This window comes from Camelus dromedarius, chromosome 3 (assembly GCF_036321535.1).
Source record: "Camelus dromedarius isolate mCamDro1 chromosome 3, mCamDro1.pat, whole genome shotgun sequence".
In the NCBI taxonomy this organism is placed as follows: domain Eukaryota; kingdom Metazoa; phylum Chordata; class Mammalia; order Artiodactyla; family Camelidae; genus Camelus; species Camelus dromedarius.
The window spans coordinates 45246452-45390630 of record NC_087438.1 but is presented as its reverse complement, the minus strand read 5'-3'; the positions used below and the strand labels follow the sequence as shown (position 1 = coordinate 45390630).

Sequence of the window (144179 nt, the reverse complement as noted above, 5' to 3'; positions counted from 1 at the left end):
GAATTCTAGGCGTGGTCTGGCAACCCTCAGGGTTTTGTCTATTTTCTAAGGGTGTGCAACTTGGATTGTCTGTGACTAGCTACCCCACTAGTCTGCACGGGCACACGTTAGCTCGTAGGGCCTTGATGGTGATGCTAATGTTTCCCGCTTATGACAAAGTCAATGGATTTTATCCAGCAGAGAATGAGTTAAATTTTCATTTGAACTTGTTGTAATATCTTACTGGGTCCCTTAATAATTGATGAGTTGAACAAAATCTTTGGTACATATTTATACTCTATTGGAATGATTTTGCCTTTGGAAAAATGTCCGTCAGTACCCCCTTCCAGAGCTCCCCAGCAGCACTGCACTCCCCTTGGCTTCCCTCCTTTCCTGTCTCACTTCATTCCTGATCCTGGGGTTAGCTTCTAAAGAAAAAGTTCCTTTACTTCAGAGTCTGTTTCCGGGGGGGTGGGTGAGGGGAAGCAAGGCAACAAGTTAAGTCCTGCTCCCTGCATTCCTGAAGCAACAGACCCATACCTCCCTGCCCTTTTCTGCTAGAATACCTAGACTCTTCTATGAACTGTTTTGTGTGAAAAGGGGAAAGAAGGTGCTAATTACTTTAGAAGCTGAGGTATAGAGACAGAAAAAATAGGAGTCAGGAGAGTATAACAGCAGGAGGTCAAAACACAGAGGACCTGAGGATGCAATCCAATCCCTCCAGGACAGGAAGTCTTCCCTGAAGCTGCTAACCTTAGGAGCTGCTTAGAGGGGAGTCAGTTTCTGACTCTGGAAGGGGCAGAGCTCGATGTGTGGTGATGGTCCAGGGACAGAACTGAAACTACAGGAATATAGAGGCAGAGAAAAGGATAAGGAAATCATCTTCATTTGGGAGCCTCAAGGCAAGTACAGTGAAAATCTTTAAGAACAGGAAGGTCCTAACCATCAAAAGTGTGGCCGTCTGATTGCTTTGTGTGCCTGATTTTTTCTTCCTCAAGAGACTAAGATTCTAGAATGGGGCTAGATATGAAAATCTTATTCTGTCCTTTTTAGAGACTTAGCACAACGTGGTGCCCCTAGTCTTTGTTGAACTGTAATGAGTAGTAAGAAATCAAGAGTTAGTGGTATTAATATACCAGATTTATGCAGACAAACTAATAGGGAACCGCCATTAACTGGAGAATCTATAATCTAATTCCGACTGGGTTTGCCATGTAAACCAGATCACCTTTAAATGAATCATGTGGAGGTTCTAAAGACTCTTGGGTTTTCTAAAAACTCTATGTCAGTGTTCCAGGGATGCAGACAAGCGGGGGAAGCCAGCAGACAGGAGTGTGATAACGCTATAGCAAAGCCAAACCAGCTAAAGGATGTTTGTCTTATTTGTTGAGGCAGGCAGCAGTACCAACCCAATTTGTCTATGAAATCAACTGCTTATAAATCAAATAGAAACTGGGCACAATCGTGTTTTACCACTTTGGAATTGGAATTACATCTGCCATACACCTTTTTGCTCATTCTGGTCTTGCTTGTGATATTGATAAACCATTACCAAGTTGGAATTTCTCCCAAGACTGAACATTTTGAGGCCCAGACTCTTTCTGCCCTGGGGTAGAAGACTGTCTAGAGAGCAATAAAACCTTGTAAGAATCTTGTTCTTAGTGATATTTTTAGTAGAGTGAACCATTCTCATCAATAGAGAAACATTTTGGCTTAAAAATCTGTTTATTCCTACTGTGGGTTTAAAGAACCAGCACTACCATCTATGGAAAAATAAGGCGGACATGAGAGTTGAAAAACTGTCCCACAGATTAATGGATAGGAATATAAGTGGGTAAGTATATAATGGATAAGTATATAAGAAGGAAATAGCTGGGTTCTCTTTTTCATCTGGGTTGTACTTTACTGTGGATCTATGTTGAGGAATCTCAAGAAAGCAGGGAAAATATATTGATGAGATTGTGTTCTACAATTCATTATAATATATGTTCATTCTGGTTTCAAGAGAGCTTCTTTTTTTCTGGTAGATCCTGTGTCAAAATTAAGTGATTGGTCAGAATATCTAAACAGGTGATACATTTCACTGACATGGGCCAATTGAAACTTCTACCACCTGGAGAAATGTGACTATCTTAAAGTACCAGATTCTAGTTCAGAACCCAGCACAAAGGAATGTTCAGTTAATCTTTGCTGAATGGCTGATAAACACACCCTTCAATCTGTTCTCTGTGGATCATGGGCATCGTGACCTGGCATACTGTCATTGCAATTCAGTCCCTGGACTAGCAAATAGGGAGGAAACATTTGCAAAACAGCCAGCTTCATTGCCAAATAAAGAACCATCGTTTTTAGCAGGAGAAAGACCACTTTTATCTTGCACCAGGCTCTCTCACACTCTGGCCATCTGTCCATCCCTCAAATAGCCATGCTCTTCTCATCTCTGGATTGTGTATATGCTATTCCTGCTGCCTTCAAATGTATCCCACCTTCACTTCCAGTTTCAGCTTAAGTGTCACTCTGAGAAACCTTTCCTGACCTTCCTAATTAAGAGAAATCTGCCTACTGTGCTCTCTCATAGCACTGAGCACCTCTCCTCGGTAGCAATTAGCACAGCTGTGATCTTGATGTTTGGGCTATTGGTTGATGTCTGCCCCTTTCCTCCAAGTAGCTCCATCCAGGCTAGAATTGTGCCTGCTCTTCCTCACCAGTGTGTCCCTAGTACCTAGCATGCTGCCAAATACTTAGTAGACCCTCAGATACTTGTTGAATAAATGGCATAATCAGGCTGCCCATCAACCTGTCCACCCCGGTGTTGCCTTGATACCCTTGAGAATCTTCCCAGATGTTGTTTTTCCAACCTCTACTTCTCTTCTTTGCAACTGCTCACTTCTGTGGACCCTACACTTAAGGTTTCTTCCAAACTCTTTACACAAATGTTCTCTGGCTTCCTGACTTCCTCTTCTCTACCATGAGCATAATTTCTCCTCTCCTCAGGGAATTCGTGTCTGGGGCTAGTGGTAATTGGCCAGGTCAAATACCAATCAGATTTTGAATTTAATCCCCCTGCAATTCAGAGCACTGCAAGTATCAGTAATTTTTGTCCCCTCACCCACCCAGCCCTCTGTCTGAGATCCCAGTCATGGTCCAGGAAGAATCTTTCTACCAGGGAAGCTAGTTTTAAATTCTTCCATTTCTTTGTACGTCTGAGATCACGACTATTTATTTGGTTTACAAGAATCACTACAAGGAAGATTACTCACTGCCTTTTTCCTAGGGACTTGAAGGCCCCTGGAGGAGAAGGCACAGGCACCTCTAATCTGTAGGTGCATCTTCCCTTTGCAACTTGCCCTCAGTTCTACACTTGACAATCTATCTTCCTAAGGGTCTTCTTAATGTCAGTAAGCAACAAAGGGAAAGCACACCTACCAGGTTTTTGTCCCTGCAAGAGTAGGTCTGGCCAATCCAAACTGCTGTGGAGAACAGCTGTGGATCTTACTAAGAAACAAAACCCAAAGCATCAGTAGCCAAACCCTATGCTCTCTGATGGTCTCCTTAGACATCCAGAACAGAGTTTCTCATGCTCCCTTCTTTTTTTGCATATCTGGCAGGGTTAGGTTCTTACGCAATGGGGAAGTGGGTAAGGAGAGGAGGAGGAACAAGACGACTATATTTACACAAAAGGCCATTCTTCACTTAGCAGTCCAGTGCTCCCGCTCAGTTACATAAACAGGACTTCGACGCAGCATGGAAGGTGGAAAAACCACATTCTTATTAGCAACTGTCTTTTCACAAATGGCAGAGTTGTTGGCTATATTTAGAATAATTTTCCTCTTATTTTAATATCCTAGAGTTCATATCTAACAAGATATGTTAAAATATCTAATCACTCTTTATTAAGTATTTGACTTATTTATTCCATTTTAATAGGTGATGTTACCTGGCTCTATGAAAAGATAGGGGGAAAGTCTTCATTCTATCTCTGCCCATCTGTCTAGTTTTCACTCCTTCCCATGATTTGTTTGACTACTTTCTGAAGACATCATTTACTTTATTCCTACTCTCTCCCTATTTCCTATAAACAGGAAATTATTCCCATATTTCTTATAAGCAGGAAGGACATTACTGGATTCGAGTTAAACATTTAGAGACAGCCTATATTCCCCATGACATAATTTACTTCATATTGCACTCCAAATGGAATGCCCCACCATTCACGATGCTACATTGAGCACCTATTGCTAAGTTCTCCCCATTTGAGTTCAGTAGTGCAATTCTGGGCACTGCACCAACAGTCATTTCCTCACCAACAACTCACCTGATGATTTCAACCTCAAGCACTTTGGGACATGATGGCAGATGGAGAAAACCCATCCTCCCTAATTAGCAATTCTTGATCTGCCTAAATCAAAATTTTCATTTGTGGTTGCATAATGATGATTCTCTAAATGTGTTATTCTTTTCATATATATCAATTGCCATTCTTCCATAAAGTAGAGCTCTCTCTGAGCAACTGAAAGTGTTTGGTAGGCTTGAAATACAATTTCTTCCAGGAAGACAGGATAAATGCTCAGTTTTCTCCTTTTAAATTACCAGTTGTCCAAGTAGATTTGGTTCAACAGTCCCCTCAAATAATGACCAATGTATTTTTTCTGCCTTTCTCTTTGAGCATTCTTGCAGACTCATGGGTTTTTCAAAGATTCAATATCAGTTACAAACAATATTCTTTCTGATCCCCAAATTGTCATATCTTTGGCCAGTTGGCTCCTCAACAAGCGGGATTCTATATCCCATTAATAGGATCCCATTAATCTGTGAAAGCTTTTTTCTCAACATCTTGTGCCCTCTTTGCCCTAAACCAGAAGTCAGATAATTCTTAAAGAATCCTGGCTCCCTTTAGGGTGCAATCATATTAAAAACTAAACTATGGGCATGAAAGGTGTGGATGCTCCCAAGGTGACCTTCTTTCTAGACAACTCCAGTGTTAGATAATAAATAAATAACCTGTTTTTGAAACTACTAGTTCATATTGCTATTTCCAATTTATTTTTAATATTGTATTGTTTTTACTTAACTTCTTTGATTTTATAACTAAAATTTTCTTTCAGACTAGAAAATTTTAATTCTAATGATATTAATAAAACTACTAAATGTTTAAAATGTCTGTGGATTTTGTGTACAGAATATATCCCACTAAAAATATACCTTCTACCCCACTTTCTTCCATGCCCTATGGTAATCATTTTTACTAAATACTTGCTTATATTACCAAAGAATAAAGGATTCACCAGAAAAAAGTTGTACTCCCAAGTATTTCTTTTTGTAATTATAAGCAAATACATATATATGTTCTTATCATCCCACTTTCTTACACAAATAGTGGCAAACTCCATAACTGTTATGTTCCTTGTAGTTTTAACATACTATGTCTTGAAGATCTCTGCATCTTAGTACACAACAATCTAATCTGTTTCATTCTTTTTCTCTTTTTAAATGGCTGCATGTTACTACATTCTGAGAATGTACAATAATACTTTACTCAACCCAATACCCTCCTGCTGTCGCTCTGGCTTTTAACAGCAACCTTTTGCTATTAGAAACAGTGTCACAATGAATAATTTTCTCTATATATCATTTTGTACTTGTACAGGGTATCTGTAGGAAAGATTCTTTAGCAGTGAGATTTCTGAAGCAAAGAGTAAAGGCATCTGTAATTCTGATAAATCTCACTAAATCTCCCTCCATCAAGGTTATTCAGGTTATCTCAATTTTGCACCTCCACCTGCAATGTATTAGAGTGCCGAATTTCCAACAGTCTCACCAATACAACATGCTGTTTTGGGGTATTTGCCCCTAAATGTGTAAGTGTAAAATGCTATCACAGTGTTAATTTGCATTTCTCTTATTATGAATGAGTGAGCATCTTTTCATTTGTTTAGGGCCATTCATATCTCTTCTTTTGTGTGTGTAAACTATTCGTGTCCATTTACTTTTAGTATCACTGAAAATCTTCTCCTTGATTTCTAGATGCTTTTTGTGTAATGAGAAATATTAGACCTTCATCTGTGATATGAATTGCAAATGCTTTTCCAAGTCTTGATTTTGCTTATGGTGTTTACTTTCATGCTCAATTAAAAAAAAAAAAACAATAACTCCCGTGGGTGAATTTACAATCCCTCTCTCTCACTTTCTCTCTCTCTTTAGTGATTCTGGATTTCTAGTTACTCTTAAAGTCACAAAAGCATACTTGATTACAATTCCAATGTGCATTAATAAAATTTGAGAAAAAAGTTATTTCATGTTTAATTTTTGCCTGGATCTTTATTCTCAATATTGCTCCAAACTTCATCTCATGGTTTAAAAGAAAATCATATGTAAAACAAACCCTGTAGCTTGGGAGAGTAAAGGAGTCACAAGGGACTGTTGCATCCCACAAAAGATGATACAAGTAACTTCAGATGCTTGTAGGAGGACCTAGAGGTTGTCTATAAAAGGGATGGCAAACAGGGGAGGGTGATGATATTAGTCAAAACAGGACTCCAAATTTAATTGGATTCTTCTCCCTTAATTTCTGCAGCCTCATCCTTTCTTGGTTCCCTCATACTTCTCTTCCTAGTCTTTCTCAGACTAACATACTAGTCTTTTTCTCTGAATCATCTCACCCAATCCAAACCTCCCAAATTGTACTTTGAGTCCAGGCTTTTTTTCTTCCAGAGCTCCAGACCTGACTCTACTTGCCTGCAGAATGCCCCATCTGAATGTCCCTGGGTACCTCAATACTCCCACGTAAATAAAATGAATTTATTACTTGTCCACCACACTTCCTGTTTCTTATACACTTTCTTACCCGAGTTACTCTTATCACCATCTGTCCTAGTCACCCAACTCCTCAACCTAGGAGACAGTTAAAATACTTCATCCTACTGTTGAGACAGGAAGGAAGGGGGCAGGGCACAACCATTCAAGGAATGACATGGCAATTAACACCAAGATGGTGGAAGATTCAACTCTAAGTGGACCTTAAGGCCCAAGATGGTGGGAGAGTTGACTTCCAGTAGACCTTGAGCTTCATTATACACTCATTGTAATGTATTAGCATGGTAAATGGCACTTCCACAGGTGCCATGACAGTTCTAAGGCTGACCATAAAAGGTCAAAAAGTGGGCAGTGGCCCAATTCCTGGGACTCCCAGCCCCTTCCACAAAGTAGTTGGAATAATCCCCCTACTTGTTAGCATATGAAGTTACCAAGCCTATAAAAACTAACCCCCACACCTCATAGCCACTCTCCCTTCTGAGTGAGACAGACTGCACTTGTGTCTATGGAGCGTGTATCTACTTTTACTTTAAACTGAGCACCCAACCCCTACACCTCGTATCTTTTCTCTTGCCTTCTGAAACAGCCTGCTTTTACTCAACTGTGGTTCACTCTTGAATTCTTTCCTGCATGAAGCCAAGGACCTACACTTGGCAGGGTGTGTCCCAAGGACTTAACTGAGACCTGGAACACAGCCATCCTCTCGCCCCATGTTCTTTTTCCTATATTACTGTCACTCAGCTCTACAAATTCCTCTCAATCTCAATCTTCCTTCCTCTGTGACACACCCCCTACCTTAGTCTATTTCCTTTTCATTCTCCACACAAATCTTGACATGGCATGGCTTTTCTCTGACTGTAGAATAAAGGCCAAATTTCTTCAACTAATATATGATTAATAATAAGTTTACATTAGTTGAGAAGTGATTTTGTGCCAGCCACTGTTCTCATCTGCACATGTATATTATTTCACTGAGTTCTCACAACAATCTTATGACATATGCACTATTATCCCATCTTATTTATGAGGGAACTGAGCAACCTGCCTTAGGTGCCCTAGGCTAGTAAGTGATGGAGTAAGAATAAAAATACAGGCTGAATGCAGAGTTACTAGCCCCTCCATGACCCCTTGCTGACTTTTCTGACTTCGTCTTCTGTCATTTTCTTCATTTCATCAAAAGCTCCATCTCCATGGCTGTATCTTCTGAATCTATCATATTGTTTCATACCTCTACACCTTTGTACATATGGGTCCCTCTTCTTTTTTAATTTGAATCTCCTCTGATTCCCAGGAAACTCTTACACATCACTTTATCTGAGAAACATTCCATGACCCTTTCATCATCTTACTAGGTAGGGTTGATTTTGGCTTCCAAAGAGTTTTTCCATTATGTCTCTCTCATTCATCCCAACTAGCATGCTCCATTCTGTGTTTCTACTATGGAACTCGTCATAGGACCTAGCAGCAGTTTTGCATGTATGCATTTTCTCTCATAAACTCTAAGTTCTTTTAGGGCAAAAACTATGTCCCAACAAATGTGTTCAACACATGTTTACTGAATGACTAAGTGAGTGATAAATCCTGGTCATCATCTCACAGCACTAGATGTGAGGTTCATTCTCCCCTCTCCACTTCCAAAGCTGTAAATACAAGTTTTAATAGCACTTGGAAAACTGCAATACTCCCTCCAATTGCCAACATTATCCCAATCTCCATTTTTTTCCCCTACAACATTCACCATACCTTTGAGAAAATGTTGTATTTTTTTCTTTCCTTCATTCCAAGTGAAATAAATGAGTCCAATGACCCCTAGATTTTACTATTAATGAAACAATGCTAACCCACGAGTAAGGATAAGAGGAAAAGTCAAACTATTCAAGCCTGTGAGCAATTTCCTCTCACAACAGTCACTTTGAAATATCATTACTTTATTTACTTTTTGCAGAAACACCTTTGGATATATTGTTCTATCCCTTCCCAGGCCAAATAAATCAACCAATTTTACTCCAACTTTTCCCCTTTCTAAGCATTCCTTCAGCCTGCCATCATCAGAAATCACTAGTCTGTACAATGTCCCAATGAGGTCAGTGTGGATGGCATCATCCTTGTCATTTTAGGAGCCGGCAGACCCAGCACAGAGACTAAGCAGCTTTGCCCAAGGCCATGGGACAAGTCAGTACCAGAGCTGGAATCAGAGGGGAGGAACCTTGGCCTTCAGCCCTGGATTCAGACTCGAGGTCATGTTAACCTAAGAAGCCTTTTTCCTTAGTGTCACGCGCTAAAGAAGATAAGAGGGTGGGGAAACAATACAGCTATGAAAGAAAGGGTCTCTTTCCTTATTGCCAAACCCAACACTATTAAGAAAGTTCTCTTGAGTTAAGCTACAAAGAAAGGAGATGTGTATGCTCCACTTTTTCTTTGCTCTTCTAAATTTTTCCCCCCAAGTGGTGGAAATGGTCATCTCCGAGGTCACCCCAGAATTGAACAACTCATGGTTTTGATCCTCTAAAAGCCTGTCCCTAAACGTAAACTCTCCAGTTGGTCTTTGGGAATGTTTGAATTCGGAATCTTCAAAGGGGGGATTGTTGGGTTCTGCGCCTTTACTGTCCACAAGAAACATTATTCTCGGCCACTCCCTGAGCTCTCTTCCACCTGGCAGCTGTTTGCACCTTCTTTCTCAGATACGAGAAAGGTGCGAGCGGCTCCTCTCTGTAGTTGCTCTGGGAACAGGGGCCCCAGTAGCTTATTGAAGAGGAAATTATTCTCAAAAACCATGTCTTGGCAGCTAGCAAAATTTCCATAAAGCTCTTAAATATAATAAAATGCAATTAAAGTGCCACGTTGAATTAGCTCCCTTTGAAGTTTCACACTTGCATAATAAACCAAAGTCATAAACCAGGAGTCAAATTGGAGATTTTATTCCACTTTACAGATTAATTCTCATTAATTATCTACTTGACCCCTCCTGGCAGAGAGAAGTAGGTACCTGGGGCACCATAATTTGCTCTGATAAAAGCTAGTAAAAGACCAACTCAGCACTGAAAATGGAACCCTCACACAGGGAATGTCATTTTGGAGCCAGAGAAAATTAGAACCTATGTTTAGAAATCACATTCTCACAGTCTCATATGACCTCAGAAATATGAACGTATTCTGCATTTTGGGGGTCTATTTTATTACCAAGCCTTTCTATTTTTATGCCAAGTGGTTGGTCCTCTGATGAAAAAGGTGGCCCCTTAAAAGCTGGTTTCTTGCTAACCTAAAGTGCACAGGTCCTAAAACTGTATGTCCAGCCATGAGATGCTACAGGACAGGATTTTGTTTTTTTTTGTTTTTTGTTTTTCCACTGGCACAAAGAAGTAAGGTTTTAAGGCTTCATTTCCCTTTATCATGCAATTTTAATAACTGTGTGGAAAAGAAGGGTATTCATCAAGACCTATAAGAATTCACTAACTCATAGGTTATGTCACAAAGACTGATTACCTGTGACTCACACTCAGTGAAAGCCACTTTCAATGAACGCTGAGTCTCAGTGCAGCAAAGAACTTGCTTTGTGTACAGGGAAATTTATTTGTGTCCTGCACACCCATGTGTGTTTAGGCTATCTAGAAGAAGTTTATGTGTTCTCTCTCCCTGTGCTGTACAGACTAAGGTAATTACAAGGATAGGAGCACCTCAGTGTAGAGGAAGGGTTAGCAGAGGATCGCTCAAAGGATGAGAAATGAATGACTGATATGAAGAGGCAATCTGGGAAAGGCTTTGAGTTGACCTGAATTGATGTTTTTAAAAAGAGAAGAGAACAAAGTATGATGGATAATGAAGCCACAGGTTTTTAATATAGATTTTTCTTAACTTTGGGAAAGTGGCTGGGCTTGAACAGGAATAAGAGACACAAGAGGATCACACAAAAGGATGGATCAGCAGTGTTGAAGATTAAGTAGCAGAGTCAATCAAAGAAAAATTCAACCCGATAAACACTGTCTTGTGCTTTTGTGTCAAAATCCTATTGCGGCAGGTCTCAGAGATGAGAAGTCTTGACCATGTTCAAGGAGCCACTGGGTTCATCAGATGACATCTGCATCATGAAGGACAATGATCTCTATCTAATCAGAAAAGACCAGTGGTCACTGTAAGAAGGGCAATGTCAGGTTATGTCAAGTAGCTTAATGTAGGCTATTAGAGGATATTTGGAAGAGAGACTACTTAGATCCTTTGGCTTGTAAATAACAGAAGCTAATTCAAGCAAATTTAATCATCAAAGGAAAAATTATTGCTACAATACAGAACTAATTCATTGGACCCAAGGGTAGGCATATAGCCAAGCTTCACAAGGGAGACCTTGGGTACCCCGGAGGCACCCTCTCTCCAACTTTCATCTCATCTATATTTCTCCCAATCTAGCTGTTTGTTTTGCAACCATAGACCAGACTTCTCTCCTTCACGTTCTAGGAGAAAATTCTATTCCTTCATACAAGACTCAATAGCCAACAGTTTACATGTTGTATCTCCTTTGTCTAGGAGACCAGCATGACAGAGGTTGGCATCAAAATTCTCAGGAGAGAATTTCTAATGGCTCAGGTTGAATCAGTTAGAGTGAGGTCATGATCCAGCTGCACCCCTTGTAAGAACATGAACATAATGTAAGAGAAAAAGCAGCAGCTCTCAAAACTGAGTGAGTGAGGTTGGTCAGACAAAACCTAGGCATTAACCACAAAGAAACAGGATAGATAAGAGGACTTATGAGAGATAGACAAATTAGACTCAACAAGAAAAAAGGATGACCATCTATGGAGAAACTACACACAGAAAATTCTAGAATGGGCTTGATAAGATTTGGTGGCAGGTGCATCAAGGCAAACAGTTTCATAACATCACTATTTGAGTTGGATAGTTTATGTTCTTGCCACGTCCATGTTGATGTTATGAACCTACAACACAACCAAAGATAATCAACACTGTAGCAGGGCGTCAGGGACAGACTGGAAGTTTTCATAGGTTTCAGCAGGCGAACCCTGGTTAGTCCATCTTATTCAGGGAAGGAGGAAAGGTGGTAATGAGAAACACAAGGATGAGGACTATCCTCTAACACCTACTTTTCAGTGATTCAGAGTAAATTCTCAAAATGTCAGCAGAGCTAAGGTAAAGGAAAGCAATTGTGAAGGCAGATGAGTTTACGGAGATGAGTCTGTTTTTTCACTCACCACATATGCATGGATCCAGTATTTCACAAGGCTATGTGGCGATGTAAATGGTTTCCCCACAAAGAAGGCCAGCCTACCCTGGGGTAAAAGCCCACAAGGCCAATGTTCTCATGAAGAGTCGTAAAACTGAGTGATGAAAGAAATTTATGAGATCATCCCCCTTTCCCTCTGCCAACCAAGAGAGAACTCCCCCCCCCCCCAAATGTTCCCTGGTGAATCTTCTCTAGTCATTTTTTGAAGAGGAATGAAAATTAAATAAAACATTTTAAATAAAAACATTTTAAGGCTTTCCCAGACTGTACAGGGGATGTACAAGGTGGCCTGTTTTTGTAGTCTTAAAGCCAACGACTTGCTTGGTTGAATTGAATTTCATTTTTTTTAACCATAATTGAATTTGGTGTTGGCCATGAGCATCATGCATGACCAGAGAATGAGGGTGAGGGGGAAGGGGGCTGCTGCCCGCGTGCACAACAGCAAAGGACAGAAAACAGTGCAGAGGCGCAGATTATGCAAATATCCCTCTGAAAATTTTGAGAGATCCTGGAAGGCCTGACAGTGCATGGAGATCGTGGGAGGGGCCTCCGGACATGCAGCTGTGTGTGGCGGGCCTTCACCCTAGGAGATCTCACCCTGCCTCCCTGACTAGGAACCTGACAGGCATCATGTCATGTCAAGGGAAAACGTTCTGCTCTTCCCTCCCTGTATTACTAGAGAGGAACAAGCTTCCCTTTAACTCCCAGCATTCAAATCCCTCTTTTATTTGCTGAACAAGGACTGAAGCTGGAACAAAGAGGCTCCAGGGAACACAGTGAGAGAAACTTACTCTGTTTTTTAAATACATTCTTGATCCCTTTTCAGCTGTTTCTGACAAGAACAGAACATGACTCCCATTCCACTAGCTGGTCAGCACTCCAGGACCAAAAAGTCATTGTTGACTTTCCCCTGAGTGATAACTGGCCACTTTTTGTCCATCTGAAGCAACATTTTATTCCTTATCTGACATTCTGACACCCTTTTCCCCATGCTTTCATTCTCTTGACCCCAGAAAAATCCTGATATATATATTTTAAAACAAGCCACAGAGCATCAGGGAGCAAGAAATGGTTGAGCAGATGGAGAAAAGATAACAGTAGGAAAAATCAAACCGAAACACAACACAACATAGGAATCTAAGCTACTTGTTTTACATCAGAGGAATGTCTCATTTGCACAAGCCAAACAAATAGTCTGTGACCTCCCTGTGTGTAGGGACTGTGTCTCTGCAGTCACTTCATTCAGGTAAGGGAAGACCTCCATGCCCTGTCTGTTGCAGGTTGTTACCTGGAAGAATGCAAAGCCAGTGATCCTCTGCCCAGTTGTCTGGAGATCACATTGTGCACAGAACCTCCTGATTCCTGGGTCCAACCCGGGATAGAGTTACTTGCTAGACTTATGATGAAACAAGATGTTTAGAAGCCTCCAGGGATCTCCAAATGTCCATTTCACCTTTTCAAAAGAGGTGTCAATGATTTTTCTGAAGCTTTTTTGTGGCCAGTGATTTTTACAGCCCACAGAATATGGCCAAAAGGCTCTCTCTGATGGGCTGGGTGTCTGAGATAAAGGCAGCAGAACCATTTTTCATTCTTGTGGTAAGGTGTATTACCTACAGACCACAGGAAAATCAAGCCCACGTTCACACAAAATGTCTACAAGAAGAGCACCGTTGGAGGGAAGACGTTAAGTCTACCAACTTCTCCCACTGCAGATGCCTCTGAGTGAATGGCTAGTCATGGAAGGAAGCCCTTCTCACATTTGCTCATGTGGGGTTTGGGGGCCAGAGCGGACAAGGAGAGGCTCTCCTGGCAACAGTGCACATCCTTGGCTGCAAGGGTCTAAAACTGAAAAACACTCAGGGGCCTGTCTTCTATTGTCGCCTATAGGAATCAGCACCACCAACCCAGTTCAAGTGTTTGAGGACTGTGGGCCTGCGTGCCAACTCATCACTTCTCTGGTCCTGAACAGGGAAGAGGCAAGGCTCTGGAAGAGAATGTGAGACAAGGGAAGGGAGGTAGAGGTAGAGAGAAAAGAGAGCACTTCTCTCTGCTTGGAGAACACATGTTCCCTGAGGCTCAGGGAAAATGGAACTTTGTCCACATCTGTACATACTAACGACAGTGAGCTTGGCTCTGTCTTGGGAGAACAGCGAATGGCTTTGAGTGTGCAAAGGAAGAGTAGGCATACCAAGCCACTGACCACACATGAGGGAGTGGGTGAAGCCAGCTGCATCTGAGACTTGATAAATGTCTTGGAGATCTTTCCAACATGTTTGGTTCCGCAAACCCCAAAACACATGTCACCAAGACACTTATTTATTTGCCTTTATTTTAAACCCCTGCATATTTTTAGGACAATGAAATCCATATGTTCCTGTTTCATTTCACTTAACTCATTAAAGGGATGTTCACTGAGTGCCATTTGATGTCTACAGAGTCTTCTGTTACCATTTTATGAGCATTTTGAAGCATTTGCATTCAGAATCCAGGAGCCAGCTAAACCAGATCTGAACAGGACCCAGTTTGGCTTGAAATTTAAAACTCTGGAGGCTCTGTTGGATCTCATTCTTGGCAAAATCTCTTCTCTTGTCACAGATTCATAGCCAAGAAGGCTGCTGTAGCAAGCCCAGCCCCAGCAGAAGGGTTAAGGGAAGTGCATCAGAACACTTAATTGAAACAACAAACCCAAGCCATGTCTCAAACAAATGAAATGCCCGAAGGAAAATTTTTACCTTGAAGTTAGTTCTTCTCATAAAATGGCAACTCAAAGAGCCACCATCAGACTGAACCAAGACAGGGACAGCCTGACAACAAATCATCATTTGTCAGATGTGAAATTCAAGTTTCTGTGCTCATGTTGATTTCACTGAACACTTTACATTTTTCATTGGAGTAATCAAAGAAAAATATCAAGTGTTTCCTAGGATCCACATGAGCAACGAAAACAGAGAAAAGCGCCACTGACAAGCCAAAGCAATGATTTTTTAAAGATGCAGTACGGATTGGACTGGATAGAGGGAAATGGGGACTTATCTGTGATTCAGTGCCCACAGGGGAAGGAAGTGGGTCTTTCTCTTCCAGTGCCCTCCTGGAAGGGAAAGGCACAACGGTCAGCAAATGAAGCATGGCTCTACTCATAGGGAGCTGGTTTAGTGGAGTAGACAGACATTAAATTGGCCTTCATAAAAGTAAATATCTGATTATAAATCATGATTGGTGCTTTGAAGAAGAAGAGGATGATGAAGAGGGAAGCTAATTTAGTGGGGGGGGGTCCGGGCAAGTCTCTCTGAAGAAGGGGTATTTTCAAAGGCTACGTGAAGAATGAATGAGGTGAAAAATGGGCCCATTACCAGGCAAAGGAAATGGGAGGCACAAAGGCCCTGAGCTGGAAGTGGGTCGAGAAGGCAGCTGGGAGCTGGCAGTGATAAGCACAACCAGATGATGCTAGTCTCATCCTTCTTTCCAGCTGGTGTATCCCGTTCATCTGTGCTGAGCTCAGTTTCCCCACACTACATTATCTGCTAGGCTATAGTATTCTCATTTTGTTTTTTGTTCCCTTGAAACTCCATGCCCTGGCTTTTCAAGGCTGTGTTCATGCATTTTAATTTTACTCCAAACATAGGTCTCAGGTCTCTTTATCCTCTCAGACAGTGATTCTCAAAGTTTGGTGGTCTTGGGACCAGTAGTATCAGCATCCTCTGGAACTTACCAGAAAGGAAAAAAAGGGGACAGAGCAGTACGTGCCATCTGAAAGCTGGCCTGGCATTCACAGTGGCCTATGTTATTCCCCTACTGAGCAGAAATAATCTCGCAGAACACCAACCCCAGGCAAGATTGCTCTGAGACTATGATAAAATGAGACAAACAAGGCCACTTCATAATTTTATCTGAACTCAGACAAAAACAAGGTCATCATGCAGCCCACAAATTATTAAACATTCCCTCTCCTGGCCAAAATCAGTGGCTGCTTATTTCTCTACCAATTACAGTTTATCCTCTTGTGAGTTTCCCCTCCCTAAAGATAAAACTTATTGAGATACCCACTCAGAGAATCTCCCCCATTTTCTGCCAGCATCCAATCTAGAGCAAATATCCACCTGCTTAAACCCACCCTCAAACCACTCAACCAGAGCCCAAATCCTATAGAATTTCTGACACCCTTCCTAACACCCTCTTACAGACACATCCATGGTTCCTCAAGGCATGGGTTCCCCCTCGCTGCAGCAAATAAAAAATCCAACTCCTTTAACTACAAATGTGTTCTTGGTTATCTTTGGGCCATTGACATTTGGATCTCACCTCAGATTTAATGAGTCAGAAAATCTGGGGGTGGAGTCCAGCATCCTGTATTTTAACAATCTCTCCATGTGGTTATGACACATCCTCCATCTTGAGACTCACTGCTCTAAGGCAATGGTTCTAAGTCCTGGCCATCCATTAGAATACAGATGCCTGACTCTCCCAGAGATTCCTGTTCAGCTGATCTGCAGTGGGATCTAGAAATCAGTACATTTTAAAAGCTCCCCAGATGATTCTGTTGTGCAGCCCAAGCTGAAAACCACTGCTCTAAAACAGTGACATTGGCAGGTACACCACCGAAGGATAATGTGTATCTGTAAAGCAGTTCTACCAGTAATAGCCACTTGCTGCAGTTTACAGGCAATTGCAGGGGAAGCCAGTTGTCATTCTGCTGCTAGCTATCCATGACACACTACTGTGTCCTGACAAAGAGGGTGAGAACTTTGTTTTAGGGGACGTTGTCTTGGCTTCTTGGTCACATGTCAACAAACTTGCTAGTTCCATCTTCTTTTACAACTAGCTAACTTCCTTCTTTGATTATATAGACATTGCTCAGTCATGCACACAGGCTTACTGTATATACTAAAACTGATAACTGTATCTATCTGAGAGGCATGCTAATTTTTTTAACTAACCATAACTAATGCTTACCTTGCACTGCACTTTGAGCCAGGCACTAGGTCACAGTCCTACAACCATCCCAATGAGGTAAATACTGTCCGTGTTTCACAGATAAGGAAACTGAGGCTCAGAGAGACTAGGTAGCTATCCCCATCACAGATGCTTAACTGATGAAGCCAGGTTTCAAACGCAAGCTGTCATGCTCCAGAATCCACACTTCTCTAAATACGCTGGCTTAGCTTCCTCTGCTGAAGGCCACATCTCCCTGGTCTGCTTTCCCTCTGGCATCTTAATCTTCTTTGTCTGTTTGATTCTCCTCTCAACATGATGTTCCCAAGCTTTTGTGGGGCAGGGGTGGAGGTGGGGAGGGAAGGAAAGACTTCTAGCATGCTGAGCGGTCTGTCCCCTCAGAAACAACAAACCCTTTCTCTGCACTCCCCCTTCCTGACTCCCCGCCCCATAGAAATGGCCCTCTCTGTCCACAGCTGTAGAGCAAAAGGAAAGTGGTCCTGCTTCATATTCAAACAGGATGGCACATGTTCAAACTGCTGTCCTGGGACAGAAGGCCTTTTCAGCACTTGAAAATGTTTTAACTGTTTCCTGCCCCACCATTTGTGGGTTATATTAACATCATGGAAAGTTGTGAATTAGACATCCATTTATTTATTCTTCCCCATTAAGATTTCCAGAACGTGGTCTTTAGGCCCACCATCACTTATTCTTTCTTAGACACTTTTGATCAGCTTCTGTCCTTGTATCTTTCAGAAAGTTTTCCACCAGAATTACCAAAGGATCCTTCATCATATCTTGGGGTGGGTTTTCCAAGGATAGCATAACCTGGGATGAACTAAGACTTCAAACTCCATGATCCCTCTGGCATCTAATAAAAAGATCCCTCCTAGGGTAGTTGTAGAAATTAAGTGAGTTAACTATTCAAATGACTCAGAAGAGTGCATGGCATGAACTATATTTCCAGTTCTAATATTAACTTTTATTTAATATTTAAACATCTGTGAAATTTGCATGTCTTAGAAATGATGATTGACATTAAAATTATAATTGACATTTTTGGGTTTATCTTTCAATCTTAAACTTGATAAAGTGTTAGTAAATTTTCAATAAATGTTATTCCTCCTCCTCCTTCTCTCCCTTCTACTCCTACTTTATATCCCAAGAGTGCCAGTCCTCAGCTGACATCTAAGGATGAGAAATACACAGATAGTCCTTTCCCCAGGCTGCATGGCCAGGTTATTACTTTTCCCCAAAAGCTAGAAGAATAATATTCACTGGCCATTTTATCACCCATGAAAGAGAAGGTAATTCTCATTCACATGCCTGTACAATAGATTCTGGGAGTCTTCCATATGCCATAAACTCTGTTCTACACCAGTGGTACACTGAGCCATCAAGCAGCATCCAGAGCAAGAAGACACCACAAAAAAAACAAAGGAGAACAGGTGACTGTACACCACACGCCCCCAGGGCTGTTATCAACACCATGCCTACCTCAGAGCAGGACTTGAAACTTCCTTTGCAACCTTAAAAAGCAAATTCAACTCCACAATGATAAAGATTTTTTTAGGGAAAATAACAAGATGGTCACTTTCATACTACACGGGAAAACTCAACAAGAATCCTGACTAGACTTCCTTAACTTCCTCAAAGTACAACTTCAGTTTCCTCACAGCCCTGATTTTGTTACTCTAACTCCTCTGGCTCCAATCTACTCCCCTCTCCAGGATGGATGGATAACCCCTCCCCATTATATTTCCATGCCCACACATGTATGCACAAATACACACACACATATACACCCCAGATCTTTCCATTTTCTTGTACGAAAACCTTTAGCTTTTTTTTCAGTTTCTCCAAATTATTTGCATTAGCACACCCATCAACTCTCTCCTCACCTCTAAACCTCTTAACATTCACCTTCTTCAATGCATCAGAGGTTTCTAAATAATAACTACTTTTCACCTGTCATAAATTGTGTGTGTGTGTGTGTGTGTGTGTGTGTGTGTGTGGTAGAGACAGAGAGAGGGAATAGGTAAATACAAGAAAATGTTAAGTGCCAATCTGATAAGCAGGTCCAGGAAAACACGAGCACAAAAGCAAGTAAGAGCCACCCTCGCCCTGCCAGACCAAGGATCAAGGCATACCCATGGTTCTCTACATTTGGGGTATCTGGAGACATTTTGGTTGTCACAATCAGAGCAAAAGTGTGGTGTGAAAGTAACATCTAGTGAAGAGACCAGGGGTGCTGCTAAACATCCTGCCATGCACAGGACAGAGTCCACGACAAAGGATTTTCTGGCCCCAGAGGTCAACAGAAGGTGAGAAATCCTGTTACACATTTGAGAAGAAGTAAGAGGTGACTGAAGTTTTGAAGAATAAGCAGAAATTTCCAAGCAAATGAGTGGAGAGAAGAAGAAAAGTGCCAGCAGAAAAATCTGTGTGACAGAATTTTAGAAGATCACTTTGACACAAGTTTGAGAACTATTTCAAACATTAAGAGGAAGTTCATCTCTATTTAGGATGTGCAAAGTTACAAGAAAATGTTACTCCCACTAAAAAGCCAGACAATTTCCAAAATCACTGTCATTTTAAGCCTGCCAGAGAGCTGAGAATGCAAAGTGACCTGATAAACTATAATCTAGAAGTGGACAAATTCCTCCTAAGAGAGATGGAAATCATGGCTATTTTCATCTTTGGTACAACAGAGGAGGGGAGAAAAGAGTCACAGATGTGGGTAAGAATTAAACAGCTGAACTTCTAATGAATTTTTGGAGGCTTTATGTGCGCTGAGTATGAGAGCTCAGAACGCCTGAGAATGTTTTGTTTGTTGAGTACTTTCTTATTCCCTTACACCACGGGTTACTCCAGGCTCATCTTATAGATTCCCAGGCTCAGCCATTTCTCCAAGGATTCCTGTTTCCTTTTACTGAAAAAGAGTTTTAGAAATCAAGATCTGAATGCTGAGTACTTTTATTCATTTTCACATTGTCATTATATTTTCCTTTAATTCTTTGATTGTATTTGTAAAAGTTATTATATATAAATAGTTGTTTGATATCTTTGCTAATGCCAACATTTGGCTACTTTTTTTCTGAGTAAGGCTTACACTCTTCTGTTTGCTTGAATGTCTCTGTTTTTTTTTTTATTGTTGAAACCTAGATATTTTAGATAAAATACTGTAGCAAATCTGGTTTCTGATTTATGTGAATTTTTAAAAATTCTCTTGGATTTAATTTGTGAAATTTTTCTCTCCAATGGTGTACAGCCACTGATATCTCTGTTCAGATGTTTTATTCTTATTTTTATTGTTTTGCTTGCCTTGTTAGAGTTGGTCCTGAGTTTGCATGGTGTCTCTTTTGCCTTTTGGGCAGCCAGTGATGGGACAGATGTTGTGCTTAGATGTTCCACCCTAAGGCACCTGCCCTTTCCTGGTGGACCTGTGTGTGAGTTGAGAAGTTCATTCAAAGTTCAGGCTTTGTGAAGTCTGCCTCAGCTTCTACCTTGTCAGGACCTCTCAGGTCTTCCCTGCACATGCTGGTAATTAGAAATGTGGTAAGATGGGATGTAAGAAGAGCTTAGACATCTCTTCTATGACTTTCACTAAACTCTCTTCCTTAAACTTATGGCTGGTTTACCATTCTCACTGAAACTGCAACTTCAGGCTAGCACAACTCTTTTATGGTCTACCAAGTTTATTACTTTCATTGACAACACTGCTAGCTATGAATTTTCTTTATCTGCTCCAAATTATGTCAGCCAACTAAGGCTGCTGGTTTTCACAGCTAGCCCCACCCTGATAATACTCTAGCACCAAGTAAGCTGGAGCCAGGAAGTAGATGGGGGCAACTCCAGGCAAGATGACTGAAGAGTCCCACTGTTCTCAACTAAAGTTCCAGCAGCTTTTCATAAAAAAACTCTTTTCAGTGTGTCATTTGCTTTTGCTTTGGTCAATTCCCAGATCACGAAATGGCTGCATTTTTGACAACTTTGTCTAATTTTATGACTTTTATGGGGGAAGAATATAAGCCTACTTCTTCACTCCACTACAGTCAGAAGTCTGACTCCTCTGGTTTCCCAGTAATTTTTTTTTTTAAGAAAACAATTATAGTCTCATTTAGCAGAGGAGCTCTGTAAGATATGGACTCAGTAAATGTACCGTCCTATTAACACTAGACACAGGTGACCTGATTATCTGGTATTTTACAGTGCGACTACTTTTACATGGGAAATGTAGGAAAAGAGGTACTGGTTGTGAGAGATGTATTCTAAAATTTTCTTCATAGTCTCAATCTAGTGAGTAATTTCCCTGTTGTATCCCAGATAAACATATAACAAGAAAAACCGATTCACTTCCCCTGGTTCACTAACAGTCTCTAAGCCCCCAACTAATTACTCCTTTTCATAGTTGTAGAAAAGGGAAGCCTCAGTGGGTCTTTTATCTGGGTCAAAAGAAAAGCCACAGAATGGATAGTAAGATCTTGTCCTCTAATGGGGGAATCTAGTGGTTCCAAGAGCTTTGAATTTCATAAACACTTGTTTTGGTTTTGTTTTAGAAAGTCGGGACAATTTTTACTTTTCCAAATAAAAACATTTTAAAAGACAAACATACTGGCCATCAACCATCATTACTGTTACATAATAAAGACATTCTATCACCTCCAAAATAGGAAGATTGGATGGCTAATAGGGCTTATAATTTTAAATCATTTTTCTATAAGATAGGGTTTTTAGCTGCAAAACATTTCTAGGAGGGACATAAAAGCATGTATGTGTGTTATGCAACCAGGGACAATGTCCGAATATACTTTTAGGTGACTCCATCGGAGCCCATCCTGCCTTTGAAGTTGGCAGAGGTACTGCAGTCCACATTGCAGACACTAGACTGGGATGCTACAAGCAGGCCATTAGCCACAGAACCCTTTAACACAGAATTTTGCCAGCTACACTTCCTCCTTACTTAAGGTTCCCTACAAGACAGAACCTAAGGAAAAGCTTACATTGTAATGCTTTGGGGGTGGGTACAATCCTGGAAAGCAAGACTAGAAAAGAGAAATAGGAAAGTAGTGCATTATTGAGCTGGCTAAAACTTTACACAAAAAACTCAGTGTTTATTTAGATATGTGGGATGTCACTGTATCTTGCAGAATTCCTTGGTGGCAGGGAATATGGGTGATTTATCTGCTTCTCTGGTGAAAGCTATTCCATGAGACACTGAGGTTGTACCCCCTGGACCCTCTAGGCAACCACTGGAGAAGCCAGAGTTTTCATGAGTCTGGTAGATTTGGACCTGAGTCCTGGAGCTGCTGAAGCATACACCAAGGTGGGAGAAAAGGTGGCCATGCCAGAGCCGAGTATGCACCGCCAGGGAAGGCAGAGGTAACAAGGAGCTCTAATAGATGAGCAGGAACAACATGAGCCGTCACCGGGGCTGCTCCAACCAGGAAATAAGCAAGAAGCTGAATCCTGGAGAAGGCATATGCTTTCCAACGGCAGTTCTCCAATCCTACCTGGTCTGATGTTAATGACCTGAAGTTAGCACAAATTCCACAAGCTAAGGGCAAACTTAGCTTGTTTGTTAGTGTCAATTCTAACACCAGCTACCAAGATTTAGTATCAGATCCTGCAGGTTAAAACACTCAGTTATACAAGACTCTCCTCACCTCAATCATCAGCTCAAAGTCCTGGGGTCCACCCACATTTCTGACAGTTGACTATAAATTAGGTGTTTCCATGACCCCCTGCCAGGTCTGGTAACTCTCTAAAAAGACTCACAGAACTCAATGAATGTGCTGTACTTATAATTACAGGTTTATAATAAAGGACACAACTCAGGATCAGCCAAATGTTAGAGACACAGCCCAATGTCAGGGTAGGGCGGGGTGGGGGTAGTTTTGTCCCTGTGGCATCAGAGTGGGCCACTCTCCTGGTATGTTAATATATTCATCATCCAGGAAGCTCTGTGAGCCTCATTGCTCAGAGTTTTTATCTAGTTTTCATTATGTAGGCATGAGTGATCAAATTACTGGCCATGTGACTGAACTCAATCTCCAGCCACCTTTCCTTCTCTGGGGGTCAGGGAATAGGGCTGAAATTCCAACTTTCATACTATGTTGTTAGTTTTTCTGGCAAATGGACCCCATCCTGAAGACATCCAGGGGCCTTGTTAACAAACTCAGACGTGGCCCAAAGGGGCTCCCTGTGAATAACGAAGACCTTCCTATCACTCAGGAAGGCTCTGGAAGCTCTATGCCAAAGGAAGCTGAACCCCTGGAGCAGGTATGTGTCTACTGGGGACAAAGACTAAACAGACAATTTTCATTGCACTGCAGCATGACTGAGTGCATCTGGGGAGAGGATATTAACTGGGCCCAGCACAGCTGCCAAGTGGATTTCTGTGGCTCTTGCTTCACGTTACTGGCTTTCCAACAGAAATTTTAAAGTGCCTGACTGATAAGTCCAAGGGCTTATGACTGCCTCTAGGCATATGAACACAAGTACTCAAAAGCCAAGAAATTTCCCCAGACTTGGGGTATGTTCAGATGTGTCACTTGTCTACTGCAGTGTGGACCCCTGAATTTTTATTATAGAGTGACCCCAATACTGCTTCTTGGGAAAAGGTCATTAGACTATGGAATTTTATTTTGTGAAGCACTTTACTGGCCCTGTTATAAATGGGACACCAGTTTTTCTTTGTGACTTTCTAACTGCATTCAAGTCTTCAGGCAGAACTGCAATGTAGTTGACTTTTCTTTAGACTCATGTTCAAATTTAAATCATTTAAAGCAAAAGGCAGTAATAATATCAATCTGTTTGGTCTAAGTGTAGATGAACAGTCTCTGCAGTCAGTGAAAGGAAGTACAAGCTACAAAAAAGTTCTACCTATTAAGTCCAATTTCACTGCTGATTCAGTCTGTATCTAATAAGATGTTAATTACTCTCTTTTATGTTAATACCAAATCTCACAGCAATTCTGGGAGATAAGAACTTTTATTCCCATTTTACAGATGGAAGAACTAAAAACCTGAGATTAAAAAGTTGATCACACACTCTATGGAAGAAGGATTCAAACCCAGGACAGATGACTTCAAGGCTGGTGCTTTTAAAAATCTCTCTCAGTTGCTTTTTGAAATGTAAAGTAGCCTTTAGATACTCTAGGAATCTAGATCAAGTTTTGTTGCAGCTCTGTCTTTCTTTTAACAGCTTTATAGAATCAATTAAGTACTGTCAAGAGGGAAATAATCCTCTCAAATGCTCTTCCAGGAAGCTACAGAAGAATTTCTTTTTCTAGTTTGGAACAGAGCTGTCTCACACATCACTTTCCTTCCCACCTGAGCCTGACACACTGTTGTCCTTCTTGTTCTCATCAACATTAATAATGGAAACATTTACTAACCTCAGCCATATTCTAGGCTTTGTGCCAAATAGTTCTCATTGAATCTTTCTTTTCTTGTTCATTTTGGCCCTTGGTCGCCAATGATAATGTGGGGTAAGTTTGAACTATTTGGGATGTGTATGCTTTATCTCATCAATGAGATGGTATGGCCCCTGAGTGAGGGGACATATCCTGTTGTCACTATAGTGTTAACCAATAGCTTGCAATGAACTGATACTTTTAGTTTTAGTATTTTTGAATGGAGATTCAGATAATGAATGGCAAAAAGCCCTGGCCTCATGTAGGAATCATCTGTTCCCTTTCCTGTGCAACCTCTCAACTGGAAGACTGAGTCACTTGTATCAATGCAAAGAACTGGGGGGATGACTGGTAAAACAAAGGGTGCAAAGAGGGCCACAAGTAAACACTTTTGACCTAGAATCAGTAAGCATCTTGGGGTTGCAGTAATAGGAGGATGGTTTGGAACTAGTAACACATTTTTTTCAGCATAACTGACCCTCTTTGCAGGGGACAGAGGGAGGATCATTGTGATTAATATGTCCTTTCTATGAAAACAAATAAATGTAAAGAAATTACAGTCACAGAACCTTAGTCTGCTGGTGGCTGCATCTGTATAGAACAGGGGATAGGTCTGAGCCCTGGGAGTTGTCAGGGATTAGTTGCTTTTGGCTTCTTTATGACCTTCTCTAGACACAATGTTGGTCTTACCCACTTTGGTTCATGACCATGCACACTACCTAAAATCAATCTCTCACTTTTGCAAGGATCTCATCCCCTAAAATGTGTCATCTTGAAAGTAAGAGTTGCTCCCAGGGTAATGTTAATTGGTTGTGTCTTGCTTAGAATTGTCTAGTTCTAATGTGAAAGTAGGGAAAATAGTATGGAACAGAAGCCAGGGCTACCATTCATCAGGGCCAAGGCTTTTACACTCAACACACAAGAAGATACCTGGTAAGGGAGAAAACAGTGTCAGCTTCTCCATGGAAACAGATCTCAGGTCCACTTGGCCTGCATATCACCTTTAAGAGCAAGGAGGTCAACAAAGCAAGACCAATGATTTTCATCAGTAAATGTGAGGATTCAAAACATCTGTTCAAAGGGTTAAGACAACTCAAGGAGGAAAGAATAGTTTTTAAAACAAATGGTCCTGTGACAACTAGAAGACTACATGCAAAAGAATGAAGCTAGACTCCTCTTTAGGAGAAACATAGTAAAAATATAGGAGCAAATCTTACGACCTTAAGTTAGACAAAGCTTTCTTAGATATGACACTAAAAGCACAAGAAACAAAAGAAAAAGATAAACTGTACTACCTCAAAATTAAAAAAAAAAAAAAGTAAAAAGATTTGTGTTCCAAAGGACACCATAAAGAAAGTGAAAAAACTGCCCAGAAAATGGGAGAAAATATTTGAAAATCACATATGTGATACGAGAACTATATCTATACTATATAAATAACTTTTATAACTTAATAATAAAAATACAAACAAGTCAATTTTAAAATGAGTAAAGGATCTGAATGAATGTTTCTCCAAAGAAGATATAAAAACTGGCCAATAGGCACATGAAAAAATGCTCATTATTGGCCATTAGTGAAATAAAAGGCAAAACCACAATACCACTTAAAAGAGATACTACTTTACACCTACTGAGATGGCTAGAATCGAAAGATAGGTAATAACAGAAATCAGATAGGTGTCAGTGAGGATGTGGAGAAATTGGAACCCTCAAACACTGCTGATAGAAATGTAAAATGTATAGCTGCTAGCTGCTTTGAAAAACGTTACGGTAATTTTCCAAACATAGAATTACCTTATAACCCAAGAATTTCTCCTGGGTATATGCCTAAGAGCAATAAAAGCATGACCATACAAAAACGTGTACACAAATGGTTCATAGCAACATTGTTCATAATAGGCAAAAAGTGGAAAAAATACAAAGGTCCATCAATTAATGAATGGATAAATAAAAAATCGTACATCCATACAATAATAAAAAAGAATGAAGTTCTGCTATATGCTACAATGGGGATGAGTCTTGAAAATACTATGCTAAGTGAAAGAAACCAGTCAAAAAAAAGACAACATACTGTATGACTATTTATTTTATTTGAAATGTCCAGAACAGCCAAATTTATAGAGACAGAAAATTGATTAGTATTTGCCTAGGGCTGGGGGTAAGGAGAAGGATAGAGAGATCATGGGGGGGTGACTGCTAACGGATATGGGCTTTTGGGGAAGGTGTGATGAAATGTTCTAAAATTAGATGATGGTGATGACTAAATGTGGTAAGGCTTGCAAAAGTCTGAATATATTAAATTAAAGCAGTCAACTATGGTACGCAAATTGTATCTCAATAAAGCTGTTAAATCTCTTTGTACTCACTAGGATAATTCATAGTAAAAACTAATCAGTCTAAACAGGAAATTTTATTTGTTTGTTTTTAAAAGATCATTTGATAAAATTTTTAACCTAATTAAATAATAATAACCTACATAAATAATGTTTCAAATAATAGCTAGACTGAAAAGTCAGCAAGACATACTTTTTATATAATTTATTGTATTTTTATATTTTAACATCCACTTTAGTAAATATTTAATTTTATTATTTATTAATTTATTATTACATATTTATTTCATATTAAAATATTATTGCTTAAATGTAATAAGGGTATCATTAAAATATATACTGTATTTTAATATGTATTATAAAATATATATTTGTCTAAGTATTTATATATTTTTAAAATGTATTTCTGATACTACATTGTCTCATGGATTATATCTATATCTATACTGACAGAATTATTGCACAAATAGGAAAAATACAAAAATCTCCCATACAGAAGAATTTCAAATAACTCTTGTAGATAGTCCCACCTCAAGGAGGTAGAGGATAACTTCCTACACTTCAAGTGTGGGATGTGCGTAGTTAGTTACTTTTGAAAAGTACAGTGTGAAAAGTTGGAAAAGAGTAACTTCTGAGTAGAGAAAGCACACCTACTTCCAAAGTGAGGTGATCGAGGACAGTACCATCAGTGATACGTCATATTAACACTTCGCACCCTTGATGTGATGGGAATAAGACTTTAGCTCTATGATCCTCTTCCAAAAAGTGCATAATTTTAGTCTAACCATGAGAAAAACATCAAATTCAAATTGAAGGACAACTTATAAAATACTAAGCAGTACTCCTCAAAACTGTCAGTCATCAAAAACACAAAAAGGCTGAGAACTTGTCATAGTCTAGCAGAGTCTAAGGAAACAAGAACATGATATAATGTGATATCCTGAATGAGATCCTGAAACAATGGAAGGACATCAGGTAAAAAGCTAAGAAAATCTGAATAAAGTATGGACTTTAGTTAGTAATAATAAGGTATCAATATTGTTTCATTAGTTGTGACAAATATGTTAACAAGAGGGGAAACTGGGTACGGGGTATATGTGAACTCTCCATACTCTCCCTGCTACTTTTCTGTAAATCTGTAACTGTTAATAGATTATTTAAAAAAACAAGTGATCTTAATAGAGATATAGAAACTGCAAAAAATAAAAATTCTAGAGTTAAAAAGTATAATAAATTAAATTAAAATGTATTAGGGAAACCCAGCAAAATGGGTAGTATAATTCCAGTCTGAGTCTGAAGAGCTGAAAACAGGGGGAGCTGGTGATATAAATCCCAGTCCAAGAGCAGAAGATCAATGTCCCAGCTCAACCAAGCAGGCAGTAAGGGGTAAACCCTCCCTTTCTCCACTTTTTCGGTTTTTTTTCAGGCCCCAATGCATTGAGTGATGCCACCACACTGGGGACGGCAGTGTGTTCCCCTGTGTACCATTTCAGTACTCATGTCTTCCAGAAACACCCAGAATAATGCTCACAGGCACACCCAGAAATAATGCCTAACCAGACATCTGGGCATCCTGAGACCCAGTCAAGCTGATAAATAAAATGAAGCATCACCACTGTCCTGTGTCTTGCCTGCTTTTGTTACAGAAAACATTACTTGCAACAGTGACTTTCCACGTCTCTTAAGATCTGTTATACATTCCTTTCAGCTGGCTTTGTGACAACTGCCCCCATTATCAGTTTGGCCATTTTCTAGTCAGTGTTCTCATTTGTAAAGTGATGGATATATATATATATATATATATATATATATATATATATATATATATATATACACATACACACCCACACATCTTAGAATGTTACTTTGAAGTTTGAAAGAAATAAAATATCTAAAGGACATAGCACATTCTTGGCCCTCAATAAAAACTGACTTCCTTGCCTTTCCAACAAATGTTTAAAGAATGAATGAATATTGAAGATAGGCCATTTGTAATAAAATCCCTTCATGGAAATAATATTACACATGAAAATTATTAGGTTTTTAGGCTTGTCTATAAATTCTAGTTAACACATAATATTGCTCTGTGGTTCTCAATCTGGGGTCCATATATTGCCAAGTATATGCAATAGCATATAGGACTTAATGAAGCCCAGAGTAAATGTGGGTCCTATTTTGGAAGTGGCTATTTTTATGCATGTAAATCATCTAAGAGATTTTCAAATTTAAATAAACATAATAAGGAGTAGAATGCAAAACGCTCATAAACTTTTAAGGTAAGTCATAAATCTTCAAAAAAATTTCACAGAGAGAGGGATTTAGAGAACTGAGGGGGTTACACAGTTTCTGCCCTTTGATGGACTTTGTATGGAAAAATCTAATCTCTCATCCAGTTTCAGGGCAGTATGTACACAATGGAACTTCAGAAACAATCTTCTAAGTTCAGTACTATTGCTGTGAGACAATATTGCTTTGGACATTATTTACACAGAGATGAATCTACACTACTCCCATCCCTACCCTACTCCCCCTTCACAGCTGTAACACACCTTGACTTAAACTTGTCTCAAACAGTGGGGAAGAAAACCAAATTGAGAATCCCAAGCAGGAGGAAATGAGAGTTCATTCTTCTTGACTGAGGATCCCAGGCAGGAGGAAAGGAACTGAGGTAGAGGTTTTAAAAGATTTGGAGGAGAACTGGGAAGATGGCGGAGTAGAAGGATGCTCGCAGGTCACCCTCTCCCACAAATACACCAAGACCCACATCTACAGGCCCACTCAGCCAACCAGAGCACCTGCGGAACTCCGACAGAACATCGCCCTCTTCAAAAGATAAAGACGCCAAAAATCTGGTAGGAGAAAAGGAAAAAAGAAAGAACAAAAGGCAAAGCAGCACGGGACGGGTCCCGCGGGGAGGGAACGGCAAAGGAGGACTGGCAAAGGAGGACTGGCGCTCGCTCGCTGGGTCTCCCCTCTCCAACTGAGAGGCCAGCGGGACGGAGGGGGAGCAGAGAACAGCCCTTGACTAACAGAACTAAGTTAAACGGGCATAGAGCGCCCCCCCCCACCCCCCCACACCCAGCCTGAGACGCGGGCCGGCAGCCGCGGGCAGGGCCAGGCTGCACAAGCCGGGCGGAGGACGGGGGCGGCTGCACGGAGGCAGCCCCGGGGGAACGCAAGGGGCTGCGCGCCGTGGCTGTGGGTGCACAGGGCAGAACAACCTGGGCCCTCCATAAAACAGCAAGGTTGATGTGCGCTCGGGGGAAGGGTGCACACCCCCATCTCTGAAAACCCCCGGAAAGTTTTCGGGGGAAGAGAGGCGCGGGGCTCAGGCGCAGCCGCCATATCCTCCGCGCTTAGCACCCGGGGGGGGGGGGGGGGGGCGGGGGCGAAACCTGCATCCGCACCGAAGGGCTTAGCAGCCTCAAAGGCCAGACTGAGACTGGCCTGCAGCCCGGGGCAGATAGGATCCTTCCATCCTGGTCCCTCAGAGAACTTGCTCCACAAAGACAAACAAGGAGCTGGGTTTTGGCTCGGAGCAGGGTCAGGGCTGTCCCTTGGTCTTCCCGGAGCCCACCCGCGGAGCGCCGACCGGGGCGGAGCGCGCAGCCGCACAGAGAGCGGAGCTACCGGCGGCGCAGGTAGAGCGAGAGCGGCCCCCTGCCTTTCGGGCAGGAACACAGCCCGTGACCGAGGTGCTGGGAGGGGGCACGACCCGCCCTCCTACCTGGCCTGTCTGCAACATCTGACTGCGGCATTCGGAGAGGCAGCGACCCGCCCGCCCACAGCAGAGGAGAGCTGCACCTGACCCAGTGTTAGGAGGAGGCGCGATCTGCTTGCCGACAGGTGCTGGGAGCAGCACAGAAGAGGGAGCCAACGGAGGGCCTCAGAAAACAGCAAGCTGAGCTTCCAAAACAGGAGGAAGACAGAAAGACTTCACATTAAAAGCACACAGACTCCAGGAGAACACCGACCAAACCCCCCCCCCTTTTTTTTTAAATCTGTTTTTACCTGTTCTATTTTCTATTACTCTCTTAATTTTTACTTCTTAATTCATTTCTATTTCTCTTGGGTTTTGATGTCCTGTTGCTGATTAGACACAGGTTTCAAATACATCTATTCATCCCCCCCCCCCTTTTATTGTAAAGGTTTTAAAAGGACGTCTCAACCCGATTAATACTCTGCTTCAACTCGCTCTTCTATTATTCATTATACACTGTTTTCAAACCCTCTTTCTCCCTTCTTTTAAAATTCTTTCTCTCTCTCTTATTTTTTTTTTCTTTTTTTCCCAAGTTTTATTCCTAAATAGGTATTAGATAGATAAAATCCTTAAGGACCAAAATAAACAACTGATACTTCATAAACCACAGTGCCAGAGAGGTATGAGCAAGATGAAGAAGCAGAAAAACCTTTCCCAATTAAAAGAACAAGAGAAATCCCCTGAAAGAAAGATCAACGAAATAGACATCGATAGCCTACTAGATCAAGATTTCAAAAAAGGAGTGATCAAATTGCTGAAGGAATTAAAAGAGACAGTGTTTAGAGATATAAAATATGTCAAAAATGAAATTGAAGCTATAAAGAAGAGCCAAGTAGAATGGGTAAACTCATTGACAGAGATGAGGAATGATCTAATAGCTGTGCAAAGCCGACTAGATAATGCAGAGGAACGAATTAGTGATCTAGAAGACAGGGCAATAGAAAGCACCCATTCAGAAGAACTACAAGAGAAGCAAATAAAAAATAATGAAAATAGCATAAGGGACCTACGAGATAACATGAAGCGTCCCAATCTTCGTATAATAGGGGTCCCAGAAGGAGAAGAAAGATCAAAGGGGATTGAAAAGGTTTTTGAAGAAATCATGACTGAAAACTTCCCAAACTTAAAGAAGGAATCAGATATCCAAGTACAGGAAGCTCAGAGGGTCCCAAACAGGAAGAACCCAAATAGACCCACACCAAGACATATCATAATCAAGACGGCCAGAGTCAAGGATAAAGAAAGGATTCTAAAGGCAGCAAAAGAAAAGCAAAGAGTAAGTTACAAGGGAACCCCCATAAGGCTCTCAGCTGATTTCTCTACACAAACACTACAGGCCAGAAGGGAGTGGCAAGATATATTCAAAGCCCTAAATGAAAAAAAGATGCAGCCTAGGATCCTTTATCCAGCAAGGCTATCCTTTAGGATAGAAGGAGAAATAGTTTCACAGACAAAAAAAAGCTGCAGGAGTTTAGCAACACTAAACCCATGCTAAAAGAAATATTGAAAGGGCTATTCTAAATAGAAAAGCAGCAGGATGCTACAGAAATGAGAAACTCACAACTGGAAAGGTGATAACTCATGAATTACAAATAAAGTAAACATGAAATTATAAAAGAAGACATACAAATCACTGAGAGTGGGAGAGGGAGGCAGGGAAATATAGAATATCTTTTTCTTTCTTTTTTAAATTTTTTTAACAGTAGGATGGGTTTGAGATCATGTTACTATCAGTTTAATAAAAACAGTTATAGTAATGGGTTAATAGATTTACAAAAAAGGGTAACCACAAGCCAAAAATTTACAAAGGAGTCACAAAAATTAAATAAAATCCATGATAATACAAAGGAAAATTACCAAACCACAAAAGGAAGAAGAAAGGAACAAAGAGGATATACCAATTCAACTGCAAAGATAAGTTCAAAATGGCAATAAACACACATCTATCATTAATTACTGTAAATGTTAATGGACTAAATGCTCCAGTCAAAAGACACAGAGTGGCAGACTGGATAATAAAGCAAGAACCTTCAATATGCTGCATACAAGAGACCCACTGTAGGGAGAAGGACACATATAGATTGAGAGTGAAAGGATGGAAAAGGATATTCCATGCAAATGGAAAAGCCAAAAAAGCAGGTGTTGCAGTACTGATTTCAGACAAAATAGACTTTAAAACAAAGGCCATAAAGAAAGATAAAGAAGGACATTTTATAATGATTAAAGGAGTGATACAAGATGAGGATATTACACTCGTTAATATATATGCACCCAATATAGGAGCACCTAAGTACATACAAGAATTACTAACAGAGATAAAGGGGGATATTGATGGGAATACAATCATAGTTGGAGATTTTAACACTGCATTAACATCACTAGACAGATCTTCCAGACAGAAAATAAACAAGGCAACAGAGAAATTAAATACTACAATAGAAAAACTAGATTTGGTGGATATTTTCAGAGCATTACACCCCCCAAAAATAGGATATACATTCTTTTCAAGTGCACATGGAACATTTTCCAGGATCGATCATGTACTTGGGCACAAAAAAAACCTCAAGAATTTTAAGAAGATAGAAATTATCTCAAGCATCTTTACTGACCACAATGCCATGAAACTGGAAATTAACAACAGAGAAACAAAGGAGAAAAAAAGGAAAGCATGGAGATTAAACAATATGTTATTGAAAAAACAATGGATCAATGAGGAAATCAAAGCTGAAATTAAAAAATACCTTGAGACAAATGATAATGAAAGCACAACCACCCAAAACCTATGGGACACAGCAAAGGCAGTGCTAAGAGGGAAGTTTATAGCGATACAGGCCTTCCTCAAAAAAGAAGAACAATCTCAAATAAACAATTTAACCCACCACCTGAATGAATTAGAAAAAGAAGAACAAAAAGCCCCAAAAAGCAGCAGAAGGAAGGAAATAATAAAGATCAGAGGGGAATTAAATACAATAGAGATTAAAAAGACCATAGAAAAAATCAACCAAACCAAAAGCTGGTTTTTTGAAAAAGTAAATAAAATCGACAAACCTCTGGCCAAACTCACAAAGAAGAAAAAAGAGAGAGCACAAATTAGCAAAATAAGAAAGGAAAATGGAGAAATTACAACAAACAAAATAGAAATACAGAATAATCATACGAGAATATTATGAAAAACTATATGGAACCAAACTGGATAACCTAGAGGAGATGGACAAGTTTCTGGAAACATACTGTCCACCAAAACTGAATCAAGAAGAATCTGAACACTTGAACAATCCGATCACTAGAAAGGAAATAGAAATAGCAATTAAAAACCTCCCTACAAATAAAAGTCCAGGACCGGACGGCTTCACCGGGGAATTCTACCAAACATACAAAGAAGAACTCATACCAGTCCTTCTCAAACTCTTCCAGACAATTGAAAAGGAGGGAATACTCCCAAACTCATTCTATGAAGCCACCATCACCCTGATACCAAAACCAGGCAAAGACTCTACAAAAAAAGAGAATTATAGGCCAATATCACTGATGAACATAGACGCCAAAATCCTCACCAAAATTTTAGCAAATAGAATCCAACAACACATAAAAAAGATTATACATCATGACCAAGTGGGGTTCATCCCAGGGACACAAGGCTGGTTCAACATACGCAAATCAATCAATGTAATACATCACATCAACAAGAGAAAGGACAAAAACCACATGATCATCTCAATCGATGCAGAAAAAGCATTTGATAAAATTCAACACCCATTTATGATAAAAACTCTCGCCAAAGTGGGTATAGAGGGAACATATCTCAACGTAATAAAAGCTATATATGACAAACCTACAGCCAGCATAGTACTCAACGGGGAAAAACTCAAAAGCTTCCCACTAAAATCTGGGACAAGACAAGGATGCCCACTATCACCACTCCTATTCAACATAGTCCTGGAAGTCCTAGCCACAGCAGTCAGGCAAGAGAAAGAAATAAAAGGGATCCACATTGGAAAAGAAGAGGTAAAAGTGTCATTATATGCTGATGACATGTTACTATATATAGAAAACCCTAAAAGGTCCACACAAAAGCTACTAGAGCTGATTGAAGAATTCAGCAAGGTAGCAGGTTACAAAATTAACGTTCAAAAATCAGTTGCATTTCTTTACACTAACGATAAATCAACAGAAGAAGAAAGTAAAGAAACAATCCCCTTTAAAATAGCACCCAAAGTAATAAAATATCTGGGAATAAATCTAACCAAGGAGGTGAAAGAATTACACACAGAAAACTATAAACCACTGATGAAGGAAATTAAAGAAGACTTTAAAAAATGGAAAGATATTCCATGCTCTTGGATTGGAAGAATCAATATTGTTAAAATGGTCACACTGCCCAAGGCAATCTACAGATTTAATGCAATCCCTATCCAATTACCCAGGACATATTTCACAGAACTAGAACAAATCATAATAAAATTCATATGGAACCATCAAAGACCTAGAATTGCCAAAGCATTACTGAAGAGAAAGAAAGAGGCTGGAGGAGTAACTCTCCCAGACTTCAGACAATACTATAGAGCTACAGTCATCAAGACAGCATGGTATTGGTACCAAAACAGACATATAGACCAATGGAACAGAATAGAGAGCCCAGAAATGAACCCACAAACTTTTGGTCAACTCATCTTCGACAAAGGAGGCAAGAATATACAATGGAATAAAGACAGTCTCTTCAGCAAATGGTGTTGGGAAAACTGGACAGCAGCATGTAAAACAATGAAGCTAGAACACTCCCTTACACCATACACAAAAATCAACTCAAAATGGATTAAAGACTTAAACATAAGACAAGATACAATAAACCTCCTAGAGGAAAACATAGGCAAAACATTATCTGACATACATCTCAAAAATTTTCCCCTAGAAGAAATAAAAGCAAGAATAAACAAATGGGACCTAATGAAACTTACAAGCTTCTGCACAGCAAAGGAAACCAGAAGTAAAACCAGAAGAAAACCTATGGAATGGGAGAAAATTTTTGCAAGTGAAACTGACAAAGGCTTGATCTCCAGAATATATAAGCAGCTCATATGACTCAATAAGAAAAAAATAAACAACCCAATCCAAAAATGGGCAGAAGACCTAAACAAGCAATTCTCCAAGGAAGACATACAAATGATCAAAAAGCACATGAAAAAATGCTCAATATCACTAATTATCAGAGAAATGCAAATCAAAACTACAATGAGGTATCACCTCACACCAGTCATAATGGCTGTCATTCAAAAATCCACAAATGACAAATGCTGGAGAGGCTGTGGAGAAAGGGGAACCCTCCTACACTGCTGGTGGGAATGCAGTTTGGTGCAGCCACTGTGGAAAACAGTGTGGAGATTCCTCTAAAGACTAGGAATAGACTTACCATATGACCCAGGAATCCCACTCCTGGGCTTGTATCCAGAAGGAAATCTACTTCAGGATGACACCTGCACCCCAATGTTCATAGCAGCACTATTTACAATAGCCAAAACATGGAAACAGCCTAAATGTCCATCAACAGGTGACTGGATAAAGAAGAGGTGGTATATTTATACAATGGAATACTACTCAGCCATAAAAACCGACAACATAATGCCATTTGCAGCAACATGGATGCTCCTGAAGAATGTCATTCTAAGTGAAGTAAGCCAGAAAGAGAAAGAAAAATACCATATGAGATCGCTCATATGTGGAATCTAAAAAACAAAAACAAAAACAAACAAACAAAAACAAAGCGTAAATACAGGACAGAAATAGACTCACAGACAGAGAATACAGACTTGTGGTTACTGGGGGGGGGGGGGTGGAGGGTGGGAAGGGTTAGCCTGGGATTTCAAAATTGTAGAATAGATAAACAAGATTACACTGTATAGCACAGGGAAATATACACAAAATGTTATGATAACTCACAGAGAAAAAAATGTGACAATGAGTGTGTATATGTCCATGAATGACTGAAAAATTGTGCTGAACACTGGAATTTGACACAACATTGTAAAATGATTATAAATCAATAAAAAATGTTAAAAAAATAAATAAATAAAAGATTTGGAGGAGGTTCAAGTCTTACGCAAGTAAGCAAGGAAAGCAAAATCTTGGGAAAAGGGGAAGATCAACGGGGAAGATCAAGATACTTGGCAGGTCTTTAACAAATGGCAGTGATGGCTAACACCTTTAGCTGTAGGAAGCCATCCATGGATAAAGGATCCGCAGCTTCAAAGGACAGTATGTTGACTCCCTGCCATTACTGGCCATGGGGCAATAAAGGAAAAACAAATGGGAGGGAAAACCATCCCAAGAAGGACGGAATAGCTGAACTGCTTGACAAGAGAAGGTTCTGGAGACATTGGAAGTAAGGGAAATGAGTCCCTAGTCAGAGAGGACATTCAGTGCGGCCGTTTGTAAAGAAGGGATGCCCATATGTCAGGCAGACATTCCAAAGCTGATGACTCCCTGTGTCCGTGCAAGGAGATTACCTGTAGCAAGACAGTAGTACGTACTGTGTATGAATAAACAGTAGTGAGCAAAGGTCATGAACTGCAGACCAGGAAGGCACATCTGGCTCTCAGATGCTTCTTGTCTGGCCTGCCCAGTGCTTTAAAAACAAGAGGGGATACCACATTCATACTGAGGTTTCTGGATTTTATTGAAGAAAACATCCCAAGATCAGGTGAGGCATATCCATGTCCTGTTGCAAAGCAACAGTCAGCTAGAGAATGGACCCCCCCAGTTCTCCACTGTCCTCATCATTCCCTATTGTCTCACACTCAGCTCTCTTCCCTCATGGATGTGGATGGACACATCCTAAATGCACGTGGGTTTGTAATTCCTGCCAAAGTCTAAGTATTTCAGGAAGCTCCATAGCATTCATCTGTTTATTAGAATACAGTTAGGGAATCCTCCTACTTGGCAGTTTTTCAGCCACCTGTCCTAACTTAGCCATTGTTAAATTAAAAGAGGTGGTATATACAAAAAAACACTTAGTCTGACAGAGCAGATACTTGGTGATGATGATGATGATGATGATCATTACTACTTCTAGGAAATAAAAGTCAACATTGACAAATTTTTCATTTTTTCATTCAGATTTTTCACTAATTCAGTCTGGCCAATTCTCACCCCCTAATTAGTAATACTAATTCTTTTTTCCCTCAGAATCTGTTTTACTCAAAATGAATCAAATCTGCACTTCCCAATGAGTCCTTATGAGCCTGGCTGTACAGACTGAATTCCACAAAGTACAATGTTGGTATCATGTTACTTATTAACTGGTGCTTTAATGATTTGCTAACGGAATAGAGAACTTGACAGCCAACCTGAATGGAGAATAAGGTTTAAACACCTAGTGAACCATTTTAAATGGAGCAGGACACCTCTAGGATGGACTTCAAAAGAAGAGGTTTCTTTGTCTTGCATTAAAGGAACAAGTGAAAACAAACTACACAAATACGGAATGTAATCAGAATTGCTTCGAGCCAGCATGGCCCTTAACGATGGGGTAGTCGCCAAAGATTTCTTGTGGAGTCGAAAGAGCCCTGGCAGTTGACCCAATCCTTTTCCTTAGCTGAAGAAAGCGCCAAGCTGAAAACAGGGCATGTCACTGGAGCAAGGGTACTGACCTGTGCTGGCTGGTGGCCAAGTTAGGCTGGGGTCAGGTTTGCTCTCACAGCCCAGGGTTTCCTCCCCTCCGCAGAGAGCTGCCCATGGAGTCAGATGCTTAAATTTGTCAGACATGGTGATGGATGGATGTCCTGGGTGCTTCTCCTACCTCAGCACTAGTCAGGCTTTTATTAGAGCCCTCTCTTCAGTGTTGCTCTGTACCTGAGCTATAACTCTGGAAGAGTGCAGAGAACTATGAAAGTTATTAAAGTATAGAGAAAGGGAAGACAAGCGGGAGAATTTGGATTGTATTTCTGGGGGAGGAGCAGAAAACTCAACATAACTGTCTCTACAAATGAGGATAAAGATGTCAGTAAGTAAGTGATGAAATCAAAGAATCAGGTCTTTAAAAAGGAAAAGAAGCTTACAAAATGTTGTACATTCAGCTCTTTCATTTGACTTATAATGAAATGGAGGTTCAGAAAAGTCAGTCACTGACTTACCTAAAAGTCCTGACAAGAAATGGGGCAAGACCGCGGGACTCCTAACCTCTCACCTCCTGATTTCCCCTCGATGAGCTACTGCAAACAATTTGCCAGAAAAAAATAACACAGTCCTGAGAAGATTAAGAAAACTGTCCAAGGCAAATCAGCATAAGACACACTTCCACATACTTGTCAGTTTCATCATTAAATCATTCTTGTGCTCTGAAGTTCTGGTAAAGCCTGGACTTTTCCAGACATTTAAAGCCAGAAGCTACCAGTCATTCTCGAGCAAGATTTCTCTGGCTAGTTGGACTTTTAACAAAGATGCTCAAGGTCTCTCTTTAATAGACTTTGCTCAAAACCTACAAAACAAAATAAAACAAAAGTGCCATTTTCTACTATGCAAAGATCGGGTTTATTCTGATGGGATCCTATCTTTCCTTCTCTTTCCTTTTTTTTTTTTTTTTTTTTTTTGGCTAGTGCGAATTCAAGCTTTCCATATGCTGAGTTCTACTCCGTGGTGGCAAGGAAACGATAACATTTGACTTGACTTTTGTTCCTGCTCCCTGTAACTTGAGTGGACAGTCCCAAGTTACCTTCATTTCCATAGCACCTTCCGCTGCTGCACAAGCCACTCCTCCTACCAGACAGTTCTCAAGCTCACACCTGGGACTTTCAGATGCAGAAGCCCAGGACAAAGGCAGGGGCTTCCACATTAGGTAATTAGAACATCCTTTCAGCACCGTAGTGTGAGGGCCCCTGGCATAGAATTACAGACCAGATACGCATCAGGATATCGCAAAGCTGTCTTCTTTCTTTCTCTCTTTTCATTTGTCTCCCCATTCTTCCACAAGCTTCCTCAATAGCGAACATGATCTGAATGTTCTCAGTATGCTATTAAGCTCCCAACCAGATGCAAATAACTCTTTCATTTTCTTCCTAGAAACATGGCCAGTATTAAGCCAGGGCCCCAGGTTTGTAATTCTGAGTTAACATCTCAATAGAGTTAACCTCTCAATACAGGGCGGAGACCCTATTGTTTCAGCTAGCCTGGGCCCCCAGAGGGTAGGTGAGCACATGTACAATTTCCATCTCAGGCTTGCAGTAAGCCTGCTTACCTCATCACCAAGCCCAAGCCTTTCAGGTGAAGGGTGCCTGGATTCTTCCTCAAGTTCATTTCCACATTGCTTTAACAGTTCAGCAACTTGTTGGTTTTCTATTGCTTATTTATAATTATTATTATTATCTTCTTGTCAAGGTTGGAGGTGACTTTACAAAAACTATGGGCAATCTACATTAATTAAATACTTTCAAGATTAAAATGAACCTATCTCAAAACTGATCACTGGTGGCCAAGATGACTTCCAACAACTCTAGGCAAACCCTTAAAGTTCTTAAGGGGGTACTAAGTATAAAAGCCTGCTGGTTATATAAAATGATTTAACTAAAAATAATGGGTCAGCAAAAAGTGATTCAGTCACTATCAAGTACTCTCCCATGCCCATTCCATTTGATCAATGTCCAGTGCATTTCCACATTTCTTGGGATAAGAGTCATGGCACCAGTGAGTGCTTTACTGTTACTATTATAGCTTAGTTATGTCAACTGAAGCGTTTTTACTTTCTTCTCAATTTTAACAATACAAGGTTTGAGGTGGAAGAAATTATAATTTCTCTCCAACCGAATGCTAAAAAGCAATGAACCAAATTTTGCTTTCATAATTTTAGAGGCAGGGAATGCACCACTTCTGAGGAGCTCAAAATACAAGAGACTTCACCTTCTATATTTCATTCCTATTATTCCAGAAATGCAATAATGTTACAGTGAAGATTATAGATTGCTATGGATTATATAGTCTGCTCTGAATATTGAGTATCCTGAAAAGAATATGTTTTAGTAGGGGGGGATACAATGGTAATTTCTTATTATAATATAGATATGCTTCATATTTTCACTTTTTTTTTTTACACTGGAATGCATCTTAGTGATATGTGCATTTAATGTAGAACTTCTTTCCCTGAAAAGTTACTCAATTGGTGCTATGTTCTACATTTGATGGCATTTTGCAAATTAAGACATGTGGAGATTATAATACCTTGTATCATTGTATCATACAGCTTGTAAAGCACTTCTACTTCTGTTCATTTGTATGTAACATATACATTTTATATATATGTGTATCCAAATATGTACCCAAATTCTACAGAAAAATATATGTTTGACATCTTGCCTTCCAACACCCACTCAAACAATCTGAATTCTTTAGCTAGTAAAAGGGATCATGCCAAAGTAAACTCTAGACAGATTTTAGAAAAGGTCAAAGAAGCAGGAAGTTAAGCCTCTATTAAGAACTACATCTGGACGTAGGACAAGTTCTTCTCTCAATTCCTTGACCAAGTCATTTAACTCAAGTGGAGTTGAGCTCTCATCTGTAAAACCAATACAATAAAGCAACTCTCCAAAAACTACAAGGAACTTCTTGTAATTTCTTTAAGTTCAAGCTCAATGACAAAAAGACAATACTCAAAAATTCTGACTATTAGCATTCTTTTGTTCAAACCAAATTTTTGTGTTTGGCCCAATACTGATGGTTGAAGTTTCTTCTCAGTTGTCTGCTAACACCGTTTCTATTATCCAACTTCAGAGTGTGCTACATCCTGATCTCTAATGCCAGATATTATGAAAAAGGGATCGTCTGAACAGCAGGAAGAACAGTAGTTCTCTTAGAACTCCCTCAGTGTTGATAAGAATAATGGTGGCTAAAGGCAGTTCCAAAAGCAATTTGAAATAACTTAAAGAGATGATGTATGGCAAACCCAGTATTTCTCTCAGAAATCATGCTACAAGAGTATTTTATAGACCAGAACTAGACTTGTCAATATTTGATATTGTGATTCTGAGACATCAGGAAAAGAGAGATGGGGTCTTTCGTGTGCTATCAATTCTTTACAATTCTGTGTTCCTCTTTCTATCTAAGTCATGATTTCTACTCTAATTAATCTCAGTCAAGCAGAGATTATTGCCACGAGTATCATGGCATGGCTTAATACCTATTGACATTGCCATTCCTTATAAAAAATGGGGAGTGTTGAGTATCTATATGACTAAGATATTTCTCTAGCTACTTACATTTCCTATTCTATGGCACTACTCACATCTCTGTCTTTCCCTTGAGTAATCCCAATGCTCCACTCAAATAAAAAATGACAAAAGCCCACATGGTATATACATGCTCCCAGTTAAATATTCAGCATCCAAATGAAGATTTGGAGAGAAGTATGAAGATCCTATGGTGTATAGGTATTCATAAATCATGCTTCTGATGAATGTTTGGTCTAGGTTTTTGATATCCCACTGGTTAATAGATTTTTAAAATTTTATCCAATATGAGGACTTGTAAGCAGTAGCATATATAAAACATGCCAGGTCACCATTAACAGAATATTCCTAAGGCTGGCAATCATCTTGTCAGTAAATCTACTGTGCCCCCACGGGTAGCAGTTTCCAGAGAAGGCAGCTGAGTTTCCTCTGCCTTGTGGTCAATATTGTGCTGTGACAGGAACAGCAGAAACGGTGTTAATTCCGTTGATGAGAAGTTGGCTCAGAAGCCAGGAATTCACATCACAGATTTATCAAAATCAAAACTGCAATGCAAAATATTACCTTCCAACCATTCCATGTCCCCAGTAAATCTTTTTGTGAGTCTGTTCATACACTAGGCTGAAAAAATACATATATATTTTCCCTCCTAAGCCCAGTTATGCTAATAAGGGATCCATTGTTCTGGAAATGGATTCTTTATTTCTCAAGAATCCCACCAGCCCAAAGCAGAGCAGCAATGATACAAAAAAATATTTTGTGCTGCAGAGATGTTATGCCCAGAAGAACCAGCCTGAAATGCCCTGCCTTCAGACGATCTTGCGATTTCATAACCCGTCAAAAGAACTACCAGTGACTCTTCTCCTGCCACACCCTATGCCCCTAAGTCTCCTGGATTCGATGGCCATTTTCCCTGGTCACCTCTGATGACAGAGAGTGGAGGGACGTGAACATCTCAGCAAAGTACTTCAGGCCCTGCCTTTAAAAGCATCTGATTTTCATTTTTCCTTTGGCATTTTCCACACATATCCTTTTACAAACTTGATTCATTTCTTTTTAGCTCTGAAAAAAAAATATTCTCTGGCTGAAGTGAGCAATCAGGAATGTGGGAATTCATACATTGCGTGCATGTGTGGTTAGTGGTGTGTGTGCCATTTGCACACATCACTGAGTGGGGAAGTTAAATCATTTTTGGATACAGTTTGTGGCAAGAGTCGCCAGTGTGCCAACGCCAGGTCTTTGAAGTAATATTCTGTACAACCTGTTATGGAAGCATTTCTTGCCAGCTTCGAGGAGAGGAAGTACCCATTGAAAGAGGAATATTTTCCTCCTCTTGCCATTCAAGCCACACAGAGACATTCTTTCAACTCATCTGAAAAAAAAGGAACTTCTAAATATTTCTTTATTTTTCTTCCATCTGGTGAGGACATTATGACTTATGATATGAATATTTTCTCTCAAATTCTCCTGTGCCTTGCATTGCTTCTAAAGGAGGATTTAATAAACAGATGTGTAAATGAGAGGGTTAGTGTGGGCAGACAGAGTCAAGCAAAGAACCCACTTCAAGGGGTGAGTGATTGGCTTAGGAGTAAATGCTTGGAAGGGTTAAGTTGGCCCTCTTGCTTGGAGGACTAAGTCCCCAGTCCAAGCGGACTCTCTAGGAACCCTAGCAAACCACCTCCTCCCTTGACACTTTCTAGATAAAATGAAGAGAATGACCACTGTGGCATCAACCCCTTCCACAGGGTTGTCCTGACGCTTTAGCTCATTAAGCCAGGAAGAGTAATCTGGGAGCACACCCCTCTCTGTGACAGCCTTGGCCCACAGCCGAGCCTTTCCTCTGTTTCCCAAGGTTCAGGGATTTGTGGACAGCTTTTTAACTCTTCATTCTACTGGATTCATAATGTGCTGAGAAGTAAAAATTTACATGGTAAGGTAATTCTTGAAAGGAGTTATCAACTCCAGCTGTGCACATCAGGGACATCAGATTTTCACCACGGATAGAGTTTTTCCAACCAACAACCCACTGAAGGAAACACCAGCCTTGTCACAGGGAGAGGAGTTTCATTAGCTCCCTAATTCCTGCATTTGCACAATGGCTTTCTGCCTCCCCTCTGGTTCAGCTTGAGCGACAGAGGGACAGTTTGCTTAATGGAGGTTGAAAATTGCAATGCTGAGTGAGGGCTCAGGAGCTATTCCTCAGACCCTCCCTGGGCACACATCTCTTTCTCTCTCTAGCCTCACCCTCCCAGAGACAGAGGGAAAGCTCCTGTCATCTGAGCCAAAAGCAGGCTTGGATGGCGATATGGCAGCCTAGCTTGGCCCCTTACTTCCAGTCTGGGAAGCCAAGTCCAAAGGGTGCTGACCCTGTGCTCCCAGGAAGAGTATAAAATCAGATCGGGGTGAGCTAGGTGGTTGTTGGCTGAAACAAGGAGATTTACAGTGTCACTGGCTTCCTCATCAGGTCAAAAAGGTGCTGCTGGAGAAACTTCACCCAGGCACCACCTGGGTAGCTGGCCGTATCTTGAGCAAAGAGGAAATGTTTTCTCTAAGCATCACATGTAACAACGCTATCAAATGACTCCCAAGGGGCACCTGCCCTTCACCTCCTTCTTTTAACATTCATTACCATAATAGAATCTGTTTTGTTTTTAACCCACCAACCCTGTAACCCCACCCCACCCAGCCATCCCCTGGGATTCAGAGAGACGAGCAATCAGCTGTGAGACAGGGGCTCAGCCTGGGGTCCACTTGGACCCTTTGTTTCCTTTGCCACTCTTGTCAGTGTAAGGAGAGCTCACTGCATCTGGATGCAATTTCCGTTAGAGGCACCTGCTGACAAGGCATGGGTCCCTATTTGCAAACCCCGCTTCCACATCCCTGACAAAGACCAATGGACCCCTCCACCATGAATCAGGAATGGGAGGCCTTGACAAAACAAAGTGAGTGATCTGCAATAGCCCTAAATAAGGGTGGTGTTTCTAGGATCCAGGAGCTACCTCTTTCTGCCCCTTATTCACACTGCCAAATCACTGCTGACATGATAAGGTTGTCCTTACAGAAAAAACCCCAATCCCTTGGCAGCTTTAGGTCTCCCTGAGTTCCTACTCAGGGACCTAAGATGCTTTTTGCTTTGGGACTTCTGCTGACAGGAAGAGGGGGACAGGCAGGCAGACAGGCCCCTTGTATGCAGGTCTCACCAGTAGGAGGAATGTCAGCTCCCCAGTAAGAAACCACAGGCGAGGACAGAGGGGAGCAGAAGAAACAGACAGAGCTTGAACTAACGGTAGTGCTCCTCTAGCAAAGTTCACCAGCTGAGTCTTGTGAAGGAAGTAGAGGTTCAAGAAGCTTCAGAGCCAAGGGGGAGCCTCTCTGGGATGCCAGGAGAGTTGATTCTGCTTAAGGGGGTGGGTTTTCTGGAAGAGTGGGAAGGAAATTGTATTGACTGCTTAGGAGAGAATGTGCTGGACACTCTGCACTGGTCACTGCATTTAGTCCTCCTCACAACTCTGAGAAGTTGGCATTGCCATTCCCGTTTTACAGACAGGAAAATGGAAGTTCAGAGAGGTTAAGCAAATTGACCAAGACTAGGCTGTTAACAGTAGTAGTAGTGATGAGATATAGACCTTGGACTCAGGTTCCAAAGAAAATGAAGAGTCCACTTTAGCTATGAAATCCTTCTAAGGGCAGAAGAGGGAATTTCAACCCTGGTGGTGGTGGCAGTTAGGGGTGAGGATGGGATTTGCAGCCTCTGGTGCTAGTTTTTAAGGTCTCATGTTTTACTTTAAAACAAAATGACAATGTTCCAATTAATCCCAGACTATATTCACTTTAAAAATACAATTTCTCTTTCAAGCCTTTAAGTATATTTACCTACCCAAAAGTGAAGGCATGTTTAGACATGGCTGGCTGTCTGCTGGGTACAAACAACTGTTCAGAATGAGTGTGCGAGGTGCAGGTACCCCGTCTGAGAGGCGCCAGCCTACCCAGTGCTGCTCCCTTACTGGAGGTCACAGGCACAGATGATTCTGTATTGGGTGTGTTATCAAGGGGATTGGTGCATTCAATAAAAGGCTGGCCTAGAGGATGCTAAGTAACTGATCATTTTCTGTGGGGTTAAAACACTGTAATAATTAAGGGTAAAGCTATAGAGTCAGACAGGCCTAGAGTGTGAATCTGGACCCCAAAAACTTTCAGCTGTGTGATTTGAGGGACCCACTACTCAATTTTCCTAATCTGCAAAGAGTTGTCCATATGTTAAGCTATGGAGAGGAGAGAAACAGAAAAGGTTTCAGAGCTCATGATCAGTTTTAGGTGGACGATCCTGTGAACCTCAGTCTTCAATCTACTGTCTTAGTGATTTACAAACTGCTGTCACTGAGGTACACATCAGCTGAGAGAAAACCACAACACTTGTTGATGGCTGCTTTTTTTCCTTTTAAAACATTTTTATACATTCTTTTTCATTGAAACTTATTACAAGATATTGAATATAGTTCCCTGTGCTTCTGTGTAGGACCTTGTTAATTATCTATTTTATACAGAGAAGTTTACATCTGCCAATCCCAAACTCCTAATTTATCCCTCCCTTAGCTGTTTGTTTTTCAAGCAAATTTCTTAGTGTATTTTTATGGCCAGAGGCAGAAAAAGTGTTCTAGTGAAGTCAGATATTTAAATGAATGACTAAATGTGTTTTGTAGAGAAAAATAAACCAATAAATGATTTTTAAAAAGTTAATGAGACCTACCTCATAAGGGGCGTGGTAAGGATTAAATTGGATCATGTACACAAAGCACGTAGCTCAGAGATGGGTGCACATCAAAAGTTCATAAATGATGGTCATTGTTATCATTACTGAGGGGGCTCTGGAACCTGTGGAAATGGGCCCCCCAGCAATACCCTTATCTCTCCCTCCCCTGTGCTCCCCGCCCCTCCTGCTCTGTCTCAGGAATAGAAGGCGATTGGAGCTCTGCCTGGTAAAGGTGCTGGGCTCATGCTGAGCCACTTCCTGTGCAGCAAACATGAACTTTTGGGCTCCATATTTCCTGTCTGTGGTTTCGCACACCTTGGGAGGAATAGTCATCCCCATCTTCCACCCTCTCTCTGTTCCTTAGGTACCCAGTGATGGCTATGTGGTTCTGGCTGCAGCAAATGTGTTCACCAGGGGTTTTCTCCATAGTCCTACACAGCAGCACATGAACAGTCTGACTTTCATATGTTTGTTGCAGTAGTAAGAACAAGTGATAAAATATGGTAAGGGAATCTCAATGGTACACAGAGAACGAGAAAAGCCAATAAGGAAAGTATATACTCTTTTTTTTTTTTTTAACTGAGTCAGACACTGGAACCACATTTCTAGGCTAACTAGTCATTTTCAATGCATAGAAACTGAGAGTCAGGAAGAGCCTGTCTTCTGGCATTAGCAGAGCCAAAATCCATCTGTTGTATTGGGTGCTGCTCGCACAGCTGTGTCGTGTCACCAGCCACGACGACAAGCAGGCTTCCTGTCCTGGGCTGCACTGGGACCCTCCCCAAGTGTTTTCATGCCTCCCTGTCTTCATCATCAATTGCTGTGATTCTTACCAAAAACACTACTGTGCTCTCCGTTTGAAAGTACACTTCAATAGGGAAAATTTGCAAAAAGTCAGATCCCTGCCGGAAATGAATTTATGGTATAAAGATGACAGCCAGAGGTGGGCAACTCTGAATCCAACAAACAGCGTTACAAGGACTTCCTGGAGCTGTTCACAGGTTAAGCAGGCCTTTGGTGGGAAAAGAGGTGAGCTGGTGAGTTCCTGTCGCATCATCTATTGTTTCTGCTGACCAGTTTAATTCCCATAACTACCACTTCTGTGTGGTGCAAGGGGTCAAAGATGACCTTCTGATGGAAGTTCATAAAGAGAGTAATTGTAGGAGACACAAAAATACTAGTGAATGGAGTTCCTTATCTACAATAATGGAATATTTCCTCTTGGTGGAAATCAGCTTGTTCTGCCAAGTGAACCTGGGGAGTGACTGGGAGTTTTTACACGTTATGTAAGCGAGTTTATTTTGGGAGCTCCGGGTATGGTGTGTGGCTGCCTTTAACCACATCTGCTCTATTTCCATAATGGCCACTTCGTCCCTGGGCCGCGTGGAGCACAGCCTACATTGCTGCTGGGTGAGCAGCCTCTAGTAAGCGGTGAGGCTCCAAAATGAGCCAGATGCTCCGATGAAGCTGTTGAACTCTGTCTGGAAATAAACTATTGATTTGGAAATCCAAAGACGCTACCTGTTTAACTCATCTATTATGTTTGGATCCCCATTCACAAATGTATCTGAAGGACCCTTACTTTTTTTCTGGGTGAAAGTCTCTATATTTTCTTTTTTTTTTTTTCAGTTAAAATACATACCAACCAGCCTTTCTTCAACGAATTCATACTGCATCCCACATAACTAACAAATAAACCAACCAAGCTCTCTTACTGGATTCTCTAAGTCATTTCTTCCCGTCTTTCTCATCCCCTTTCACAGCCAAACTACTAGAAAAAGGTATCCCGTTTCATTAGTTCCATTTTCTCAACTTCAATTTACTCTCCAGTCCACTCCAATATGAATTCTGTCTATATATATATTTTTTTTTCATCTTTTTGCTCTGGTTACCAGTAACTTCTTATTTCCAGAGCCAAGGAATATTTTTCGCTCCTTGTCTTATCTGGCCTTTCAGCAGCTTCCGAACTTTGGACAACATATTCCTTTACACGTTTTCTTACTTGGGCTTCTGGAACCTAAAACTCTCATGGCTCTTCTCCTACCTCTTGGCATATTTCTTCTCTGTCTCCTTTGCAGGCTTATTCTCCACTAACCTGATATTAAATGTTGAAATTTCTCTAGTTTGGGTACTAGGCTCTCCTCTATCCTTCAACATTTCCTGCTTCTCAGATAATCATCTAAGCTAGTAACTTCAGTTACCCATTTGCAAACGAAGCACAAATTTGTATCTCCAGGCTGGAGACTTCAGCTTGTGTATCCACCTGCCCACTTGAAATCCTCTTGTGAATTCCTAGAGACATTTCAAGTTCAGTATGTATAAACCTAGTCTTATGAACTCCACCACCAACACTCCTGATTAAAGCTAGACTTCTTTCAGAGTTCCAGAATGACACCATCACCCATTCAGTTATGCAGGGAATAACTCAGGAAGCAACCCAGATATATCACTCTCACCAAGTCCCGTTGCCTTCAGACCCAGGGTTATGTCTACCTCTGTGCAGAGAAGCTTTCTAGAGTTCCATGAAATGGCCTTTGGAATTTAGAACACCTCACAAAAAAGGCTATCAGTTATTAAATGTGCCAATTGTGCCTGAGAAGTGCCAGGTAATTTAGATTCTACTGATATCCTCCAGAATATACACCCCAGTTTCAAAAGCATGCATATGTTAGAGTTTCAAGGAAGGACCAAGTTTGTCAGTCCAAAGAAAGACTAGAGATGGGCATGAGGGACACACTGTTGGCTGGCTTGAATTAGTGCTGCTTCTCTTTCAGGTACAAAGAGAAGAAATCAGGATTACGTTCTGAAAAGAGCGGAAGCAGACTGGAAGGAGAGTTCCTTTATTTTTCCTCATTTCCTACTTCATTCCTTAGTGACATTTACTCTTTTATTGTGATTACAAAAATAAGTATTCATTGTAACAACTCTTTTGAAAGCATAGAAAAATGAAGACAAGAATATAAATCAGCTTGAAATCTATCACTCAAATGAAACCACTGTTAACATTTTGATTTCTATTTTAAGTATTTCTCTACACTTACAATTATATATAGCTAATATGTATTTATATAATTTCATTGAAAGTAGGTCCAAACTATATATAATGCTGGAGAAGGAGTCCCAATTTCAAGGATAAAATATGCTAACTTTTAGAACTTGTTAATTTTCTTAGAGATTCACCCAAGGTCTAGATTTCAATGGCAATTTAAGCATACTGGACTACTTATCACTACCTGTCACCTTTTGATATTTCCTTTTCTGCTTATTACCACTTTTCTGCCTTCCTAGGTCACTGGGTTCCAATCAAGAACCACACTCAACTCCACAGCATTGGTAAGAATAACAAAGCTCTACCCAGATGAGGTTACGGTCAGATATGAATATTCACAAGAGAGCTGAAGGTATACTTGAGATACAACAGCCATATACTAACAATAAAACTGATTTTCTTAATTCATTTATTGTGTCCCCTCATCCATTTAATTGTTTTCATTTTTGGAGAAGCTAGAAGATGAGATTACAGCAGAAGGAATGGCAGAGGTGGAAGGTGGTATGGGTATGGAGGTGTTAGATGAACATGATACAAGGGAAATGATCTCTACTGGTGACTGAAAAAAAAAGCACCACCTAAAAGTTGAGAATGATGTTTTATTCGGTGGATTTTCTGAGGACTTCATCCCAGAAGACAGCCTCTCATTACCCTAAGGGAGTTCTCGGAAGAGGTTAAGAGAGGAACCAGGATATACAGGAGTTTTGCAACAGAAACCAGGTAGTAGAAACATCAAAATATTACTGTTAATTAAAGAAAACCAGACATCTCAAGTTAATGAATTTAGTGCTTTTCTATGTATGGGAAGATGCAAGAGGCTGGGATCACTGAGCACTGAAATCATTCCTTTGATGTGCACCTTAACTATCTAGGGCCGGTATCCTGCTCTTCTCCATCCTGAAAGCCCTCAGGGTGCACAGCTGTAGATGGCTATGCTGGCTTGATGGCTGCAACAACCTTTGCTTGCTGACAGGGCAGGCGACATCCTTCATCCACTCTACCTTGCTATGAACTCCTGTTGCATGAATGGGTATACACCTCAACATCGAGTGATCAAAATTATAACGCAGCGACAATTTGCTTTCTAACTAGTCCCAGGAATATTACCACCATCTGGTATTCTGTTTTTTACTTGTTCTCTCTTATATTGACTCCCTGATTACAGACAGAAGTTACAGTTCTTCCTAAATATAAATAGTTTAAATTTAAAATAGTTAAAAAATAATAACCCAGAATAAATACATCCCCCAGAATTATTTGATAGAAAACTTACTTATATATTTATCTTTCCTATGTGGGAAAACATGTTAGAAAGAAGCCCTTACACTTCAGGATTAGTGGCAGTGCTATAATTACATATACTATTATAATAAGGATTACAGTGATTGCCAATACTTCAGAGTTTATACTTTCAGCTCCTTGTTGGTCTTGATGGAACCATGTGGTCATATACAAAAGGAAAACACAGTGGTGGAGTTATAGTATCAAATTAAGCATTTGAATTCTCCTCAAGGAAATACATGTTAAACAGGACCTGATGTTTTGAAAGTGGTGTAACTATCGTTGGGCAGTAGTCAGGGGGAGAGAGTCAAGGCATTAGTCACCTGTAATCATTGCTAGGAAGTCACCCACATGCCCAGAGAATCACTTGACCTCTTACACGACAGGATAACCACACTTTTTGTCTGATCAATGTGGCAGAAATCTACAAAGCATTCACCACTCTCACATGCACTTTCTCCTGGGCACACAGCGCTACTATATATCCCAGCCTTCCTCAAAGCTCGGTGTCACCTTGTGACTGAATTCTTGCCAACATAATGCAGACAGAATTGACACAGACCACATTCAGTTCAGGACTGGCACAATCACACCTCCCCTCTCGTCCCTCTTCTCCCCTTCCCAGTTGGCTGGATGGAAGCAAAGGACTCTGAACTGTGGATTGAAGGAGTTGCAAGACAGAAGGAGACGGGTCCCTGCATCACTCCTCAAAGAACTATTTACTAAATATCTGCATTTATCAGCTAGCGAAAAAACTTCAGTTTCTCTAAAGCTACTAAGCTGTTGGGGATTTAGGAGGTAAAGTTACCATATACACGATTATCCAAGTAATATGTGCGTTTTTTTCAGCACTATCTTCCATGAAGTGACAAGACGTCATTCCTGAAGGGGCCAACTTCCTTGTCTTTCACTTTCCCTCCTCTACCACTTCCTCTTCCTCCTCACTGGGCAAGTATTTGTTGTCCTCTACACTCAGTATGTATTTAAATTCTCTGTATCTTTGTAAATTCGTTTACCTCTGCCTGGGGTGCCTTTCCTTGCCTACCCATTCCAAAAGAAAAATTCCTTTCTTCTCTCAAGAAACAATTTAAGTATCACTTTATCACTAAAGCCACTCAGATGTCCTCCTTCTTTGCCTCTCCCTTCATCCATCCCTTTATCACCTAACCATTCAAGCACTGACAGTACCTGATGTCAGGCCCCAAGCAGTAGAGACTCCAAGACAAGTGATGTTCTCTCTTTCCACAGGGAACAGGGTCCAGTTTGAGAAGAGAGACTTATTAAGTCAATACTTACAATACAATGGACAAAGGCAAAACTACAGAGAAATATTTGGACCTGCAAGAGCCAGAAGAGGGCTTTGCGCATATTGTTCCCTCCCCTGGAACATGCTTTCCCAAATCTGTGCACAACCGTGCCCTTCTCTACCTTCAGTGTCAGGGGTTCTCTCAGAACCTCAGGCTTATTTTCTTCATATCAATGATCATTGACTATCTCTCTTGTATTTGTTGGTTTATTTTTGTTCCTCGTGTGTCTCCCTCATTAGGGTGTAAGAATTCCCAGCATAGGATGCAACACTTCTTTTCACTGTCGTCTCTCTAGATCTGGCCTAGCGACTGGTGCATTGCAGTTGCTCAATAAATGCTTATTAAATGAATGAGTGAATGTGCAGAACCTGTCTGCCTGGGGATGGGCTGTTAGGAAGAGTTTCCTGAAGGAGCTGATGTCTGATCCACATTTTAAAGGATAAGTAGGAAATGGCTTAGAAAATGGAAAAAGGGAGATTCCTGGCAGAGAGTACAAGGATAAATAAGAACCTAAAACATGGCCTGATTGTGGGAAAATGTAAGGAATAGAACGTGGCTAGGGCAAAAGTGATAAGAGTAGTGGATAAGGCTGAAAAAGAAACAGCAGGCTTCATCTTCATTCATCCAACAAGCACTTCCTCTGAATTCTTAAAGTATTTCACACGTAACACTTATGACACCATGTTATTCTATTATCCCTTTTTTTCATTTGTTTTTGTTTTGGGGGAGGTAATTAGGTACTGGGGATTGAACCCGTGACCTTATGCATGCTAGGTGCGCTCTCTACCTCTCAGCTATACCTTCCCCAGTTTCTACCATGGCTGTGGCCTTGATGGGCGGGAGCTGGTTCTTACTCACCTTGTGCCCCAGCTCCCAACTTTACCATCTATGTACATGGTAGGCAGTTGAGAAGGATTAATTAGACTATTTCTGGCTATTCTTCAAACAAACAGGCAATACTGAACATAAATTATAATAGAATCAACATTTATGCTAACAAAAACGGTAGTGGGAGAGGAGGAAAAGGCTTGATGATGTCCTTTCCCTCTCCTGAGGTCAGAGTGGGACATATTATTGGTGTCCTTTCTTCCCACAAAACAAAGAACAAGACTGAAGTTGATAAAGTATCAAATGTACAACAGACTTGAGCTGAGCCCCAGCAGATCTTTACTCAGACCTTGTGTGCGTTAAGAGATAAGTTAAGAGATACTAATGTTGTTAAAGAAAACATACTGAATCTGAAAATGGCCTGGTTTTGCTTTCAAGAAAAGAAACAAACACACACAGCATAGAGCCGGGTCCTTAGGGAGAAAGACAAACGGAAGCTATATTTGCATGACAAACCTCAAAACTTAGGAAACAAACACCCTAGAAACTTTAAAAGACGTTTCTTTCCACTCCTCTGATTGTAAAACTATGTGCTCAGTGTCAAGTATTGGGATGAAAGAAAAACTTTGCAAATGCTACTAACTGGCGATAAGTGGTTAACTCTTAGTGTGTATCCTTCCAGATAGTTTTAAACACATGCATATAATGAACACTTACAAGTACACATGTATTTTATAAAACACACGCTATTTTAAAATCACTTTTGTCTTAGTATCTCAGATATTTTTCAGATCAATGACTGAATATAAACAAGTTTTTAGAAGTTTGCACAGGATACCATCCACTATATGAATACTTAATTTATAAATATTTATACATTCTTTAACACATAACTTATTGGTAGGTCAACCAGTCAACCAACAACTTTTGATGGAATCTCACTCAGTGCCGGTGACTGTTCTGTACAAGGAAGCAAACAAAGCTCGTGTCCGGCGCCTTAGACCACTTGGCCACCCTGACACTCCCAATAACTGTTTCTACTGACCATATACCAGTGGAGGCCTGGTCCTCAAATTACTCACATTTAACTGGGAGATGGGGACAGAAAATAAACACAGATAAATAAAATAAGTAAGCCATCCATTCCAGGTACTGATGAGTACATAGAGAAGACAAAAAACAATCATATGCTAAAGAGTGACTAGAGTGACTACAATTTCTGGTAATATGGTAGACTAGCCTGAAAACAGCATTTTTGAAATACCCCAACATATATACACAGTTCGGAAATAATACCGATTTTTTTTTCTTTTGGAATGTATAGCCACGAAAGCAGCAAGGAGGTAACTAGACGCCCTAGAGACCAAGTATAAAAGGTAAGCAATGATTTGGAACAACACTGAGCACTGCCTCTCCCTGAGGCCCTCCACCCACATGGCGTTTTAACGGCTTTGGGGTCAGACAGAGGAGACAGAGACAGCGGAGCCTCTGCAAGCAGGAGCATGAGAATTGAGAAGTCGCACAAACTCAAGGCCCCTCAAGTACTACTCACGCAGTGAAAGGTCGGGACAGAAAACTTTCCACCTACCTTCCGAAGGAGGTGAGGAGAGAACTACTGTCCTGGTTTCCAGTCCGGGAGGAAGCAAAAAAATGGCCTCTCCGGAGACTTCCTCCCACAGCCCTGCCTTGTGTAGGTCTGAGGCTTAAATTGATACCACCTGTGTGATCTGGGAAACACCTAAATGGAGAAATTGACACAGGCTGCTCAGTGCCTTCACCTGGCCACAGCCAAAGAAACCCCCTGCTGAGTCTGAATTGAAGCGCTTTTGAATTCAGACAGATTGCCTAAGGTGCTCAAAAAAAATACTGACAGAACATATAGAAACCAAGCCCCCTTAGAGTGAGATATGTAGAATTCAAGAGGCATTTACAACTTTAAATGCTCACAGAAGAAATGGAAAAGCACTGATAAAGATCTAAGCATCAGTTTTAGAATTGGGAGTGGGGAGAAAATGTAAGAAGGAAGACATAAAACAAACCACAGAAATAAATGGAAAACAAAGATAATACCAGAAAGTTGTTTTCTAAAGGGCTAATTAAATAGACAAAACTCAGCAAGAATGATCAACAAAAAGGAGAAAAGGTGAGAAAAATATTCGAAGTGAAAAGGGTGCAGTACTGAGGGTTGGAGATTAAAATATATTAATATCACACAATGAATTTATTTACGCCAATTCATCTGAAAACTTAGGGAAAATAGATAATTATCTTAAAAACCACAACTTAAAACTGATTGTAAAAAAAAAATAGAAAGGCTGAGTAGTTCTATAATCATTCTAGAAATTGGATGAGTACTTAAAATTCTACCTACCAAACAATGCTCACGTGCTTGGGGGCCCCCTTGTTTAGGCTCCCAGCCTCTGAAATGGTCCGTTTCAGATGAAACCTGAGTGGTGAGAAGGAGCAGCCATGTAAGGACCTGGAGAACAACCTTTCAGGTCTAAGGACTATCAAGTGCAAAGTATCTAAGACAGTGAGAGGGACGGCAAAAAGGCAGAAATAGATAAAAAGGCCTCCTTTCAAATATTTGTAGATGGCTAGTATTTATGGAGTTCTATCTGTGTCAGGTGAAGAGCTCAGAGCTTTATATACATGATTTCCAGTCCTCAAACATCCCCATTTTATAGAAGAGGTGACAGAGGCTTAGGGAGGTGAAACCCTGTGGCCCTCAGACACAGACACGATTCCCGGATGTGAAACCAGTCTGATATCTTAAGATGAGTTTTGAACCACAGGCGCTGTGCCTAAGGGGAAAGTGCTCCAAACAAATGCCGCCTGGAGCAATGATTCTCCCATTGTGGTCCAGCGATCAGCAGCAGCAGCAGCAGCAGCACCTGGGATCTTGTTAGAAATGCAAATTCTCAACCTAACCCTAGATCTACTGAGAAACTCTGGGGGTGGGGCCCAGCAACCGGCAGTGCTTCAGCAAGTCCTCTAGGTGATTCTGAACCTGCGGTCTAGAGCAACCAGAAAGGTAGAATGTGGTCATGAAAGTGGCATGGGCTTTAGAATCAGACAAACCCAGGTTCTAGTCCCAGTTCTGCCACTTTCCAGCTATGTTATCTGTACATCACTTAAAATTGCTAAGCTCTGGGTCTTTTACCTGTAAAACAAAGGGAATGATAGTACTTAGGTTTGGTTTTTTGTGAGGATCCAATAAGGTCATGTAAATATTAATAAATCAATGCCTGGCTAATAGAAAGTGCTCAGTGAACGTTCTTCCATGCCAGGAGTCTGTCTTCCCTTAACCTTTCCACAGACACTCTGCACCCTCACTATCCCCTGAAGAAGCAGAGTTGGGAGGATGGAAATACTTGGAGCCTAGAAAAGCAGCTGGAGTTAAGTATGGGTGAAAGATAACACAGAGCTGTACTAAAGCAACGGTCGTGGCAAAGGATAGCAGTGGAGGGTTCCAGAGCTGCTTCTCTAGAAGTGTGGTCAGACCTTGGTGCCGGGTCAGATGTGGGGAAGAGCAAAGCAAAGAGTCAAAGATGAATCTGTGCCTCTAGTTTGGTTGATGCGTCAAGAGTGAACCACTTGAACCAGCAGGAAAATGAATTCACAAGCAAGAATGGGTCTGGGGTTATGATAACATGTTCATATTTAGGCAAGTGAGCTGCAAGTACCTGACATGATGCACAAGTGCCATTCCACAACAGTGTGTGTATGAGAGAGAGACTAGCAAGCACTTCAATGCTAGTATGACAACCCGACATGCTTAGTCCTTTGTAACTGAAATTGCTGTTTCCTGTGGGTAGCGGTGAGGCAGAGAACGGTGTTACTTGCAGCCAGCAGACCCTGCTGGTAATGCCACGTTCTGCTGATACCCAGCAATCATGGTCAGTGCTAATGACACAAAGAAGTGTCATTCAGGAGACAGAATATATGGGAAGGAAAAGAAGCCATCACTAATGAGTAGGCTAATGGAACTTGATGAGCAGTGAAAATCAATGAAGCAAAAACTGCCTGCCTCAAAAAATAAATGAGGTAGGAATGGACGAGTGCCAAACCAGAGCTTATCTCCAGTCTGTGCTCCTGACTTTGCCACCCAGTGGGACAAAGTTCACATCCACTGCGTATCATCCCTGCCATGGTCATGGGCCATGACCATCACTGCACTCAATCCTATAATATTAATAATAGCACACCCATGCAGGGCCAGGTACAGTGCAAGATCAGAGCACGAAAGAAAAAGGTAGATCTAGTCCCTGCCCTCATGGAGCCATCCATTCCTATGTCAAAAATAAATTTTAGCTTCTTTAACTCATCACATATAAATTAAACACTGCATGTTTCTTTCTCTAATCAAAACTACCACTTATAATCTTCCTCTTCATCACATCAGCATCACCATTAATATTTGATCACTCAGTATCACCCACAAACTATTCTAGATCTCTTTAGCTGTTGTAACTGCCTATCCTGAAAGATCATAATCACTGTACCCAACTATGAAACTTTATCTGTTATTCCCATCTGTTGCCCAGATAGCACATGCTTGATCTGGGACACTTTCTACCACTTTCTCTAACCCTGGAGCACCCAAGACATCTGGAACTCAAACTGTCCTGAGCATAACTCTCAGGCTCTTTGTGGCCAGGCTTCCTGCTGGGCCTAGGAGTGCCCTAAGGGGTGCCTGGATCCATAGGAATGAGGGCATTGGTAAGCAGGATCTCCCACTCTGGCTCCCCACCAAGTGAAAAATAAACCCTTTATAGATAAATTTCCGACCAGAGGTGGATCCTTCTTTAGACACAGATCCTAAAGGATTCTGGGTTAACAGAATTGACCTAGCTGTCTCGTCTTAAGTAATGCCAGATAAAGGAGTAATCAGTGGATTTCAAGGCGTATGTTCTGTTCCTGACTCTACCTCCCTGGGTCAGTCAGTGCATTTATCTGGGTCTCAGCTTTCTCACCTGAAAAAAAAGGCCACATTCAATGCAAGCCACAATATTTTAGTGTTTAGACTTCCCCACAATTTAGCTACTCACTAAGTTCTTAAAATAAAGACAGCACGAATCAGCGCTTTACATTTTCGGGAAGGTATTTCTCCACCCAATGCGATGTCCCACATCAGTGATCCAATTTGCTTGTTTGCATCTGAAGGCTCTAGGCAAGCAGCACAAGGCTGTTGCTTTTTTATTTAACAGAAGCAGCACATCAGAGTCCTCTGCCTGCAGAGAGGTGGCTTCTGTTTAGAAGCCAAGCCCCTCTCACACTGCATTTCTCATCCTCTATGTATTGGCTACCATGGGTCCAGGACTCAGACATTGAGCAATCTTATCTGTTGGCATTTGTGCTTCGGGGTTTCAAGCCCACCACTTCTCTTGATGACTGGCATCTGCGCATGCCCACATCTCTGTATGCCAGCCTGGATTTATGGCTCCATGTTTCAATTAAGCCATCCGCTTAATGGTCCCTGGCTCCTGGAGACTCCTTACACATGTCCCAGATCCGAGAGACTGTATCCATTCTCAGGCACTTGGTTATCTCAGGCCCTGTACCTTGACCTGTACCTGTGACTCATGATGGCCCGCTGTCTAGATATAATCACACAGATACAATTATACGAAATGGTACTTGACTGGCTGGAAAAAGGTTGTTTACTCAGTTAGACACTGAAGAGAACAGACTTCAGTGATAACTACTAAAGCTGCATTCATTTCTCACTATTTATTGCATTCTAAAAACCCTGCCAGGATAAAGGAGAGGAAAGGGTTTGAAATGGCTCTGCCTTTCTGATCAGGGACTTGCTCAAGGGAACTTGCTGTAGCTGAGACCTCAGCATCAGGTCTAGCAGCTGCTGCCTTTATCGTATGCGGCAACGTGAGCGAAATAAAATGGATGGGAACAAACTCTGTAAGCAAGGGATATTATTTCTGTCATTTTTGGCTACCAACAAAATGCCAAGAAAATCACAAAGTAATAGCTACCACTGGGAAAAAGAATAAGAAATAAAATAAACTTTTTCTGCTTCAGGAAAAGCTTTCCATTCTGTCTACTTTTACAGGGCAGTACAAGAGCTTTCTGTGGGTCTTGGCACCTGACGTCCCATAAAAAATCATTTGTGTACATGAGGAACCCAAATGTGTGCTGTTCCTGGGGTCTCCATCCTTCACCTTGACAGGATCAGAGGAGTTTTAATCATTTATTTTATATACAGCAAGTGCCTCTTTTGTCAGCAAGAAATCCAGTTACATGGACAGTCTTTGAAAAAGCAGCATAAGCATTTTTAAAATTCAATCACACCTTCTGAGACTCGGCCTTTCTTCCCTTTCTCCCAGTGGCCCCCAAAAACACCACACAAACTTGGCAATGACCTATCTTCTTGTTGCTCAAAGCACAGGCAGGATCCTACAGAGAGAGAAAGGTCTTGTCCAATTAAGCTCGCAGTACTGTACATTCAAACCCTGTAGAAAATTTAAAAAAAGAAAAGGCCTCAGGTGGCAGTACCGCATTTAATATTAAGTTTCAAGGGCTTTTCCTACTTTGCTTCAGGGTTGAAATCTGTAGGGTCAGGACAGGACCCTGATGGGGGTAGGGGAGGGGAGGTCCTGGAGTTGTCTGTCTGGAGCCAGGAAGGGACTACAGACTGGGACAAAGACCAAACCAGGGGCAGAAGGGGAACAGTGATATAGAGAAATGATTGTAAACTCATTGATTCGGTTCAATTTAGGTTCTGATGAGTCCACAGATGAGAAAACATACTCTGAGAGTGGTGTGGCTCCCTTGGCCTGCCATTTATCTCTGTGGAGCCAGTCACTGGCCAGTGTTTCAGACAACTGGAGAGGGAGTTGCTTCATTAGGCCCCCAAACAATAAGAAGATGAGATTATAAGTCCTTCTAGGAGAAACAACCCTTCCTGTACTTTATTTTTGGTGTCAGTGAGGGCCCTGTAGAACAGCCTGAATCTCCTTATTTCTAGTGTTATGTCACGTCTAGTGGTCAGCGTGGTATTCTATTTTGGAAAGGAGCAGGAAGACGAGAGGTTGAGAATAAAATGTAAATATCTTTGAAAGGGCTCTTGCCATGAGACGCTCAGACAGTTCCTAGGTGGGCTATAGTGGGTGTTTTCATCAGTAGGTGACAAGTGTCTGAACTCTACGGAAATAAACAGACAAATTCCCAGCAGGAAACTGTAGATTCAAATTCTGGTTCTGCCATTTTCTAGTAGCAAGATTTTGAGCACATCCCTCAGCCTTTTGAAAGTGGATTTTGCTCATTTATTAAATAAGGATAATACATGTTTGCCTTGCCTTCTCATCTGCCATTCCAGAAGGTCAAAAGAGAAATGAAAGGGATTTGTAAAAACAATGCAAAGTGTGAAATGAATCCATTCAGTCAGCAAAGATGACTTGATCAAGATGAATTAAGCAGTCTTCAGCTCTCAAAAATCAAATAACCTAATAATCATCCAATCATGTGCTTGTTTATAGGGGAGAGCACACCCACTGAGGTCTGGGGGACCAGGGGTAACTGATAAACGATGCCAGAGAAGCAATTTTTGAAGAAAGGGCAATACAACATGTTTTCATGTCATGTCAGGTGTTTTAAACTCATCTTAAATGTGCTGCCGCAAACCAAGTGTAGGAGCTAAGTGGAGGGTTGGGATGGCTTCTATTAGAGGCAAAGCAGTGCCCATGCTGGCCATGTCCCTTATACCAACTCAGATGAGAGACTGAGACCTTGGCTCCCAGGCTTCTGGTCTATTTTCTAAATATCAGCCTTTCTTTCCTCATTTTCACTTTCTAGGAAGTCCAATAAGGAAACAAATTGAAGGTGAGATTAAAAAATTGCGTGTTTTCAAAGGGAAATGACATGGCCTGATCGTTTTGTTCTAATGATTCTCACTTCCAGTATGAAAATACAGATGTAAAATGTGACCACTCTTTAACGTTAGTATACAAATGTGTGTGGTGGTTCTAAACTCCCACCTGCTTAACTGTGAGAAGACCAGTCCTACAGACCCCTCTCTGAATATTTCCAGGAACCCAAGGGGAGACTCACATGCCCCACATTAGACTTTGCCATTTCTTGCCAATATTGGTCAGGCAAACCAGAGCTTTGGAGTCTTTGAAGTTAAAACTCATTTTTAAAACTGTGTTCGTATTGTACAGCCACTTTCACAGAGCTGTAAATCCATGGTTTCCATTCACGATGCCTGTGGTGGAGAAACTGGATGGTGATGAAACTCCTGGGGATGGAGATCTTGCCGCTGCTCTTACAAACTTACAAGGGGACACTTCAGTTTTAAACTTAGCTTTGTGCTGGGCATGGGTCCTCAGTAAGGATACTTGAGTCCCAGTAGCCACAGTTCTATTTAATGCTGCATTTCTTTCACTGGACACACACACCTTTCTTCCAAGTGAGCAAATACTAGGGTTCCCAGATCAAGATGACTTATGGTGTCTTTTTTCTTCATATTTAACCTGGAACATTCACTCTCCTACAATGCTCAAGTTTGCTTCTGGTTTCGGTTCACTTTTTAAAGATTGCCTTCCCTTGCTGGGGTCACCACAATCTAGCTGACACACGTGGTGACTGATTCCCAGTAGGTGGACAGACTTCAGTTCCGGGATGCTCCTCAGGCCCAGTGTCAATCAGTGGATGAAAACAGAATTGAGGGAGGTGGAACGTTGCCTTCCTCCACTCACCAGAACTGGGAGAGCCCTAGCTCCAGCCTTGCCAAGGCCCTGTTACTGTTCTCTGACCACTACAGCTTTGTTTTTGTTTCTTCGATGTGGTGAGTTCCTTTGGCTTTAAGGACTTGGCACTTACTTCTCTTGAGTCCTGTGTCCCCCAGCTCATCACTCAGGCCTCAAGCCTCAGCTTAACTGTCACCTCCTCAGAGAGGCATCTTCTCAGCCAGTCTCCTGTATATTGCCCTCTGTATCACTTTCTACAGTCTACATCCTTACTGTTTCCTTGTTTCACAGAAAAACCATGAGAATGGTAGCCTGGCCTGTCACTGCTGGACCCCTGGGCCTGGCACGGTGAATGGCAGAAAAATCAGTAAGCAGAGTCAACACTGATGGAACACTGATGATTTGCCAAGTATTACGCTGAGTCCTTTCACATGTACTAACTCGTCTACTCTTAAACACAAGCCCAGGAAGTAAGTACTACAAGGCTCCGTCTTTCTGTAGGAGGGAAACTGAGCCTGGACAAGCGTAGTGACTGGTGTAAGGTGCAGAGCTAGTAAGTGCTGGTGCTGGGATGCAAACCGAGCAATCTGACTGCAGAAAGCCCGTGCGTTTTACTACTGTGCCAGACGGCCTCCTAAATTACTGTGTTTCGATACTCACATTGCCCTCTTACAGGGATAAAGCAAAAGAACAACATCCTCTGCTTAAATTCACATGTGAGAACATGGCCACCTTGACACAGAGGGGACATCTCTAGAACACTGATTCTAGTGGAAGATATACACGGGCAATAAACTCCTCTGGGGCACTGGCCTTGCCATATATTAAAACCTACTACTTATATATACATCTAACTTCATGAACCCCAATCTCTTCATTAACACATCCTATGTTAGAACATGAATGTGAAAAACACTGCCTGGGTTCAAGTCCTGACTCCGCCACTTACTAGATGTGCAAACTTGGGCAATTTAATAAACCTCCCTGTGTCTTTCATAGGATTATTGTGAACATTAAATGGGTTACTACATGTAAACCACTTAAAACATTCAATAACTATTAGAAATTATTGTTAATATTTGCAAGTCTTCTTCATGTAACTAATTTTTTTAATTGAAGTATCGTCAGTTTATGATGTATTAATTTCTGGTGTATAGCATCATGATTCAGTGATACATATATATTCATTTTCATTTTTTTTATTATAGGCTATTACAAGGTATTGAATATATAGTTCCCTGTGCTATACAGCAGGACCTTGCTATTTATCTATTTTATATACAGTAGTTAGTATCAAGTGACTAATTTTCTAACACTATCATATTTGACTTCGTTGAACCTCTCAAAAGCCCTTTGAGGCAGGTACTGTAATGATCCCTTTTTATAGATGAGGAAGCTGACACTTAGATGGGATCTTAAGACCCTGGCCACCTGCCAAGCACAATGGTCAGGTCCCATCAGTGGACTTCCACAGTCCAAGCTTTACATGATTCTGCCTCTCCTCATTTGCTTCTAAAGATGGTCCTGTTAGCACAGACCAAGGTCATAATACGGCCCCAGCACCTTTTTCCTTTGCAAAAGTTACCTCTGTATTCATTAGACTGTGGGAAAAAACCCACCTACTATTTTCCCCTCTCTCCAGCATGACATAAATGTCCTGGGTCATCAGAAGCATCAAAAGATGTTTCAGCCCCAGCCTTTAAGACGACGTGCACATCTTCTTTCTAGAACAACGGGTCACTGGTAGCCAGGGGACAGTCCTGCAGTCCTCTCAGGCTTTTTCCCTCCTCGTGACTCAGCCTTCTTAATTCTCGTGTATGGATGGCATATGTTCTGATATTAAAACTGATTTCTTTTTCTCACTCTGTCTGTGTGTATTATGCCTGGTGCTTCTTTAATAATCACTGCCACACTGTCACTAGTTCCCTCTGTACTTAAAGCCTCTTTCTTGTTCCTCACACACCAGGGCAGCAGCCTGCCCAGACTTGGGAGGGACTGGGGAGAGATTTTTTTTTTCTTTGCCTGTGATACATTATTTCCTTTCACCAGAAAGCGATTCCTCCAATGCTGTCTCCTGGGGACACGTTGCAGCTCTCGCCTGGAGCTGCCCTGGTTCCTTGGTCTGGGCTCATGTACGGCTCTAATTCAATTTATAATGCAGTTACATAACTGTTCCCAGTCTCCAATTGACCTTGATGTCAAGCAGCGGTCAAGTTGTACCAGCCCGGAGAAAGGAGGAGGAATCTCTGGTCAGCCCTTGAGAACATTTTAGCTGGGGTTCTGGAATGGAATGTGGCACTGAAAGGCCAAACCAGACCAGTAAATTCTTTGGAAGGGTGAAAAGCAAGGGTTGTTGATTTTTGTAAGATGGAGGCTGTTGACTTTCAGGGCAAGCCTGTGTCACTCAGGACTATGGGAGCTGTCCTCTTACCAAAGAGAAGGGGGCTGTCTTCCCTCACCATGGATTGCTGTTAGCAAATGAGCCTTTTGGCCTCACGGGAAATGCTCTGAGGAGTGTCTTCAGCTTGGAAACCTCTCAAGGACAGACTTTCAGCACATTCTTTTCCAGAGAGCCCTGGTTCTACTCAGTTCTCAACTGTGACAAGAATAACTAAATTTTGATTCTTTTGCTTCTGGTCTTAATAAAGGCAGGAAAGACAGGGGTTTCAACATGAAAACAAAAATACAAAGTAAAGGCTGAGCAAATCAGTCAAAATCAGTAAAATTTGAGAAATTCAATTGTATGAAAGCTCTCTGAGAGCAAGGATCTGTTTATTTTGCTCTCTGTTAGACCTTCACACCACAGAGGAGGCACTCAGAGAATATTTGTGGAATGATGTCTCGCATGATACATAATATGATTTATGGATAGTGGCAAGTGATGTTTTTCTACTTTATTTGCCCAAGACTATCACACCAGAGGTTTTCAGAACTCTTAAGTATTTTAATCATATATATATATTTGTGGAAATATAAAGTTCAATATTGTAAAATTTTTACTTATATTGTAAATGTATATACACACATATATATTATATATATATATAAATGACCGTTAACTAGGGACTCATCTGTGCTCAGCACACTGGTAGACTGTGCCTAGGTTTAGAGGATTTGCTTTAAACACAACTTGTTTAAACGGACTGGCTCTCTTCCTAGCAGGACTGTCTTCATGGATGAAGCCTTGTTTAGCTATGCAGGACCCCTTCCTAATTAGAAGGGCCTCCAACTTAAGTTTAGTACTGTGTTGTCGCCATCTTGAAATTCTTAATAGTTTTTGAACAGAAGGATCCCATTTTCATTTTGCACTGGACCATGCAAATTATGTAGCTAAGCCTGTCAGAAGTACAGAGAAAGCTAGTGTACAGAAATACCATTTAATATCACCTATATGTGCTAAAAGCCCTTGGTGAGGAAAAAAAACAGCTGCTTATTGAACAAGCCAACCGTTAGGATGATATACATATTGAGAAAGGAATAGTCTTCTATTACAAACCATTGAGATATATTAACTGATCTATTTCTAACCTTACTAATGGCAGATGCATGACACATTGTATGCTTTGAAAAAGGGTAATAAGGAAAATAACTCGTGAATTCACTGGTGCTTCTCTGCCATGAACTGGCAATCTCTGCTTTAACTATCTTTACCGACCGAAATTCTACCAATTCTTCTGCCAATTAAATATTCTGAAGTCATCTCTACTGCTGACCTTTATCTTTTCTTACAACACAAACCTCTCGGTTCCCAAATAACCCCTATTGCTTAATCTGACACATTTCAGTACTTGGTCAAAACCAATTTGGGACTTTAATACATGCTATCTAGTGCTTTGAGAAAAGTGTTTCTGCACCATTATTTTCAATATTTTGCTTCCCAGAAAACATAGATATGGCGCTACACATAATGTTAATTTTTCTAATAGCCCCTAATTGGGCTAGGCACATATAGCCACTGAGTAAATATCTAATTAATTAAATTGAACTAACTAGCAATTAGTAAATTCCTGGGTACCATCCATTAACATACACATAACTATTTTTAAGTAAAAATAAACTTTCTCAAGTTGTTTTTGCTTTCGTAAGTTTTTAAAGTTGTCATGTAGCCTACACATGCTGCTTGTATAAAAATGAACTCACAAAACAAACAAACAAACAAAACATGACAAAAACAGACACAGAGAGAACAAACTGGTGGTTGACAGAGTAGTGATGGGTGAGGGGATGAAGGAAGTCCCATTTTCCATGTCATAAGATATCAAATCACTATACTGCATATATGAAACAAGTATAATATTATATGTTAATTACAACTCAATGACAAAAATTCAATTCTTTGTATTTCCAAATTAGGGAACTGAAGAAATTTTAAGAAACATAAGCCTTTGAAACAAATGGAGATAGTCTTTGGTAGATTTTGTTTTCCCCAGATTTGCCCCCAGTGTTCCCAATTTTAAAACTCCCAATTTCAAATCTCCCAATTTCAAAGCACGCCAACTGCTTGGGCCTTGCTTGGCTGAACCATTTAACCCCCATTGGCATCTCATAAAGTTTCCCCTGTTTATAATTTCAAAGGATATTTTATGATGGTTGGATACTTATTTATTTATTAAAACGTCAAGTTACTCAGTGTGCTGGCTGATCAGAGTAGCCTAATTCTCATACACATCTTGATGCAAAGCAATGGAGTTACTCCCTGAAGTCAAGCTGGGGCCAGATCCTCACAGCCAGATAGTTCTTAATTGCTTTATTTTCTAGATAGGCATTTTTAGAAATATATTTTCTTCGCAGTGAAGAACAAGTTGTAAAACTGCTTTCACTTCACACTGAGCATAAGAAATAGGCAAATGGAAAATAACGGGTTTCCGCAATGCTGTCTTGGCGGGAGAAGTATTTTTTTAAGACTCCACCTTTTTCTACATATTCCAGCAACACCAAACTCCTGTTTTTCATTAGTTTGATTCTTGTTAGCTACACTTCATTCCTCTCTGGGTAGAGGAAATCATAGATGGAATACCATCCTATCATGGTGTCTGGGCAGCAAACGTGTTCTCAAATTTGGACATTGATGGAGAATCTAACATTTAAACTCATACCATCTAATGCATCCTAGTGAAGGGAGTCCTCATTTATGCTGTCCTTTTCTAAAGAGGCTCAAGCCTTTTATTGTTTCTTTGTTTAAAAACAAAAAGCTAGTCCAAAAAAAAAAAAAAAACCCCAAAACTAAAAGAACACAATGAAATAATGAGTTACCACTTGTAAACAGGCTAAGTTCAAATAAATAATCCCTGAAGATAATCAACCTAAAGTGTTTAAATAGCTACCTATTTAGTCATGAAAATAATTCAGACCCACATATACAGGCTAAATGAAACAATAAAATTAGGCTTAAAGGGAAATCAAGAAACATTTTAAAAGTAACTACACCTCCCATCATTTTTCACAAGGTCTGCTTTTTTTTTTTTTTAATATACAGAATTCATTGTCTTTGGGAAAATTTAATCCTTTATTTGCTACAGGCAAGTGACTTCTTACTGTCAAGGGTTTCAAACTGAGATTCAGGGAGCACAGCTGGTTTCTCTCATGTCTTTCAGGTTTGCCTGAATTTCAAAACACAATTTGTCCTGTATTCAAAATGCAAAACACTTCTAGGAAATCTACAATAATGATTAATTGATTACACACTCCCTCTAAAAAGGAAGAGGAACAACAACAACAACAAAATTGAGGAGCTTGAAGGGATTGGTTAAAGCAGGTGATCCACTAGGATGTTGGAGCCAAGTGATTCCCAGACTCACAACCTTGAAAAACACATCCTTCTTTTCCAGTGAGCTAGGAGGCCTGAAGCGGGTTGAGCAGAGGAGGGTGACATGGAGAGGGAGCAAGTGTATTTGATCAAGGGAGCAGTGGTACAAATCTAGTGTGTACCCCTGACTATCTCATGATCAGATGTTTCCAGGCAACCATTTGGAAGGGTTGATAACTCACCCTTCAAGTGAGTATAAGTTTTCAGACACTGGTGTCACTGTGGGAAAATGCAAATTTGACATTGACTAGCAATCTGAGATTTAGAGAAATTAAATGGATTATTAATGACCTTAAGTGAGAATTTATTAAATTCTCAGGACATAGTTTTAATTTATTTTAATTAAGAGTGGTTCTATCATATATTGTACAGGGTGCATGGGCAGAGTCCAGACTGTTAAAAAGTCAAACCCTAATAGGTTGAGCTATGACTTTAAATAGGGTGAACATTACTAGCCAATGTTCTATCCACTAGTAATGTTTTCAAAACCTTAAAACTATGGCTATTAAAGCCATAATAATGGAATATCTGGCCATGGAGGCTTGGACAGTCAGCTTTGGTCCAACCTAGCCTGACGTTCTAAGAATGCTCAGGCAAGTTAGGGCTTGTCAATAAATGAAAACCCAAGTCAGATTCAGGTAACTGAGAATACTTGTAGGTGAGTATCTAGTATTCATATCATATATTCATTATTGTAAAAGAATATAATTGTGGAAGAGCCAGATGGAAGAGAGGGATAGGACATCTAAGGTATGTGGGAAAGGACACAGGGTGCCCATGCCCTCACTGAGCACTCTGGTGCCCCAACACCTCCATGTGTTCACCAACCTGGAAGCTTTCCAAAACACATCTTTTTGGGGTTATATGGAGGCTGACTTACATAGGCATAGTTGATTAAATCATTGCCCACTGTTCGATTGAGCCTCTAACCTGCCTCCCCTCCCTAAAGGTTGACAAGTGGGGCTAAATTACAACCTTCTACTCCCAGTTACCCCAGTAACTAGCCTTCATCTTTAGTGGAGCTTCAAAAGTCCCCTCACTAACATAAACTCAGGTGTGGTTTTAAGTGGCTTCTTAGACATAACAAGATACTCCTTTTACTTTTATGCTCTGAAGTGATCTCACGAACCGCAGACAAAAGACCAAATATTAAAACAAAAGATGTTCCCAAAGAGTTTTAGGAGTTCCCAGGAATGGGATTAAAACTAAATATACATATTTCTTATTATAAACCACTAATCACAATATATTATATTATATTATATTATATTATATTATATTATATTATATTATATATTATGTATTTTAAAGACTAGATCTATCAATCATGCTAAAGAAAATCTTTTAAGCCAAAGTGAAAATCAAGTTTCATAATTCACTGGGTGACAGTTAACCATACCTGCAGAAATATCTGCATCACTGAATTGGGCTGATAAGCTAAAAGCATCCCAGAAATGTTGGGGAAAGAGGAAGCAGAATATCCTGTGAGGAGGGAGAATGGAATCAGCTCTGGTTTATGCAGGAGCTGACGAGCTCTGCCTCACCGGGGCAGGGAGCTCTTATGGAGAAGCAGGGGCTCACTAGATGGTTCCCGAAGGTCAGAATGAAGAGAGAGCACACTCCTATAAGGTTGAGACAATTCTCTCTCTGTTGTGTGGTGTTTTTCATATCCTGGGACTATTTCATAGGTTAATTTTAAAATTCTTTCCTGTTGAAATCTTATGGTTACCAGCAAAAGGGGGTGGGAAGGGATAAATTTGGGAGTTTGAGATTTGCGTATGTTAACCACTATATATAAAAATAGATAAAAAAAATTTCTTCTGTATAGCACAGGGAACCATATTCAGTAACTTGTAATAGCCTTTAATGAAAAAGAATATGAAAATGAATATATGTGTATATATATGTATGACAGGGACATTATGCTGTACACCAGAATTCGACACATTGTAACTGAATATACTTCCATTAAAAAAAATTCTTTCCTGTTGAAATCTGTTTGTGGGTACCTACACATCACAAAGTGTCATATTTTTAAGGAAAATTTAAAAACCTTACAAAGCTCTTATGAGTGCCTTTGCCCCTAAAATAAAGTATATTGCATTTTATAATAAAGAGAGGGTATCTGCAACCTGCACCTTACACAGGGACGAGTCACTGAACTTTGGTTTTTAAAATGAAGAAAAAGAACTTGGAAGAAATTCTTTAAAAGGAGTAAGAACATTTACAAAAAAAAGAAAGAAAGAAAGAAAGAAAGAAAAACAAATAATGAAAAATTAACCAGATGACATGCAGTAACTCTGTGCTTAGTAAACAATTAATCATGGTGTTCAGGGGAGTCTGTCTAGCACTTGGCTTTCTGAGGTCTAAAAAACAAAAAGACAAACAGAATCTTGGAGAACAGCAGGCTTGTCAGGTGTTCTTGTTTTTTAATAAAGGCACTGATGCACTCAGGATTCCCTAATTGAATTCACAAAGCCAGGCAATATGTGGAAGTGTTTGTTACTGGAAACCTATGTTAAGTATCAGAGCAGATTTCTGAAGCAAAGGTGTTTAAGGAAAAAAACACAACTTAAAGAGGATTGTAGTCCAGTGGTGGAAAACCAGGACTTTTCCTTAATCCAGCTACTTAATGCAGCAAAGGTTATGATAATCACTAGACTGACAGGTGATTTTGAATTTCTACTAGCTGTGGGTGGCTTGTCAAAAAGGTGCTGGAAGTGGACTGTAGGTAAAATGAGCCTGCAGAGAAGTATAGAGCGATAGTGAAACCTTCTAAGAGTCAAACTGCAAAGAAGAATCTCTCATGCATGGGAATTTTTTTTTAACTTCTCCTCCTTAGTAGGGAGGGTATAGCTCAAGTGGCAGAGTGCATGCTTAGCATGCACAAGGTCCTGGGTTCAATCCTCCGGGACCTCTATTAAAATAAACAAACAAACAAATAAATAAACCTAATTCCCTCCACCTTCCGCTACAAAAAGCAAAAAAAAAAGAAGAAATTTTGTTGTCACAAATACTCTTCATATTACTGCTCTTCATAGAGGTCACAGAGCTTTGTTGAGGTGAATTTGCACCACAATTCTAAGGCATTCCATCATGACTTACTGAAGGCTTACTAAGTTTAAGTCCCTGTGCCTGACCCCAGGGGTCATAAGACACAGACTCTGCCCTTCAGAATGGTGCAGACCAGAATTTAGTGACTGTTACGGGTTGAACTGTATCTCCCCCATATTCTTATGTTGAAATCCCAACACCCAGAACCTTTGAATGTGACCTTATTTGGAAAGACGATCATTGCAAATGTAATTATTTAAGATGAGATTACTAGTGGGCCCTGATCCAGTATAACTAGTATCTTGTAAATAGGGGACATTTGAACACAGAGACAAGCCATAGGGAAAATGCCATGTGAAGATGAAGGCAAAGTTCAGGGTGGTGCTTCCCTAAGCCAAGCAAGGCCAAAGATTTCCAGCAAATCACAGAAGCTGAGCAAGAGCATGGAACAGATTCTCCCTCACAGCCCTCAGAAGGACCCAACCCCGTCAATACCTTGATCTTGGACTTCAAGACTCCAAAACAAATCTCTGTTGTTTAAGCCACTCAGTGTGGTACACTGTTATGGCAGCCCTAGGATGCTAACATAATAATTACCCAGATCTCTCTCATAAAACAATAGAAACACATAATTATTACTAAGCAAATGTGAGCTTTTAAGAAGACATCCTAAGCAAGAAATATATAAAAAGACAGGCAGATGCAAAAAAGCTTGGTAAATATTTTCATTCTGAAAAATGAAAAGTTGTCTGTTGAAACTTGCCAGGGAAAGCTCCATTTTGGTTTTACTCATCATCTTTGGAAGAGAGGGAAGTTGGATTTTTCCGTTCACACCTCACACTGCTTTCTTCTCCGGCCTGGGTGGTGACCACGCGGCTGTCAGCCCTCTTCACACCACTCAGCCGTGGTCAGGTTTGGCCCACGATGCTGGATTTGGTGTGTCCCTTTCAACAGACTCATTTATTGGGCAGATATCCCACGGCCACAGAGAGAATTTTTTGACCAGGTTGTGGCAATTTGCAATAAAAGGATAAACATAAATGGAACTCCCTGTACTTTTTCATTATAGAGACAGTCAATATTTGGTACTTAAATGATACATTGTACTCTTCTCTGAATTGCTCTGCAGGAAGCATTTTAAAATATGATGTCTAGGTCCCCAACTAGAATGTAATAGCTTCAGATCAAATCTGAAACTGAAAGGAGACTTTGTAGAGCCTTGGACAACATCACAAGTGGAGTGCTATAGTCCCCCATCCCAATATATTAATGATGCTAGAATCTAGAGTGTCCACTCTGAAAAGTGTCTGAGAGCAAACCTTCTCCTATCTTAGTATAGGATTTTCACAAACATCCTATGTGGATTCCCAATGTAGGCAGAACTAAGTAGAGTAATTGAAGAGGAGGCTCAGATTAGGGATGAAATATGCAGAAACCCAGATGTTAAACCAACTGTCTGAGAAACTATTGGGGACAAAAAGCCAATCTGAGACTAGTCAAGACAGGTTGAAATTAGAGAACCCGTGTGTTTCAAGGAAAGAGCCAACCAAGGTCGGATCCTTAGGATTCATTCTTTCTTTCACCCACCCATTCAACACCACCAAAAACATATAAATGTGGTGGATGAAATGCACTTGGCCCTAGTTTTCATGTTTCACAGAACATGGAACAAGAAGCCACACACAATTAAGTGAGTATATCACCATGTGGGGAAGTAGAGGCTGTTCCCGGAACTCGTGTTGTCTGAGAGACAGAAATGCCCCCAGGTTTCTCCTGGATCTTCAGGAACCAACTGCCTGTCATCACTCTCACTTCTACCATATTAGAGTCACTGGGATATAAGGTATACAGAATAGAAATTTCCAGATACCAGCATAGGATAGTCTTTCTAAACTAAAACACACTCCACATAATCCTACCTTTCCTTGGTGGTTTAGAAAGCCAAGACTAGGAGAACACTGCTTAATAGTGGGTTCAACGCTCCCTGTTTCTCAGTAGGAGTCAGTGATTCAATGAGAAGAAAAGTGACGCTCTTTAAAGTTCCCAGGAAAAATTAGTTTAAAGTGTATTTTCCCTTGTCCTTGTCATTCAGGATCGACCCCGCTCAGCCACTCCATCAACAGGTCTTAAGTATTCTCCCTATGAAGCATATCCCAAATCCTAAACATTTCTCCACCCAACTGCAACCACTCTACCATAGGATGCCATCATTTTGCCCTGGACCACTGTGTTAGCTTCATAACTGATCTGCTTACTTTCAATAATACCACCCCCACCCACCCAACCAATATACTACACAGTCAGCTTTTAAAGACATAAATCATACCATATCAGACCCTGCTTTTATTTTTCATAGCTTCTCATCAAGTTAAAATATCCTTACTGAGGCATGCAAAGCCTTGCATAATCTAGTCCCAGCCTGTCTCTCCAGGCTCCTATCACAGAAGCTTCTCCCTGACCACACTGTCATTACTACCTTAGGGCTTTTCATTAGCTGGTCTCTCTTCTCTTAGCTCTAAATGGATTGCTCTTGTCATTTGAGTCTCACCTTAGGTATTACCTCTGCACAGAGATTTACCTGATTCCCCATTCCCAAATATTCACCCAGCCGCCGTCCCAAAATCACCTTCTACTTTTTTGCATAGCCCTTAGCACTATCTGCTATCTTTCTTCCTCATTTTTTCCTGTCCTTTATCACAAGACTGTAAGTTCCATGAGAACAGAGACCTTGTCTCTCTTGATCACTGATGCGTCCCTAAAATTTGCACATCGCCTGCACTCAGTTGTCATTTGGCGAATGACAAAATGCATTCTTATTTTACTATTTGCTAAGTGTGTTGAGTCAGTCCCTTTCAGGCTGCAAGGAATATAAGTTATGCTTAAGTTACTTTACTTACTGACAGCATCAAGGGAGAGGCGGACACAGCCTTAAGGGCTGCCCAGCCAGGCCACAGGGACTGAAGAGTTATTCAGAAGATGTCACAGTCCCAGCAGCCCCATGACCTGGACTCTCCCTTAGCAGAAGGTGTCTGTTGCTCTCTCCTCCAGTGCCTGGAGATTTATCCACCCACTATGTTTCAAGAGATCCTGCCACTCCTGATGACTCCCTTCCTGGCTGAGGACCTCATGAGGACACTGCTGTTGGTGGAGATACTGATTCAGAAGGCTTCACAGGCCATTGGCTCACTTCAACCAAGCTTGAGGTTGTGTATCCTATGTATCCATGAAAATAGCTGAGGCCAGGGTGACAGGGATTGTGTGGGGAAGGGACCACCCCCTACTCCACAAAGAGAGCTGTGGGCAATACAGCCATTCTGAGTCTTCTCAAAAGGAGGAACCATTTTTGTCACTTAGCTCTCCTAATCTGCAGAATAATATTAGAAGTTCTAGAACATATAAACATAAAAATGGATGAGGCCAGGGACTGGCCAAGCACAAAATTATGGGTTGAATATATTTTGAGGGTTAACCCTAGCTGATTAGGATTAATTTCTGATCATTTCCTAAAAATGTGCAATCAAAATGTGTATGTTTGGTCAATATTTTACTTTTTTAATAAAATAAGTTGTGCACAAAAATATCTAACTGTCAATTATAAATTGCCCACATGCAAAAATATGGCTGGCTACAAATTTGAAGAAAGTGGTTACAGAATTTTTTGTAGATTTATGCAACACTGCTTAATTTTAAGTGTTTTCAGTTTAGGAGAATAGTGCATTTTTTCTTAAAGATTCACTTCTATATAACCACAATAGAAGGCAGTTGGCTCAGCATTTCTTAATACATTTGCATTTGTGGGCAAAATTGTATCTACAAGGATATTCATAGGTTTGTAGCAGCAAAAGTTTAGAAACAACCTAAGTTCCTACAAATAAGGGGTAGATTAAGTAAATTCCAGTATACCCTTAAAACAGAATGCTCTGCATCTATTAAAAATGTCAGTCTATATATGCTGATACTGAAAAAAAACCTCAAAATATATTGTTAAGTGGAAAAGCAAGGTATAGAAATATGGACGTCATATTCTTATTTATGTGGGAAAAAAGAGTTGCCTCCAAAGAGAGGCCTAGGTGTCTGGGATGGGAACAAGACCTACTTTCCAATCTGAGATTTTTTATGGTTTGATTTTCTTTAAATCTCATTCATAAATTCCTTTAAAAATAGGAAAAAAAAACCCAGAATGTCATTTTCATATTAAGAAAAATATATATAGCACTTCCCCGTTGAGTCTAGAAGAAAGAGAAATTTGAATATTCAGTATCTTTTATATTGAGAAAACTAAGTCTGTCAGGACCTAAAGAATTTCCTCAGTCTTTGCCATTTTCCCTACTCTGTTTATATAATTTGTAACAGGCAGGGCTTAGAAATAGAAAATCCCTAAAAACAGTGTAAGGATTAAAAGCATTTGCAATATAAGAAAGTACTTAGTACCAAAGTGAACGTTTCCCTGAGGAAGAACCAGTTAGACATGGACTCTCATTATGTCACTAGGCTCTCCTGGGCATTTAGTATGACACACAAATTACATAATTCTATAATTAATATAAAGAATGTTCTGCAGTTCTCTTCTACTTCAGCTCTTATGAGAGAGTAGAGATGGAATAAAAATAGCTGAGTTGCTGGGCTTTTACACTGCTTGCATGACCTTCACCTTTTTCTCTCTGCTTTAATATTTATTTGCATTATCTTTGGTGTTACTTGGATGAATTAGGACAGAGAATGAATGATAAATTCATAGTTCTACTCAGGATAGCATTGTAAATTCACAATCTGAGATACTCCAAATAGTCCAAACATAGCAATAACAGATTTTTAAAAGAGATTTTAAGAAAACAGGTATGACTTAAAAAATCAGATATTTTCATGGACCTGAAGAGGAAAATAAACTATAAAGTGAAAAGGTAGAATGAGGGTGAGAGACACTGGGCTGGGGACATTCAGGGCTCTAGGTCTGGAAACTGTCAGAGGATACTAGGGATGGTGATGATTGTGGGATAGTAAGAACTAAAACTGCCTGATTTAAGACTGGAGCCTGACTCACTTATTGAACCCAGAGGCTGGGATGGGTTAACTTCATCTGTAAAAGAGGCTAAAATAACACTATTTGCTACCACTATCTTGGGCTATAGCTTCTATTAAGCTACGTAATTGGAGTACAGGAAACAAACACATAGCCTCAATGTCAGGAGCTGAGCTAAGCTGTTTACTAGCTTGGATTGGATGTGTAATGTTTCCAATATTTTCCTTCATGGATGCCCTGAATATCCAATATACAGCATGAATCTGAATCCTTAGTCCTGAGGAAAAGTGTGGAAACGAGCACCAAACTGGTAAAACAAACACTAGTTGACTTCCAAAAGTGAAGAAGAAAAACAATTTTGTTACCCGAGATGAACCTTCAAATAAAAATTCCACATATAAGTGGGATACAAACATCAACATAATCAGCAACGATACTAATGAGCAGAGATGAGTTTACCTAAAGGCAAGAACAATACAGCAATCTGAACATTAGTTTAAAATTAGTGTATTAAGGATGCTCAAAGTGATAAAAAAAAAAAAGGAAGAACACCTCCTTCCTAAAATACTAAACAAAAACAAACAGAGAATTAGTAAATTAAAAGACGGTTCTAAGGAATTGATCCAGGACATAGTACAGAGAGAAAAGTAAGTTTAAAAATGTAAAAAAGTACCCGAGAAACATGGAAAATATAATATATCTAACAGAAGCCCCAGGGAAAGAGAACAGAAGGAATGATAGAGACATGACAGTGAAAGGAAGAATGGCAAAAAATATTGTCCAGAATTAATACTTGATTTTTCAAGTTTAAAGTGCACACATAGCACTGAGCAAAATCAATCAATCAATCAATCAATCAATCAATCAATCAATCAATCAATCAATCTAGACCTAGAAATTGAATTGATAGTTTTTGTTTCACGTATAAAAAGAAAAAAGTATAAGCTAGTAGGTCAGAAGCTTGGTGACAGAAGGAAAGCAGACTTCTGTCAACAGCAATAGATGTTAAAAAGCAACGAGATAGGATACTTCTGGGAAGACTGCCGATTATGAAGCACCATAAGTCTGTCTCTCCACCTGGACAATGAATACACTGGCAGAATCTGTCTATTCAACTATTTTGGAATTCTGGAGCCTACTGAAGGCTTGCCACTTCCAGGGAAAGCCTTCCCACTCTTGATGGGTGCATAAAATGGTACAGCCTCTATAGAAAACAGTATGACAACTTCTGAAAAAAATAAAAATAGAATTAACATATGACCTAGCAATTCTACTTCTGAGTATATACTCAAAAGAACCCCTGAAAGCAGGGGTTCAAAGAGATAGCTGTACACCCATGTTCATAACAGCATTATTGGCAATATCTAAAACATGGAAGCAACCCAAGTGTCCACAACTTCAGATAAACAAAATGTGGTGTAAACACACAGTGGAATATTAGTCATCTTTGAAAAGGAACAAAATTTTGATACATGATGCAAAACGGATGAATTTTGAGAACATTATACTGAGCGAAAACAAACCAGTTCCTAAAAGACTATATGATTCCACTTACATGAGGTACTTAGAGGGTCAAAATCATAGAGACAGAAACTAAAATGGTGGTTGTCAGTGGCTAGGATGAAGGAGAAATGGGAAGTTGTTATTTAATGGCTACAGAGTTTCAGTTTTGTAACATGAGAAGAGTTCTGGAGATGAATAGTGATAATGTTTCACAATATTAATGTATTTAATACCACTGAATTCTACACCAAAAAATTATTAAAGTAGTACATTTTATGTTAAGTGTGTTTTACCACAATAAAAATATGGAAAAGAAAGAAAAGCAATAGGATAATATTTTCAAAGTGCTGATAAAAATAGCTGCCAAAATAAATTCTATAATCAGGTAATCTATTATTCAAGAGTAAGACAAAAATCTAAAACGTTCAAAACCATTGCTGATAAACCACTAGTTGGTGTGCTTCACAAAGAAAATCAAACTCAGAGGAAAGACATGAAGATATAAAGAATGGAGGTGACTGTGGATATTGGTAAAATATGTTAATGTGACAAGACTGTATTTTCCAAGCACCATCACAGCAACATTTCCAGTCCTTGCTATTGTAGAACCTTGCCACACCACCATCAGAAGATTGAGTCTGTTTCCCTGCCCTGAATCCAAAGAAACTGCAGCTGCCTTTAGTGAGTAAGATCCAGGGAAAATGGCACTGTGTGACTTTCAAGGCTGGGTGATGTGGTTTCTGCTTGGCCATCTCTTTCTTGGGACACTTTCCCTGGGAAGCCATCATGCTCTGAGAAACCCCGAACTAGCCTAAACAAAGAGACCACCTGGAAAGGAACACATGGAGAGAGACTGAGGACCCCAGCCAATAGCCAGATTCCAACGAAGGCCTTATACAGTGTGAAACAATGACAAGCCACCTCTAATTTGCCCTGCTCAAATTCATGACCCACAGCATCCATGAGCATAATAATGATTTTCTTTTTTTATGCCATTAAATTTTGGAGCAATGTGTTACAGAATTGTATGGAAGAGTTAGTACATTTAACTGCTTAAAAATATTTTTGTAACTAATAATAATAACAATAACAATAACAATAATAAAAACAGACTTATAATTACCAGAGGAGAGAGGGGGGTGGGAAGGGATAAATTGAGATTTCAAGATTTGCAGATACTAACTACTATACATAAAATAGATAAACAGCAAGTTTCTACTGTATACCACAGGGAACCATAGTCAATATCTTGTAGTAACTTATAATGAAAAAGTATATGAAAATGAACATATGTATGCATATGTATGACTGAAACTTTATGCTGTACACCAGAAATTGACACACTGTAAACTGACTATACTTCAAAAAGATAATAATAAAAGGAAAGAAAATGGAAATTATTTAAAGAGAGAATTTGCTTGCTTTGGGAGAAGGGTAATGATGTATAATAAATTTAGGCTTTGATAACATTTTACAGTTACGTTTGTGTGCTGAACATTTGAAGATAAACATTAAAAAAAATAGAAATTGAATCTACGGAGTCTAATCCAGCAAAGAGAAAAAGTTGGAGGCGTAGTAATGAAAATTTTATAAATATATACAATCAGAGACAAACCACATAACATGATAATCAACTAACTAGTTCACAATGCTTTTCAAACTCTCAGAATTCTACTTAATTTAGGCTACATTCATTAAAAAACCCAAGGACCAGTAGGAATCAGACTCCTGTGTCTCGGGTTTTCTGATAATGTAAAGTTCAGAAAGTTTTGGTCTTTTTGGTTATTTTCAGTATAAGCCTCAACACTTTTCAAAGAGTGACTGTGGACAGAATCAGTTTTAATTAGGCCAAGTATTGTGATATTTAGTTAGAATGTATAGTCACCACAAATTAGCTTTCTGGAATCTCTCCTGGAAGAACAGGGAAGAGAATAATAAGATAACTAAGTCATTAAAGAAGAAAGTGGTGGTAGTTTTCCCTCAGCTAGGCATAGTTGTCTGCTAGCTCACCTTATTTTTCTTTAAATAACACAGACAAAAATAGTAATCATTCATGACAGGCAGAATGTGGTTCAATTTGCCAACGTATCTCACCAATTTTTGTGTGTACCATTGTTATCTGCATCTCAGTACCCCCACTCTGTGATTCTACAGGGTGTACTAACAAATGCCCTCCAGAGTGCTCTAAGAAGGAAAAAGAGACACAGATACCACAGCTCTGGACTTTTAGCTGTTTCCTTTACTCCACTCCTCTCATTTCTGTGCCAGTGGGATCCAGGCTGTGGGGCCACAGACCGTGGTCAGACCAAAGGGAAGTGGAAGAGGATACCAGAGAGAAGCCATGATGACTTTGTTTACTTGCAGGACAAGAGAACTTGCTCCTCTCCTCCAAAGCGTTGAATAGTACTTACTGAAATCACTACTTATTTGTGTCTTGGTTCACACGTTGCTTTATAATGATAATTTAACTACATGGGTCTTATCTCTTTAATTGGGCTGTGTACATTTTGAGGAGTAGTATTTCATTAATATGAGTATTTCCATGGGGTAGATATAGCTCAGTGGTACAGTGAGTGCTTAACATGCACAAGGTCCTGGGTTCAATCCCCAGTATCTCCATTAAAAAAAACAATAAAAAAAAATAAATAAATAGACCAAATGACCCCAACAACAAAAAAATTAAAAAATTAAAATTAAAAAATGAGTATTTCCAGCACTTAAGGTAGTACTGGCACATAGTAAATACAATAATGTTTACCAAATCAATAAATGCTACAGATGAGAAATGAATTTTCTCTTAATTTTCTTCATAATAAATTTTCTCTATAAAATGAAATTAAGAAGTCTGCCCAGGAAATTTAGTGACAGAAGCAGGACAAGAACCCAAAGACTGTGCTTTCCTCTCGCCCTCTCAGAGGCAGCAGCACCCCCTCTAAATATAGAAAGCTCGTCCTCAGAAGCCTCCAGATTCCTTCTGGCAAGCCTGGGTTATACCCACCAGGCTTCAGTGAGATGAGGTCTATGGTCTCTGCTGATTACAAGATACCGTGACAGTGATCTGGTGCCTTTAACGTCTCCCAGTGACTACAAGTAAAGAAAGCAGTTCAACAGCATGTGCATACTGTGACCATAATCTTAGGTGGACTCCTTTTGCTCTCTATTATTTTTACATGTAAAGGAAACATTTCACCTTTCTACAGCTCTCTCTTTCCTTGAAATAGTCCCAAATATTGACCTGAAAAGACAACATCCTACTTGCCATTATAATGAGTGTTCATTTATTTAATATTCCATGCCATTCCTTTATAATTTCTATGTTAATAAATCCAATAATCCCAGATGTACTACATTCCTGAAGGCCAAGGGTGAGAGGCAATAATCTTCTACCTTCTCACCATAATCCTTCCCTATTTTATAAAATTTCCCAGTACAGTATAAAGATTTGGGAAAAACATTAACAATCAGTTGGTGATTACTCTATAAACTATGAATAATATCAAAATTCCCCAGTTATTTTCTCTGGGTAGCCTAGGATTTTTTTTTTTTTTTTCCATTAGAAAGGACCTGTAGGTTTACTGATCAGGACATACTGTTCTTCCTTTTAACCTTATCTTTTCAAGGCTTGTGAAGTTCTGCCTTACATTTATTGCCTAATAGACTTGAAAGACAGGAGAAAAGTTGTGGCAAGAACAGCTGAATGGAACTGTTGATTATGATTGACAAAGAGCCGCAGTGTGAGAACGAGAAACAAAGGAGACTCTGTGCTGGTGGGAAGCATGTGACCAGCTGCCCCAGTTCGGCAAGAGCAGTTCCATTTGTTAGTCTACTTTTCTGGATTTCCATCAAGATCCTGGTGGAACGTGCTCCTTTCCACAGCCCTTCCCACTTCCCCCAGTCCTCAAAAGGGATTAAAAAAAAAAAATTAGGGACCCCAATGAATAGCCATATGCCTTCTTGTATTCTCTTGGCTTTTTCCTCTGTTTCTAAAGCATAGTCTCCAAATATTTTTTATCAAGGATTTAATCAGTAAAACATATGGCCCCATTTATAAATTAGATTCCTGTACTTCTTATGTTGATACTTTGTGCTAATATATTACATGTCTTATAAAACATATAAGGAATCTAAAAAATAATACAAATTTTATTTACAAACCAGAAATAGACTCACAGACATAGAAAGCAAACTGTGGTTACCAGGGGGAAAGGGAGGGAAGAGATAGATGAGGACTTTAGGATTAACAGATACACATCACTATATATAAAATAGATAAACAACAAGGACCTACTGTATAGCACAGGGTACTACATTCAATTTCTTGTAATGAGCTGTAATGGAAAAGAACCTTAAAAAATATGTATGTATATGTATAACTGAATTGTTTTGCTGTACACATGAAACTAACATTGTAAATCAACTATACTTCAATAATAAATGAGAATTAAAAAAATATAAAAAGAATTTAAAAGTGATGCAAAATCAATATAAATAAAATTTTTCTTATTATTTCCCCTCTGCACCCTAATGCATCAACTGTGCAATCCCAGGGTGTTTGCACTCTTGTTTTGGAGGCTCCTGACCAAAAGACATTTGTAAGTTAACCAAAGAAAAGTGTAGTCCAATCTGAGAAGCTGCATCTCCTTTTGACATCATTTGGGGATGGGACAACTCAGGCAGCTTCCTCATGTTTCTGGATACTTCTGGGAAGATCATGCAAAAAGCATCGGAAAGTGTCCAACCCCAGGGTTCTGGAGACCCGAAATCTAGCTCCAGCCTCATCACTAACTAGCTCTGTGACTCTGAAAAAATCATTTAAACTTTCTGAATTTAATGTCACTGGTAAAAAGCATAATTTTCCTGCCCATGTCTCTTAGTTGCTGTAAATATCAAACAAGGTAGTAGATTTGCAATTTCCTGCCTATCTCTTAATTTTTGTAAATGTCAAACAAGGCAGTGGATTTGCAATTGTTTTGCAAAGAGTAACATGAATCGAAATATAGGGCAATATTGTTATTCTTTTTAATGACCATGGTAGGTAAGGTTATTTCCCCCAGTGTTCACTGCATCGACAAAACTAATTCACTACCGACACACTTCCCTTTGCCCCTCCCTACCATATAAATGACCACTGGTGAAAATTCAAGACTTCTATTTTAGATTTTAGTGAACAGTCTCCTACCTCTTCCTCTCAAGGTTTTAAGTAAGAAGGAGAGAAAAATTTTAGAGTTGAAGGAGTGTAAAAGATGATCTGAGCTAGTGTTCTTATTTTATGGATTAAGATACTGATGCTCAGAGAGGGCCGATTTTCCCAGAATCACACCGCTGGGAAAGGAGCCACATTCACACCTAGCCTCCCTATTTTGCAGTCAATGCTGCTGTTCAGGGGTGATTCACACGGTCATAGTTCTCTAGTAAATCATTTATTCCACACCAGCTGTCTGCTTCTGTCACCAGCAAATCACATCCTGATGAAATCCAGTCAATATCAATTCTCCATCACAAAAGATTCTCTCCCTTTTCATATTGTTACATCTTACAAGTCAATCCTACCCCCAAACTCTTCAATGCTTTCTTTCTTTTACTCTACTCCTACTCTGATGGCCTGGTTAGCAACCAGTAATCTTTTCTTACCTGGAAAGGGCTGTGGATTGGGTGGCCAGAGATAGCCACTTAAATTGCCACAGAGGTGTCTGGCCCTTCAAAGCACTGAGGGCTGTTATGTCAGTCACTCAAGGTAAAATAACCTTCTCACAGGGGTCTCACACCAGAAGGAGGTGTGAGGACTACGGAGAGGAGAATTTAGACATCGGTGGCAGAGATGACTGGAGAGAAGGAGGGTTAAATGGATGCATGTCCCTCCCAGAGGCTGTTTCTTCTCTGGGGCTGGTTTCTCTAGACAGAAGGGCCTTCCTCCTTCTCTCCTATTCTTCCTTCAGCTCAAGCCAGCCACTCCCCACCTCCCCACCTTCCCACTCAAATCAGTCTCTGATTTAAATGTCAAATTGTGCCTATGCTGCATTTTCAGTGGGGTCCCTTACTTGGGTTGTTGCTAGATATTTAATGGAAAAATATTCTCCATGAGTAAGAGATATGGAACTTCACATCCATGTTCCTAATGGGATAAAAATAAATTAGTGGATTCATTTACTTAAATGTCTTTAAATGAAGCCTTGACCCAGATGAAGCAGTCAGAGGTCCAAAGCAAAGAGCCAGCAAGATTTTCTCTGTGTGATTTCTGTTCATTCTTGGCTTTATTCTCATAAAATATCCACTCAGTGTGTAACAGGATCAGAATGCAAATAGCCAGACCACCAGTGCAACTTTTGAGAGCAAAAACCAAATTATGTATACTCTCTTACTAATTTGTCTAAAAAGAAATATCTGGCCATATAAGTATTTATATTACCCCTCTTTTTGCATGGAAGATAGTCTAGCATTTTCTAGTTTGTTCCCCTCTGCCCTTCACTTGAGATTTATATAGTATGTTTGACACCAAGCTCCGAGCAAGGCCTGAAAACATAGCAGGTAGTCCAGAAATTATAATGTTTAACTGAACTGGCGTTCAAACCCAGGAAAACCACAGTCAAGAAGCTGAAATGTTTGGCTTTCTCTAAATGTTAATGTCAAACACAACGTGAGCTCAATTTCAAAAAAAAAAGTTAGAAAATGATGCATTAGTGGAGGGGGAGATAGGACAGTGGACCTCAGACTCTGAGAGCTAGTCTGAAACATTTCAAAAAATTAAAGAAATGAAAGCCCAGGGTTTCTTAGGATGTGTCATAAGATGCCTAAGACAAGAGATCTGTTCAATAATCACTGATCAGAGGTGAACCTTGAGCACCAATGATGGAGGAGGAAGAGGGGTAGGGCAAGAGGTGCCTGTGGGATCCTGGAATCACCCGCCCATCACCTCCTCTTTCTTCCCTTCCATTCCAGACCCCACACATTGGCTCACAGTGCAAGGGTGTTCAGGCTCCACTCTTGCCAGGCTCATCCCACTGGAGTTCACTGAGAGAGAAGGAGAAGGAAGCAATGACTCCTTGCTTCTCGGCCTCTCACCCCTCCACCTTTGCCGAAAATTAAACATATTTGATGGAACAAAACAATCCCTCTGACTGCTAAGCTCTGATGAAACAATAGGGTCTAAACACATCTGCTGGCCTTTGTTAGGGAAGTTTTTTGCTCTGAAGCCTCACGTGTCTGGAAGTATAATTGTGTGTGCGTGCATGCGTGCGTGCGTGCGTGCGTGTTGGTACAGAGGTGATCAGCTAGCTTTAACTTTAGGCTAGATTCACCATACTAATAAGAATTCTTAACTTCTGAGGGTCACAAGGTTCATACTGGAGCATTTTTCTTAGTATAGATGATAATTTGTGAATTTTCTAAGATCATATATTTGGACACAAAATAAAACAACCAAACAACCAGCCAACCAACCGAACAACAACAAAACCTACCATAAAGTTTTACTTACCTTCAAGACTACCTTCATACTATAAAAAGACTTAATGAAACAGTTCATGTTTTAAAACTGACACAAATTTATTTTACAGGACACCTACCAGATATCTTCTTGATCAAATGCTTCTGTTTTCTGTTATTTCGCCATCTTAAGATCTTTAATCTTTCCTATAAGTCCCTCAGAAGCCTGACTGAGATAGGTTAAAAGCTCCATTAACTACAACTTACAGGTGAGATCTTAAAGGCTTGAGTGATTTTAAAACTTTCATAAATATCTTTCAGAAATGTTCAGTGGCTTCAAGTTCAGTTACAGCATTAGGAGATTTGAATGAAAGGAAAGGTAAAGTTCTACAGCTGTTCTGTCCAACACGAAAGCCACATGTGGCCATGAACATTCTAAGTGCAGAAAGAGCAACTAAGGACATTTTAAGGGTGATTGCAACAATTTGGATACATGAGTGTAATTTTTAAATTTTATGTATGTATGTATGTATGCATGTATGTATTTATTACCTTTGAAGTCCATCAATTGATTTTTTTTAATTAAAAAGTAGTCAGTTTACAATTTTGTACTAATTTCTGGTGTACAGCATAACCCATACAGATCATGGGTTTCAGGTGAAAATTTGTTATCTGAATTGAGATGTGCTCTAAGTGTAAAACACACACCAGATTCTGAACACTTCCTATGAAAACAAAGTGTCATTTATATAACCTTTATATTGATTAAAGGTGAAGATGATAATATTTTGGATACATTGGGCTAAATGAAATATATTGTTAAAATCGTTTTACTGCTTTCTTTTTATTTTTTTAAACATGACTACTAGAAAATTTAGGATTGTATATACAGCTTATACTGTATTTTCAGTTGATAATCCTCGTCCAAAGGGCAGTTTTGACTTAAATGTAACTATTGTAGTTCAGCCACCTGTCTAATCATACCCCTGGCAGTAAGCTTCAATATTTATTTGTCAAACATGCTTTTTGTGTTCAAATAAAATTACTTAAATCTTCAAAGGAAAACTGAAGTTAGGAAGGAAGAGAACGAAAGAGGTAAAAGGCTACAGCCAATGAGCTTTCATCTCCGTGAACAAGCAAATGCAAATGCTTTTTATTATAGTCACAAAAATTTGTAAGTTCTAATTCTTAAGTGAAATATGTGTACATACAAATGCTTGCATGTATATACATATAGGTGTACATATGTACAAAGATATATACAGGCATGCTTGCTCGATGCAGGGTTGCCACAAACCTTCAGTTTGTAAAAATCTCAGTATCTGCGAGGCACATAAAGTGAAGTGCAATAAAACGAGGTATGCTTTTATAGAGATATATACACGGTCACTGATAGAATCAGAGTGGAAAGGAAATTTAATTCTGGCCAGTTTTCCATGATACTGCACAGAAAAAATTGGAAACAGGAGAGGTATGCTTTAAGAATCCATTTTTGTGGTATTGTCAGTGGAAATGTGGACTTAAAGGAAACACATTTCTAATGATACAGTGACTACAAAATGTCAAGGGTTGGGGGTCAAGGGGAGAACATCACTAATGACATTTCCAAATCAGAGAATTTTCTTTGGATATTTTCACTTTTTTTTTTCTTTCCAGAAGGTTTATCCCAGCTCCAGGTTAAGCTGCTTCTGCACCTTAAAAAATCCTACCCTTGAAACTCTAATATCAGTCCTGCAAATCACTAGTAGATACAGCATCTATGATTCTGGCACCTTGGAATCGCTGTGTTCCACTGCCACTTACATGGTAATTATACCTGTAAACATCCTCATTCAGCTCTAATGCTTCATCCAATTGATAGTTCCATTATCCAGCCCATCACCATGGAGAGACGTAAGTTAACCCCAACTTATTCGTCCTTACCTCCCCAATACCCAATCAACCCTTACCGTATCCAGATTCTCTCAGCTTTATCTTCTCTCTTTATCCCCACTCATCAGCTCCATACTGGACCCAGTAGCCTCATAATTCATCTCCCAGTCTTCAGTATTATCCCCTTGGATCTATACTTCAAAATCTTTCAAAAAATTATCCATCTAAAATTGAATCTGACATCATTCCCCATTTAAATACATCCAAAGGCTACATGTCATCTATAGAATTCAGGTTCCTCTGCCTGGCCTACAAGGCCTGTGGTGCTTGGCACCTACCTAAAATTTCATTATTTGTTATTTCTTGACTCATACTTAATGCTTAAATATTATCAACTGATTATGATTCCTTGCAGACTCTGTGCTATTTTTATGACTTTCTGCCTTGGCTTCTACTTGTCCCTTTATTTGGAACACCATTCCCAATTATCTTAATGTTGCTTATCTTTTGAGACGCAATTCAGTTATAATCTGTCATAGGCTGAGCCTCCAGGCTGTGCTGTGGGCACCCTTCTCTGTATTCTCATAGCACAGGGGGCAGACTTCTAGTTCAGTATTTAACATGTTATACTGAAATTATTAAAATTATCTGCTAAGTGTCTCTCTTATTCTAGATCCTAAGACCCACCTACAGCAGGGACCAGAACTTACCTTTATAGTCTCACTGCTAATATCAGCTGACTTTTGGTAAATGTTTGTTGGAATGACTTGGACAAGGGGAAATGTCTAAAAGACTGAGGTTGGAAGCCTCTACATCTATAAAGTCAGAGCTTGTGCTCCTAGTGGTCTCACCATCAAACAAGAGACTGAAATTTCAGGAAAGTATTAACATAGTGGCAGAATGAGTGAGAGAAGAGTGTAGCCACAAGCTGTTGACACACAAAAAAATTCCTAGAGAAGGAACTTACATAATCAATGAACACGTGGGGAAGCCCTCACTGGTAGCCCAAAACCTGGACCCTTCTGCTCCTGTCCTCCAGGAAGCATAGGCCTTGCTGGAATATTGTCTATCTCTGACCTTTCATTCTACCCTAACAAATTATTTTTATCAGATTTCACCTGTAAAAAACAATCATTGATTCAGGGAGTGTAATTTTCTAAAGTACAAACAAAGCCAATTACGTTCATGATTAAAGCAAGATCTAGTGGATTTAAGAGCCAGCCCTAGGGAAACCAATGCATCAACTCTCAGTATGAAGAACAGACAGAGCTGAAAGTAATATCCAAATGACTTACCTAATCACCATTTCAAGAAAGCTTTTTGATGACTTTTCCAACTGGCAACCAACACCTAGTGGCCTGCAGTGTGGCAGCTACTTCCAATCCAGGAAGATCGGTGGGACCTGGAAGATTGAATTGGCACTTTTAATTTCTGGCTCAGCACTAAGGCTTTGCCCAGATGAGTGACTACTGGAGAGGCTGGCTTTCTTTTATGTTCAGTTACCTGTACTAGGCAATATGTGCTGGAAGTGTCGAGGGATGGTGACTAACATTTCATCTCCCACTTTATTGAGAGACCAATTTAAGTGTTATCTAAGCAACTGAAACTCAAAAAATCTCCATAATGAAGAACTCCTGCCCAAAGGGCAGCCAGTGGAAAGAGGAGTTGCCTCTCACAATCTCTTCTCCCATGTTCGCATTTGGCTTTATTACAGTGGCAAACCAGTCACCCTAAGAAGAGCTGATCTTGTGGCTTGAGATTTTCCAAGCCAGATGTGCAGATGAATGTGCAGATTAACAACGGGAAAGCATATTTGAAAAGCTTTCAAGCCCATTCAAACTTGTGTAGGTTTCACATGCACTTTGTGAGCCCAAAGCTTATGAAAGAGTTTGTGTTCTTGGACTGTGGTGCCTGGAGGCCTGCGGAAAGGCAGGTATTTCTACACCGAGACACTGAGCAGCCTTTCCCTCCTCTTCCCACACTTCTGGGCAGAGAATTGGCCCCAGGAAAGTATAGTGTGAGCTGGGGCTGCAGAAAGAGGGAGGCAAAGGAGCAGTGACAGCAGAAAGAGCAACGAGGTCAAGACTAATAGCAGAGTAGCAGGAGGGAGGTGATGGTCTGGGAAGAGAGGCAAGTCTGACAACCCTGCATTATGTTGTCAAAGGCTAAACAGAGTGAGTCCTACTCCCTTTTCGACTGTGGGAAAGAGTGATTATGACTGAGCCTGGTTTCCCACATCATTTTCTAGTGATCAGACCTCTCCCAGTGTTACGCAGATGAGAAACGACATCGGATGCAAGACATGCAGTTGAGCCCAGAGGGAAAGGGCATGGTAAAGGGACAATGATGTGTTACCCATGCAGCGCTACATACATTTAGAAATGAAACTTTCTTTATACTATTCCATGCATTACGAAAGCTTCTCTGGCAATTTCTTGTGTTATCAGGTAGTTGTTCTTGTACATGACATCCCAAGTGTGAATGGCAGATGTACACACTCATGTGCCAAATGCCTACTGCATGAAGGGACCAGCTGTGGGTCCTGGCCAGCTGCTAACCCAGATGGCTTCTGCACAGGAAGTGAACACCTTTTATAGAACACAATATGGCCTCTTCTAAGCCCCAAATAGACTGGTGCAGTCAAGTCCTCCCAAGGGAAATCTCAGTGGCCAAATTCCCTTTTGTCCAAACACATGACTTCTACTGCTTGGTCAAAGTGTGTGGCTATGGACAAGGACAAGGACACCAGGGATCTATTTCCTTGGTATCTGCTCACCTTTGTAGTGTGAGTCATTGGGTACCCTGTGGCTGTGCTCACACATTGTTTTGTCTCTGGGACGGCTCTGGAGGTAAGGTCAATGTGACCGCTTGGACCTCATCTCCTACCAGCTCCCCCTTTTGCTCACTCACTCTAGCTCCACTGGCCTTGATGGTCTCTCCTCAGCCCCGAGCTTTTACAATTAGGCTTCTCATCTCCAGGCTCCCATCCTTGTCTTCCCAGAGCTAACTTCCTTAGGTTCGGTTTCTGTTTAAATATCGTAACTTCAGAAAGGCTTTCCCTGACCATCACATCAACCTCCTTCTCCAATCCACACCTCTCCATCCCTATACAATCTATCGTCTACCCTGGCTAATTTCTCTGCAAGCACTTTTAACTATCTTTATTTAGTCTTTTTGATCCTTGTTGTCTGTGTCTGCAATTAAAATGTAGGATCTATATAGGCATGAGCTTTTCTTCTCTCCTTTACTGATTTCTAGTGCCAAGACAGTGCTTGATACATAGTAGGGCAATAAATACCGGTTGACTGAATGAAACAGTGAATGATGTGTGGAAAATGTAGAGTTAACTGGCTTGTTCTCCACCACTCAATTAGGCAGAGGGGAGAATGTGACTCAAACCAGGTCTTGGGATTTCAAATTCCATGCTATTTCCTGTATACAAGGTTACCTCTATTGCAAAACTTACATTTGGTTTCAATGTTCATTCTAGGGGAAAATAAACTAATCTAGACAGGAATCCTAAGGCCACTGTCACACTTTCAGAATTTAGAAATGCTCTGATGATTTATTATCAGGCGTTTTATTTTTAACCTCCTAAAGCTGAAAGCAGTACTTTCCCTAAGGGAGTACAAAGTGAGACACCCAAGACAATAGTTTCTGGAAGAGGGGAGCTATGAAGCCTCAATGAATGTGTGATGTTTCCAGTCAGCTTCCAGTAATGAGAGATATAAAAGGACTCTCAGAGAGCAGCAGGGTCACCATCTTGATTTCAAGTGAACAGATTATAACCCTGATTATAGCGTGTGCACAAATGTTCACCTGACATACAGATAATAGCATCTTTCCTGTGTCCCCAGATCCTTTAACAGAAAAATCTCTCCCTTTGGGATCAGTGACACGTAATTATAATTATAATACGCATTATTCCTCATCACAAGATCCATGTATATAAAAAGACTATCCATATTCTAAAAACCTCATTATGTACTTATTAAATACGTATTAAGCATTTATACTATTATTATAAGTATTTTTTAGATGTAGAATCGATATGTGCTCATCATATAAAGTTTGGAAAGTAAAACTCCTAAATGAGAAAATCATTCACAATCCCACATAATTTTACAGATGAACTGTAGAATCATTTAACCAAGTTCAAAGAAGAGTAATTCTACTGGAGCTGTACATGATATTTCTTTTTATGTTTATATTTCATGAAACATAAATTAACATTTAAAGAACTGGCATTTTTATAATATTCAGTCTTCAATTCAGTAAGCATGATGCATATTCCCATTTGTTTAATTTTAAAAACATAATATCAGTATATATAAATGCATTATAGATATTTGTATTATATATACATACATTATATACATACAGACACACTTATCAAATATATGCAAGATTTATATGAAGAAAAATGCTAAACTTTACTGAGGTATATAAACAAGACCTGACTATAAATCTGAATGTATACATTATATATGTATAGAAATATGTATATATATTTTGAATAATATATGAATTATTTTATATAGTTTCACAATACAAGTTTTTAAACTTGAAAACAATTTTTAATATTCTATTACATTTCATCATGTGATTGTCACATATATTATTTAACTGTTGTCCTACTATCCATCCTATTTAGGGAGATTTCAAGTTTTTACTCTAAACAATGTTGAAATGAACATCCTAATGCACATTTTACTGTATACATCACTGATTATTTCCCCCTAGGTTTTCAGGAGTGGAATTATGAGATTGAAATACATGAACTTCTCAAAGAATCTTGATATATAGTTCCAAATACTTTTCTAGAAAGGCTGAAGTAATTTACGTGCCTTTGACCTCTCAATTTATTTTACCATTGTTCTCTTCTAATATTTACTAATTTGTAGGCAAATATGGTATCAAACTCTCATTTTAGTTCACATTTCTTTGAGCAATGAGGTTGACATCTGGGAAAACAGTTCAGCAGTATTACTTGTGCTTTCATAAATTTCCTGTGTTCAGGTCCTTAAATCTGAACTGATTCCAGGATGTCTTAGGAAGACAGTAAACAGTAGGTCGATAACTATTTAATAATTAGCTTCGGGGGACTCATTGTAGCATATGCTAATTTCTGTGGTGTAAATACTCCCACCACAGCCTATTTCAAGCTACCAACAGGACATAATTGAACATGGAATTGGGAAGAGTTATATTCAGTGCACTATAGCAAGTGGGAATGAGCCAACACCAGCACATCACTGGAATATGGCTTTATGTTTAAATAATGAGCTTAGAGTTGTGGTTTGGCTTAGATTCCCAATCTTGCTGTGTACTAGCTGTGTGATCTTGGGCGTGCATGGCAGTTTTTTTTTTTTTTTGAGATTTAATAAGATAATTAAAATATTTAGCACAGTCTCCAGCCCTGAGTAATAACTAAATAATAGCTGTTATTATTACTTTTTATATAGCACTGGCAATGTTTGCTTTTCCCTTTGTGAATTATCCCTATTCTTTGACCATTTATCTTTCAGGTTATTACTGTTTTTTCTTGTTGACTTATAAACACTTTACATACTGAGGGTATTACCCATTAGGAATATTTCTGGCTTTTAAAAAAATTGCTTCTTAATTGGATATATGCTTTTAGACAATTAGAAGTTAAACATAGCTGTTTAGATATGTTTGTGATTTCTTCTGTATTTATGCCTAGAAAATGTCTTATATCACATAATCTGACATGCCATAAATATTTTTAAAAAATTCTCCTCCAGGTACTTTTCTAATTTCACTTAGTGTGTTTAACTGTTCAAATTTCTTAGAATTTATTTCAGAAAAATAATGTGGGTGAGAGACTAACTTTTAAGCATACATCCTACTAGCTATATATGTACACTGTGAACTGTGCACTATGAACCTGTCTCTTGTTACCTCATTTCCTCACTTGTAAATTATAGATGATAACATTTACAACTTCATATATTTGTTAAGTGAACTATTCTGAGTTATAACATGCAAAGAACAGAGAATACTACCTGATACTGGTTAGCTATCTCCTCTTCCTCCTCCTCCGCCTCATTATTACCATCATCACCATCTTCACTTTTATGTATCCCACCCTTTCCTTATTGATTTTTTTTCTTTTAAAGAAGACACTTTACTAGCAAAACAAAACAAACAAGATATCACCACTACCAACAAATAAATACCGACACTTTTCTACCTGGGGCCCAAATTCAGCTTCCATGACCAAAAACACAGCTGTGAGGGGCACTGTAGGATTAAGTTGTTTTAGCCAGGCTATTAGAGAGGCAGTCTTGAGACTGCTGATTTTCATCTTGCAATTTTTTATTCACAGAAATAAGGTACTCCAGAAGGCTGGAGTCTACACCTGAAGTTGGGTGTAGGACCTGTTTGTCATGGACATAGTCATGGGTGATTCAGTCTAACAAAGAACAAACAGCACTGGAAGGCCACAGCCTGGTCCTTTTCAGAAACCTGGAACTTCTTTAGGGAAATAATAAATAGAGAGAAGCTATTCACTGCCTTACAGACACCTAAGCACTGATTATCAGGACTGGGCCAAGCTGTGATTTCAGGGGCCCATGGAAAGTCTTCTGCCCCTGCCTCAAGTTTCCCATCTGCAAACTGGAAAGAAAGCGTGCTGTTCCACACTTTAGTATAAGCATTGGAGAGATACTCAGTCCATTCTTGCTGGGAACCAATGAATGCCTTGTCTGATTACCTGCACTAAAATGTACAAAAGTGATGTAAAATTTTGGCTGAAAGTTGGGAGAACTGACAATGTTGTCCACTGTACACTTAAAGAAGTAGCAGGGGTCAGCAAAGATTAAGGCAAAGGGACAGAATGGTTAACAGGAAATAGCAAGAAGGCCTGGCACTGCTTAGGTCAGTTGTTTCCCCCAAACAACTTCCTGGTTCTGTATCAGGGACTTTCCATCACAACGTGACACAAGCAATTTTGTGTGTGGTGTGTGTGTGTGTACTTCCCACTACACAACTCTGAACAACACCCCAAACTTGGTGGCCATAATCTGTTGAATATTGCTTTAACTTATCATTTTATTTCCCTCTTTAGAGCCGTTTAGTCAAATGGGTGTCGATGGGTTGCTCCTGCTTCCAGGGAAGGTTTTCCAGGTGAACTTGCTATATTACTGGATAAGTGACATATAAGCAGAAAAGAAGCCTTCACAGGGAACTGTGGCCCCTGCTGTGGGGAGTGGGCTTCTATCATGTGGCTCAATTTTAATTTTTCTGAAAAAGGCGTTATTTCTCCTTCACTATGGAAGGACAATTTCTCAGGATAGAGAATTCTAGGTTGGTGGGGTTTTTTGTTTGTTTTCTCTCAAAACTTTAAATATTTTACTCTATCTCTTTTTGCTTACAGGGTCTCTGGGTAGAAGTAGATGTAATTCTTATCTTTGTTCTTTATTCAAGTAAGGTGTTTTTAATCCTCCCTCTGATGTCTTTCAAGATTTCCCCTTTATCTTTAATATACTGTAGGTTGAATATGAGATGCATAGATGTAGTGGTTTTTGGTTTTTGTTTTGTTTTGTTTTTAGACATTTATTCTCTTTGGTGTTCTGCGAGCTTCCTAGGTCTACAGTTTTGTGCCTGACATCAATTTTGGAAAATTCTTAAATTAAAAATTAAGATACAAGCTTGGTTCTGAAGCAGCTAACAGGACATGTCTCCACTTAAATTTCAATGTTTTTCAAAAAATTTTTTTAGTTATTTGTGAATGTTTCTTTTCACTTTCAGGTAAATTTAGAATAATCTTATCAGAGTTAAAAAAGAATGCCCCTATTTTAAGTGAAATTATTAACTTGTGAAGATTGAAAATAATATCCTTGGAAAAAAGGGTGTGTGTGTGTATTATATATATATATACCAATTAATATTTTATAACATGTGCATATGTATATATAGTATCTCCTAATTAATAGAAATAATATATATACAAAAACCTATTTATATACATTGAACAATATGTGTGTGTGTGTGTGTGTGTATATATATATATATATATATATATATATATATATACAAATATAAAACTATATATTTATATGTAAATTTTGTTCTTTCTTCATCTCTAGACAGCAAGTTTCTTGAAAATACAAACCCTATTCTCTTTCTTTTGTACTATCTTGGTCCTGGCTAAGCAACTTCTGTATTTTGAACAAATGAATCCAGGTTCACTTTATACATGGAGGCAACAGGCTAGCACCATGTTAGACAATGCCTCCCATACACACTTTCCAAGAGGCAGTTGGAAAATAATTACTCCTGAAAGTTAATTTTTTCTTTTCTCCTTTATATCCTGCTTTGAAGGGATGTTACTAATGAGATGGGGGTAGAGAATAAGGGAAGTGTTACAGGGCAGCCTTTGTCTCATGCACACAGAGACAGCAGATTCCGCAAATTAACAATTATGTCTCCATATCTTAAGAAAAGTGTCTTTATCCTTGGTACATGATAGAATCCTTGTTCAGCAGGAAGGGATATAAAGAAATAGAGAGATAAATCATTTAACTGTGGTCAGATAGTTGCTCATTGCAACAAGGCAGATAATAAACAAAAATTGGAATTCTCAAATTGATTTACTTCACGTGAGAGGTTTAAACTCAGTCTCCAGCTGCAAAGTTAAGGTAAAGAATAAATTATACAATTATTCAATCCCAATGGATTTGATCAACGTAGACTATGAATATGGATTATTCAGTCCAAAGGATCCTTTCAAATAGCAGTGATTTTTAAATTATGCAGAAAATTCAACTCTCTAATAACTTTTCCTAATTATAAATAATCTTAATTCTATTTTCAGTTCATAACTTTGTAAAATATTTATATTCTTTAAAAACTGTCCTGAATATACTTTGATATCTAAATAATAATACATGTTAGTTATAATTATTGAAATCACATTATTTCTTTATATGTATTTAAGCTTCTTGCTTTAAACCGATTTAAATATTTTAAATAAAAATCTAATTAGAAAAATAAATTAATAGAAAAATGAGGTAGCTATTTATATCATTATGTTTGCAAATGAGTCATATGTTTATCTATTCATGAATAGGTCAGATTTATGTTTATATCAACAAATGTGTTCATTTAAATGTTATCAGGTACATTAATTACATAAACATTTCAGGGAAGAGAGTTTAAAAGACATGAATAGATGATGACACTGAATGCTTTTCTTGTTTTAATTTTATTTTTAATTGTGGCAAAAACTCTTAACAGTTTACCATCTTAACCATTTCTAAATGTACAGTTCAGTACTGGTAAGTATATTCACATTGTTGTGCAATCAATTTCCAGAATTCCTCATCTTGCAAAACTGAAACTCTATATCCATTAAATAACAATTCCCACTTTCCCTTTCCTCTAGCTTCTGACAGCCCCCATTCTGTGTTCTCTTTCTATGAATTCAACTACTCTAATGCTTTGTACAAGTGGAATTTTGCAGCATTTGTTTTTCCGTAACTGGCATATATCACTTAGCATAATGTCCTCAAGATTCATCCATGTTGAAGCATGTGCCAGAATTTCCTTACTTTTGATGAATGATGAATAATATTCCATTGTAAATGCATACCACATTTTGTTTATCCATTATCTGTCCATAAGCACTTGGAGTGCTTCTACCTCTTGGCTATTGTGAATAGTGCTGCTATGAACACAGGTGTACAGATATCTCTTTGAGATCCGGCTTCAGTTCTTTTGGATATACCCAGAAGTGGAACTGCTGAGTCACATGGCAATTTAATTTTTAATTTTTTGAGAAACTGCCATACTGTCTCCATAGCAGCTTTACAATTTTATAATCCCACTAGCAATGCACAAGAGTTCAATTTCTACACATTTTCACTAACACTTGTTATTTTCTGGTTTGTTTGTTTGTTTTTTACATAGTAGCCATTCTAGTGGGTACAAGGTAGTATCTCATAGTGGTTTTGATTTACATTTCCCTCATGATTAGTCGTAAACATCTTTCCGTGTGCTTTTGGCCATCTGTATATCTTTGCAGAAATGTCTATTCAATTTTTTCCCCATTTTCTAACCAGGTTACTTGTTTTATTATTGTCATTGTTGAATTGTAGGAGGTTTTTTAAAAAAAATAAATTGTGAATATTAGCACCTTATTTATAGTTAAATGATTTGCAGATATTTCTTTATTTCCTAGGTTGTCCTTTTGCTCTGTTGAGTTTTGTCCTTTAATGCAGTTTTTAATTTTGATGTAGTCTGATTTTTGTTTTTTACTTTTGTTGCCTGTGCTTTTTGTGTCATATCCAAGAAATCCTTGCTAAATCCAATGTCATGAATATTTCCCCTATGTTTTCTTCTAAGGGTTTTATAGTTTATGTCTTACGTTTAAGTACTTGATTAATTTTGAGTTAATTTTTGTAAATGGTATAAGATACAGGTCCACCTTCATTCTTTACATATGGATATCCAGTTTTCCCAATGCCATTTGTTGAAGAAACTGTCATTTCCCCCTCAAATGGTCTTAACAATCCTGTCAGAGATCATTTGGCCTTATGTGAGGGTTTGTTTCTGGGCCCTGTATTCTGTTAGTGTACACATCTGTCTTTACTCATGTACCACACTGTTTTGATCACTGTAGCTTTGTAACAAGTTTGAATCCAGGAAGCATGAGAGCTCCAACTTTGCTCTTCTTTTTCAAGATTGCTTTAATAATACTTTTATTTTTAGTTTCTATTTCTCATTCTTCTTTTTCTTTATTTCTTTTTTTCCTTTTACTATGGCAATTTTCTTTTGTAGTCTATATTACTGCATCCTTCACATCTGGAAGAAAGATGGTCCAAGGCAGCCTAACTGAGTGACCAAAAAGTGGTTGTTGAAAATAGGCAGGCCATACATACTGTATGGAATACATCTCCAAATCCTTTCTAGGAAAGGAAGTGTGGGGCTGGAATAGAGACCTGAAACAAGAGTTACAAACCTATGTTCTTGCCCTGCCTACAATATTCATTAGCCATCTTAATTTTAAGCAAGCTACTTCACTTCTTTGGGCATCAGTTTTATAAAGACTCAAGAGGAGGGAGAGGTTTCTAAACTATATGATTCTGCCATTCTTCAGGAATATCAGAGATATCACTTAGGAACTGGATCTTAGACCAGGAAATTCAAACCATGAGGAGCTGGGTGGTCTAATTTTGGCCTCTTTCTTCTTTCCTCTTTTACACTATATTTCCTTTCTGACTCCCCATTACTTGCCTTCCCTTCCCATAAAATTCTTTTTCATTCAGTTTGTCATGATTTTTTCTAGTTTACCTTTTAAAAATTTCATTCTCTTTTCAGAAGGGGAAAAAAAGTGCCAGTGTTCTAATCCTCATGCACTTAACCCCATGCCATACTCTATCCCTCCGTGGGGAAAGTTCAGTTAATTATAGAGATGGCATCCTGAGAGGCAGAGCAGCTGACCATCTACATAAGATGACACTAGAGAACTGGGCAGGTATACACCTCTGTTCTCCATTACTCCTGCCCATTTCTGAAATTGCCCATTTGGGGCTATGGAGAACTGTGAAAGGTGGGACATTCGAGCCTCCTTATTTCTTCCTTCAGAGTCCCTCCAAACTTGAATGACTCCACTAGACTCAAGTTGGTCCCTCTCACTTCATCTTCTCCGTCACTCACCTTGCACATCACTGCTAGGCTCAGCATAAAAACTGTACTTATAGCTGTCATTTGCTCAAAAATCTACAGTGGCTTCCTGTTATTCTTGGCAGAAGTTATAAATTCTTCTGTTTGGCTTTCCAGGCCATTCATCATCTGATAGTACTTTATTTCCCAGCTCTCCCCGACAGGATTCTTTAACAGCTCACTTCCTCTCAAGTATGCTTTCCTTATTCCCAATCTTTGTCTTTGCCCACCCTGTGTCTTATTATTTGTAAGAACATCTCTCCTTACTTCTGCTTACCCAGCAACTTTTGTCTCCCACTTAAGTTTCCTTCAACTACTCTAGATAAGCATTTAATTTTCTTTATATTTTTGTTTTGTTTCCCCAGCTGGACTGTAAACTCCTTTAGGAATGTACGCTTATGTTTTCAAATTTATAATGCCACATGCAAATGAAAGATACCATGATTATTTTTAGAACCAAAAATGTTTCTATGTGTTCACTGACCTATGTATTCACATCCCTGGAATTAATTCAGCACACAGAGCTATCTCAAGTCATATGCAGCATGTCATTGCTCTGAAGAATGATCCCTAGTATTGATGGGAGCCACTGGGTTTACTCCACTGAATTCCAAATTGAGTTATTTATCTTCTCAATCCCTGAAAGTCTAGCAGTACATGTATTTCTCTTTTAGGAAATTACTACAGTGAGTCCTTCTGATCAATGCATCCAAGAGCAGCTCAGTGTCTCTCAAAATGATGACAATGTACAGAATAAAAGAACACACAATTAATCCAAACCAAGAAGAAATTTCTAACTTGTCAATGAGATGAAATAGCTTTACAGGCAGATTCCCTAAACAGTGAGCTTCTGTTTGCAGATATAAATTAAGATGTTTGAGAAGTCACATAGCAAAAAAGGAGCCTAATTCAGTCATTTTCCAAACTGGGTTTCAGTTCCTCCTCCACATACTTTGCAATACATATTCAATTCTTTTCATATGAATAAGGAATGCCTTTAATATTGCATTTAAAAAAAGAGATCACATCTACAGTAACTTCATAAATATGTTGAGAGTTCACAACTCTATTAGATATGAATGGCCTCTATGCTCTTACATCCCCAATTTGTGCTTCTCATAAATGTTGCTCATTTCTCACAGATACTAAAGCCCCCCAAGTGAATAATTAAAGGAGAAAGGCCACTGATTTACTCACCACTTCAATTTAACTCAGCCATGTTATTAATAATAGTTTATATAAAGTATCCATCAGAAAGACTCCTAAAGGTGTTCAAACTTTTGAATAAACATGAGTTAAATACAATGCTAGGATTTTCAGGAAAAATGTAAACCTTTATAGATTTCAGCAAAACAATAAAACCCCAGGGTTAGCAAGAAGAAGTGAGACTTTTCAGTGAAACTTCACTTTTGCCTTTCATGGCAGAGGCTACAAGATCAAGATTACTGTGCAACAAATATGCTTGTGCACATGATTCTGAATGTATGCACAGAAGCATTGTTTTCTCTGAAATCCAGAGAGAGAGATGTGGTCTTTCAGTCACCATAGAAAAAGGAGCCATGTGTTACACTGCAGATGGTCAATTTCCTCCGGTCATATTCACTCATTGTATATTGGAAAGGCAAAGAAAAGTGTGAAATGATTTGATGGAACAGTGCTTTTTATACAGGCAGAGTGGATTATTTATTTTTGAAAGGACAGTTACGAAAGGGTATCATGCATTGTAGAGTAACATATATGAAAATTAACATATATGAAATCCTGCAGGGGGTCTCCGTATTGAAAAGTCACTCAAAGACCTACAGTAAATGCTCTGGTAACTGGGGTGGTTAGAAAAATGAGGTCCTCTGATTAAAAATATGTTGCAGTTAAGTCTCCACTGTAATCTCTATATCATGCCTAGATTTTAAATATTCAGGAAGTAGAGGCATGTAAAGCAGTGAAGTGACATAAAGGCTCTGAATTCAGACTACCTGATTCCAAATCCTGGTTATAGCTCTTGCCAGATGCGTGATGTTGATTAAGCTATCTACTCTCTCAAATCCTTAATTTTCCTCTCTGGAAAATGGAGACAAACCTGAATTAAATACCATGCTAGGACTTCCATTTCTGGGTAAAATGGAGTTTAGGGGACTGGATTTTCCCTCTTGCCTCACACAAATAAAAAAGTAGACAAAATATATGAAGCATTGGTTTCCAAGACACTGGATATTAGACAATGAAGAATGTAATCCCTGAGATATGAGAAACAAATAAGGTGACACCTCTGGCTGCCCAAGCTTACAACCTTGAGAAAGTTCCCTGGCCATGGAGCAGGAAGGAAAAACCAGGTGTCATCCAGCAGAATCCCTGAGTTGAAGAGACAGAGCTGAGTACTAGGGACACCAAGGCAGCTGGAATTCATTAGGCAGCATTCAGAAAGAAAGAGTCACAAAGAAAGAGAACTCCAGAAAACTGCACAGGATAGACCCTTGAGTTCAGTACACTACTGATCAGCACATACATGTGATGAAAGCAACTGAGACTGGGCAAAGAATCACTGCCAGAATCAGAGGGACCAGTACCCATTGCTTACACAGAGTCCAGAAGTCTCTGTTCCTAACAGAGTGGAAAACTGTAAGTCACATGGACTTGGGAGAGTACCAAAACCAGTCTTGCCTCAGTGGTAGAGAATAATTAGCTCTAAACTAAACATGGCTCTGGCACTACAAAACAAATCTTAAAGATAGATCTGAAAATATGAAAAAGCTTCCAAATAACTAGTCCCAGCATAAAACACAAGAATATTTTTTCTAAATATAAAGGTATCCAATAGCTCGAAAGGTAAAAATTCACAATCCCTAACATCCAATAAAAAATTATCAGGTACAGAAAAAAGAAGAAAAAATGTAACTCATCAGGAGAAAAAACTCTATCAAAACCAACCCGTAACTGACACAGATGTTAGAATTAGCAGGCAAAGACTTTCAGTTACCATAACTATATTCCATATGTTCAAAAAGCAGAGACATGGAAATATAAAAAAGGCACAGATCAAATTTTTAAAGGTAAAAACTGGAATGTCTAGAATGAAAAAGTAACTACATGGGATAAACTTCAGATTAGACGTGGCAGTAGAACAGTGAACTTGATGATAGAGCAATGGAAACTGTTCAAAACTAAGCACAAGCGAGAGAAAATAATGGGAAAAAAGTGAAAAGAATATCCATGAGCTGTGGAACAACTTCAAGGAGTCTAATATAAGTCTAATTGGAATTCCTGAGAGAGAGGGGGTGACAGAAAAAATATTTGAAGAAATAATGGTAAATTTCTTTCCAAATTTGATGAAAACTATAAACCTATAGATCTAAGAAGCTACACAAAATGCAGCGCACACACTCACACACAAACTACACTAAACCACATCATAATAAAATTGCTCAAAAACAGTGATAAATAGAGAATCTTAAAAGCAACCAGAGAAAATAGACATGCTATATGTAAAGAGGAATGAAGAAAAGGAACACAGCAGGGTTTTTGTTCTTTTTCTTTTTTTTTTTAATAAGAAATAATGGAAAAAGATAGTGGTCAATATCCAGAAGAAAAAAAAATGTCCATCTAAAATTCTATGCCCCAGGAAAATATCTTTCAAACAACAGAGGCAAAAGAAGACTTCTTCAATCATACAAGAGCTGAAAAACTTTATCACTAGCAGAAACGTGCCCCAAGAAGTGTGAAAGGAAATTCTCCAGGCAAAAGGAAAATGTTATTTTTTCCTGGTAATATGGATCTACAGATATAAATGAAGAGCAGAGAATGGAAACAATGTAAGTATACACGATTATTTTCTTGTGGTCTAAATAACTTCAATAGATAATTGACAGTTTACACAAAAATAATGATGTATAACAGGGTTTATAACAGATAAAGGATATTAAAATGCAAAATAATACCAAGGCTCTGTATAAGGAATTTGAAGTATACTATTGTATTACACTTGATCTTAGCCAAAAGGCTGAGAAGCAATGAGGTGTATGTACTATCGTAAACTTCTTGAAGTATACATGAAGTAACCTAGTATCACTTAAAGATAGACTGTGATAAGTTAACAATGTACAGTATAAGCTCTAAAGCAACCACTAGAAGAACAAAACAAAAAGAGAGTAAGCCAACAAAGAGGATAAAAATGGAATCATAAAAAAAAAGTACTCAGTTGATCCAAAAAAGAAAGGAGAGAAAGGAAAAATAGAACAAAGAATGAATGGAATAAACAACAAATAACACAATGACAGAATTACTAATTAATCTAACCACATCAGTGATCACACTGAATGAGAATGCTATAAACATCCTAATTATAAAGCAATAATTGTCAGATTGGAAATAAAACTAAGACCCAGATATTTTCGAGCTTTTTAAATAGAAATTGGCAAGCAGATTCTAAAATTCATATGGAAAAGCAAAGGATCTATAGTAATCAAGACAATTCTGAATAAGAACAAAGCTGGAGAATAACAACTACCTAATTTTAGTATTTATTATAAAACTTCTTTAATCAAGACAGGTTGGTACTGATAAAGACTGACAGTTACATCAATGGAACAGAATAGAGTTCAGAAACAGACCCACACATATGGACCACTAATTTTCAACAAAAGTACAAAGGCAATTCAATTGAGAAAAGATAGTATCTTTAAACAACTATTGCTGGAAAAATTGCATATCCATATGTTATGAATGAATTTTAAATCATACCTTGTATCACATACAAAAAATTAACTAAAATGAATCATAGACTATATGTAAAACCAAATAATAAAAATGACATCCTTTAGGAGATAACATAGAAAGTCTCTGCGACCTTGGGCTAGTCAAAGATTTTTTAACTATAACAGCAAAAGTGGGAAAATAATATTAAAAATTGATAAATTAGCATTTAGTAAATTTAAAAAATTGTACTTTTTGATAGATACTTTAAAGAAAATAAAAGATAAATTCAAAGTATTTCAAAACATGTGTTTGATAAAGGATTTGCATCTAGATTATATGAAGAAGTCTCCAAACTCAGTAAGAAAACAAAATATCCAGTTTTGTAAAAGAAAATTGGCAAAAAATTCAAAACATACTATACCAAAGAAGATATATGATTGGAAAATAAGCACATGAAAACACATTCAGCATAAAAACATATTCAACTTAAAAAAACTACACTAAACCACATAATAAAACTGCTCAAAAACAGTGATAGAGAAAATCTTAAAAGCAACCAGAGAAAACAGATGTGCAGCATCATTGGTCATGAGAACAATGCAAATTAAAACCACAGTGAGCTAGTACTACATACATATTAGAATGGCTAAAATTAAAATATCTGACCGTACCAAGTGTTGGTGAGAATTTCAAGACACTGGGAACTCTCATACAGGGCTGGTGGGAATATAAAATGGTGCAACCACATTTGGCAGTTTCTTAACAAGTTAAACATATATCATTCCACTCCTTGGCAGTTACTTACAAGATAAATGAAAGCATATGTCATACAAAGACTTACCCAGAAATGTTCATAGCCCCAAACTGGAAACAAAGCAGATGTTCATCAACAAGTAATGGAGAAACAAATGGTGAGATATCGATAAGAAAGAAAACTGCATCAAAGCCCTAGAAAAGGAGTGCTGTTTGGTAGAAAGAGCTGGCCTGGGAATCAGGAGGTATAGTCATGATTCTTCCACCAAAAAGCTGTGTGAACTCAGCCAAACAACTTTACACCTTTGGATCTCAGTTTCTTTATCTGCTTAATAAAGCAGAAACATTTACTTTTATTATAAAGAGTCTTTAATGTCCTTATTCACAAAATAAAAAATGAGGCAGAGGATCTCATAAAATGATAACGGACTCTGTTCGATTTCTACTATTGTTTGATTGGCTATCATAAAGAATCCGTATCTGTGAGGGAATAAAGTGATCAGATATGACTGGAAAAGGACTTTTACTCCACAAGGAATAAGGAGCCAATAGTACACTCCTGGTCTCTGAAGCGCAGAATTCAAAGTGTGAGCCCAGAGGATAATTCGCCAGTTTCTTGGTAGCTCCAGTAGGATTTTTTAGCCAAAAGTTTTGTGGATATTTGCTTTTTCCCCTTCTCCACCCTCCCCTTCCCCAGTGTTTCAAAATTACCTATTTTATAGCACTGAATACCAAAATTTCATTACTAAATAAAAGCTTATCTGCTGTTTATTCAATACAATGACACTCACATGGAAAAAATCAACAGAAAAATACAAATCCCCAAAGTTACAGGCAGCCATCTTTATAGTCAAGCTTTCTTAATTCCACAGTTGGGCTGGAATATAACCAATTTTGACATGGTGACTGAAGGATAATTGGCCATCTAGAAAGTTGCATGCCCACAGAAGATTTTATAGGTTGACCACAATTTGCAGGGGTGTCAAATTATTTAACATATATAAAGAAGTGTTCTAAGCCAGGAGAATTTGTTTTCTAGTGCAAGAGTTAAAGTGAGCAATTTTAACTATGCCTGAGGGAGTGGCTACATTTGGAATTTTCATTTAAATGTAATTTTCATTTGAGTGTGTGTGTGTGTGTGTGTGTGTGTGTGTGTATCCCTATAAAAATATATATCTGAGGATCATATTGCTTATTCTTGTCCTGGTAATGAGAGTAAGCACTTCTATGATTTACTTCATGCCTATCCCTCTGAAATCTTCCATGGTCTCATTTGAAATGTCTTCACATTGAAGAAATTCTACACTTTCCTTTTGCTGTTAAAAATCAACTACTTTAACATGGACATAATCCCCTGCAAACATTCACACTTATAATCACATTCATGCTCATCCTGGGTCTTCTCTGACAGCTTGCAAATATCTCCCTTCTTCTTTGCACGCAGCCGTCGCAGTTACAAAACTGAAATTTCTTTGGCTACTTCTTCCTATGTTTATATAGCTCAGCTTTTCAAAAGGTTCTTAAAAAATGGCTTGGGCACACCTAAGAAAAATATGCATTTCTTTTCATTACCTGGCTACAGGCCAAAGTTTTTTAATCTCCATTTGCCAATAAAAAAGTGCTCTCAAGTGTGCTGTGTATCAGCAAATCAAAGATGCTCTTGAAAGAGAGTCACTTTTCTACCTCAAAAAGCCCCTATCATCTTCTCATCTTATTCTGCCCTTGTTCCACAAAGTCATTTGTTACCCACAGAAGAGCTGTGCCTGTATCCCTGTTCTGCTGAAGAATCCCTGGCTCATGTGCAGTGTCTGACAGAACATTTGCAAGGTAAACCTCACCCCACAACCTTGTTCTTTATAAGCCTTGGAAGGACATAAGTAAGTGAATAAAGATTTTGTTTTTCAGGGACAGTTTATATCTAAAAACAGTTTACATATTGTCTTAGGTTGGGTTCTCCAGCAGCAGACCTTGAGTCGAGGATTTATGTGCAAGTTATTTACGGAAATATGCAAGGGACACGTGCAAGGGAATGCAGGAAGCTGAGGAGGGCAGAAGGAGCCTAGCCAGGAGGGTGATTTCAGGCAGTCTTGTGGGGCTTCAAGTGCATCCCATAGAGAAACTTGGGAGTATGCTTTACATCTCAAAGTCTTTTTTTCCTCTGAGGTTGGGGATAGGGCCGCTGGCTAAGGAAGGGTCTGGGAGATACGAAACCCCGGGCACATCCAGCTTTCTGAGTATCCTGACAATGAGGCTCTAGGTGTCCCAAGGGAGTCCCTCAAACCAAGTCAAGGTGAAGGTCACTAGAAGTAAAAGCACACAGAAGCCAGGGTAGGGACTCACAGAAACACTAAAAGGATCCTAGGGGATGTGGTCAGCACCCCCAGGGTCTCAGCACTTAACAAATATTCGCTGAGCACTTGGTCTGTGCTGGGTACTGTGTGCTTCATGCTGGGGACAGGTTGGTAGCAAGTAGATCTGTTGTCCATCCCAGCTAAGTTTAAAGTGAGATTGAAAAAGAATGGATGACCCTTAAGCCAATAACCATACAAATGAATGGAACGTCAGAAATGGTGAAGTACTTTTAAAAAAGTTATGAGAGCATTTATTAGAAGCACTTGATTTAGTTTTGTGCTCAACAAATGCTTTTCTAAGGAAACGACTCAACATGTGGCCATTTGGTTTCCTGGCTCTGTGAAGAAAACTACATTGTAGTGATTAGTGTTTTAGGGTTTTTTGCTAGGTGAAAACAATTTGCACACTTCTAGGTGTCCTGAAGCAATTCCCAAAGTCAAGTTCAACCCTGTGAAAAGCCATTAAATAGTGAGTCAGTGGAAAGAGATAATGAGGGTGTTAAGATTGGGTGAACTGGGAAATATTCTGCAGTCCAAACTTTACGGAGGCAACACAACATAACAGAAATAGCCTGAATAAGAAAGTCACACACACATCAACGCAATCAATGGTCAGGTTTTGACGACAAGGGTGATTCTCTGGCCAGAATAATGATAGGAATTTCCCTTGCTGGACAATAGGACTGCCAGTCGCCGGGCTAGGGGCTCTATATTCATTCTCTGGTTAAGTCCTAATAAAGGACCCATGAATTAGGGAATATCTTCATCCCCGCCTTGCAGAAAGGAAACTAAGATGAGAGAGACGAAGAAATTTGCCAAAGGTCACAGAGATGCAAAGCAGCTGAATGGGATCAGAATGTAAATGTCTATCTTCAAAGCTGAGTCATAACAAGTTTGTTAGAGTGGCTGGAAAACAGATACCCACTTATGTGAGAACTGTCACTGGAAAGAACAGTAGAAACCATGGCAGGTTAAATCCAGCAGGGTACTAGCTAATTATCCACTTTAGACAGAATTGGCGAGCTAGCTAATAAGTCCCTTTCTAAACAGTGTGGGTCCACATGGGAGTCATACTCCCTGTTGCCTTGTAGGCAAGCATGCTGTGAGACTTCCTCTGTGGTCTCAAACACACCATACCTTAGACTCTTTGTTTCAACATTTTCATCAAGAAATGCACAGGGTCAATGCCTGAAAGTAGGTTCCTGAGGGCAGGAAGGACTGACTTGGCATGACTCTTGAAAACTAAAGTCATCATCAGCCAAAAAGTTTGTCTTTTACCACAGCACAAGGCATGGCCTGTGAGATAACATGCTCAGTGCCTTCCATAAGCAGCTCAACATGTGAATTTCACATCATGAGTACCATCACCCATAAGTTACATGGGAAGGATAGGTTGGTTTTGTCCTTCTTGAATGGCAACTCTTAGAGATTGGTTGTGACTGCTTGGTACACTGTTGCAAAGAATCCAGGGGCTGTATGCAGGCTCAAGACCTCTTTTGGTGAGGTCTTTGGTGGGTGCTCGAAAGGGGAGAATGCACGATATTTTGGCCACACGTAATGAAGCCGTGTTCCCCAAACCTATGTAATCATAAGAATCACAGGGGACTCTGGCCAAAAACACATAATCCCAGGTCTAGGGCAAAGCCACTGACCCTGCAGGACAGGTACCTGAGAACTGGTATTTTTTACACGTGATTCCCATAAGTAAGTTTGGGAAACACTGAGATAACTATTTTTCATCCCATATACACTTTCAGGTTTTACGGAATCAAAAAAAAAAATTCTCATAGTTAAATTGTGTTTGAACTGAACAGCATTTTCTATAGCCGTATGTACTTGTACCTGTGTGTGTGTGTGCATGTGTCTGGATGCAGGTGTAGGTAACAAGGATGGGTTTTACTACCCTTTAGCCAACCCAAAGACAAGTGAGGGGATCTTCTCCACTGTATCGCCACGCCTCCCCCAGGGGTCTAGAACTCACGCCTTCTTTGAGTGTGGCAGGGATTTACAAGTATCCCAAGCAGTTCACAGAGTCTCAGCTAATTCTCAAGTGAGAGGCAGACATCCTTCAGCTGTATGATCACGACAGTATGCGGGCGAGAAGCTGCCTAGGGAATGCCCTGTCATCACCTTCTCTGTAGGGCCAACAGATACCTCCAGTCCAAAGGCCAGAGATGTGTAGGCACTGGTTCCGCTTTGTGTGGTTCCTGCTTCTGACCCCGGGGAAGTCACTGCCATTCTCTTTTTGTTAACAGCTTCCTCTTTCCTTGATTTCCCCCAATTCCCTGACTGACTTCCTCTAAGGTACCACTTCACACATCTCTTTCTCTTTCAACACAGATCTATGTCATCCATATTCTATTTTCCTTCCTCTGCATGTGGGGTGTGTGTGGTGTGGTGTGTGGGTTATAAGGTTTTAGACTCCACTCCCCTCAAGCCCTCTCCTCTGATTTTCCTGGCTTGGAAGAAATAAAAAAGAAAAACAACAAATATTTACTGTTTATTTTCTTCTCTTCCTGCCCTAACCATTCTAGTTATTCTTTAGGCAATGTAAATATCTCTGGCTTTACCTGGTATTATGATCAGGAAATCCAGAAGAGAAAGAAAAGGTCAGAGTTAAATATTTCACAGTTTTATCTTGCTATTTTTTTCACTAGAACATAAGCTCTCTGAGAGCAGACACTTTGCCCGTTTTTTGTTGTGACAGCTTCAGTGCTTGATCTATAGCATGGCATGTATTAATAAGTCTTTGTGGAGTCAATGCACGAATGATCATGTTTCCAGTCTTGACTCCTCTAGGGTCCTTTTTCTGTCCATAACTGATCTATTTTTTTCAAGGCATAGTTCAAATCTTCCTCTTTCAAGAAGCTTTCCCAGAGTACCCCTGTTTTTCTCTAATCTTTTGGGCCCTTTTTATATCTCACAATAACTTCTGGTTTGGTAGTTCTATGATTTTTAGCTTATTTATTAAAGGCAAATGATGTTTTCAACAACTTTACAATAAGTATTGTAAGTCAATTTCATTCAAGTTGTTTCTTAGAAATCCTTAAAGCAGACTGATGGCATCATTCCAAAGAATTCAAGAAAAGTAAATTGGGTCAAAACAATGCTCTCTGGGTACACAGCTCTTTGACTCTTTGACTTGTCATTATTCTCTTATTTTTAATATGTGTCTTATTTCCTCCTCACTTCCTTCATGAACAAAGGATTGTGTGTTTTCCCCTACAGAGATGAGCGTGGCTCATGGCACGTACTAGATTCCTCCTGATTACTTGATTGATTTTAAACACTTGAGGGTTATTTCAGGGATTCTAATATTCTTTACATGGAGAACTATGGCAAAAGTGTTCCTCCTAATTTGCAGGGGGCAATTCTCTGGGTCTTGTTTTGTGGTTTGAATGTTCTGTGGACAGTAAAAGAAAATGTGTGTGACTACAAACACATGTACTCTCCCAACCTCCATCAGGATAGAAATGATAAAGCCCATGAAAATGATTAAACCTTCTGGGGGTGTTTCTATTTATCTGAAATGTTGCCTCTGACGACAAGAAAATTAAAATTCGAGAATGCTTGGGCTCTTGAATGTTCTTTTCCTTTTCAAAACTTTGTCTCAGTTCAGAGCTGCCTTAGTGATTTTTTGCCAGCAACTGAAGGGAAGGGAATATTTGTGCCACAGTATTTGTCTTCATTTCAGCAATGAAAACAAATTGTTCAAAGGCCACTGGCAGCACAACTCAAATCTGAGGAGGTGATTTTTATTACACATCAATTGCTCATATTGAAAAATGAAGGAATAATATCGATGGGCTTTCATACTACACTCCAGTCAACTACAGAATCTTTAAACGAAAACAAGCAAAAGATAATGAAAGAAAATAAATGAGAACGTCATTAAACAGGGAAGCCTGCACAAATCAGAACAAGGCTTTGATTCCTTACCCCCAGATCTAGCTCTGCTGGATGGGGATGAAATGATGAGGGTTTGTGTAATACGTAGCCCAAGCTCCGTCTCCTTTTACCACAAATCCCTCATCTCAGCATTTTATATTCTTGAGCTCTAGTGCTCTTCCCTGGTAAAGCAAACACATGCATGTGGTTAGTGGTTTCTCTACAATTATAAAGCAACTAGAGTTACTGAGCACTATTCTAATGGAGGATGTTTAGACATGAACTTCAACAAAAATTTAAAAAAGAATCACGAACATCTAAAGGGCAGTGGCTTTTAAGTGTGTGTATTTTCTCAATTTTCTGATGGTATCTTTTAATTTGTTTACAAAAGTAATATAGTTTTTGCTTTGATAATAATTTAGAGGGAAGAGTCATTTTGTAAGTATGTTCTAGCCTGAAAAACTTCATGTATTTGGTGAATGGGTCACCCCAACCCAGATGAATTTTACAAGTGTTCTGAGTCTCCTGAGATTTGGACAATTTCTAGGTGCCTGAACACCAGAAGGGAGTGCATTAGACGAGGTAGAAAGCATCTTTCCGGATAATATGTGCTTTTCACACTGGGACTGATCTTTGATCCTTTTGTCTACTCCAGCCAGATGTTAATTGCCTAGTATTTCCCATATTCTCAACATGCCAGGCAACTGGCAAAAATAATCCAGGACTGTTAGCAAAAAAAAAAAAAAAAAAAAAGCCATCATTATCTTTTGGTCAATCTGGATAAAGTAAAAAATGAGAAACAGGAGCCAGTAACAGACCATGAGTTTTACAAACTGGAGTTAAACCCCTCTTCAGGCTCAGAATCACACAGAAAGTTACAGAAAAAATGCTCCAGAAAAGATTCCTTGTTTTTTTCAAAAGGGAAAAAAAAAATCACTGTTAATGTCATCTCTGGTTAAAAAGACATTATCTAAGGAAAAAAAAAACTTTCAAACCAATCCAAAGTCAAGTCATAATATCCAGTCTTTGGGAAAAATATAGATTCTAGTTTCTTCACTGTATCATAACTGGGAAAAAACATCTAAGGCTGGAAAAAAGAAAAACACTTAAAGGTAGGTTTCCAATGTCCTTATCATTAAAATGGAAATAATTATATTGGCAATGACAATAAGCACTGAGCAGGGACAGGCCATAGGGACAGAATCCTCAGAGGATTAGTGTAAAATGAGAGAAAACTAAAGAGCAGGTCTGATGGGTACTGACCCTACAATATATTTAATAATTGTGACCTACTCTTTATATCTCTGTTTTTGTTTGATATTTCTTTCACCAGCTTATCTAGTGTCATATTAGAGAATTGTGGACAATTTGGATTTGAGTTAGCTTATAAGCTTGGCTTCTTTAACAAAGATTCAAAAATAACAATGGCTTAAACAGAACAGAAATTAATTTCTCTTTCACAAAATAGTCTGAATATAGTGGTGACAGTGTCAGGGTCTCAGACTTTTTTTTTGCTCTGCCAAACTTAACCTTCATCTTCCCTTTGTGCTCTAAAACAGCTCCTCCACCTCTTGCCTTCACTTGAGAGAGGGCCCTTTCTTTAAAGGCAGGTATCAGAATCTTTGCCTGTCCCTGATTCACATTCATTTGGCTGGAGCTTGGTCATGTGACCATACCTTGGCTGAACAGGTGACTGGAGATGTAGTCTTTCAACTGGAAGTTATGTGCCCCTAGTAAAACCGAGTGGGTCTCTTCTTATTTTTCATGCTCAATTCACTAGTGGTCCTTGAGCATTTCACCTGGCTTTCAGGATTCTTCTATATTAGGGACAAAATTTACTTTCAGAGACACTTAATGTGCTTTGGTAACAGTTCGGGGTACTTTCCATCTATTAATTTGTAAATCTCCAACAGCAAGCAACTTACACTAATGGTCTTACTTGCCCATGCTGGCCAGTTTCCCCTGAGAGATACCCCTGACATTAGGCTGAAATTTTAGTTTATTTTTGCCTGCTATAACATTTAGCATAGTACTCAAGTCTTGCTAAATTAAGACTCTAAATTGCCTTTTGGAATCTTTGGTTGTCAGATTTGCTGTATGTGTATGTGTGTGTGTGAATAAAAATTTTATTTTATTGCTGAGTGAGGGATGGCCTTGATTGGGGTGGGGGTATGAGCTTGGTAATTTGAAAGAACAACCAGAAAATCCAGACAAGATTTTTTAAATATTTGGAGACATCCCAGAGAAAACAGCCAGTGAAAAATACTGGGGCTATATTTTAAAAGAAGGAAGCTGAGAGGTAAGGCATTTGGGTTCACTTTGTGGCTCCTAAGGGCATCTGTAAATTCCAAAAAGAACCTGAGCAGAGTATGCCTCAGATGCACAGGTGCATCCTCTTTATAATAATTCATCAAGCTATAAAATTATGATTTGTATTATTTCAATGTGTGATATATTTAAAAAATTTTAAAGTATGTTTGAAATGAAACAAGTGAAAGAAATTGCATAGAAAATAATATAACAAATACCTATGAGCCCATGGTTAAAATTATTCTATTATTTAAAAAATGTATTTTGTATTTCTCTTTCTATATTGATTAGAAATGTTTTAGATACAGCCAGAGTTCTACCCCGATCTGTGCTTCCCCTTTAGAGGAAACACCATACTAAATTTGGTACACCATTCTTATGCAGGACTTGTACTTTTACTGTATATACAGTAAACATTCATAAAGAATCTGGTCTAATACCTTGGGTTTTAAGTTTTATACAGAATATCACTAAGTATCTTTTGCAACTTCCACTTATCACTCCATATTGTTTTTGAGATTTACATGTTGAAATGTATAGATCAAATCTATTCATTTAGACTCCTATGTATAATTTCAGCATGTGGATAAGCCAATTTATTATCCATTCCCTGACTGAAGGGCAGGTAGACAATCTCCACACGTTTGCTGCTAAAATCATTGCTGCAGCAAATGTCACTGGATATACCTCTTTGTCCTCAAGTTTGAGAGCCCCTATAGCAGGCATCTAGAAAGGAAAAGACAAGGCACTGGGGCAGACGTATTTTCAACCTGACCACATAATGTCAGATCTCTCTCCAGCATGGCTGTCATAATGAAATTCCCACAAGCAGTGGAAGACTTCCCATTTCCCCACACTCTTGCCAGTACTTGGTATGACCAGGCTGGGTTATTATTTTATGTTTTGGGGGAGTTTGCAATGGTAACTCAATGTTGTTTTACTTTATAGTTTCCTGACTACTGGTGAGTTTTGATGTATCTTCCTTATGTTTACTGGCCATTATTTTTTTCTCTTTGTGAATTACATGTTAAAAATTGATCATTTTTTTCTATTGGGTTCATTGCACTTTTCTTATTGATTTTTAGAAGATTTTAAAATATATTCTAGAACTTTATTTTCTGTCTGATAAATGGGTTGCCAATATCTTCTCCCAAAGTATGATATGTCTTTCTGTCACAATGAAGCTTGTATTATTATTAAAAGAAAATTTTATTTGTTATTAGTGACAATGTAGTTTCAATGTGTCAGTCATTGCATTTTGTTAGTGTTTTTTTCTCTATCTTAATTAAGATACAACTCCTTATTCCAATGACGTTACTTTTCTTTTCTAGTGCTTTTAAGGTTTTGCTTTTCAAACCTGAGCCTTCAATTCATCTGGAGTTAAGGTCTGTGTATAGTATGAGGTACATATATCAATATATCATTTAGTATTATCTATAGAACGCCACAGTAGTAACAGAAGTTTCCATCCTTTCCCCAGTTAATTGAAATGCCATCTCCCTTACAGGCCTAGCTCAAATATATTCAGAAGTTATTTTAGAATGTACACCACATTCAACCCTGCATGAAGGTCTCAGATTCTATCCGGTATCATTTCTCACCAGCTTTAAGCAGCTCCTTTAATGTTTCACGTACTGAAGCTGTACCCTTGACACATTCTCTGTTTTTGTTTATATAAAAATGTCTTTAATTTGTCTTTCTTTTTCAAAGGATATTTCCAATGGATATAGAATTCTAGGTTGATTTTTTTTTTCTTTTCAGCACTTTCAAATATTGTTCCATTATCTTCGCTACTTTATTTCTCTTGAGATACTACCAAAGTATTTAACGTCAGTTTTCTTTTTCTTTTTTCCTCTGGCACCTTTTAAGATTTTCTATTTATCTTTGCTTTTCAGCCACTTGATTACGATGTATCTTGGTGTGGTTTCCTTTGTGTTAATTCTACTAGAAGTTTTAAAAGACTTTTGGAAATAAGGGTCTATAATTTTCATTGAATTTGGAAATATTTTAGTCATTATTTCTTCAAATGTTTTTTCCACCCCAATCTCTCCTTTCCTTCTGAGTCTCTAATGATACATATTTTTGCTTCCTGTCCAACAGGTCACTAGAGCTCTGTTTATTATTTTCATTTTTTTTCACTCCATGTGTCTAAATTTGAATAGTTCCTATTGACTTACTTTCAGATTCACTAATATTTTCTTTGGCAGTTCTCAATCTACTTTTAAGCACAGTTAACAGTTTTCAAAATTTTTAGATATTTCATTATTTTAGTTTCAGAATTTCTGTGCAGCTTTCTAGAGATTCTGCTTTTCCAGTGAGCTTGACTGCCCATTCTTTCATGATGGTCAGCCTTTCCTCTAAGCCCTTGAACATACTTCTAATCACTGTTCTTATGTCTTGTGTGCCAATTCCAACATCTGCTTCATCTTTGGCTGGTTTTTAATTTAATTTAATTTTTAAATTAATTTTTATTTTTAAACAATTTTAAAGGCTATTTTCCATCTACAGGGTTTACAAAATATTGGCTATGCTTCCCGTGTTGTACAATACATGCTTGAGTCTACCTTACACCCAGTAGTTTGTATCTCCCACTCCCCTATCCTTTTACTGCTCCTCCCCTCACTGGCTGGTAACCACTACTTTGTTCTCTGTATCTGTGACTCTGCTTCTTTTTTGTATATTCACTAGTTTGTTGTATTTTTTAGATTCCACTTATAAGCAATATCATTCAGTATTTGTCTTTCTGTCTGACTTATTTCACTTAGCATAATGCCCTCCAAGTCCATCCATGTTGCTGCAAATGGCAAAATTTCATTCTTTTCATGGCTGAGTAGTATTTCATTGTGTGTGTGTGTATATATGTATATCTCACATCTATATACATATATGTGTGTGTGTATATATCATATTTTCTTTATCCAATCATCTGTTGATGGACACTTGTGTTGTTTCTATGTCTTAGGAATTGTAAATAATGCTGCTATGAACACTGAGGTGTATGTTTTTCAAATTAGTGTTTTGGTTTTTTCAGATGTATACCTTGGAGTAGAATTTGCTGGGGTATATGGTAGTTCTATTTTTAGTTTTTTGAGAAACCTCCATACTGTTTTCCACAGTGGTTGCACCAATTTATATTCCCACCTTCAGTGATGAGGGTTCGCTTTTCTCCACATCCTTGCCAATATTTGTTGACTTTTTGATGATAGCCATACTGACAGGTGTGAGGTGATATCTCAAGTGGTTTTGATTTGCAATTCCCTGATGATTAGCAATGTTGAGTACTTTTTCATGTGCCTATTGGCCATCTGCATTTCTTCTTTGGAAAAATGTCTAGTCAATTTTGATTGTTTTTATTGACTGTTTTCTCTCCAAGTGTGGGTCACGTCTTCCTGCTTCTTGACATGTCTAACAATTTTTTATTGTATGGCCAACTTCATGGATGCTCCATTGTTGAGAGTTTGGCTTATACTGTGTTCCATTAAGGAGTGTGAAATGTTCTGGTGGATCAGCTTGATCCTACTGAAGCTTGATTTTAGACATTTTAAGATGAGTCTAGAATAGCCCTTACTCTGAGGGCAGAGTAGCTCTACTGCTAAGGGCATAGTATTTCTGAAGTTTTAATTGAGTGCCTGAGTTGTTCATGAGGTCTCCCTATTCTGGCCTGGCAGAACTCCAATGTTTTACTTTTAGAATCCTGGATCTCTTCATTGTCTCCTAGAAACTGTTCACTGCAGGCTTCCCTGAGTCTTGCTTTACACAACTTAGTATTTGGCTACAGAGTCCAGAGGACTCTTATGGAGATTTTGAGTGTCTCTCCTCTGTACAACGCTTTCTTCCTAGTACCCTGCTCCTATAAATCCCAGCCACCTCAGCAGCCCCAAACTCTGAGATTTTTATTCTCTTTCCAGGCCCACCATTGCACTGATAGGTCCCTACATCCCTGTTTGAATGGAAAGTGTCCCAGTTTAGAAAGTACCCTCAGGCAGAGGGCTAGGTGAATGTGGAACTCACCTCATCCCTTCACTCGAGGACCAGAGCCCTATGCTGCCTGTTGTCCGATGCCTAGGAACATCTGTTTTAGATGTATTTACAGTGGGAAGGTGAGTGTGATCCTTATTATTCCATTACTCCCAGAATCAAAGGTATCTACTTACAAATTTTAAAATCTGTTACATGTGAATTTCTGCCCCTTCTTTTATTTTCAGCATTGTAATTTGTGCCATCTCATCTGCTTTCTTGGGCAATCTAATTAGAGTCTGTTCTTTAGACTCAGAGCAGAGCTACATCATCAGCTCTCCTGGGTCTCCAGCTTGTGAGTCAAAGATCCTGGGACTTCTCAGCCTCCATAACCCCATGAGCCAAATCCTTATAATAAATCTGTCTATCGATCTATCAGTCTAACTTACTTACTTACTTCCTGTCTGTCTGTCTGTCTGTCTATCTGTCTGTCTGTCTGTCTGTCTGTCTATCTATCTATCTATCTATCTATCTATCTATCTATCTATCTATCACGGTTTGTTTCTTCATTCTCTTACCCATGTCTTTCACAGAGAAGTACCTTAATTACATTAAAATTCTGCTTATCAGTTTTTCTTTCATAGGTTATCCATTTTAGTTTTGTAGCTAAAAGCTCATCTATAAACCCAAGTTCACGAATTTTTCTTCCATGTTGTTTTCTAGAAGCGTTACAGTTTTTCATTTTACACCTAGCTCTACAATCCATTTGAGTTAACTTTTGAAGAAGGTATAAGGTCTTATCTAGGCTTTTATTGTGCATATGGACATCCAGTTGTTGACATCCAGCACCATTTGCTGAGAAGAGTATGTTTTCTCCATTGAATTGCCTTTTTTCCTTGGTCAAAGATCAACTGGATATATTTATGTGGATATCTTTCTGGGCTCTCTATCTGTCTCATTAGTCTTTTGTCTATTCTTTCATCAAGCCCATATTACCTTGATTACTGAAGATTTACAGTAAATCTTGAAATCAGTCCTCCACCTGTGTTCTTTTTCATCAGTGCTTGACTTCCTTTTCCCCTCTCATCCTCCTGCACTATGCTTACACTTACCAAATCACACGTTAGTATTGGAATCTTTGTCTTGTGTTCTACATATGAAAGACCAATGTTATGAACTTAATGTTTGTGTCCTGCTCAACCCCCCACCAAACTCATATACGCCCAGTGTGCCTGTACTTGGAGATGAGGCTTCTAAGGAAGTAATTACATTTAAATGAAGTCATAAGGATGGAGCATATAAGGGTGTCCATGTAAAAGGAGACATCAGAGCTACCCCCTCAACCCTCTATCTCTCTCCCCACCCCTCCCTGTCTCCATGCATGCACCAAGGAGAGGCCATATGAGGACATACAAAGAAAGCAGACATCTACAAGCCAGGAAGAAAGGTCTCACCAGAAACAGACCCTGACAGCTTCTTAACCTTGGAGTTCCGTCCTCCAAAACTGTGAGAGAAGACATTTCCATTGTTTAGGCTATCCAGTCTGGTTTTTGTTATGGCAGCCAGAACAGACCAAAACAACCAGAATAAAATGAAGTCTAACTTTCGTAACTATCAAGTAGGTGGATTCTGTTTTCTTAATCCTTAATCTGATAACCCTTGTCTTTTAACTGATGAGGTTAGTTCATCTAAAGTTGTTCGATCTCTAGTAGTTTTCATTTCTATCATTTTCCTTTATGCTTTCTATATCACATTTTTTGTCTTCTTCCTCTTCTCAAAACAAGTATTAGACTGATATATTTTCCTTAATCCTTTCTTTACTTTCATTAGTTAGGAAATTACACATTTAATCTTTATGGTGTTACGGTTTACTCTTTGATTTTAAAAATGCATGCATGTCTGAACAAAGTTCAAAGTGAATCAATAATTTTATCACATTTCCAAATAATATAAGGGCTTCAGAAACTTTGATTTTGATTACCCCATCTTCTCTCATATGTCATGTTCTCAAATTTTTATTTCAATGTTTTTATGAATCTCATTGTTCATAATTATTTTCATTTTTTATATTGTTAACATGTGTTTAGATTTACCCTATGTTTACCAATTGTTTTACCCACTGTTGCTTTTGGAAACCCTCTTTTCCTTCTGGGTCCAAGTTTCTTTTTTCTAAGGTAAATACCTTAATCATTGCTTTAGCAAGGGTATTTGGGTGGTAAAGTCTCTGTGTCTTTTTGTTTAAAACTGTCTTTTTTATGCTTTCAATCTTGATTGATAGTTTGTCTAATTTATAATTCTAGGTTGACAGCTGTTTATCTCAGTAATATGAAGATGTTATCCAATTGTACTCTGGTCTTTACTGTTACTATGAGGAGTCTATTGTCAATAGTTTTTCCTTTATTTATCTTACTTAAAACTTTTAATTCTTGGATCTAAGTTTTCGTGTTTTGCATCAATTTTATAAAATTCTCTGACACCATCTTGCTACTACTGGACTCTTCCTTATTCTCTTTCTTTTCCCTCTCTTTTGGTAGACATATATTAGATCTTTTCATTCCCTCTTCATGTTACTGAATCTCTCCTTTATGTTTTTACTTTCCTCGATTGCATTTTACTTAATTTTCTCAGATCTATCTTCTAGTTCAATATTTTTGCTTCAGCTGTTTCTAATATGATCCACAAGCCATTTATTTACTGCTGAATTTTAAAAGTTCTGTTTGATTTATTTTAATCTGCTTGGTATTTGTGTATTTCTTACAGTTTTGATTCTTTTTATTACCTTTAATTATCTGAACACAAGAATTTTATATTCTTAATTAGAATATGAAAATATTGATCTCCCAGTGCGGCTACCTGTCACATCTTTACTTTCTCACGCACCTTGGATTGTTGACTTGGGAAAACTGAACTTGAGAGGTACTCTGTTGGTGGGAGTCGTGGAGCACATATGCTGTGGAGTGGTGGGGTCTTTGTGTCTGACAAGGGCCCCGTAATTATCACTGATACAGAAAAACATGGGTGTCCATTTCCCAGAGTGAGGTCCTAGAGGACCTTGAGAGGAGTGTAAACCCAAACCTCGCATTTGTGTATAGAACAGACTCAAACTATGAACCTCCAAGGAACTTGGGCTGAGACAGGTAAACTTTCCTGCTGTCTGCTTGTATCACTGTGCACTGCATTTTCAGTCCTGCATTTCACTCAGGGACAGCCCTTTAAATTTCCCTGGTCTCTCCTCATGGGCTTAAGGATTTCTTCTGTTACCCTAAGGATCTTAAAATAAAAGCTCTTAGGGTACTTGAGCCAGGAAAGTCCTAACCCCTGATTTGCACTCCCACACACTTCCGCCCTGGGTTAACCAACAAGGGAAGCCTCAGAGTGCCTCATGAGATTATGCTCTGCTTTTCAGATTACCCACCACCTGAGAATTGCTCTGACTTTTCCTGCTGTCTCAACCATGCATTTTGCACAATGTTCTATTTTGTGTACTTGTGGGGAGGGGTTCAGGAAAATGAATTCACATTACTTAAGGAACAAGAAACCTTGAATTTGCTTCTTTAATTAAATGTCTCAAATTTTGAAGAGTTTGATAAAAATTGTATGCCAGATCTAAAGTTCCTTTAATATTTGGTCTACCTAAATGACACTCAAGGAAAAGTAAAGTAAGCGTGGTTGCAATGATTACAGAACCAGGGCTTGATGTTTCCTGGGAGGATATCTTCTAGGAAGTATTTTTCTATATTCAGTAACTTTGTTAGTAGCTTGAATCACTGCACAAGCACTAGGTGTCATTGAAACCTCAAGTTTTCATGAATAGAAAGAAATGACACTCCAATTTAGGGGCTCAAATTAACATGCAGAATACATTAATTAACTGTATTTTATGTTCACCTACTGTATCATACACTAATTTGAATTTGTGGCTTTTTGCCCTGAGAATATGAGACAAGATGGGAGTTGGACAGCTGGTTAAATCTCCTTTAAAGAAGTACAAGTGTATTAAGGAAACAAAGAGGAATATATTGGCAGGAGAAGACTCACCTTGTGTTGATAACACATGGATCAAATGCCTCTCTTCATTAGTTTATGAGCATCTTTAAGGCAGGCAAAGCAATGTACAATTGATCTGAGAATCTCTAAAGTAGAGCATCAAGCTTGCCACATGGTAGGTGCTAAATAACTGCAGAAAGAAGAAAGGAGAGAGAGTGTGAGGGTGTGAGGATGGGAGGAAGGGAGGAAGGGAGGAAAAAATGTAAGGATGGAAAGAAGGCAGAAAGGGAGGGAGAGAGGGAGAAACGAAGGAAGGGAGGAGGTAACTTCTGCCCATCATGATAAAACCTACAGAGTAACAGGAAACCTAACCCACCTCCAAAACCTGGGTATCTAGGGCATAAATGCAGGTGTCCTTAAGAATTACCTCAAATTCTTAAGTTCAGTGAAATCTTACAGACTCCATCAATATGATTAAAGAGTTTAGCTTTTGCAGCGAAGATTACATAAGAACGTTTTAAGTTGCTTGTCTGGACTGGAGGAATTTGTGTTCTCAGTGGACTATGCTATTTGAAAGTCTCTGTGGAAGTTGGGGAGTGTGCAGACCAGGTCAGCAAATCTTAATACTCGGATGAGTCAAATATTTCTGAGCTGCACCCATGTTTATTTTTTTTTCTTTAACATCAATCTTAGTAATATTTTTAAAAAATTTTATTGAAGTGTAGTTGATTTACAATGTGTTAGTTTCAGGTATACAGCAATGTGGTTCATTTATATACATACATACATACATGTATGTATTATTTTATTATATATATCCTTTTTTAGATTCTTTTCCATTATAGATTATTACAAGATATTGAACATAGTTCCTTGTGCTATACAGTAGGTCCTTGTTGTTTATCTATTTTATGTATAGTAGTGTGCATATGTTAATCCCATGGTTACCAAAGGGGGAAGGGGAGTGTAAATTAGGAGTTCAGGATTAACATATACACCCATGATTTGAGGGATGTCTCTTACTTTCTTAATGACCTAAACTTCATTTTCATCCTGACCCATTTCTTATAAATTCCCATGTCTTCTCCTTCAGCAAAAACTAGATTCCACAGGCAGGACAGGATGGTAGAAAGCTCTTGTTTTTCCCCTGCTGTTGCACAGACCATCAACTGTATAAATATTTCAGGTGCAAGAGGTATTATGACTAAACTGTACATTCAATAAGCCTCTTCTCAGCTCAAAGGGAAAATATCCTTGACTTGGGCAGGGCAGTTCAATGACACCCAAATGAAATAATGAATGTGAAAGCACTCTGAAAATCAAGTATCCTGTCAGGTCATTACTGCATTAATGTGGTGAGTGTCATTCTCTGCATTAGGACATGGGATGATGCTGACCAGCCATGGATAGATACACAGCTAAATGTTAGTGCAGCAGGGAAATGTAGTATCCCACTCTGCTCAAACTGTTGTCTCCTTGCCTTGGTCCAGGCTGCTGTAGCAAAATATCACAGAGTGCATGGCTTAGAAACAACAGAAATTTAGTCCTCACATTTCTGGAGGCTGGAAGTCTATGATCAAGACTCTGGCAGATTTGGTGTCTGGTGACAGCCTACTTCTCAATCCATAGATGGCTGTCTTCCTGCTGTATCCTCACATGGTAGAAGGGGGCAGGGAGCTCCCTAGGGCCTCTTTTACAAGGGAACTAATACCATTCATGAGGGCTCTACCCTCATAACCTAATCATCCCAAAGGCCCCATTTCCAAACACCATCACATTGGGGAATGGATTTCAAAATATGAATCTGAGGGAGACACAAATGCTCAGTCTCTAGCATTCCCAAATGGTAAACGTGTGCAAACGACTGCCCAAGAGTTTCAATGTAGGGGGACTAGCAGGAATAGAAAAGAGGAAGAGTGTACCGTGTTCTGAGAGGAACCCCAAATAAGAAAAGATTGGGGCCATCTGCCTGAGGGTCCTTGCTTCTCCATTGCTTACATTCCCTCTTGAGGTCACTTCCTGCCTTGGCAAATTTGACTGGAAGAATGAATTTGTGTAAAGAACAAGCTCTCTTTCCCTTGTCCCACCATTACTCTCTGTTTCCTCCTATGCCCCTACTCACCTTTCCCTTCGATGTATTTTAAAAATTATTTTTAAGACAGCTTTATTGGCTCCCCATCAAGGTAACAGTGTTTCTCCAAGTGTGATCCATAAATCTATGATGATTCCAGGGAATGTAGAGTTTGACAGTTTCAGAAGCTGTTGCACTGATCATAAGATACTAATAATATCACAGCATAGAGTAAGTAAGAGCTTGTAGAGTTATCAGCATGCATTTTGCTTCATATTTGGCTAAAACTATGTATAGAATGTATAGAATGTGGATCATGTCTCAGTATATGTGGAGCAAATATGAAGGAGAAATGATCAACATATTTTTTTTATTACATTAGTCTTGAAAAGCCATGGTATAGAAAAAGAACATTTTACAATAGTTACCAAATAGTTATATGATTCATGAGATAGGTGTACTGGGATCAGAACCAAAGGGCATCATTTATATATGCTGCTGTGGAAATTAAAGAAGATTAAAGTAATTAAATGCTAGAATCCTACTGTTTGCAAAGAGAACAGCTGGCAGAATATTTCCTGATCTTGATCTAAAATTGAAGTAAATGAGGAAAATTGAGTATTATTATGTTCTAGCCATTGAGCATATATCTTTTTTGGCTAAATGAGCAAATAAATAGGCATCCTGTATTAAAACCTTGCTTTTTTCCATTAAAGTATGAGGAAGCCAAGGGGAAATTTGTCATAACAGTTTTTGACATGAGGAAAGTGAGAACAATCATTTCTTCATGACACCGATAATGTCAATAAACACCATGTCAATGGTTTCAAGGGTTTTTCTCAAGAGTTCCATCTCAGAATATAATCAATATCTTGAATAGACTAAACTCACTACTTGTGGACAGAAACAGCATAATTTTGAATGCTAACTAAATGACACCAGGATTTCTGATAAAGATTAAATTGAGCTAAATATTTGAATCTCTACCAATACATTTTTTAAAGATAGGGCTGGTGTTGAATATATTATTATATTTATATATTGTATATTTTAATATTTCAATATATAAAATATATAAACCACATTTATATTATGGTAGCTTGTAAGGGTCTTAATGATAAAGTGACATTTTAGTTAAGACCTGAAAGAAGTGCAAGAGAAGGGCAAGTCCTGTGGATGTCCAGGGGAAGAAAATTCCAGTCAGAAGGAAAAGCACATACAAAATTTCTGAAGCAGAAACAGGCTTGGTGTCCACAGGGGTATCAAAGATGTCACTACAGATGGAGGACAGTGAGGAAGGTGATGAAATCAGAGGTAGCAGAGGATTGGGATACAGTGGCTTTGGCTTTTACTCTTAGATGAGAAGTCATTGGAGGATTTTGAGCAGAGTAGTGTTCATCTTCTTTTCAATGAGTTCACTCTGACTGCTGTGTTGGGAATAGACTGAGATAGGCAATAGCAGAAGAAAGGAAACCAATTAGGCTATTTCAGTAACTGAGGCAAGAGAAGACGGTGGCTTATACCAAGCAGAAGCAGCAGAGGTGGTAAGAAACAGCTGGATTCTAGACATATTTCCAGCCATTTATTCAATAGATATTTATTGAACATTTATGTACCTGTTACTATCTTAAGTACTGAGAATGCCATGCTGAGCCAACCAACCAAACAAACAAACAAAACAAACAAAACCTCCATGGTCTCTCTTTTCCTTGAGTTATGGTATATTTGGTGATGGGGTGTTTGAGTAGAAACTGGCAATATAGATGTAAATGAATAAGCAAGATAAATTTCCAAGAAGAATACACACCATGACACAAATTAACCAGTGTAATGGAAAAGAGTACCCGGGGTAGGGGGTGGGTGGATGGACTTTGCTACTTTGAACTGTATGTCCAGGAAAGGCCACTGAGGAAGCAGTGACCTATCTGCTTAAATCTGAATGAAGAGAAGGAGGCAACCAAGTGAAGATCTGGTGGGTGACTGTTCCAGGTGAAATGATCTATGAGTTCACAATTAGAAAGCTTGCTCAACAAACAGAGGTTAATTTGGTGTGTGGCTGGAGCACAGTGAAAGAACAGGAAAATGGTAGGAAGTGAGATTAAGGAGGAAGATGAATTATGTAGGACCTTGAAGGCCATAAAAAGGAATTTGGGTTTTATTCTAAGTATTTTAGAAAGCTACTGGAAGGCTCTAGATAAAATGGCATGATCTACTTGACAGTTTTAGAAAATTCTTCTGGCCACTTTGCAGAGGATGGATTCTGTTGGAGACATACAAGTGGAGAGCTCAAGTAAGCAGTTGGAAATAATGAATCTGATGCTCAGGAGAGAAGTCAGACTTGAAGATACAAATTGAGGAGGCATCAATGTATGGATGATATCAAAGAAGAAGGATATGAATGAAATGACTTCCAGAGTCAGAATGAGTGGCTGGGAGTCTGGACACAGAGAGACTGGCTGGTCTGTTTCACAGATCACTCATCTATCTGCCTCCTGTCATAGCAAGACTCTCTAGTTCTTATCTCCCATTGTCTCCTCAACCCACCGCAGTAAGACATCTATCCCCACTGCTTTAATGAATCTGCCCTGTTACAATCACCTTTCCTTCTTTGAAACACAAAGCAAATGGCTTTTAGTGAATGAACAGCAGGCAGGAGAACTGGGAAGAATTAGAACATGACCTCAGTGATAGGACTGCAATGAAGAAAGAGCAATGCCTCCAACCATTGAGGAGTGACAAATTCAAAGGCTGAGGAAGGTCTCACCATACTTGAGAGAAAATACCCACCAGAAACACTGTGGCTTGGGTCTGACTTCTCACACTTGAACTGATTGCCTGTGTTTCTGATCACCATCTGCTTCTGAATTTCCTAAGGTCAAGCTTTACTCCCCATCTCTACAGCTCCAAGCTGGGCCTCCCCAGGGGCTGTGCAAGCCTGGCCTACCACCTGCAGCAAGCCACCGGAAGCTAGGAGATAAGAACAGAACAGATTTTCCCTCACAGCCCTCAGAAGGAACCAACCCTGCCAACATCTTGACCTCAGACTTCCAGCTTCCAGAACTGAGGCAGTAAGCTTCTGTTGTTGAAGCCACCCAGTCCGTGGTACTCTGTTATGACATCCCCAGCAAACTAACACAGGACTTGAGCAGATGTATGTTAGACTCTCTGCAGAATTTTAGTCACATTTTCCATCTTTCATTAATAAAAGTGCCGCACAATTTGTCCACAAATGCTCACCTCATCCCTATCACCACAGGGAGGAAGAAAAAACAAGCCTGAGGTGTACATGCAAACACATGCTCACTCCTCTGAAGGAACTGAAGGGGTGCTGCTTAATTTAGGCATATTTCCAAAAGGCTGAAGAAAGGAAATCACATTTAAAGCAAACATTTACCCCTGTTGCTAAGTAAATGCCTCACAACATTACTATAGTATCAGACATGAAAATGAAGCCAGAATTATGCAGTTGGGGCTAATGCTGTCTATTCAGGCGCTAGTGAGAGACAAAGAGAAATAGTTGCATTTTGTAGGATAATTGGTTGGCAGTGCGCAGCCTGCATTTAAAAACCATGTCGGGACACTTTTCCATATCAGAAAACAATCTCATTAACACATTTCATGAGACACTTGTGTAGTCAAAGAATGTTAATTATTCTTGAGGCCTTGGATAAGGAATACAATTCAAACCATTTCAGTTATAGAAAAAAAATCAATAATCCTTATATTGCCATTGGTAATGTCAAATTCATAATTCCATCTTTATTAATATTTCATCATTTTACTGGAATAATTACTACTTTGTAATATAAGAAAAATCCTTAGGCGCTTGGGGAAACCTGGACATGGACAGTATATTTCTTCCATTAACCTGACACAGTGGAATCTACTGAAATCAGGAATAGGATGGAATAAAGTACGCAAGAAAAACACTGATGTATTATTTGTTGTTTTCAAATTCGTACAAAACCCAAAGTGTAAAAAGCAACCCACAACAACAGGTAACCTCCCCAGCTTTGATCTCGTGGTTTGAATTCATGAACCTTGCAGTGAACAAGACATTAGGCTCCACACAGCTGACCAAGGAGTTTGGAAATCATTGCTTCTATTCTGATGCCACATTCTTGTTCTGCCCCACCTCCACCCTACCCAGACACACAGGGCTCAAGACTCCTTCTGAGCAATTCAGACAGGACAGGACAGCACATGGAATCTACGCAGCCAGATCCTAACCAGCCTCAGTTCCAAAGCCTGTCTCTTAGAACTAAGGTAAGGGTGGGTCACAGGGCTCGTGCTTACCACCCAACTAGTTTGGGAGCATTGCTGTGTCATTGAAACAGCCTGACCTGCAGGCAACATGTACTCTGTTATGATATGGCGAGGACACCTCAGCTCATCTAGGGTCTGACAGAGCAGCCTTAGTACTTGATAATAGTTCTTGAAATGTTTACAGAACGTCATGTTTTGCACCTCTGTGTAAAGCACACCGCGTGAAGCCGAGCCGCAACCCACGTGGAGCTGGGGGACAGGGAGCGACTTGTTTTCCCGAGAAGGGGCAGTCTCTCTCTTTACTCCAAGCACTACTGAAGATGCATTAAATTTAAACGGAAACAAGAGAGACATAGAAGAGATTTGAAGAGCTTAGGCCTGTAAAAGAAGAACAGTTTGTCTTTCTAAAAGGATTCAGAGTATCTTTGGTGAGGGGGTTTAAATAATGGCAAGATAGGTTTATCTTTCACTCATTTCAGAGCACCTATATACTGTGCACCTTGGAAGATACTGAAGGAATATGTAACACTAAATGGTGCCTCATGGTTTTAGGACTAGGTCTCTGCTCTTTTCTGTTGCTGTGAAACCCCACGGAACTGCAGGGAAGAAATTGGTTTATCTCTTAATCAATGAACACCTCACTTCCCACCCATGGGCGCTCTCCCTTTAAGTGTTTTTGTTGCTAATTCTCTTTAATTCCTTCTTCTCTGTGTTTAGTCTCCCAAAACTGACTCTGCACTATCCGTTCAGATAGTCCTCTAGTGGACAAAAAACTAAAATAAAAAATACAATGTGCTTTCAGAAACAGTTTAATGCTCTCTGCCTTCAAGTTTAGTGTGCTCACATACAAAGAAAGATCTGAGAACTCACTCATTGCTATACTTTATCTTGGCTTGTAGGACTTCTCAATTGAAGGAAGTATTTTCATGTTTAGATATACCCAGGAATAGTGAAGGAAAAAGAAATGTGGATTTAGGGAAGGACTCACTAAGAAGGAAACATTAACGGATGGGTGGGAAAATCAGCTTAGCACAGAAATAAAGTTATGTTAACCTTAACTCCAAACTCAGATGGGCGATACACTGCTCTAAGGATCTGGAAGTTAAGCTTGGAAATGTCTGAACTCTCATGTCCCCAACTAAATTTCAAATTTGTGATTCCATTATTGGTTCAGCTTGACTAGAAGCAGAGAGGAAGGAAAATGGCACTTCTGCTCTCTTGTTTTCCCTCTTTGTAAGTCTCAGTGATAAACCATGAACTAATGAGCGCAAATGGTTTGGGCCAACGGAAGAAAATATGGAAACCTTCTTGCTGCCACCTACATCCAGTTTTAACATTATTTCACTCAATGGATAAGATTTGGTAATGAGAGTTCAGAGAGTTAATCCTTTTCCATCCCAGCTGGCTAGTAGCTCCCATAATCATAGTTTCCTTCATTCAAATGCTATTATTAAATCATTCTTTCATTGGTTCATCAAAAATTTATTGAGCACACACTATGGGCCAAATATCATTCTAGATCCAGGGTTACAGCCATGAAACAGCTGACAAACATTCTTGGCTTCATAGGCTTAACTTGTGGTGAGAGGAGATGGACATTAGACAAGTAAATATGTGAAACTGGAGGGTGTCATATGGCTGAAAAGGCTAGGGAGGGAGGAAAAGAAAGCAGGGAGGGAGGAAAAGAAAGCAGGAAAGGGCAATGGGGAGTAGAGGGGGATGAGCTGAGTATGGAATTTCGAAGTAGGGGACGCAGGAAAGACCTGGCTGAGAAGAAAGTATTTGACTAAATGTCTAAAAAATTGGGAGGACTCGATGTGGATTTTTGTAGGGAAAGCATTCCAGGCAGAGGGAATAGCAAACACAAAATCCTGTATGTGCACCAGATGAAACATTTGCCAAAGAGTGCCATCTCCCATGTTTTACCAAAGTAAACATCACATAGAACATAATTCTACTCTAATAAGGATAGCCAACAACATGTGAATCTTGCTCTGAAAGTTTCAGTTTATTCTGCTCAGCAAGACTACACCAAGAATTTGATGGTATGAAGTGAGTGCCTTGGGACTTGGTCCATGTGTTACATCCATCTTATATAGCTTTCTATTTGTTCTTATTTTATACTAATAATACATAAACACATAAGTAGGTACTGAAAAGATAGCAACAAAAGAGATTTATACAGTGAAATGCAAAGGTTTCCTCATCCCAATTTCCCTGTGCTATTCCCTGTCCACCTACTGACTTCCTCATCCCAGAAGAAACTATTGTTCATTATTTGATATGTGTTCATCAGTCCTTTCACCATGTATTTAAACATATAGTACGTGTATATGAAAGCAGCTTTGTTAGTGAATGGGAACATATTTTACATGGTTTTTGACAACTTGCTTTTCTTGCTTAATGACGTAGATTTACCCGAATTAATACAGAAATACCTACCTCATTCTCCACTGACAGTATGGTATTTCATGGTATGGGTTTACCACAAATTATTTCTGCTTCCCACTGATAATATTTTTTAAAAAAATTAAAAATATGAATATCCTTATACTCAACTTTTGGTAAACATATGTGTTTCTCTAGGGAACACAACCAGAATTTGGAGTAGAGGGATATATGCAGATTTTTACAAATTTTATTTTGGTAACAGTGTCTTTGAGATTTAATTAACATACCATATAACTCACCCATTTAAAGTATACAAAATTCAATGATTTTCATATATTCATGACTATAATCAATTTTAGAACATTTTCATCACCCTAAAAAGAAACCTCATACACTTTAGCCATCATTCCTCAACCCCTCCCCCCAATCCCTCTCAGACCTAGGGTACCACTAATGTACCTCTGTCTCTATGAATTTCCCGATTCTGGACATATCATGTAAGTGGAATCATACCATTTGTAGTCTTTTGTGTCTGGCCTCTTTCACTTAGCCTAATTTTCCAAGGTTTGCTCAGAATGTGGTATGTATCAGTACTTCATTTCTATTTATGGCTAAATAATATTACCTTATATGAATATACATTTTATTTATCCATTCATCAGTTGAAGGATATTTGGGTTGTTGACATCTTTGGGGTATTACAAATAATGCAGTAATAAATCTTTGTGCACTAGTTTTTGTGTGAACATATGGTAAATACCCAGGAGTAGAAATGTTGGGCCATAAAGCAACTTCACTGTTAAACTTTTAAGAACTTTCAGACTGTGCTATATATATAGTAGGACCTTGTTGTTTATCTATTCTCATACAGTAGTTTGTATCTGCTAATCCTAAACTATACTTCAATAAGAAAAAAGGAAAAAGAAAAAAAAAAAAACCTGTCAGACTGCTTTCCAAAGTGGTTGTACCCTTTTAAAATTCCACCAGCACTATCTAAGGTTTCCAATTTCTCTACACCCTACCAACACTTGCTAGTATTTGTCTTTTTGATTACAGTCATCCTAGTGGGTGTTGTGTGGCATCTCATAGTTTGATTTGCACTTCCCTAAAGAAAATGATGTTAGCTGTTTTCCATTGTTCATTAGATATTTGTATATATTCTTTGGGTAAATTTCTATTCAGATTCTTTGCCTATTTTTAATCTTTGTATTATTGAGTTATGAGAGTTCCTTTATATTTTCTAGATATAAGTACTCTGTTACATACGGTTTAAAATGCCTTCTCCCATTCAGTCTTTCTACTTTCTCTGTGGTGATCCTTGAAGCACAGAAGTTTTTAACTTTGATGAAATCCAGTTTAACTATTTTCTCTTTCACTTTTACTTTTGGTATCACATCTAAGAAGCCACTGTCAGAGCCAAGGTCATGAAATTTACCTCCATGTTTTCTTCTAACAGTTTATAGTTTTGAATTATGTAGATTTTTTATTCATTTTAAGGTAATTTTTGTATATAGTGTAAGGCAGGGGTCCAATTTCATTCTTTTGCATGTAAGTATCTATTGTCCTAGCAATATCTGTTGAAAAAACTCTTCATTCTCCATTCAACTGTTTTGGCACCCCAGTCAAAAATCAATTTGCTATAAAACACAAGTTCATTTCAAGAATCTCTATTCTATTCCATTGATCTATGTCTGTCCTTAAATCACTATGAAATGGTCTCACTTACATTTGCTTTGTTGTAAGTTTTGATATCAGGAAGGGTGATTCCTTCAACTTAGTTCTTTTCCAAGATTGTTTTGGGTCCCTTGTATAGTCATATAAATTTTAGGATCAGCTTGTCATTTTCTGCAAAGAATCCAGCTGGGATTTTCATAGAGACTGCTGAATATGTAGATCAATGTGAAGAGGACTGCCATATTAATAATATTGTTTTCCTTTCCATGGACATAGGATGTCTTTCCATTTACTTATGCCTTTTAAATTTTATTCCAACAATACAAATTTTCAATGTACAAGTAATGTACTTCTTTTGTTAGTTATTCCTAAGTATTATTCTTTTTTATGCTCTTGTAAGTGGAATTGTTTTCTTAATTTTATTTTTGGATTGCAAGTAAAAAGAAAAAGAATTGATCTTGTATATTGCTCTTGTATCTGGAAAACTTGCTAAACTTTTTATTACCTCTAGAAGTTATTTTGTGTGTGTGGATTATTTCATATTTTCTATATACAAGGAAATGACAGCTGAAAATAAGTATAATGTTATTTTGGGGCTTTATGCAAATGGCATTTATCAGAATGAGGAAGTGTCCTTCTATTCTCAGTTGAACTGTTGAATATTTTTACATGAAGGGGTATTGGATTTTGTCAAATGATTTTTCAGCATCTATTGAGATGACCATGTTGCTTTTGTCCTTTATTTTATTGACATGGTATATTACATTAATTGATTTCAGATGCTAAACCAACGCCCCCCCCCAAGATAAATCCCCTTGGCCATAATGTAAAATCCTTTTTATATGTTGCTAGATTCAGTTTGCTAGTATTTTTGTGTGTGAGAGGATTTTGTGTTTATATTTACAAGACATTGGTCTGTTGATTTTTTTGTGTGTGATGTCTTTGGTTTAGATATCAGTGTCAGATTTGGAAAGTATTCCCTCTTCTTTAATTCTTTTTGGAAGAATTTGTGAATAATTACTAATAATTTTTATAATGTTTGTTAGAATTCATCAGTAGAGCTATTTGGGTCTGGATTTTTCTTTGTGAGGAGTTTTTTGATTACTCATTTAATCTCTCTTGTTACAGATCTATTCAGATTTTCTATTTCTTCTGGAGTCAATTTAGCTGGTTGGTTTTTCTAGGACTTTGCCCATTACATTCAAGTTACCCGATTTACTAGCACGCAGATGTTCACACTACTCTTTAGGATCCTTTTTCTTTCTGTAAAGTTGCTAATAATGTCATCTCATTTATTTCTGACTTTGGTAATTTGCATTTTCTCTCTATGCTGTTTTTTGATTAATCCAGGTAAAGTTTTGTCAATTTTGCTGATCTTTTTAAAGAATCAATCTTTCATTTTGTTAATTTTCTCTATTATTTTAGTCCTCTATTTCATAATTTCCATTCTAATTTTTATCATTTCCTTCCTTCCACTTGTTTCAGGTTTAGTTTGCTCTTCTTTTTCTATAGTCTTACGGTAGATGTTTAGGTTACTGATTTGAAATATTTCTTATTTTTAATATAGGTACTTACAGTTATAAATCTTCTAAGTACTGCTTTAGTTGTAATTCATAAAACTTTTTGTTCTGTGTCTTCATTTTCACTTTTCTCAATGTATTTTCTATTAACCTTTCTGATTTCTTCATTTGTTCATTGGTTATTTAGGAATGCTGTTTAATTTCTACATCTCTATTAATTTCCCAAATTCCTTTCTGTGTTTTGATTTCTACTTTCATTCTATTGTGGCTGGAGAGTATACTGTGTATGATTTCAATCCTTTAAAGTTTTAAAATGCTTTACATGCAGTTTTTAAAATATTTTATATTGTTAATAGCCCTCCCAAACCAGTACATATCTTCCCACTATGTGATTGATTAAAATATTAAAATGATTTCTAGAAAACCATAATTCCTTTTCTGAATTTATTTGGTTAATCATTAAAACTACCTGAAATATGGTTCTCTTGTGGAGATCAGAGAATAATAATTACTTACTTAACAGTATGGTTGGTGCTAATGCTGCATATTTAAAATACTTATCTGCAATCCTCACTATAAAATAGGTATTAATATCCCTATATTGCTAAGGAGGAAACTGAGTCTCAGATTATTCAAGTAAGTTGTCCAAAATCACATGGAAAATGAGTAAATATTGAGATTAAGTCTCAAATTTATTTCTACCATCATATTCTTCTTCTCAGGCCAAGGAAAAATGGTCACACAGAGACCATGCTTTTCCCTTATCTTTCCTTGCTTCTGTAATACCCTAGGACCTAGCAAGAGTCATGTTCATGTTCAGACAATTCTTGGCAGCCACAAACTTCCATTTTCCATTTCTACTTTTACCTTTTTCTTATTCCAGAGGCTAATTGCATCTTATAATTGGACAACATGCTTTTTTGGCTTCTTCCCAAGTGAATTAGGTCTGCACAGTGGATTTTGCATTTTAAAATATTGAATTGTTCATACCTTTAGATGGGGTATGCACTCTCCAGCAATCTATCATGCTCACAGCCTTGTTCTGACTGGTACTGGCCTGAGCAAAAACTTATGTTATCTGCCTGGCCCCGCAGGTCTCTGAATATGTGAGTATTAATGCAGAACCTTGGCTCTTTTTTTTAAAATATTCAATCTAAGGTAAGAAATGCATTTTACATCTTGATGCAATACATATTTATTTCCTACATGTGCACATGAAAGAACATACCCTTACTACTGATATATTCTATTATTTAAAAAAAATCTCTGGTCACGGTTCAATAAGTTTATTTTATTTTATGAGATAATGGGTGATAACCTATAGTTAAAAAATAACTTATAGTTTGAGAACCCAGAGAAAGGGCCAAACTAGGCCAGTTTTTCATTGTGCACTAAATAATAATTACTCATCATAAAGAACAAAGGTATTTTTCCTCCCATCCCACCTGCCAAACTCCAAGGTCAAACCTTCTATAATTCTTGTTCCCAGCAGCCAACTCCCCATGTGCTTGACTACTTTGACCTTTAGAAAGCCACAGCATAGGAAATGACAAGCAACAACTAAACAGATTACACTACTCAACTGCACACAACCTTTCAGAAGGCTCTTCTGACTGGATTTCGAGCACCCCTATATTCATATGTGAAGACTAAGTTTAGAAGAAGGTAAAATAAGGAAACGGAAGGCTTGGAAGGAGGAGAGGAATCACAGAGTGAGAGACTTGACTGGGGCTTTGGGCCAATAGGCTCTCCCCAGTAAAGGAGTCTGTTCTATGGCATCTAAGAGGTTAAGTACTAAAGCTCTGGAATGGGACTTGGACCAGCCTGAGCTTCCCTGGGGACTGGAGTAGAGGCAAAGGCATGGATGGTGACATCAGTGAGGGGGGTCTGAAGTCCAGAGACACAGACTTTGTGAGAGCCTATAGGGTCCAGATGCCCAACATGGGTCACTTCAGGCAATGTCATGGCAAAAATCAGCATATGATCCTGTCTCTGGGAGAGGTCATAATGATCCACTTCCACTGTGAGTATCTGGAAATCTCTTTCATACATCTGCCCCCGCCCCACCACCCCAAACACCCTGTATTATTTAATGGGATTAAGAAAGCTGGTCTAACAAGGAGGCATCATTCAACACCCTCTACTTTGAATAAAAATTTAAAAGAATAACATTTGGAAGGGACACTTTCTGAGCAGCTTTAGACAAACAAAATTACTTAATAACCCTTGTGGAAAAAATTATAGTAGGTTACAAGAGTTGAGGAAGCCATGGTAATTTGGAAACAATGTATGTTCCTTTGGAAAAGACTTAACTAATAGAAGACACTTGGTTTTGTTGGTAATAATTGCAATAGATTTCTATGATGAAGTAGGTGAAATGCTCCCATGCTAGGAATTTTATCCAGAATTGTTTTAACATGTTGCCTTTTCCTTTGCTGGTATTCTAGAGTCAAAAAACAGAGTTTCTCTACAACCCTAGCAAAACTTGTATGGAATTTGGGATTGTTGAGGCTTAGACCTCTTCCAAAAGAGTCAGTTAGTGCATGTATCAGAAGGATCTTGGTTTACACAGTCTCACTCACACCACAGTAATACAGCCTCTACCAAAAATGGTTTCTATCAGTTTCTGCTTAACTGTTTATACATATTATAATCTCAGAGCTTTCCCTGAAACATGCATGAGGTTCTACTTGACCTATTTACATGGCTATAGCAATCTGTTCATTCGGGCTCTCTGGCAGCCTTCCTTGGTTTTCTGGAGTTAAGTTCATCTGTTTTGCTACAATTTAGTGTTAATATTAGTATGACTTGAAAATATAAGTTCAAAATCCAGTCTAGGTGTCCCACTTACATCCAGGGACACATACACTTTCTGTGGCTTTGTTATAACCCTCCTATAGGTGATGTGCTTTGCTGAATACAGCTTGAGACTTGGCTATCATTGTTTTCAGGCAGTTTTTGTGCCTCATTAGTCAGGATAATTGAGAACGGGCTGGATTTGTCAAACAAAGTCCACTGGCTTAGCTTCAAATTCCTCTTGCATTTGTCCTATGCTAGATGACATTAGGAAGACAGCATTGGTAGCAGATCAACTCTTGTACTCAGTTACCTCCTAATGGCTCAGATGCTTGACATAATACTTTATATGTTCTGTAGTGATGCCTACTGGCAGGGGCCAGGCAAAACGCTGTCTGGCTGGGACAGATAGGGACCCCATTCTTGGAGAATAAACATATTTGCTCAGTTATTCTTGGAGAAGTTGTTTGAAAATTCTTCAAGCTCAGGGTAGAGAGTGGTGATGAGTTGCAGACGTAATGCCAAATGGGTCCCCACTTCCCCAGCTCATAATTTGCACAGTTGGCTACAGATGAAAGTCCACAGGGATAAAAGCAGAGATTAAAAGTGCTGGCTGCTTGGACCACTCCTTCCTGTGAGCTGATTCTAGGCATAAAGTGAGAGAAAACTTTATGCAAACACCAGACTCTGGGAGCCAGAACAATATGGACGTTCAGAGTCAAGGAAGCCCTGCACTGAGGACCACAGCTATACTGCACAAGCCTTCATTTATTCCCTCGACTTTTTCAACCTTAGAAATAGAACCTCCTACAGAAAGCAACAGCCAGAGATATCAAGCCAGCATCCTATGGGAGACCATGACCTCTGACTGGCAGAGTTTTCATGTCTGAGGTCAGAGGACAAGCACCTACGCCGTGTCCAGCACGCCCACCACACCGAGCTTCTGTCTGGCTGCACTCCACCCTCCTGCTCTAGCACTTGTTGAGACTCTCTTTGCTGATCCCTCTGAGCTACTCTCTTTCTTATTCCACGTTAATACTACTCTTTGAGTGGTTACTGGTGACATAACTTCAATCTTTCTTCATCTTCTTGCATAAACCATGAGTATAACATTCATGTGTTTTGGAATGACACATATCTGAATTTGATTTTTAGCTTTTTTGCCTATTTGCAGTGGCAGCTTGAGCAAAATGCTTAAATTCTCATCTGTAATCCCTGCAGGATGCCTGGAAGAAATAACCCATCCCTTCATTCAGCAAATGTTCACTGAACATCCTAAAATAGGAAAAGCAGAAAGCACAGAACCTAGCATATAAAAATTCATGATAAATAGTAATTATGTTTAGTATAATAAAAATAATAATAGAGACAGAAGTTATATTGAACACCAATCTGACCTGGGTCCCACATTCTTAGCCACTTCAGTCTGAGATCAGTAAATACTGATTGACTGACCACTGATTCTATGGCTTTGGTTGGGCCTCTAATTTCTAGTTCATTCTCACTGTATATAGCACTTCTTTCTTGGGTTGGCTCTTGCAAAGTTGTCAGGTTGTAGACTTGCCTTTTTCTTGGGATAATAATCTATGAGAATTTGAACTCCTTCACAAGCTTCGTATATCAAGTGATGCTCCCTGGAGGAGCTGTGTGCCGAGGAGCCGTTGGATGGCATCCTGAGACCTCTCTACCTGCCATATGGTGTGGCAAATGTCATGAAGTAATCACCTCCCTCATTCCAGGCCAGCTTGCCAGGAACTTGATGCTACCTCTGTAACACACGACACTGATGGCTTAACTGTTCTCAGGCCTGCAAAAAGCAACTACTTTGAATAGTTCAACCCCACGGATTCTCTGAAGTCTTCACAACCCTACAGCGCTTGGGTGTCCCGGGTTCCTCCTCCTAAGTACGGCTCTCTAGTGTTATGTTAATCATGCTTGTTCCTACTACTAGTTCTTGGATTTGGTTCTAAGTCAATAAGAGTGTTTCGAGGACAATTACTAAGTGACTGTTCCCTTAGTATTCATGGTTCATAAGCTTTAGCTAATAATCTCACAACTTGAAGGAACTTGCTTGTAATTGTTTGTGAGTGTCTATCTTATTTTTTTTTTACTTAGAACAAAATACTAATTATGTTTTTCTCCTTGTTCTACAGCTCATTTATGTCATGAAGTGAGAACATATACAACAGTCTAGAGGGTACTGTTATTGCCTTTCTTTAGTTGAACATATTGTCCAATTTATTAAACACATGTAATGGAAAATTGATCAAATTAGTTACTTTACATAAGAGGCCTGTACAACAAGGTTTTTATTTAGTTATTTTTCTTGGTTACACCCTTCAGGTTAGGTAAGGAACAACATAATTCAGCCTTAGTTTCTTACAACCTTCATTTACTTATTGCCTCGTTACCTGTTCTGATTTTTTTTTCCTAGAGTTGCATTCAAGCCTCTCAACGGAGTGAAAAAGACATGTGGGAGAGGGATGGGGAAAAAATGGTGAGGCCATGCTCCCCACAGAGAAGCCCAGTGTTGCTCGTGTTTCTGATTTCTCATAATATTAATAGTTACTAGAGGCCCTCCCCCACCAAAAAAAATCAACGGACCAGACTTAATTGATGGAGTGGCAATTTATGACCCCTGATTTACTGTCTTTGGGTTTTCATTTCCCCAAATATTCTTTACATAATAAAAGCCAAGGTACTTGAACATTGAGATCTATGCTGTCAAAGGCTGAGTACATCACTTTATGCTAATAATAGTAATTCTTTTTATGACTTTGAACACATTTTAGAGTTTTTAGGGTGTCACTGGTTGCTCTGTCAACCTTTTGGTTGCTTCTAGAGAATGAGCATGTGTGAAAAAGAAATGACCCTCCTCCGTTCTACATCTAGATTATTTTCTTACTATTATAAAGTATAGGTATCTGTAGGACTTTGTTTCTACATTCATACAACATCTCAGAAGATATTCTCCCACAGTTTTTAAAGTTATGGAGATATAATTCAGATTTTTCCCTCAAATTTTCAATAATTTGGCAAAAGAAGCATCTCACTGATTCTGGCTGATAGATCCACAGGTAACTTCCTGAGTGTTTGATCGGGTTTTCTGCCCATGGTTGGTGTATCATGTTCCCCAGACTTTTGTAGAGTGTGAAAATGTTACTAGAATCTAAATTCTCAACTTCCTTAATCATCTGTTTCCTTATAGTTTCCTCTTAAGTTTTCTGTGTCCAGCAGAGAAAAAAGAAATCATAGACTCTCTGGACTAGCCCCAATCTCTAGTGGATTTTCATGTGCTAGGAAACTTGAGAGCATCTTAATAGACTCACACAGAAATAAATACTGATGGAGCGGGGAGAACTGAAAAGGAAGCAGAAGTGAAGGAAAAAGATCTCACTCACAAAAACTTTATATCTTTGACAAACACAATTGGAAGTTCTGCTGAAGAAACACTACGTGTTCAATTATCCCAATAAAGCTCCAGCCCTTCCTAGTAGCCTTTACCCTCACAGCCTGCAGATAATTTATTTACTGTTTCAAAAACATACTTCCCTTTTCAAAAGTCTGGGCTAATTCTTAGATAAACCAGAAGAAATCTGATCTATTGCTGAACAAAGATCTTGCTGATATTGCCCCAGCAGGATATTTTATTGCTCCATTAAATTTCAGATTCTTTGGCTGATTTTTAAAATAAATTTTTCTCATCTAAAAATTCAACAGAAGATTGAAATTGCAGTAGCATTCATTGGGATCTTTATAGTTGGATCACGCTGTGGTGGATACTGCCCTGTACCACTCAGATGTCCCCTTCAGGACCAAGGTGTGTTGGCTGCTAATGGCTCAAAGCTGAGTCACAAGTCAGTATTTGCTTGTGGACAAAGGGAACTGACTCACCCAAGTAAACATAATCCCACTCCTCCGGAAGCAGCCAGCATCCAATGGCTGGTTCTGGTGGCCTCCTTGCCTCAATTTAGGAAATCTCTAAAGCACCTTCACCATGCCTAGATCCCAGGGAGAACTGCTCAGGCCTCTGTTGCAACTACATTGGAGTACAATTTCTCCTTCTGGTAGTCTTGCTTCTCTCACTTCCCCTGCAAACCTTTCTGCATACAAAGCTCTACCTCAGAGTCTATTTTCTGGGGAATTGACAAAAGAGAGTTGATGCTGAGAGTGGTCCTAGGAAGCAGCCTCTACATAGGAATTTCTGAACTAGATTATCTGCCACCTAGCTGGCAATGAGAACCTCATAACTAGTGGTAGGTTGGGCACTAAGAGGCCCCAGTGGTGGTACTGGTGCAGTTATTAATGCTATTACCAGTGGCAAACTGGAAGGAGATACCAGCTAAAAAGAATGCACTGGTTAGTGCATATCTGAGGAGTGTTTGAGAAGTATGAGAGAAGTAGGAATTATGAAGATTATGGAACTGGATGGCTGCTCTGGTGCTACTGATGTATTAGGATAAAGACAGCAAAATGCTGAGGAAGATTAATCCCAAACATAAGAAAATGTGAAAGTTAGAGGGTCTTGTTAGAAGCATAAGAAGACTCATCTTAGCAACTGAGGACAGAAAAATATGAGAATCAAGCCCAGAACTTAATTATAAGGGTAGCAGAGCTCAGCGAAAGTTGAATTCTCAACTCCAACCAGGCTGTTCACCAAGATCAATGTCTAAACTTGAGCCTGTATCTCAGATTTGAACTCACTAACAGAAAGCGAAGCCATGTTCTGATAGAAAAGGACCTGCAGCATCCTGACAAGTGTGTACAGGAATGAGTCTCCCAATTGGAATGGAACAACACCCACTTCTTTGGGTAATGACACACTGAGGAGAGGGGATAACCAAACATTTTGAGGACTCCTTGGCAAAAGTTCTGCATTAACATTGCTAGCCAAGGACTTCAAACATCATCATAGCCCCTGTTAGAGTGGTGGTGTCTGAGTGCCAGGTCACAAATGGGGTCACGCCCCATGTCTGGTTCAGAGGGTCCAGTTGGTGGACCCTTGAGCATGGAGGGTCATGCTTAGCAGTTGGCAGAAATATTGATACTTCAGCCTGTGGTGAAATAGCTGTCACAGCGGGTAAGGCAAAGTAGAAGTTTATGAAATCGCCCTTTCCTCTATCCAAGAGAGTGAATCCAAATGATTTTTCCATCCTGAGTAGATTGTCAGAGGTTGGTGTTACCCTTCAAGATCTAAGTGGTGGTTGATTCATTTCTCCCTTGAGTTCACCAGTCTGGCCCCTACAAAAAGGAGGTGGATCCTAACTGATGAGAGTGGACTTCCACTAACTAAACCAAGCATTAGCCCCTACTGCAGATGCTGTGCCCCGTGCGGCCTGTCTGCTCAAGTCGACCAACATGGCCTCGGAAGCATAATCTGGCAAGTGCCTTCTTTTCCAACCCTATCAAAGGGGAGGATCAGAAGCAACTCCCGTCTGTGCAGGAAGGACAATATTTAAGATCTTGCCTCAAGGCTCTGTCAGTTCTCTGTCCCTCTGTAACAGTGTGGTATGAAGGGACCAGACCATCTGGACATTCCATAGAATATCACATTGATCCACTGTACTCATGGCATGTTAATTAGACTTGAAGGCCATTGCAAAACATCTTTGCTCCTGAGGGTGCGAGATAAACTCTATGAAGATTTGAGTTTTCTCTACATCACTGAGTTTCTTAAGAGTCCAGAGGCCCAGGGCATGCTTAGACATTCCTCTAAAGTAAAGGGCGTACCATTGCATCCTGCCCCTCCTGTCACTAAGAAGGAAACACAGGTTCCAGAGGCAGCATATTCCACACCTGGGAATACTTTTCCAAGGCACTGACTAAGTGACACATAGGCTGAGAGCTCTGAGTAGAGCCCAAAGTAGCAAGTGCAGGCCATGGGATAATTAGCCGCATACCTTGGAACAGAAAACCCAGCAGATGCTATGGTACCAGTGGCATCAGTAACAAAGAGACATTCTGTGGACCTTATAGCCAGCCCTTACAGGAGAATCACAATGTAGACCACTACAGTTCTGGAGCAAGGCTATGCCATCTGAAATTTAGAACCATATACACCATTCACCATACCACTCCTGCCATGCTCCTGGGCTCTGCTAAAGACTGAGCTTCTGACCTGGACCATAAAGTGACCGTGAAGCCACAGCTGTCCATTAGAGCTGGGTTCTCTTTACCAAGCCATGGGTCATGAAGTCTCAATAGCGACCCTTCATGAGATGGAAATTGTGCATCTAGGATCAGAAATAAGCAAGGCCACAGACACAAGTAAGTGGCACAACCAAGTGGCCCCAGTTTGCCTTGTCATCTGCCGCTATTTAACTGACTCCTCTCCCTCAGCTCACACCTATAACTGCATGAGAGTCCTTCAGACCAGCTAAAGGAGGAAGAAAAACATTGAGGTTATTCATAGCTGACCAGTTCAAATGTGGGCATAGTTGAAAATGGGTTCTACTACAGTCTTACTCAGGGAAGATCCAGGGAAAGTACAATGAAGAAACATCTGGCTAGTGGGCAGAGCTTGGGGCAATGCATCTGTCATCCACTTTGTGTGGAAAGAGAAATGGTTGAGGGAAAAGCAGATGTGGACACCTGGGCAGTAGTGAATGGTTTCACTGGTTGTCCAGGGGTCTAAAAGGAATAATACTGAAAGATAAAATAGATGGGGGTGTGGGGAGACAGCATGGTGATGGGTCTATGGGAGCAGGCACAAAGGGTGAAGATCTTTCTTTTGCCTGTCAATACTCCCCAGAGAGCATCCACCCAGGAGAGTGCTTGCCATGGTTCTAGGCAGAGAGTAAGTCCTCAATTAATATGTATTAAGGAAAGAAGAGATAATGGTGGTCCCCAGTAGAATGCAATGGGTAAAACTGAATGTTCAAGTCATAGAAACAAAAGACAAAAAACTTCTCATTTGAGATAGTTTTTTAAACATACATAACTAGAAGCAAAAATGAGATTGAAAAAAAAAAAAGCAACATTGAGTGACACCTAAATCTTCTATTGTTCTGATGAGAAGGATGTTTTAACTTGGGGTCAATAAGTGGGCCTCAGCATTTCAAGGGAGATTTCATGAAGCTGAGTGGATGTTTATGTGCAAGTGCTTTAAACGGGAAGTGTTTCACTACCTTGAACGCTAGCTGTTCAGAGAGCACCAGAGGAAGATTCAGGGGAACTGCATTCCAGCATTCTCTTTCTACAAGCAAGCTTTGAGATTTAAGTCTTTCTAGACCTTGATTTCTGCATCTAGAAAATAAGCAGGCAGCCTAGATCAGAACCCTCTTTTTATTTTCCTGCTGGAGCATTCATGTGCCTTTGTGCAGCCCAGGATCACACATGATGCCCAACATGTACACCCAGACTCTGACCATATGCCGCAGCTCCAATAAACTGACCGTTCTAGAAATTTCAACTCTTCAACCACTACAAATAGGAGAAACCTTCATCAATAATGTATTTAAGTTACTGTTCAATTATGAAGTTCCTTTTTTTGTATGGCTTCTAATAACAGGAAGTATTATATAAGAAGTAACCACTAGGTTTTTTTGGGGGGGAGGGAGGGTCTCTTTTCTCGAGCTTCTAGAATGCTCCGGATCTACACATTTTTTTTTCAGTTGTGAGTCACCTTTTGGTAAGCATGTCTTCATCTTGGCCCAAAAATTCAAATTCAAATTTGAAAAAGAAATTTAGAATGTATTAATGCCAGTTTTATGTACTCCATGCTTTTCCTCTGAATCGATCAAATATTTCCTGTGTAATTACAATTCTATTAAAAAACAAAAAGCACAAATAACAAGTAAATTTGAAAATATTAATTCCATAGGGAGGGTGCCTTAAGTAATTAAGAAGACATGTCTAAAGTGGCTTAAATACATGAATTAGAAGAGAATAAAAAGTAAAATATTACCCCTCCCACTATAAAAGGGCATTTTGGTCCATACAAATATTTTTTTAGAAAAAATTACTTTGGGATATACTCTAGCAAAATTAAAAAGTAATAGAAGATTAGCTATCAGGAAAATGCAAATTAAAATGACAATGAAATATCAATGTACACCCAATGGAATGTCTATAACAAAAAAGATGGATAATAAAAAGTTTTGATGAGGATGTGGAGAAACTGGGACTCTTATACACTGCTGTGAGATTTTTAAAAGATATAGCCACTTTGCAAAATAGTCTCACAGTTTCTCAAAGGTTAAACCTAGACTTACTCAGATTTACCATATGCCTGAACAATCCCACTCCTAGATATATACTCAAGAGAAATGAAAGTAAATGTTAACACAAAAACTTGTACATGAATGTTCATAGTAACATTACTCATAGTAGCCAAACAAGTGTAAAAAGCCAAATTTCTATCAACTGGTGAATGGATAAACAAAATTGGTATACCCATATAATGAAATATTATTTGGCACTAAAAAATTGTGATGCTACAACATGGGTTAACCCTGAAAACATTTTTAAGTGGAAGACACCACATGCAAAAAGCCACATAGTACATGATTCTATTTAAATCAAATGTCCAAAATAAGCAAATATATAGGGACAGAAAATAGATTCATGGTTGTCTAGGGCTTGGGGGTGGGGGGAGGAAATGGAGAATGACTACTAATAGGTATGAAGTTTCTTTGGAGTGATGAAAATCTTCTAAAATGGACTGTGTTAATGGTTATGTAACTCTACGATCATAATAAAAATCATTAAATGGCTGACTGTATGATATGTGAATTATATCTCAATGAAATGGCTGTAAAACATGACAGAAGACAGACAAAGACTTGGAATATAAGATAAGAGCACAATGCAATGAAGAAGAATGCAAGACAGCCTACTATGACAAGTAGGCAGCAGGGTGACAGAAGTTGGTACATATTAGAGCAAACAGGGCTACAGGAGGAATATCTTCAATAAGAAAATAGATGTCATTACACAAATCATATGATTTAGAAGTATAGTATGATACTGATAAGATAAAAGGGCATATATCCCTTCTGACAAATAAGAACAAAGAAAGGCAATTAGAAGAAACACATACAGAAAATCATCACCCAAACATGGCATAATCTTAGGCAAATGACATCCAAGGAAAAGTGCTGTCTGAAACAAAAAGCTACACCTCCACTGGTCGTGTAATTCAGGAGTAAAGAGATGACTGACAGTCACTCAGAATTCATAGGTAGTATCTTTGGGCCAATAACAAAACAGCTAGGATCATTTTCTTGTATTTTTCCTGAAACTGATTTGTCACTTTGATAGCATATTTGTTCACAGAACAGACTTTCTCTTTTAATCATTTACAGAAAGTCATCCAGAAACATGTTTGCATCTTAAAGTTTGTTTTTCTTTTATAAAAATAAAGGGGCTTAGGAAAATTTAAACTTATTCCCATGTTAAAAATACATAGGTTAAAAAAACAACTGTAATATCTTAATGATTTTATAACCTTTTTTAAATTTATAACGAATCTTTAGGATCTAACAGGTCTAGTTTTGCTTAGTTTTAAAGAACTTTTGACTGAAGGTTAGCAGTATTTTTAAAATTTCAACTGAATTTCTTTTTATT

At 39.1% G+C, this 144179-nt stretch overlaps 1 long non-coding RNA gene across 1 annotated transcript; it reads right to left on the bottom strand.

The window, feature by feature from the left end:
- Positions 1–54348: 54348 nt before the first annotated feature.
- LOC116150886 (uncharacterized) lies at positions 54349–120048 on the bottom strand. The gene is made up of 4 exons (XR_010380470.1): positions 119946–120048; positions 87564–87670; positions 55258–55332; positions 54349–54624 (listed from the first exon to the last, which is right to left on the bottom strand). It is a non-coding gene; the product is annotated as an uncharacterized LOC116150886 (long non-coding RNA).
- Positions 120049–144179: the final 24131 nt, after the last annotated feature.